Here is a 124,937-nt window from a genome sequence, read left to right as displayed (position 1 = left end):
CCCGACAATGCCGCCCCACGCGCCTGCTTGGCGCGCTGGGGTCTGGAGCCGGCCCTGTCCTTGTTCACCTACATTGCTATGCTAACATTTCAACACAGGCTAATTTCAGCCCCTGCCTACCACCTCACCATGGAGAATCCATTTAGGCCTCAGCGCCTCTGAGTGAGGCAAACACAAAACATTCAACAAGATGAGTCTTTGAAACAAAGTACTCAGGCATCCACCCAATTATCCTGCTTTGGTGTTTGAAGATTATTGTGTTAATTGGCCCATTCATAATATCGTTAGTATGTGAGCTGGGGAATGGATAACTCATCCATGTAGCAGCTGTTACTTTATAACTCATAACTTTATAACTTTATAACTCATCCATGTAGCAGCTGTTACTTTATACTGCACTGCAGCACCTCAACAGTTGCCCCTCCCTCAAAATAGACTTATGCTAATTCCTTCATATGCTAATTCAAGTGTACAGGTTGCATGGTCTAGAAAGGATGACAAGGAGCCAGGTTTCAGTAGAAGTTATTTCGGTCTTTTTCCAGATATAGTACTATGAAAGTCAGTCTCAGAAACATTTCCATGATTTCTAGTGACATTCCTCCATTTCTGATACAACCTTAATGGATCCTAAGGGAATTTTTCTGTGTTGGAACTGAAGTCATTCTGTTAGTCTCTATTGATTCTTGTACCACCCTCAGCCATAGTATCCAATTGCTTTCTAGTACCGCACTAAGCAACATGACGCATATCTGTCACATATGGTTCATTCTCTCCCCTACACAACTGTGTGTGTGCAGTGTAATGTTTTGTTTTGGTAGGGTTGTAAAAAAAACACAATAAGAAGTTATCAGTAGATAGTAATATTCCTCCAATAAAGGGACAATGTTAAGTCAAAAAAATCACATGCCCAATTCTGCCCTGATTTATATCCCATTCAACCCCACTTATGTCTGTGGATGGCACAGGATAGAAGACAGTACAGAATTTGTCCTTATACCGTTTTTTTAATGCAATTATTTCCTTATATGTTTACTGACAATACCTTGGATTACAGCAAGACTTTTTTTATTAACTGAGTTTAGTTTTCAGTATTGATGCTACGTGTTCACTTTTTGCTTTTCATTTACCGATTCAGGACTTGACACTGTCCATCGCTGACAGAATCATGGAGCCCACACAGCTCTGCACTATTGTCATGAGCAGTGCAAAGGCAGGACGCACAATCCTCTGGTATTTGCAGCACTGCAAGAAGAACCATAGCAGTAGGGAACACAACAATTTCATGGAGGCCAGATTACTGTGCAACATAGCGAAAACCAATTCAAGGTTGTTGAATTGGTTGTTCAAGCAGCTGTAGATGGTGAAGCTCCGCTTCTGGGCCTGAGAAACAAGCGCTGACTGGTGGGATCACATTGTAATGCAGGTTTGGTCAATGAGCAGTGGTCGCAGAACTTTCAGATGTGGAATGGATCTGTGTGCTGAGCCCGTTCCATCCATCCAGTGCAGGGACACCCGAATGAGAGCTGACAGTGGAGAAGTGACTGGTGACCATACTGTGGAAGCTTTCAATGCAAGATTACTACTTGTCAGTGGGAAATCATTTTGGAGTTGGCAAATCCACAGTGGGGGGCCATTACTGTTTCCTGCTATATAGGACAGTGACTCTTGGCAATGGGCAGGATACACTGGATTTGCAGCAATGAGGTTCCTGAACTGCAGTGGAGCAATAGATGCCATGCATATCCCTATTTTGGCACCAGCCCACCTGGCCACACATCAACAGAAAGGGCTACTTTCTATAGTTATGCAAGCATTGGGGGATCACCGAGGATACTTCACTGACATCAGTGTTGGCTGGTCAGGGAAGGTGCCTGACACTCACATCTTTAAGAACACAGGACTGTTCAGAAAGCTGCAAGCAGGGACTTTCTTTCCCAGCTGGTGGATTACGATGTTGGCGATGTTGAAATGCCAGCAGTGATCCTGGAGAACCCAGCCCTTGCTCCCTAGGCTCATGAAGCCGTACATCGGCAACCTCGACAGCACCCAGGAAAGATTCAACTATCCTCTCAGCAGATGCAGAATGACAGCTGAATGTAGATTGAAGGGACGCTGGCATTGTTTACTCACAAAATTGGATCTCAATGAAAAAAAAAAGAACCCAATAATTATAGCTGCCCATTGTGTCCTGAATAATATCTGTGAGGCAAAGGTTGCCAAGAAGGTAGAGGGGGAGTGGCTGGCTTCCAAGTTTGAACAGGCTGACACAAGGCTATTAGAAGAGCTCAGCATGGAGCTTTGCGACTGAGGGAAGCCTTGAAAGAGCACTTTTACCATCAGCCACAGGAACACAGTGTGGCCACCTGGCCCTTACATCTGGGGGACTTGTGACGGGGTCCCCTCACCGCTTGTGGCACCTCCTCCTGCTTGTCTTGGGGATTAGCTCTGCCAAGCATTGTGCCCTCCTCAGTGGTCTCTCTACCTGTCTTCTCTCAGTCTGCAGCCTCTTTGACTCCAGTTCATGGCTTGGCCCTCCAGACAGGTCACTAAGTTCCTTCCCTTCTGGGGAAATCACAGTCCTTCCAGACCAACTGTCCCCGATGATGTCTCTAATGCCCTGTTCCACTGCCCAGTGGCTGGTAGAGGCCCACCCTCTACACTGGGTTCCAGCCAAGGGACCCTACAACATACAGCCAAGGCCTGTACTGTCCTAGTCCTTGTTGCAGTTTCCCATGGCTTCTTCCTACATAACTGGCTCTGGCTCTCTCTTTGGGTTTGCCAGCGCACTCTCCCTCCTCTCAGATTAACTCTTTCCCTGCAGCCCACCTTTGCTACTCATAGCTCCTGCCCTTTATACAGGCTCCTCCTGTTCCTGCCCAGATGAGCCTGCTTCTAATTAGTAGCCTCCTTGTAGCCTGTGTCTCTCCCCTACTTGCTGCTCAATTGGTTAATTAGGCCTGCCTGGCCTAATTTACCGTCTCAGGGCCAGTGTGGGGAATACACCCCATCACCGGGACTGCGTGGTGCTTGGTGTACATTTATGATAACACTGTTTGTTAATTAACTTAATTAACTTATTCATTTTGCAGTGCTTGCTGTACCTTTATAATTAATACACTGTGTTTGCCACTCATCCCATGAGTTCTAGTGCCCTGTACAATAACAAGGACTGGGTGCTTTCCCTAGAAACCTTTGGGAGAGGATTGCAGAGTACCTCCATGTACGTTTCATCAAGATATCTCAGGAGTACTGAAGGGACATCCCTATGCACGTAAGCAAATTGCTCTGCACGTCCCCCTCCTGCCTAACTCTACAGGGGCATGAAAAGCAGATTATAACTCTCTCTGCCTCTCTTTCTTGTACTGCTACCTTGTCTAATACAGGTAAATTAATGAAAAGCTGATAGCGGTGTCCTGCTATGTTGCGGTTGGATGCCATTAGTACATTGAAATGTTGTAACTGGACATGCATCACACACTTACCCGAGGTTCTTTTCCCTGCATCGGGCTTGCCCAGACTCAACTGCCAGGACTGTGGTGGAGTCTCAAACATGTCCTGGCTTGCAGCATGGCTGTACCTCCCAGCAGGGGCACCGCAAGTGGGGGTGGAAGGGCGAAGCCCCACCCTGCTCCCAACACATTCAGTAAAATGTTGCCTCCCAGTTGGATGTTCTGCTCCTGCTGTGGCCACAAGACAGCACAGTGCTGAGCTGGCGGATCTCCCTCTGCCCATGGAGACATCAGTGTCGAAGGAGCTTGGGGTGCTGCTGATTCCGGTCATGCCCCTTTGCCTGCATCCTCTGTGCAATCTGTTCATAAATGTCAATGTTTCTATGACACCTGCGTAGCTGTGCCTGCACAGCTTCTTCTCCCCATAGACCCAGGAGATCCAATACTTCCTGTCTACTCCAGGCAGGAGCACGTTTGGAGCATGTAGCTGACATAGGGTGACCAGATAGCAAGTGTGAAAAATCAAGACACATTTTTTTCATGGGGTGGGAGAGGGGAATAGTTGCCTATATATGACAAAGCCCCTAATATCAGAACAGTCCCAATAACATCAGGATGTCTGGTCACCCTAAGCTGACATGGGCAGCAGCACACACCAAGGGAGAGTTGCTGGGGGTGCTCACCAAGCTGGGCAATCAGGAAAAGGCATTACAAAAATTAACTACAATTTTAAAGCAGGGGTGGGATGGCTTCCAGTCTCCATGGCGTCTGGGCAGTGAAGTTCACCACTGTGACCAGAGCGATCACCGTTGGGCATTGTAGGACAGCTGCTGGAGAACTGTTAGGGTCAACATAGGTCACACCATGACTACAGTCACACTACGTTGACCTCAGTACCTCACTCATGGTGCAATGCTCTTTGGGGAAGTGGTGTTGGTGTGTTGCCATAATGGGATGCTTTCATCTGCAGGAGACAAATCTAAGCGTGAATATGTGCACAGCTAAGTCGACACAAGGTGGCTTCACAGTATAGACCAGGCCTCAGAAAGAAGAAATATCATATTAAGAAGTGCCACATATATCTACTCAGGCCTGGTCTACACTAGGACTTTAATTCGAATTTATCAGCGTTAATTCGAACTAACCGCTCAACCGTCCACACCAGGAAGCCATTTAATTGGTGTGGATGCTAACCACAGTGCACCACTCTGTTGACGCTCTGGACAGCAGTCCGAGCTTGGATTCTCTGGCCAGCCACACAGAAATGAAAATTTGAATTCATTTTCCTGTCTGGGCGGTTTGAATCTGACGTCTGGTTGCACATCCACCTGCAACGATGCAGAGCTCTCCAGCAGAGGAGTCCGGGCAATCCCAGAATAGAAAGAGGTCCCCAGCATGGAGTGACGGGAAGTCCAGGATCTGATCGCTGTGTAGGTTTCTAAAGCCATGAAAGACAAAGGATACAGCCGGGATGCGATGCAGTGCCGTGAAAGTGAAGGACCTAAGACAAGGGTATCAAAAGTCAGCAGACATGCGGCACTGCATGCCATTCTAGGTGGCTCTGCCACCAGTGCCCCACCAGTGACGGTGGACTCCGAGGACGGAATAGTGTAGACAGTTCCTGTTCGCCGATGGGGAAGATGAGGAAGGGTCTTTAGACTGACAGCCAGGATCTCTTCATCACCCTCACAGAGATCAGGACTCGGACTCAGGGAAGGATCAGGCGGTAAGTGCAACACACGTATAAACATTTATTTTTATAACATTGTTATAGAAAAATAGAAACAGTATTTACAAAATTCTAAATATTAAACTAGAATATATATTAAATTATATGAAGAGAAGGTCCACACAAATGGACTTTAAAAAATTCTAAATATTTACAATTTAAAACATTCTAAATATTAAACTATAATATATATTAAACTATATAAAGAGAAGGTCCACACAAATGGGGATAGAAAAATAGTCCTCTAGCGACATTTCTACGAAGGTGTCATTCAGTTAGCCTCCGCATGAGGTTATGGAAGCAGACTCTTCCACGCCAGGACATCCGAATATAGAGTGGAACCATCGCCTCTACTAGCATTGCTGCATATGGTCCTGGTCTGTGCAGTCGGTCTTTCTGGGCACGAGTGACCCGCCTCAGGGTGATCTCGGTCTGCAAATACTGCATCTAAGTAGGGCAATTACTGTAGTGTTACTATTGTTAATGGTTTACAATTAGGTTGCATAACAATGACCTCGCCTAACAGCCAGAGGCCACAGAGAACAAGCATGCATTGATCGGGGCTGCAAAAGGCTTATCCTTTCTGCTTTGCACATTGCCTTTAGCAGGAGAGCACAGCTAACCAGTAACTGATAAGCAGTATGTACTGTAAGGCTTACCAGGACTTTGTGCAAGAGGGATGCAGCTATCTTTCAGTGCAATGGCGATGAGAGCGTATTCCGAAATCTCGGACTAGTTCTGAGATCTCCAGAGACTTGGTTCCCTCTTTGGTCTTGTTAACTGAAACTGACTAGCCTGTGTTTCCTGTTGGCAAACATGTATGTGTTCAAGGAAATCACCTACTTTTTCACATCACACAGCAAGAAAAGACAAGGGACGACATGTTCCAGGAACTGATGGCCAGCTCCAGAGCGGAGGCGGCAGAGCAGAGACAGTCGAGGAGAGCCTGTGTCAGCAGCATCGCACACACCTGGAACGGGAGGATAGGTGGCGGCAGGAAGACCAGCAGGCGACTCAAACGCTGCTTGGTCTAATGAGGGAGCAAACGGAGGCGCCTTGTAGATGTTCTGCAAGACCGCAGTCAGGAGGAGAGAGCCCCCCTGCAGTGCATCTGCAACCGCCCTCCAACGCCAAGAAGTCCTGTCCCCCCCTCACCCAAAGTGACAAGACGGAGGCGGTAGGGGCGTGAGAACTGTCCCTGCACCGCAGCACACCGATAATGTTAGAGACAACTGTCGCTGTAAATTTGTACAAGCTCTTTCTTTACAGCATCAACCAGTCCCAACTCCAAGTTCAAACCCCCCACTGTGTATTACATTATTAAAAGCGGTTTGGTGTTACTGACTGTTTCCGTCACGTTTCTGGTGTCAGAAGACTTTCTGTTGTTCTGTGGGAATTGTAATGTCACTGCATAGCCCACAGTGCCATGCTACAGACTTGGCTGCAGGGTCAACTGCAGGGCACACACAGACTGCAGTCACTAGGCACCAGGGACAGTCTGTGTGGTGTATGCTGCCCGGTCTTTCCTTGATGTGTATGCTTGTGCAGGGTCCTGGTGCCTGACATCCCGAATGTAAAGGCAGGCTTCCTTCACATGCATTTGGACCGTAGTCACGATCCTCCCGGTGCCCGAGCCCCAAAAATAGACCTCATCCAGGGGCAGATACTCACCCTTCCCCACACCCCTCACCTTCCAACGCCCAAACCCACAGCCGTCATGGTAACTTCCTGCAAACCCACCCATCAGTGCACACCTTAACCAGCACAGAATGCTTCCATGTTTCAACGAATAAACAGAAATGCAAAGTCAACGAAAGATTTATTATTAATTACTAAAACATGTCCTTAGTTTTAAAACGTCCTTGGGAAGTGGGGAAAACTTGGTTTATGATCAGGCTCTCTTAAAATCAAGTGGACAGTCACAGGTTACCCTGCTCTGCGAGAAAACTCTTTCAAAGCCTCCTAATGCATATCGCTGCCGCTGGGATATTCTCTCAGCACGGGTGTCTGGCTGATCGTAAACAGCAGCCAGGCGATTTGCCTCAACCTCCCAAGCGCCAAAAAGGGCCAAGCCTTGCTCTCACAGAGATTGTGGAGCACACAGCAAGCAGCAATAACTACGGGGATATTCTTTTCGCTGATGTCCGAGCGAGTCAGTAAGGTCCGCCATCTCTCCACCACCATTCTGCACTTGCTCAGCCGGTAGTTGAAGAGTTCCTTTTCAGTGTCCAAGGCGCCTGTATAGGGCTTCATGAGCCAGGGCATTAGCGGGTAGGCCGGGTCCCCGAGGATCACTGTAGGCATCTGCACATCCCCAACCGTTATTTTGTGGTCCGGGAAGAAAGTGCCTGCCTGGAGGCGTCTAAACAGACCAGAGTTCCTGAACACACGCGTCATGAACCTTGCCCGCCCACCCGACGTTGATGTTGGTAAAACGCCCCTATGGTCCACCACAGCTTGCAGCACCATTGAAAAGTAGCCTTAATGTACTCGCTGGCCTGGTGGGCTGGTGCCAGGATAGGGATGTGAGTCCCATCTATAGCCCCACCGCAGTTTGGGAATGCCATCTATGATGGCCTGGACATTTCCGACAGTCACTACCTTTGAGAGCAGTTGCTCAACGATTGCGTGGGCTACTTGAATGACAGCAATCCCCACGGTAGATTTGCCCACGCCAAAGTGGTTCGCTACTGACCGGTAGCTGTCTGGCGTGGCAAGTTTCCAGAGGGCTATGGCCACTCGCTTCTGCACAGTCAGGGCTGCTCGCATCCTTGTGTCCTGGCGCTTCAGGGCAGGGGACAGCAAGTCACACAGTTCAAGGAAAGTGCCCTTACGCATCCTGAAGTTTCGCAGCCACTCTGTGTCATCCCAGACCTGCAGCACTATGCGGTCCCACCAGTCTGTGCTTGTTTCCCGGGCCCAGAATCGCACACCATGAACTTGACCCATTGCCACCATGATCTCCACTGCCCCTGCTTTGTGAGAGGTCTGCGCCACTCTCCTCACCGTGCTGCCGGCCCTCCTCGCCGGTTTCTCAGCATCTGACTGTGGAAGAGGTGGGCGATAATGTGCGAGGAGTTGACAATGGCCATAAGTGCAGCGATGATCGCAGCGGGCTCCATGCTCGCAGTGCTGTGGCGTCCACGCTGTAACCGACCAGAGAAGGGCGCGAACAGATTTCAAGGAAGACAGGAGGGCGGGATTGACGGTTCAATGACGACACATTTTCCCCCAGCATGCATTTCAAATGGGCAGCGGGAGTGCGGGAACTGTGGGATAGGTTCCCACAGTGCACCGCGCTGGCCCTGTGAATGTGGAATTTGTGTATTTAGTATGGATACACAAATTCGACTTATTAAGGTCAAATCCACAAATTCGACTTAAGTAGATTCGAAATAGTCCTGTAGTGTAGACAAGCCCTCAGTGTGCCCACTCATTTTGACTTTAACACCAGACAATGAGTCTGCAGTTGGAGCACAATTGATTTAATTTTCCTGAAGAGGGAGGTTCAAATTTAAAGAGTTCAGAAGCCACTGATGTGAGAGGAATTTTTAAATCCAAAGAAAAGATAATTTTAATGTGATATGACTGACACATTCTATTTTTTCATTAATATGAGGGTCTATAACAGTTGTAAAACTTTTTAAAAACAAATAAATTAAAATTAGGTCCTCAACTTTTCCCTTCTACCCATCAGCAAGTTAAATCAAATGGAAAGGTCCCTATAAATATGTGCAAAGTGAAAATTATTATTAGGAATCTAATTTATTATTTGTGAGGGAGAAAATGCCAGAAGGAAAATAAGGGGGTGGGAAGGTTGCAACTTAAAAGATTTATTGTGTAATAAAAAATTCAGGATCTAGAAGAGATTAAGGCATTTTCAGCAGATCAGTACATGGTTATTTGCTGTGGGAAGACAGACAAGTTAGTGGAAGATTCAGCCAGCATGTGGTTAGTGATTTACTTGACCACATCTAATGCTTCCGCACTCATACTATGAAAGGGACGTTTCAAAACAAGACAAAAACTCTTAGATGAAGGGAAGTAAAGGAGAGAATGTTAAATGTAGTTAGAAATCAATCATTTCTTCAGAAAGACTTTTTGTTTTTTTGGAGAACCAAGGGATGGAACTTTAAATTCCCTTTGATATGGAATATTCATTCAGTAGGTGGCAGTAAGAAACCTTACTGGTTTAATCAACCGGCAACAGAAAAAGAAATAGCTGCACTACAGTAGGACTCTATACTAGCTGACACACTAGCTAAACTGGCTCTAAAACAGACTGACCAACCAAACACATTATTTTTTTGCTATGGGCAACAACTACAATTTTCAGCTTTTTGAATCTCCATGCTAAGTATTATTGCTGGATGTGAGATTTTACAGAAGTAGTACTGTCCTCACCAATGAGGAACAACAAACTTCTATGCTAGGATGCCTAGACCTGGCTGAAATCCAGACATTCCTTCACCAAAGGTATGTAAGTGGCTATATAGTTACAGATTTTGCTTTGAGAGGAAAAACCTGCCTTGCACCATTCATTATGTGGATGTGGATGTAAACCATCTGTTGTGAATTATATGCATTACATATTTCACCTCCTTTCCCCCATTTGTGAATCATTGCAAATGGATCCTGATTTTCTTTGAAAATTTGTGTAAGAATAATTTGCCAAATAATTTCCAATCTCTGTGTTATTTCCCAACTGTTCACTCTAGATGAGTGTGTGTGGATTTGTCTACCTATTGTTCCTGATTAAGTCCACATGGGGACATACGTTTTCTGGAATAAGAGTGTCCAGACGTTGTTAATTAGGAATAACTCCCTGTGTAGACAAACCCTGAGTCACTTGTTTCTGTCTTGTTTCTGTTTCTTAATTGGATGATGGAATCTTTTAAAATAGGAAAATAAGGCATTGTGCCATTCCAGCATGAATTTACAGGTGTGTAAACATTTCTGAAGCTTTCAGGATTTGCAAATCTTTTCAGCAATTCATAGAGGTTGTCTGAATGATCACCAATAATTAAGGCTACGTTTTAGTCATGGGTATTTTTAGTAAAAGTCAGGGACAGGTCACAGGCAGTAAACAAAAATTCCTGACCCGTGACCTGTCAGTCACTTTTACTATATACCCCCACTAAAACTTGGGAGGGAGAAGGTATCAGGGGAGGGCAGCCCTGGTACTGGGCGGGTGGGGGGGAGAGCACACTGCCTGGGACCCCCACTGGTGCTGGTGGGGGGATGTTTGGTGGGGCCAGCAGGCTCCCTACCTGGTTCCGCACCTCTTCCCACCCCCAGCAGCAGAGCTTGGGTGTGGGAGGGGGCGCAGGGGGTCGGGGGATGGGATGGGATGAGGCGGGCTCTGGGCGGCACTTACCTGGGGGGCTACTGGAAGCAGCAACATCCCACCTCTGCCTGCAGGCACTGCCCCCACAGGTCCCATTGGCCACGGTTCCTGGCCAATGGGAGCTGCGAAGCCAGTGCTCTGGGCAGAAGCAGCGTGCAGAACTGCCTGGCCACGCCTCAGCCTAGCAGCTGAGTGAGGGGGGTGTTGCCCCCAGGTAAGTGCCACCCAGAGCCCACCTCACCCAGTCCCGTGCCCCAACCCCCTGTCCCCTCCCACACCCCAACTGCTGCTGCTGGTGGGGAGGGGCACACTTAAATTTGCCCGACACTGCCCCAGCAGCAACCAGTGCGACTGGTGCAGGCGCCGCCTGAGCTGTGACTTCCATGACAAACCCGCAGCCTTACCAATAATGAATAATGTGACCCAAGAAATTGAACTCACCACTTTGAGTCATAAAAATATTTACAAATCAGGGTTTATTTGCTTTATAACTATTTGACCAGCTCTAATATGCATGATCAAGTGGTTTTTTTTAAGCAAAAGATCTATCTTTTTTCATTTTGTCCCTCTAAAAACCAGTTCCATTGCTTTTTAGAGGAACAGAGTTTATAGGTATGTTTGGCAACACATTCCTCTGTCCTTCCCCATATCAAATGCAGGATAGACTAGCCAGCTGTTTCTCACCAATGCTTATTTAATTTCAAGATTCTGGGAATAAGATACTATGGGCTCACTTCTACTCCTATTGAAGTAAATTGTAAAATGCCCATTGTCCATACCTAGACTAGCAAAATAGTAGCATTGAAAAACATGGTAGCGACGTCATTTTTAATTAAGAATTCTGTAAACACTAACAGACAATTTCTAGCAACTTTAAAAATGAATTAGATGGTCATGATTAACTGTAGCTGGACCACAACCGGCCAACACAATTTAAAGGTTTTACATCCTGTCTAGTCTAGTTAAGCATGATCTTTCCCTAGCCTAGACAAAACCACTGATGTAACTGTGGCAGGACTGGTGTTATAGGAATGCTCTATAGCTGTGTATCTGTAAGTAGTTAACAGATAAGGTGGCAGTAGGTGGTGCTCACAATTATGTAGCACAGCTCCTAGGTACTGTAGGAACTGGTTGTGCACTGCAAATGGCTTCCTCTGTGCAGCCCTGGGTTTTGTACAACCATAGGCTGTTTATTGTTTCTTTATACATGTCACAAAAGTGATGTGATTAAATCTTGATTTACTCCCCTTTCCTACATATGCATGGGTTGTTAGCCGCTGAAGACTGTTGACTTTAAATAATATAGAAAATGAGGGTATTTTGCAGCACCACAGTGCTACTTAATTGCTATATCAGACTGACACCCTTCCTGGGAACAATGAATGGGCACTGGAAAGTTATTATTATTATTCCAGATGCCTGGGAAAATAATCCTGAAGAGACCATGGTCTGGTTGCAGGCAAATTAAAGGGACACAGATGTGTAATGTCTTCATGAAAAAAGAAAATTATTTAGAAACTCCATTTTCTCATGTGGAGGATTTTACATACTTTGTATTGAGATCATCTTATTTCTCCTGGGATTTAAAAAGATTTTTTTTTGACTAATTAAAAATAAGCGGTGGGAGAAACGTTGGGGAAAGACATATTTTAATGGTGTAAAAATAAAAATATAAAAATAACAATCAGGTTTACCTCCTGATTTTCCTGAATTTCTCTTCAGACAAACCCCCTTTTTGTAGTCAGCAGGTGTTTGGGCTCTGTAAGGAGGACAGAATTTGATCCTTAAACGTGGATTTATAACTAGAAGTAAAGCCAATTAATTATCCGTTCTGATCTCTTTGCTAGTCTCCAACTTTTCTCCTCATTCAACTCCTCTATTTTAGTTTTTCTCGAAAGAGCTGCACTGATCACCCTGGAAACTGCAGTTGTGTATATGCAAACGCGTGTGCACAAAAGTATACAGCTAGGGCAGCTCACGCTGTCAGCTTCTGCTACACCGTGGCCAGGGCCGGCTTAACTCTCCTGTGGGCCAGGGGCTATTAGATTTTGTGGGGCCCCTAAATACAAGTCTTTTCCCTAATTTAAAACAAAATTATCACAGTTATGGCGTCAAGGCTATTAACGCTATGCTAAATTTGCCTTTTAATTAATATAAAGCTGTTCTGTGGTTACATTTCAGTCTTAAAATATATAATTAAGTTAATTCAAAATAGCCTACTTCTTACCTTAGAACAGCTGTTATATTAGTTTCTTTCTGGGAGGGAGTTTGGGTGCAGGAGGGGGCTCCAGGCTGGGGCAGGGGGTTGGGGTGCAGAAGAGGGTGAGGGGTGCGGGGTCTGGGAGGGCGTTTGGGTGCAGGAGGGGATTCTGACCTGGGGCAGGGGGTTGGGGTGCAGAAGAGGGTGAGGGGTGCGGGGTCTGGGAGGGTGTTTGGGTGCAGGAGGGGATTCTGACCTGGGGCAGGGGGTTGGGGTGCAGAAGAGGGTGAGGGGTGCGGGGTCTGGGAGGGCGTTTGGGTACAGGAGGGGATTCTGACCTGGGGCAGGGGGTTGGGGTGCAGAAGAGGGTGAGGGGTGCGGGGTCTGGAAGGGCGTTTGGGTGCAGGAGGGGATTCTGACCTGGGGCAGGGGGTTGGGGTGCAGGAGGGGGTGCGAGGTGCAGTCTCTGGCTGGGAGGTGCTTACCACAAGCGGCTCCCACCTGGCGCTGCAGCAGGGCTCAGGCAGGCTGCCATAGCCTCACGCTGCTCCCAGAAGTATCTGGCTGCTGGCACGTCTTTGCACGTCCCTGGGTGGGGAGCGGAACGTGTCTCTGTGCGCTGCCCGTGCCTGCAAGCACTGGCTCCTGGGTCAGTCCTGGGAGTGGGGGCAGTGCGTGGAGCTACTTCTCCCCCGGCAGGGGCCACAGAGACGTGCCAGCGGCTGGCTACTTCTGGAAGTGGCATGGGGCCACGGCACGCAGGCAGCCTGCCTGAGCCCTGCTGTGCCGCTGGGCTTTTAGCAGCCTGGAGATCGCGATTGACTGGCAGAGACTCCAGGATCACCCAGTTGATCGTGATCGATGGGTCGGTGACCATTGAATTGTATATAATTATTTATTTATTTTTGTAGGGCCCCCCCTTAGCCCAAGGCCCTGGGCTGCAGCCCCTAAAGCCCCTGCGTTAATCCGGCCCTGACCGTGGCTTTCCTAGAATAGCCTTGGAACCAAAGCACTTGAGTTTTAAACTTCATGTATAAAGGCCTAAAAATTTCAAAATTAGAGATATAATTCTGTGTGTTTATCTCCCTCCCCACTTGGCTAATAAATTCCATAAGCCATTAGGCAGAAAGTGTCATTCTTAAACTTAAACCCCAAAGATGCAATTTATATAGTAGGCAAACTAAAAATGCCCCCTGAAAAGCCCTCTGACTCCAAAATGCTGCACAGGGGAAGCTGTAGGACAGGGGTTCTCAAAGTGGGGGCTGGGACCCCTCAGGGGGTCATGAGGTTATTACCTGGGGGGTCGTGAGCTGTCAGCCTCCACCCCAAACCGCGCTTTGCCTCCAGCATTTATAATGATGTTAAATATATTTAAAAGTGTTTTTAATTTATTAGGGGGGTTGCACTCAGAGACTAGCTATGTGAAAGTGGTCACCAGTACAAAAGTTTGAGAACCACTGTTGTGTAGGAGATGGCCTGGCTTCTAGCAGCATGGTGATTAAACAACCCCTTTCCCCTGAAAAACAACCCAGTTAATTACCATACGCTAGAAACACGGTGACAGCTACTCTGGCTCCCTGCCACAGGATTGCTTATCCAGCAGCTGAGCATGCCTGCCAACTGCATCCAGCCATCCAGAAGTGACATGCTGGAGTAGCACATCCACAGCAGATGGCCAGATGAATGAAAGTAAAATGTAAGGGCACAACAGATCTAATGCAGATAATATCTAGTGGTGTCAAAAACATATTTCCAAGCTCTCTGTTGGGTGTGTATGGAAATCCTTGCACAGGAGCTTGTCTGAGAAATGTATAGCATATATTGTTTACCTTTATTCTTCTTCTACAGTTGGGACACAAAATAGGTTGTCTCAGTTGGGAAGTGACCAAATTTTCCAGATTCTCTGGTTGTTTTTGAAGCTCTAGCATCTCTTTGTGGTATTCTCTTTAGTTCATTCAAAATAAACATGTAGATATAGCAATGAATCGACTCTTCCCTCAGCAATATGGTCTGAGTATATTTGGGCTCCTGTACTTTTGGCTCCACTCTCAGTGCTCATGCTCAACTCACTCATTCTCTTCCCACCGTAATATGCTGTCTTAGAGCTGGACCTGAACCAAAACGCCCGACCTAAATACTCACACACTTTGAGGTGTTCCAATCCAGAGCCACATTTTGTGCCTGAAATCCAGCTCTACTTCTCCATCTAACGTGGGGCCCCATGAAGTCAGCTGAGAGATTTCCACTGATTTCAATAATCTTTGGATCAGGCCCTTGTCATTTTACTTGCCTTTAAAGTACTGTGCTTGAGCCTTGAAACCTGAATCACCAACAGTGTTGTTTATGACCAGGCACAAGTGACTCACCAAACACTATCAGACACCATCACTATGAAACAGGAAAAGCCTCTTGTAAAATCAGAAATGTCTCCAGAAGTTGGGAGGAGGCATTTAGCTTTGAGCCCCATACATCCACGATGTAGCCTTTGTTGCAGTCTGCAGGAATCACTTCTCTCCTGGTGTGTTATTGCTCCCAAAATAGATACATTTGGAAAAGGAACTTCTCTATTTGTGTGTCTGAGTGCACTGATTAGTAAGGGGCCTAGTTTTCCCCTCTCTCACCCTGGCGTAAATCAGGAGTAACTCAAGTTAATGGAGGTACAGTGGTGTAAAAGCAGCATGAAAGGAGACACACAAGGAGACCAGAATACAGACTGGCTCCTTGCAAGGAACAATCAGATGAGGAATTTCATTTATGCCCGCACATGCCATATTATAGGAAAATGCTGGGGAAAACAGCTGTTTGAGATGACTGACTTCTGCAGTCAGCACCTAAATAGGTGACAGTTTATCCCTACAGTCACCAGGACGAAACTATCAGCTGCTTGATTCGGAAATAATTATCCAAGATGACTCAGTTCTTTGACCTTGAGCTCTCACCACTCTACACTGTTTGCAGGGTCAAGACTGAACAGTTAAAGCATTGCTTCAAAAAGGGACTGATGATTACTCAAGTCACAAAAAAAATCAGTTTTTCTTAACTGTCATTCTTGTGTGCTCACCTTGGGATCTGTCCGTCAAGCTGGCGGGGTCTTTCCATCATTACCAATAACAATTCTGCAGTTGGAACATTGCAATTTTACTGATGACACAGGTGCCAGAAGAGGCCTCATGTCAATGGTTATCACACTCCAAGCTGGTAAGAAGAGTGCTAGGCACCCGCCGAAGGTGGTGGGTTAGGTGCACAGCGTGTGGCATGGTGGTTGGCAGCTCCCTGAGTGTGCTCAGAAATAATGTTTCTGAGAGGATTGAGTGTGAGAAGCAGAAGGTTGTGCCGATGATGGGACTGGAGTGACAGGGTCACTGGGTCTTCTGCCATTTGCAAAGAGGTTCATAGCACTATTGTTGGAAAAACTGGGGAGCTCTGAATTGGTGGGGTGGAGGTGGATAGAAGAATTTGCACGTGGTTACCTGGGTATAGATGCCTCACGACCAGAGTGGCTCTAGAATCCTTGAGGGAGTGAAGTGAGTCATCTGTCTCTGATTAAAGAGGTGAGACTCATCAAAAGGAAGGCCCTCTATGGTGGTCTGGACCTCCTTCGGGAACCTGGACTAATGCAACCAGAACTCTCTGTACACGATGATCCCCATAGCCATGGTATGCAAAGGTGTGTGATGTGTCCAATGCAGCCTGCAGTGTCATCCTGGCCACCAGTTTCTCTTCCTCTAGGATAGCCTGGAATCAGGCTTGATTGTGTTGGGGCAGCTTGCCACTGAAATTGATTAGCTTACTGTAGGTAAGGAAGTCATATTTTGTGAACAAAGCCAAATAGTTTGACATACGGAACTGTAGACTGGCAGAGGAAAAGACCTTGGGGCCCAGAAAGTCCAGGTGTTTGCCCTCTTTATCCGCCAGGGTGGAACATGGATGCTGTTGGCAGGCTTGTTCTGTTGCTGCCTGAATGACGAAAGAGTTGGGTGGAGGATGAGAGAAGAGGAATTCAGATCCCTTCAGAGGCATGTAATATCTCTTCTCCATCCTATTTCGGGTAGGTGGCTGGAGTGTGCCAGATAATTCAGGCCAGTTGAAGGATGGCCTTGTTGATTGGCAGAGCCACTCTAACTGGTACCAAGGTGTGCAAGATGGCGAGCAGTTGATGTTGTTTATCTTGCACTTTCTGCAGTGGGATGTTGAGGGCCCCACTTACTCTATGAAGCAATTCTTGGAATTGTCGGTAGTCATCCAGGAGCGAGGGAGGAGTCGAAGACACTGCAACATCCAGGGATGAAGAGAGGAAGCATTCTGGTTCCAGCTGTACCATCAGAGTCAGACTCAGTGGTGCATGATCTAATGGCGGTTCGGAATGCCTGCTGGATGATGGTTAAAGGGGGGAGATAGGAGAGTCCTCACAAGCAGAACAGGAAGGTTCCAATGGCAGATAGTGAGGCCATGATAGGAGGAGGGCCCCACAGAGGAGGGTACCAGTGACCCCGATGCTGGTTAAAGGGAATATACTTCCATTGAGCTGGCAGGGCCTTGAGGTACTCACACCGGTGGAATGGGAGGGGAGGACCCTGATCCCCCTGTCAGAATCTTCTGATTCCAAGAAATCAGAGACTGGTTGAAATGGTGGCACTGTTGGAGCTGACAGAAGTGCAGGAGCCTCTGGGGAGCGAGTGGGCACTCTCTGAGGAGGCGATGGCACACGCGGACGAGGCAACCTCTCTTCAGCTAGGGCAAACAGTTCATGAGGCTCGGGGGCTGGCCCAAGTCTCTCCAGTGTCAGTGGTACACGGTCATCAGCTGCAAATGGACCTGGAGTGAGAGCCAGAGTGGAGGACTGTCATGGAACTGAAGATTCCCTGGACTTTGGCAGTGTCAACCTGGAAGGACTGTGAGGTTCAGTCGGCAGTACTGATAGATCTGACGGTCTGTGCAGTTTCTTGTGCTTGTGCACCTTGGAATGTGCCGCTTCTCTGTGGTCAGAACTTGTGGATGGGGAGAGGATTCAAGAATGTCATTGGTTAATGGACAGAGCTCTCATACCTACCGAAACTGCATCACCCTTGAGGAACAAGAGCTCCATATGCCTGTGTGGGGTTCATTTTCACCTTACGGCAATAACAACTTCCACACAGAGCATTTCCTGGGGATTAATGACCAGCTGGGGCCCCTTGGACTGCACCTTGCACCCACAATCCCTTGCAGCTGGTTGTTAATCCCCAAGAAATGCCCTGTGCTGGGGCTGTATATACATACAAAATATGCTCACTTACTCATTTGGTACCAGGCTGCTGACAGCTGGGGGAAAAAAAAGCAATGAGGGAAAATGGTGGGGTCTTTGGCCATTTTTAAACAGTCAAGAAACTTCCTGGGTTATGAAGTCCTAGCCCAGTGAGGTTCCACTGAGGCAGACAAAACAACCCTGAGAATTATTCTTATTCATTTGCAGTAGCCTTGACCTACATTGTGGGTGCTTTCCAAGCGCTTCAGGACGATCCCTGCTCTGAGGAGCACTCAGTCTAAGGACTGTGTTTTAACACAGCAAATGCCTGTACCCAACTGTGGTATGGCAGTTGTTGCTGATGTGTGCTGGAATTTAGGCTGTAACTGTTCTGGAACATGGTTTGATCTCATCTACACAGCCACAGCCAAAGACAACAGGGGTAACTGGGGCCTAACGCAAGGTCCTTTGTGGCTTGGGAACTCTGAAGACTTATTTACAGCACTTGGAATAACTTAATTCAATGCCCCCGTTCCCCCTAAAAAAAAAAAATCTCCTGAAGCTTGAGGCCATTCAAAGAGAAACAATACTGGCTCCAGCAGTCAGCAGTATCTTACTGTCCACTGCACGTACCTGCCAACACCATTAGTGAAGCCAGGTTAGTTTACTCTTGGGGGTATAGAAATAGCAGTAAGGAGTGTGTGCCTGCTCCTTGGGGAAATGCGGCAACTCGGTTGCTACAGAGACTTGGACAAACAAAATCATTTCTCAATGGTGCAGTAGTAAATCACCAAAGGCCAAATCGGGCCGTAGTCTCTGGGGCCTTGTCCCAGGAGCCCACACTATTCTGCTGCATGAAGATTGTGGTGGGGAGAATCTGAACTCACGCAGGAGTCCACACACTGGATGCATCACAGGGCTTTGTTCTGCAGGGACTTTTAGCTCCAGCCTGCTGCAGGTGCTTTAAAGTCAGGGGAGGGGCAGTCAGTGGATCCGCAGCTGTATTTTACCAGCCATTTTCACCCTTGGAAGAGGAGTGCACTGGCTGGGAGGATGAGTGGTACTGCTGACCCAAAGCAGTAGCAATCACATGGCAGGAGGCCCGAGGGGAGGTTTCCCCCTCCCACCACCCCGAGATCCATACAGCTCCCCTTCATAGCATCTCTGACAACATTTCTGATGGGCTCTTAGCCTTCTGTGCAGCGCTCTGCCCTATGGTTACCCTTGTTTAGCAGCTTTTTCTGTAGTTCATTTCTCTTCCTGGTTTTGATTTTCTCTGGACAGCAGAACTATCTGCACAAATAAAATTATCCTGCTCTCCTGTCCGCTTCTCACTCTGGAATGTGCGTAATACTCTTCATATTTTATTTTTAGCATGTAAACAAGTAGAGCAGCATTAAGGGTGAGGAGAGGAAAATCTGGGCCGGTTTCCTGTAACACTGTAATAGTACTTTTTTCTCTCAAAAGAAGCTAGAACGTTTTAATGCTAATTTGCTCAGCAATAAGGGAATACTGTGTTTTAAAATGGAAATATATTTGCTGAGTCTCCAGAAGTTCTGATAAGGACAGAAGTTCATAAACAGCTGAGACTCACTTAGGCTATGGCTACACTAGAGAGCTTACAGTGTAGTCAGGGGAGCAGTGTAGGGTATCTGCACTAAGCTGACAAGAGCTCTCAGTTGACTTCATTAATCCAATAAGAGGTGGTAGCTAACATAGCACTGTCCACCCCAGCACTTAGGTCAGTATCACTTATGTCACTCGGGGTGGGGGTGTGTGTGGCTTATTCACACCCCTGAGTGACATAAGTGATACCGACATAAGTGGTAGTGTAGACATAGCTATACAGTAACTCCTCATTTAACATCATCCCAGTTAACGTTGTTACCTTGCTGATCAATTAGGGAACATGCTCGTTTAAAGCTGCGCAATGCTCCCTTATAATGTTGTTTGGCAGCCGCCTGCTTTGTCCAATGCTTGCGGAAAGAGCAGCCTGTTGGAGCTAGCTGGTGGGGGCTTGCAACCAGGGTGGGCCGGCAGCCCCCCTATCAGCTCCCCTAAGTTCCCTCTGTGGCAGCCACCCAGCAGGCTACCAATTGCCGGCAGTTCAGTTGTCCCTCCCTCCACAACCAGCCTCCTCCTTGCTGTGCAGAGCCGGGGGAAAGAGGGTTGTTAATATCAGGGTGTCCCCTCCCTCCGATCCTGTACCCCATCTCCACAGAGTGGGGAGGGGTAGGAGGGGGGAAAGGACAGGACAGGGCTCAGAACTGAGGGAGCTTGCTGTCAGCAGCTGCTGTCTCAACTTGCTGATCTACTTAAAAAGGCAATGTACTTAGAGTGGGGGCAGCATTTTTAAAGGGGCAATGCACGTCTCACACACACACAGTATGTGTGTGTCTCTCTCTCTCTCACACACACACACACACAAAATGTGTCTCTGTCTCTCTCTGTCATGCTGTGTCTCCTCTCTCCATTTGTGCTGCCTTGTAGAGTGTGAGGCTACATTAACAATGCGTTAACCCTTGAGGGCACAGCCGAGTGCTAGTTCATCATTTAGCAGCAAGGCATTCCCTGGGAAATATCCCACCCTCTGGCTCCACCACCTCAACCAAGCTTCACAATCATCATTGCTGTGTACAATATTAAATTGTTTAAAACTTATATTGTGTGTATATATCTATATATAAAATATAGGCTTTTGTCCGGTGAAAAAAATTTCCCTGGAACCTAACCCCCGCCCTCCCATTTACATTAATATTTATGGGGAAACTGGATTTGCTTAACATTGTTTTGCTTAAAGTAGCATTTTTCAGGAACATAACTACACGTTAAATGAGGAGTTACTGTAGTTAAGCTTGTATGTAGTGTAGTTGTAGCTTTGTCAATCCCAGGCTATTAGAGAGACAAGATGGATGAGGTAATATCTTTTACTGAATCAACTTCTGTTGGTGAGAGAGACAAGCTTTCAAGTCACACAGAGCTCTTCTTCAGGGCTAAATGCAAATTGGAATACTTTAGCATAAGTAGTTAGCACATATTGTAAGGGCCTGTTCAAGGTAGAGTGCCCCATTATGGTCATTCTCCCACAAATTTCTTTTCAGACACGCTACAGGACTGTATCAGAGCTCTCACTTGGCACAGTTAATTTTTATTAGGCCTTAGGGCCTGATCCAAAGAACCATTGAAGTTGAAAGAAAGACTAATTGACTTCAGTGAACTTTTCATCAGCCCATAGTGTGCACAACACTTTGCAAGTGAAAAATGGCTAAGACTTTGCTGCCAAAAGGAACTTGCAATTAAATTATTTCTAGTAGCATTTTAGTATGGAAACTGGAGAACACTGTTAAAGGTGATGATCCTCAAAGAGATCTGCAAATGCAGTTTCCAAGCAGGGCTCTGCATATGAATAAGGGCCCACACTTTGCAGGACTGGGGCCACAGTTATTTTTTTGTTCCCCTGATGCTTGTATCTCATATTTGCTATTCAATGCCGTATACAAATGAAACTGATTTTCATATGACTTTGCAAGCTGCTGTATGAAATTTGCATCTCATCTTATACTTGTCAATTGCAGATGTGATATTATTAAAGTGTGGACTAACAATGTTCAGGCAGGAGCTGCTGTTTAAAAAAAAACAGCAAAGTAGGAAGAAGAGGCCAATATATATTAATGCTACACTAAGGACTCCTGGCATTTGATGACCTGTGAGTGAAGAAGTGACAAAATGGGACCCAATAAGGGAGTCCTTATACAGGCAAATCTTCCACTTAAATCAATGGGAATCTGGCCTTTGTAGGACATGCAGAATTAGGTCCTTTGAACGCAATAGCTTCCTAGGTTACAAGGATATAGAATTTCAGTGGGTTACAGAAATCAGATTATGAGGCTGTGGGAAATGGTGCAGACAGGGTCAACATCTTTACTATTAACAGAAATACCATTTGAATTCTCTGCACAGAAAAGTTTTTTTGTGAATTCTTCATTGCTCTCCCCTATATAAATCAACTGATCCACATTCACATTGCTTACTAAGCTCCAGTCATTTTTAGGGGTACCCTATGTTTATGCAGTACTCAGGAATAGTTTAAAAATTGGCAGGGCTCTGGCTTAGAGACAATGAGATAGGTTTGCAGCTGCAGCCAAGAATCCTATTCACATTTATACTGATTTTCCATAGCGTAACTCTTGGAAAGAACACAAAACACACTGAAGAAGGAAAATTACACAGCTTTCCTTCATTAAAGAAAGTATTCCTGTGTGTGTTTTCCAAGAGGACATATTAGGATGGAAAATCTCCTTATTTTCTCTATAATATTTAACCTTTTGTTAACCTTTTTGTCTTAATTCCCAATCATTCTTTCATTGATGTTCCTATTTTATTAAATAACCCTCTCCCTCAAAATACAAATCTTAATCCAAAAGAAATGTCTGAGGAAAGATATTCCATTTCACAATGGACTGGCAGATATTTTTTCATCTCCTCCTCTTTTGATTCTTTATATTTTTTCACTTGCTAATTATTTTCAGCCAATTTCTGCTCTTACTTCTACCTGTAGGAATTGAGAGTAATTCCATTGAAGTTAGTGATCTTAACGCAGTTTTCCACTAGTGGAAATTAGAGCAGAAATTGGCTCGTTAAATTCCTCTTAGAGCTAATTCTCTAAAGGGTCATGTCCCATTGATGGCGACTGACAATATTTTACTGACAAAGGACAGATCACAGGTGACTGGGAAAAGTACCTAATAGACATTAAGTTTGCAAAGTGCTACAGCATGTTTAAAGTGCTAGACAAGTAATACATAATGGTATATTTCAATCTGCCAAACGTGTTCTGGCATTCAAGGAAGAAATGAATTGGACTGTCACACGAGAACGTACGCTGCAGGAAACTCAAAATGACGTGAGATTCAGTGATTTAACAAAAACAATTTTCTATTAACTCAATTTCGTGAGTTAGCATTTCTGCTGTAAGGAATGGGCAACAGCAGTAGGGAGAGAAACTCACGTTTGTTAGGAGTTAGATTTGGGTCTAAAAAAAGGAACAACTGATCCTGCATGCAAACAATCACTCTCTAACATCAATGTGTCTTGCCTGCTAAAGAACTATAGGAGTGGGCCCATAATGGCTAGTGGCTCAGGGGTATGAAATACATGATTAGCCTGATCCAAACAGATTTTACTGTGCCAATACAAGCGTACGTGTGTGTGCACTGCCTGTGGCTAGAGTCAGTAAATAAAAGCCACGTGGGGCTGGCTCATTCTCATTTACCTTCAGTTCTCCAAGGAGAAGGCAGGCATTTATTTGCTTATTGTGAAGGCTTATAACAACCACCACAGCACTTCACTTGAGGAAAGTTACTACAGGAGCCGAGAGAAAGAATGTGACTTTCAGCTGAATTCACATCTCTGTTTGCAGACATTTGCCATTTTAGTATTTAAGATTTTCTCATTAAGAGATATTGAAAATGCAACAACCACACAAGAAGGGGGGGAGCACTATTCATTGCTTCCTTGAAGGCGAGAAATTTTAATGTGCATACATAAAAGGTTTGTTCTTACTCAAGCGTATAGTCGTTTAGAACTAAACACACAAGGACAGTCTATAGGACCATAAAAACAGCCATTGGGAGAGGCAGTGTACTCTGCAGCATTTAACTCAGGGCTGAGAGCCAAGAATGCCTCCATTCACATCCCAACCCAGCCAATGACTCATTGCATGGCCTAGGGCCCAATCCTACAAACCACCACCACCTAGCCTCGGATTTACTACTGTGAGCAGCCCCATCGACTTCACAACAGTGAGCAAGCGCAGGATTGGACACTTACAGCCCCATTACCTGGTATTCCAGCCTTGCACTAAGGAAGGGGGATTATTATTAATCTATTTTTGCACCTCTGGTATTGTCAGGTCTTCTGAGGGACAGCCCCATCCAAGTTAGATCAGAACTAGAGCTCCTCAAACATATTCTGCTTGTTTCCTATAGCTACGCATGGGTCATGGGAAGCAGAGAATAGCTGAAGCAGGGAAATGCTCTGGCAATGTTCTAGCCTGCCCTTACATTCTTGGTGGGAGGCAGATATAATGCCATTACAGCAGCTCTGCACCACTGAGAGAGGCCTGTGACACTGGAAATATTCCCTGCCAGGTTATTTCCATCCCCTTTCTACAGTGATGAACAGAGGCCAGGGGCAATGGAGAAGCAGCTCCAGTATATCTCCCCTCCTCCACAATTAGTACCTGAAAACATTTCTATTAGTACCTGAAAACATTCCATGCTCCCTTATCCTTCCACTATTTCTTATAGAGCACAAGACATTGTGAAGTTTCAGAAGCCTGGTCTACACTAGGCGTTTAAATCGGTTTTAGGAGCGTAAAACCGATTTAACACCAAAACCGTCCACACTAGGAGGCACCTTATATCGATTTTAATGGCTCTTTAAACCGGTTTCTGTACTCCTCCCTAACGAGAGGAGTAACGCTAGTATCGGTATTAACATATCGGATTAGGGTTAGTGTGGACGCTGATCGACGGTATTGGCCTCCGGGAGCTATCCCACAGTGCACCAGTGACCGCTCTGGACCGCAATCTGAACTCGGATGCAGTGGTCAGGTAAACAGGAAAAGCCCCGCGAACTTTTGAATATTTCCTGTTTGCCCAGCGTGGAGCTCCGATCAGCACGGGTGGTGATGCAGTCCGAAATCAAAATAAAAAAAGAGCTCCCGCACGGACCATGCGGATGTGATCGCTGTAAGGGCAGGCAAATCCGTTCTATCAGCGCTCCGTTACAGAAGATGAAATTCAGAATCCTTTTTTAAAAATCTCCAGACAGACGCCATAGCAGGGACTCAGCGCACTGCAGCGTGACAAGCGTAACGGAAAGCCAGAGCATCCATTTGATTCTTATGGACTGGAGGACTGAAGCTATCCCACAGTTCCTGCAGCCTCCGAAAAGTATTTGCATTCTTGGCTGAGCTCCAAATGCTTCTAGGGTCAAACACAGTGTCCGCGGGTCAGGGCATAGCTTGGCAATCTACTCACCCACCCCCCACCCACCCCCAGAAGCGAAAGGTAAAACAATCCTCTGACTCTTTTACTTGTCACCCTGTCTTTACTGAATGCTGCAGATAGACGCGATAGTGCAGCACTCAACACCAACATCCTTGCTCCCCCCCCCCTCCATGGGCGGCTGATGGTACAAAATGATGGAAATCCATCCTCATCATCAGCCTCAGCTGATGGTACAAAAGGACTGGTAACCGTCCTCGTCATCAGCCTATTGGCCCTAATTTTTTCTGGTGGATGGATGGTGCAATATGGCTGGTAACCATCCTCATCATAGCAACAGGGGGCTGAGCTCCATCAGCCCCCACCCTTCATGTGTAAAGAAAAGATTCAGTTGCCCCTGGACTAGCAGTGGGATGCTGGGCTTCTCTCCTACACACTGCTTAATGTCCTGTCTGGACTATCATAGCAGCTGGAGGCTGCCTTCCACTCATTTCTCACTAACAAGTCAGTGTGTCTTATTCCTGCATTCTTTATTAATTCATCACACAAGTGGGGGGACAATGCTACGGTAGCCAAGAAAGGCTGGGGGAAGAACGGAATCAACAGGTGGGGTTGTTACAGGAGCACCCCCTGTGAATAGCATACAGATCATAATTTCTGCAGGCTCTGACACAGAGCAGCTGTGCTCTCTGGTTCTATGATACGGTGGTTCTCTAGTACACTTGCCTATATTAGGCAGCACTGATTCTATTTTTAGATACCAAAAAGGAGGGATTGACTCAGGGAGTCATTCCCAATTTTGCTTTTGCGCCCCTGGCTGATCGGCCAGGGGCACTTATGACAGCAGCAAATGGTACAAAAGCGATGGAAGGTGCAATATGGCTAGTAACCAATCTTGGCTTTTGCGCCCCTGGCTGATCGGCCAGGGGCACTAGCAGCAAATGGTACAAAAGGACTGGTAGCCATGATCATCCTCAGTTCCAATTTATGGAAGGGTTTGGATGGTGCAATATGGCTAGTAACCATCTCTGCTGTCATGCAAAAGCAAAAGCATGCTTCTGTGTAGCGCTGCTGAATCGCCTCTGTGAGCGGCATCTAGTACACATACGGTGAGAGTCACAAACGGCAAAACAAGCTCCATGATTGCCATGCTATGGCATCTGCCAGGGCAATCCAGGGGAAAAAGGCACGAAATGCTTGTCTGCCGTTGCTTTCCCAGACGAAGGAGTGACTGACGACATTTACCCAGAACCACCCGCGACAATGATTTTTGCCCCATCAGGCACTGGGATCTCAACCCGGAAGTTCCAAGGGGCGGGGGAGGCTGCGGGAACTATGGGATAGCTAGGGAATAGCTACCCACAGTGCAACGCTCCAGAAATCGACGCTAGCCACGGACCATGGACGCACACCACCGATTTAATGTGCTTAGTATGGCCGCGCTCCACCCGATTTTATAAATTCTGTTTTACAAAACCGGTTTATGCAAATTTGGAATAATCCCGTAGTGTAGACGTACCCTTAGTTTCCATCAATTGCCCAGGATCCAGTAGTACAAACCTTTGGATGATCTGAAAGCATCTCTTTAACCTGCTCCCATTCCACTACCCTGGCTGCTGGGAGAAAGGATTGGTAGCGTACCCCCTCTCCCAGAAACCAAGGTTTGTGCATAGAAAAAAAAAAGAGGATGAGACATAATAGTCACCAATCCAGACCCACCCCCATTTTTCAAGTTTTTGAGTGACAGAGCAAGCAATTAAAATGAGCAGGCAATCAAAATAAAGACACATATTTAAAATTCAGCTGCTGAAACTGTGGGGGGTGGGGAGAGGAGGAAAAGAATAGCTCATTCAGAGTGGGCTTGGCCACAGAACTTTCAAAGAGTTACTATACCAAGTACATGAATATCTAAGATACACAAATATGCTATGGTGGGATTTTAAGATGTGCTCACTGTTGGGAATTTTGTTACTGACTTCACTGAGAACAGAATTAGGCCAAGGCCTTTTGGAAATCCTACCCACCAGTATAGAGAGATGGGCCTGAGCTATAAAACTGGATCAGAGTGTGAGGATACACGTCTTTACTTCCCAGTTAACTACTTGACTGCGAAATAATGTTCAAGCTATACAGAATGGTATATTATCAGCTGGCAAGACATGCTAACTCGAGTTGTAGCCTATATCCCAAGGAACCAGACAACTCAAGTTAAAAGCACCACCATACTCGAAATAAGGGTTTGGACAGACTCAAGTTAGGGGCAATACTTGAATTATGATTTAACTCTGCAGTGAAGACAAGTCCTGAGTGTGTTTGGATTGGGAGGTTTGGTTCTGACCAATCTCTAAGAATATACACACACAACAATAATTAAAAATTAAGAGCACGTTATTATAGCACAAATAGTTTTTTAAAAAGTTTTTAACTATTGTGACCCTCTGGCAATAGGGCAAACAAAATGTAATAGGTTATTCATTTTGGCATTGTTTTCATTTTTCTTTTAGAGAAGATGGAAAGCCAGCTTGTCAATATATTTTATCCCGATGAGCCATAGCCATGCATATTCATGATTTACATAGACAAAAAGCTGAAAAGATTAAAAATATAAATCACAGGACAGCAAAATTTTAAAAAATGTCCTAAAATGTGCGTTTTATTTCATATCATTATACAATGTTTACATACAGGTATACTTTTAAAACTGCTCAATATGTGCGTAAAATAACGTGAGGCAAATACCAATTTATAAATTCCCCCCAATTCCACACAAATAAAATACATTTTAAAACAATCTCCCAAATTTATGTTTTCTCCGGAATTTACTTAATCTTTCATTTCAACATGAAAAATACAATGGAATGGATACTCAAGTTGAAATGCTGACCTACACATTTGTAATGAGCTGCAAGTATACAAGCGAAAAACCAAAAAGTCTTAAATATTGTTTGTGGCTTACAAATCCTTGGTTTTATTGAATTAGCACAGCTCAATAAAACTCAGATAAAATAAATTACCATGCTGGACTAACTTCTGAATTGTACAATATCAAACAAAAGACCACAGCTGTACCTTTTGTTCAAAGTAGCACCAGTCCACACCTGATTTGTCTCTCCAACATTAACTGTCCTGTTAAATATATAGCTGGCACTTGAGGTGGTATTCTTTCTGACACATCAAAGATGCCTGGACAGACTAAGCATACTGGTGTTGCTGAACTCTCTACAAAGTGTAGGCAACATTATATCGGGAAATGGCACATTGAAACCATAATAGAATAGTTCAACCTGCATATGGCTTGCCCATTTTGGTGTTTCCCTGACCCCTGCCTAGTATTTAGCAGATCTTCCTGTGACTGTGGTGAAACTAAAATAAAAACATGTTTAAGGGGTTTCATGGCAAGCAGGTGTAAAAACAAAGAAATATATATGTGGTTGCAGCTAAGGAGGTTTTCACATGTTGTTTAACTCCAGTAAAGTTTGATCCAGCATCTGATGCATACTAAGGTTTTCTTCTTTGGCATGGGCCACTTTCTCTGTTATGGGATTAGAAAATCAAAATGTGAATAGCAGCTCTTTGGACACACAAATTTTCTTTACATGAAGGCATGCAATCATCACTTATAATGGAGGGGTTTATTATGATAAGTAGTGTACATGCTCATAAATACCAATGTTCCCAGCCAAGACAACTAGGGAATGGTCCAAACTAACAACATGAACTGCAAGTGATGCAAGTTTTGAACTGTTCTGTTAAAAACAACACACTGCCAAAAATAGACTAGATTTTTGTAAGTTCCAGATGCCATGTGCTGTGGAAATGGGGAGTTTTAAACTTTTTTTAATGAACAGGGTAACAATAAATGACAGAATTCGTTAATCTGTATTCTAGGCAGTTCCACACTTTTGAAGTCACATTATAATTCAGAACTTGCAGAGAATGAGAACAAAAGAACCAAAAACTGAAATTAACAAGTTATATCAGCTGTTAAATAAACTAACAGCAGTTTTATTGGCAGTTAGTAGTTTTATGTTGCATGCACACTCCCCCCCCCGAGAACAGTCATTTAACACTCTTACATGATACAGTATGTGAGCACAATGTTCTGGAGCTACATGCTACCAGAAGCCAGTAAAACTGACTTTATTCTAATGCAAGCGTACCTCTAAACTGACCAGGTATTTCCAAAAGGGGTTCCTATTTCAGGAAGCTTTTATTCAAATACAAGCCAATTTTATTGTAATTCAAAACAGTGCATTACATTTCCAGATACAAAATAGCTGGGAATATGTTTTATTTTGGTTTTGAAACCTGAATCTTGGCTAATATTCTTCCCCTAGTTACCAGTAAAATTCCAATTTGTGACATCAGCTAAAAAGGATTATGATCTCTCTACAAAGAGGGGGGTTCGTTTTTAAAATATCATCAGCTACTTACTGTAACTGGTATTGAAGTGGAAAGAAACTATTGCACAGGCAAAGGAAGAATTTGTGGCTGCTCCAAGATACTATGGGAGCCTTATCAGAAGTGTTACTTCTTCCACTTGCACTTCTTTCCCAAAGAGTGAATTGAGAATTTCATCCATTAATTTACAGCAGTTACAATATCTTGGAAATCAATTTATAGGTTTCTTGCATATTTCTACCTTGACTCATTCATTCCTGAGGAACTTCAGAGTAAGTTTGTTTAGACACAACTAAGTTTATTCACACTAAAGCTTAATCCTCATTCAATGCCAACTTTAGTTCATTAGTTAGGCGACTGTTTTGCTCAAGTTGCTGGTAGAGTTGGTCTGTACAGTCAGCAAGCAGGTTAGAAGAAAAAGAGAGGCAGAATGAACAAAGATTAGACAGAGAAACAGGAGAGCAAGAGTTAATAAAGAAACTAGTCACACCACAGACAGTTCAGTAACTAGTTACACATTGAGAGAAATTCTTTACCTTAGGAATCTCTTTATATTCTAGTTCTCTGATGACTAAATACCTACTCCAAAGCTCAAGAAACAGTTTACAATCTATAAAGGATTTCTCTAAGACCCCTTTTGTGGAGTAGGCTTGTAAGTCAGGAAAACAGGAAGAAAAATGGGACCATTGCTACAGTATTCTCAGTGAAGCCACATGGAACAAACTTCCTAGCTTAAATTCACATACATGAGCAATGTACATAGGGTTTACTTGTTTTATGAATGCCATGACTCCTTACAAATGGAGAAGAGATGGCAGAATCGTATTCAATACTAGCTGACTAAAAGCAATAGTATAATCAGCCCTTACTGCAGCAGAAATGCATTCGTCAACAGCATACTATTTCTTGGCTCAATTCAAGTCACACTGAAATCAATGGAGCTTTTCTACTGAGTCTCCCATTGCAGTTTTACCATTAAGTTCAACAGGAATTTGCTCAAGCCCCACATACTTCACTGCATGTTCCCTTTATTGCGCAATTTGGTAGCTGAAATGGTACTTTAGGAAAAGAAAGTGTATTTCTCGGCTATTGAAATAGGGAGATTTTGAGGCCTTTAAACTGGAATAAAAAAAACCTCACAAATGCCCCTTTGACAGCTTTCACAAAAGACACCTTTCGTGTTATAGGTGAAATGATAGCATGCAAATTCACGGGTGAATGTGTTGCTTGAGTACGGCAAACTAGTAAAGGACCATTAACAGAGTTGATTTTCAAGTCTGGAGAAAACATCCACAGCTACAGGTTTCTGAACATCCTTACTCCGCAACTTATTCAACTGTGGGGAAACCATCCATTTTGCTTCTTTTACCTTTCTTGATAGCTGCAACAGCAGTGCTTTCCCCCTAGAAGATAGGTGTCTAGCACCTCACAAAGATGGCAAGACCTTGCAATGAATTAGTTTGTAGGACGCACTTGTGTAATCAGAGGCAATCACCAATTGCTCCTCCTGAGAACCCAGGCTCCACTCACCAGGAGAGTAAGATCAGAGGATATACCAGAACACCACTACCAGACTGCCTCAATTTCCTTCTTTTACTTTTTCTATTCCCATTCAACGGTTTATATTAACATACACTTGGAAACTGTATCCAAACCTAGATGTAGCTAAGCTTCCATTTTGAATGCCAAAATGTATTTAGTGGTTATACAAACAATACTGTGTTACAATTTGAATGAAAATCTGAATGTTTACCTGCATCAGTCAAAACTACAGTTATATAAATCATTGAAGTAAGGATTCCCAATCTTTCTGTGTGCCCAAACTGAGACTAGTCCTAAAATAACTAGCCACACTTGGAAATGTTGATCTTGTGCTTAATTCACTAACTTTTAAATTTATACAAAAAAAAGGGAAAAAGCCAAATAGGGCCTTTTAACCTTGATAACTAGTAGATTTAAATTAGAAAAAGAAAAGAAAGAAAAACCACTGGCAAGGCCATAGTCAAGTTTAAAAATAAGTATGTTTATAATCTGGACAATCTTCACAATCATAGCAACTATCTGGTTAGACTCTACTGAAGTTACAATAAATAAATAAACCCATTGTGTTCCCTCCAGCTGGTTCCAGAGCTTTTTCTAATAAGCAGTAACGTGGGTGAACAAACAGATATACTGAGCTGACAAGATCGCATGAGATGAAGGTATTAAAGAAAAGGGGAAGAGGTAATTTCCAATTCTATTCAAAAAATGAGGGGAGTGAGGAGTAATTACAAAATGTGAAGAAACAGCAGGGAGGGATGAAGGAAGTATTTTCAAGCCTCATGGAGAATTGCAACTAATGGCAGGTTTTAAAAATATAAATGAAAAAGCTCTACACAAGGTTACTTGATGGGTATCTTTTAAATTGGACTGAGACATAGCCAAATTAAAAAGCTTTCAAAGTGGTAGCCATGTTATAGTCTGTATCAGCAAAACCAACGAGGAGTCCTTGTGGCCCCTTAGAGACTAACAAATTTATTTGTGCATAAGCTTTTGTGGGCTAGAACCTACTTCATCAAATGCATGAAGTGATGAAGTGGGTTCTAGCCCACGAAAGCTCATGCCCAAATAAATTTGTTAGTCTCCAAGGTGCCACAAGGACTCCTCATTGTTTTTCCAAATTAAAAAGTTACTGTTCTACAACTTTAAAATGGAGCACCCTCAAATTCAAGCTCAAGTACATTGGCCAGAGCTTATTAACATTTTGAGCATTAGAACTTTAGCAACAAAATAAAATGAAAGGAATAATTAGTAGTCAGTTCAGTTTAAATTGATATTCACTTTAATGTAAAGCTGTTTAAAAAAGGACTTTTTCCATTGTGAAGTAAATTAAGGTAAAATAGTTACAATGAACATAAGTCCTCCTGAAGCAGCATTAAGGCTTAGTTGTACATTACAGTAGGAGAGCAAGAAACGTCAATATTTAGTGTTTTGTATTTAAAAGGAACACTGTCAGGTCAATCTGAACCCATCATTTAGGTTTTGTCAGACAAAATTTTACAAAACCTGAGATCAATGGAAAGAATTTAATTATACATGACAATGACATTTTTTTTTGTTCAGATTTAAAAACATTCCCCTGAAGTCTCTGCAACTGGAACTTGCAGCTTTGTGCTAGCACAGTCTGTGAAATTGACTAAGAATGAAAGTGAAACTATTGTATTTTCATGTCCCCAGTGAAATGTAAAAAGTAAACTTACAGTACCTATGGTGATAGATAAATCAATTTTTAAAATTCCATAACCCACATTGTTAATGAACACAGATAAGGACATTTAGTTATCTTATTTTGGAAAGAAAAAAAAACACAAACATAGGATTTTTCACCTGATGCTAAAGTTCTTTTACTAGAAGTTAAACAACAAACTTATATAATGCAGGAAGTCTTCCACATCAAGACTTCAATGTAGTAGGAAATTTTGGACTCTCTAGAAAAACACAACTGTCAAGCACTTAAGGACCAAACTGTACTCTCAGCTATGTTCCCACGACCGAATGACCCTAGTGGGAGCTGTGTCCTTGCAGATTTTGGCTTAACAATCATACTAAAAAACCACTAAACTAAGTCATATCATCTGAATTTTAATTTGAGAGAAAATGAGGATTGCGTTACAAAAGCGACCAATTTAAGATAGCCAAGAGTAGCATTATTATGCCACAGACTGGTATTTTTCATTTTTAAATTCTGCATTGTTTGATATTCTGGCAAGATGTTTGCTGGGGTCAGTGAGGAGGGGGAGGAAGGAGCAGCAGAAAAAGAAAAGAAAAGAAAAAATAAATCCTTAATGGCAAAAAAAGCAGATTTTTAATTTGATTAATAGTTGAAATGATAATTTAAATAAATAAAAGGCAAAGGAATAGCAAAAGGGATACATCTTACACAGTGGGATGTTTATTTTACATTGAAAGAAGTAGAGTTTCTGTACAATAGAAGGCACGAAGAGAGCAATGTCCTGAGTCAGGATGCTAAATGCAAAGAATAAGCTGGAGGACAGGACAATGAACCCGTGAAACATCCAAGAGCTTGGAAAGGTGGTTTATCCAGCTTGATGAAGATATCTTTGGAGAGGTGAAGCAAAGAAATTTATCTGCATGAAGATAAAAGGTGGGAAATAAAAGTGGCATAATGGAAAGAATTCAGAAAGCAGCAGCAATAGCACATGGAAGCAAACATGCCAAGATGAATACTAGTGAAATATCACACCACACCTCCTTTTGGAACGCTATAGCAATGCCTCCGTTTAAATATCTATAGAGAAATGTATTTATAGCTGAGAGTCAATTCCTGATTATTGTTCCATTTGTTAAACTCCACTTACAAAAAAAAGTTACCTATAATTCAAAGCTAATTACAGAAATGCAGTTATAGTTATGAAATCTTCAAAGTCTATGGTGTTGTCTCAGATTTTAAGCCTACTTTCAAATTGGAAATCTCCCAAATTTAAATTATGCTACAATTGTTAGCGAGAAGATTTTGCATACAAGGCACTGCATGTTGTTCTCTGTAAATGGAGATAAAGCTGTTACAGTCCTACAAACTGTTTATAAGGATATTAGTGTGATAAATCACTGTGTGGAATTGTATTTCTGGGCTTAGAATCAAAACATACAAAACAGATAATATTAGACCACAACCAAGGAGTTCCAACACTGGGAAGTTAGGGGAAAAAATATCATAATTTGTATATTTAGGGATGCTTAAAAAAATTAAACAGGGGGAAAAAATGTAAAACCTTCACAACATGCAAAAAAAACACTTGTGGCTCTAACCAAAGGCTAAAACGTGTTGAACTCTGAAACTGAAGTGTAGAAATTGAAAGTAACATCTGCAGATAGGTGTGCTTTAGACAGAGCCACAAGTGTTCAGGGTTTTCTGATCTCAATTTCAAAAAAAATTAGTGCACATGAGAGTTATCAGTATGGGGAGGGGAGAGAGAATGTAAAGGTTTCTGCATAGCTGACTTCTGTTCAATGTCTTCAAAGCACGCAAGAAAATTCAGTCTGCTTGAACAACACTATACCAACCAAACAAGATATTGGTCGGCCAGACCCTATGTATCTTGCAATTTTACCACTTTTTCATTTTTTCTGCTCAAAGTAAAAACTTCTGCCTTTTTACTCAAGCCAATACTCTATATTTCCACCGCTTTTTCTCTCAAACTACTTTCTTTCAAATATGGGAAGGTTTATTTTTCAAATGCTCTTCACAGAAATAACCCACATCCCAACAGCTGTCACTTCTATTTTTAAAAATGGCCTTAAAGAGGTAATCACTATGATAAAATGAAAAACATTCTCTGTAGAAAGTACTCTCTGTATGGCATATAAGGAGACTCTTATCTTTTGGCAACTTCAAAATGATGAGCACTGTAGAAATTCTTGAACAGAAGTGAACTCAGAAGTGGAAAGTAAAAGAACAACCAAAGGGAAACGAGCCAGATAACTGCAAGTGAAAGCAAGGTCATGGATACAAAACAAATGGGTAAAAGTGAGTTGATTAAGCCAGCCTTGCAAAATTGTCAGAAAATTTACCAGGCCAGGCACAATACTTGTCCACCCTTTAGCATGATGAAGAAAATACTAACGATGCTTTAACACCCAATCACACCCATTCAACATATTCCTCCCCCTAAAGAGTGAGCAAGTATAATTTTGCAAGGCTGCAACTAAACAATCATGAGGGTAGAGAAGCAGGTGCAGGCACAGGTTGAGAGGACATTTACATGGAAGTCATATCATTGAGAGCGTGGTCCAGCTCCTCGCTGATTGCTTTGTACTTCAGTTTCTGAGAATATAACTCATCTAATATTCACCAGGGAAGGCAGAGGTGAAAGGAAATGGAGAATGATCAGGTGATGGAAGGTGAAGGTGGTGGCATGGGACACCATCCGGAAACAGCATCAAAAAAGGGGAACAGTGCACAGAAGTAAGTGGTGTGGCAGGCAGAGAACAAAACAAACAATATATAAATAAGGAAGTAATACAAATGGTGAACAGCTTTATGTGAAAAGTCAATTAAAATTACTGCATCTTCAGTAAGCCAAGCTGAGATATAGATAAAGCTGAAGAAAATAAAGTGTGCAACGAAAAAATAATTCCCATTTCCCTAAACTGTATTTAACTTGCATTATACAAGTTATCAAGGTACATGCAATGAGCTACAAGCCAGCAGCAGAGAGAACAGGCTTGAAAATGGTGCTTAGGGAGAACCAGGTATCTCACTTCTGCCTTCAAAAGATGTTTTGGGTTTTGTATGATGTCATACCCTCAGGCTTTTCCAGAGGGTTAGTTCTTCCCAAGAATCTTATTTTTCTCTTTCTTTCTTTCTCTTTTTTTTTTAATAACTGAGAAAGTGACCATAAATTCTCTGCAGCTGGCTGGCTCTTTTATAACCTTTAAAGACCTCTTGCACAAGTCAGCTTCCTATATCAAGCAATTAAGCTTCTTAACAATACTGAAAAAGTTAAAACAATTTTACGAGTAAATCTCATATAGCTTAACCTTTAATTACAAAGCACTATTGAATTCTATTCTCAAGATAAAAGAGAATTCTATTCTCTTTACTGCGATTCTGATAGATTTATTGGACCCTAAAAGCAAACTTTGTGAGGTTAAATAGGCTGTGCTCCTGAATGTGTATACAATCCATTAACTTCACTGAAAATAGCAGCTGTTTTATGTCGTGAAATAGTTGCCCTGACCTGCACTTATCTCAGTCATAAATGAAATTAACTCAATATTCCTAATTATAACAACATACTACTCGTTGCTGATATTGTAAAGTAATTAAACTAGCATATTAACAACATTTGCCATCTGATCATTTTCCTTATCTGAATATCCAAGTAGAAGAGTTTAAAGCAAAAAGTCTTAGAATATCAAAGAACAAGAAACAGGCAAGAGCAAAACACTGTCCAGCGAAAAAGTTTAATTGAGTAATAAATTTGGACTGGAAAACACTTCATTAATGTAGGGTCTTATCCTGCCCATTTTAGTTATGTGAGTAGTCCCACTTATTTGCATGGGACTAGTCAATGGAATAAAGATTTGTAGGATTGGGCACTAGATGAAGCCCATGGGTGAATATCAGCTTTCTATTCCGCAGGAAGTGTGAAAAATAAAGCACAATCGTACCTTCTAAGTCGTCGATGCTCTTCTCCAGCTTGGTTACTGACCTCTCAGCAAATTCAGCACGGGTCTCAGCCTGGAGTTAAAAAAACACACAAGGTCAAAAACTATACAAATGACTGTAGGAAACTTTCATGATATTTACAAATACAAAGGCAACAACGAGTATGAGAAAAAAAATTCTGTTCAATGACAGAATAATAGGAAATAGGTGTAAAATCACAATCATCCTCCAATATTGTCTAATGTGCTATAGCTTTGATGCTGGCACCTAACATTATGCTATTTTCCACACTGACACGTTAATTTCACATCAGTCAGAGCAGTATCATAAAATCCATTAATACAGGATTATTCTAATTTTACCTCCTTCAATTTGTCAGTCAGGATCTTAATCTCCTCTTCATATTTGTCTTCCTTCTGTGAGTACTGTAATTAGAAAGAGCATCAGATGTCAGACAAAATATTTTCTAATGAAAATACAACATATATGACAATCTTACACTGTAATGATAACCATATACTGTACTAGTTCTAGGTATGGAAGTACTTTAATTTATCTTTCAAGACATAACGGTCTTGCTCTCATTTATTAAAAGGGCCACATTTTGCCCAAGTTGCAGAGTGGTAACTCAGGGCAGCATTTGGTACTATAATTTTAAGGTAGGAGGACAAGTTGGAAAAAGTAAGTATCTTAGCGCACAAATTGCATTTTATAGCTATAAATATAAAGTTTTAAGTAACACTGATGGATAATTAATGTTATGCATATTTTGATTACGTACTTGAATTAATGTCAGATTTCTGGCAATGGCCTGATAGTATCTAAGTAACAAATCTAAATATTTCCATTTACCAAAAGCCTTATTGAAATACAGTGTAAACATTTAAGGACAATGCATAAAAATCCAGGCCACTGGGGTTTAAGGCTCTAGCCTACCTTCTCAGCCTGAGCCTCCAGCGACTTCAGGTTGTTGGTCACAGTTTTCAACTCCTCTTCAAGCTCAGCACATTTGCTATTATTTTGGAACAGAGGCAGGAAAGGGGGCAGGTGGGAGATCAGTCAAGCAAAAGAAATAGGAAAAAAAGGGGGGAGAAAGATTGAGAAAAATGAAAACTGAATTACAGAGCAAAAGAACGGCCTAAAAAGCAGCTGAATCCATCACAACTTGAAAGCAATTCATTACAATGCCAGAATTCTCTTTAAAAAACAAAAACAAACCCTATTACAAACAAGTTACCTATAGCACCAGGCTTACTTGGAAGTACTGACAGACCCTTTAAATATGAGATAGTTCAGCTTCTTTTTGGCTGCCAAAAGATCAGTTGTAAAGGTTAAATAAATAAAATAAAATTAAAAAGACCAAAGAAAGCCACCAAAGCAAGATGCAAAGAGAGTAGAGAGTGCAGTGAAGGTTCATTCATCATTACTGAGTGAACTAACAGCTATGAAAGCTCATCAAAGACTTGGGTTGCAGTTAAACCTGAAAACTGTATATTAGTATCAGTACCTTATCCTCTGCAGCCATTAATGCTTTCAAGGTTTGATCCATTATTCTTAATTGTTCTTCCAGCTGTCGGACTTGGCTGTTAGTGAACACATGAAATGCACAAAAGCCATTCACAAAATCAGTGTGCAGGTAGGGCATGCAGTGACAAAAAACACACGCACACACATACATCTACACACACGTTTACTTTGGTGTTTAACATTTATCTCAATCGTTACAGTAAATGAGCAAAACATAGCTTTGAGCTGAACACAAAGAAGTGTACTGCCAATATCTCATGCAAATATAGTCACTGTCTCGCAGCATCTCACACACCTCTCTGGGAAGTCACAGCACTTACCCTTCTGACAGTTCAGCACGTTCCTCAGCACGCTCCAGATCGCTCTCAATGATCACCAGCTTACGAGCCACCTAGAGTAAGGCAAATAAAAAAAAACACCCCACACATGACTGCACACTATATGCTAGTGCAGCCAAAGCCTTGGATAATATCTCTCACTGTAATGGTCTACGTACAGGGACAACACACTTCTCCCAGAATTATTGATTCAAGGAAATCTCCTGCCTGCACTAGACCCTGGTTACTCATATGGGCCTGACTGCATCACCTGACCAGGATTTTCATGTCCCCTAACTCCCATTCACCAACATGACAGATTAAAAATAAGTTTTTCTTTTTATAGCCTCTCTGAAGACAGCAGTGATCCTTCTCTCAGTCATTTTGTAGCAATCATAGCGACGCACCAGCATCTTGGTATGTGAGGTGATGATATCACATACTAGAATGATGGACAGGCCAACATGCATTTCATCTTGTCTGTGCTATTATTGTCCATTTTTGTCTGCCATTTTATCAAATATGGTTCTGTGCAGTGGGCTACTCTCTGCTAAGAAATGAGCACAGATCTCCACTCATACTGTGCAGTGGAATCTGAGTGTGGATCAGGTCTCCAGCAGACAAGTCACAGTTTTGTCTCTTGAGGCACTCAGGAGCCTATTTCTCATATCAATTCTTTGTGGGAACAATGCTGCTCTCTTATCGACAGGAATGCTTGTGACCTCTTGTACTTCTAAGGCAAACAAAAGAGAAAAACTGTAGTCAAAGCCTCTAAGGCCTCAGCTCTGTGATTTGCACTCCGGAACTGACCTCTTCATACTTGCGGTCAGCCTCCTCAGCAATGTGCTTGGCCTCTTTAAGCTGGATCTCCTGGATTTCCATTTTCTCCTCATCCTTCTGGGCTCTGTTCTCAATGACCTTCATTCCTCTGAAAGTCAGGAAAAACAGGAAATACTAAGCTTAGTGCTTCCTAGTTTATCTCCAATCCCTACACCATTTGGAGTGCATCTTTCTATGACAGCAGACTTAGATGGATGCAGCATGTCAGAGAGGTCGTTTTATTTTACAGACTGTGAGGCAAAACTTCTCTGGTCTAGTCCTGACTCCCTGCGTGCTTCCATGTAGGAAGCCGAAAAGAAACTGGTGGTATCTGAATTAAACAAGAGTGGTTCGTTATGCTGCTTGCACAACTCAGCATTGCATGAAAGTTTGCAATCAGCAGCCTGACCACATTTTTCTTCAATTCAGTGAAAGTGCTCCCTCACCCAAAGGTGCATGATAAAAGGGACTTGCTTCTGATGTCCTAAGAAAGTGACTAAAGACAATATGTAGCTTAAACCTCAACTCTCTGGCACTTCATGTTCAAATCCCTGCTGGGTATTTTTCTGAGGTAGATAAATAGAGTTTGTTGTGATCTGCTGTATCTGGACCTTAGGACCTAATATCCTTTCTGATCCGCACAAACAAAACATTTAGCATTTTTTCAAGAGCCAGGATTTGCCCGTTTGCTAGACCAAAATTCCCTTCCCCAACTGTTGTGCAATGTGCTGTGTGTCTGTCAAATGCTTCCCACCTCAAAAGGTGGCTGCATAATGAATAATGGTGTAAAGTGAGTCTCGAAAATGTTTAGCGACCTTTCCAGACAAAAGGCACTATTATGGGTATTAAATATAATTTTACAAGTCTACAGGTGGGATTTTCAAAAGCACTTAGTCCTTGGGCTCCTAACTCACTTAAGTGTTTTTGAAAACCCTAACTCAAATCCCTATCTGGACCGACTGTTTCTCTCCCCTTCCTTGGCCATGAAAGCACACAAAACTGCATTAATGCACAAACCATATGAACAGGCAGAGTAGCAGTCTCTTCAAAGGCTTGCTTGTCTCTGGGTGGGCTTTTCAGTTGGATGCTCAGGAGAGATGCAGTCTACAGTTTCCCATCAGGAGACTGAGTGTGCACTACCACCACAGAACTCCTGGCCTTGGGGTTGGATTAACCTGGTTCTCCCAAGAGGTAGCACAACACATCAAACGCCAAAGCACCAAGCCTAATGGTCACAGGATATCTGTAAAGAGTTATCTCAAAACGTGACATAAACAAGGACTAAAGCCTGCACGTTCAACACGTCCCTCCAGACACATTTTAACTGACTGAAGTCAACTCATGTAAAGGCACAGAAGATTACATCCAATCACAAGATATAGAAAGGTGGTTAATTTATTTTTATCCACTCCTCATCTGGACAATACTTGGCTTGTCATAAAGATAGCTTGCTGCTCAAATGAGAACATGAATTAGGCCATACCCACCTTTCACTCTCATCTGCTGCCTTCTCAGCCTCCTCCAGCTTCTGCAGAGCAGTTGCCAAACGCTCCTGAGCACGATCCAACTCTTCCTCAACCAGCTGGATACGTCTGTTCAGAGAAGCTACATCGCTCTCAGCCTAATTAGAAGCAGTAAAGAAAATAAATCCATAGTACAACCTAAGAGTCTTCTTTTATAAAGAACCATTTAGATGGTTTTAGAACAACAGTTGGGAGAATGTAGTAAAAGAGAACACTAGTCTAACTGGTTAAGTGGCCAGATATTTTTTATATCTCTACAGATGTGCATGCACACATTCACTTGTGTTCTCTCTCTCTCTCTCTCCTACTCCTTCATTAAATTGTGTAGTTATCTCATAATGGAGGACAACTGATCGATCTTTCACCTTATATGAAATACCTAAATACTGTACCATGTGCCCTAAGAAACACAAGTGTTCTGTGAGTAATGTTTATTTTTTGGTTACTAGATATTTAGCTTGCATGTATCCTCAGATTACAGAGATGAGAATCTTTACTTAAACATTAAACAATGTCAAAATTACGTTTTGCCCATTTTACCCGGAACAACATATCATAGGAATATAAAGGGTTTTAAATCCTCTATCTTGAATCTGTATGTGGGAACTTGCCCTTATTTTAAGAACAGAAGTTCTATGAATATTTCCTTGATCTTAAGAAAGGTAGGAAGCAGCAACTCTATGACAAGGCATAGAGGAAACACCCAAAATTACAATACATGGGTGATGGTATTTGCAAATATCCAGCTCACAAAGAGTGAACAGAACATTAAAAAAAAACCCAAAAAAGAAAACACGGAGTGCTGGATACTAACGAGTTTTGTTCACGGGAAGGGATACAAGGCTGAAAAACAAGAGTCTAGCCTATGTCAGTTTAACACAGGAATCCTGGCCTCACCAACTCTCACGACACATTTGGTTACATATTTTCATAATGTTATCTGCATATCACCCTCTGCTTTGCTTTACTTGCATTAGATATTTGCTTAATCTTCTGTGTAACATTTACACCAAGACTATGTGGCTCTTATCTTTACAAGCTTTCACTTCTGACATTTTCCAAGCTACACTTGTTCTAGTCACAGAGTAAGTACTGTGACAGCATTTTGTAAACAACTCCCTTATTAAGCCTCTCTGTTTCTTTCCAAAGGATATGAAGGGCAGTAGTGTTTAGAATAAAGGGTCACTATTTTAAAAGGAACATTACTTCCAGGAATACAAATGACTTTTAATGTACTGAAAACTATTTCAACATTTATTAACTTTGCTCTAACAAAGAAGTGTGATTATGGTGCCTGCCATTGCATCTAATTGAAACTATACATTTATTTCATGGCAAAGGTACAAGTCAGTGCCTTTTTGCAATTAACGTTTTTTAGGATCCATCATTTGCAGCCATAACAACAACAATAATAATATTTGTATTCCAGTAGTGTCTAGGAACGCTTGTCAAGAACCAGGACCACATTGTACAAGGTGTAAATGAGGATAGCTTACATACTGGACAGCATCTATCCTTTGATGAACAACCACCACTAGAATGAATGAAATTATGCACACGCAACAAGGGCACAAATCGGTAATCTATTTGAAGTCAATGGGAGCATTGACAGTAGGACTGCAGGACTAGGGCCAATAAATAAATAAATAAATCCCTGTCAGTTTTACCTCCAATTTTATTCTTTCCCTAGCGACAAACTACAGAACTCAGAACTCTTATTTAAGAGCAAGAGTTTTATGAAAAGCACTTGGATATTTTAACTTGAAAAGTACATTTTTTTATGGGGGAAGGGGTTTGCAAATGTTAGTCTAAAAACACCTTGGGAAAGTGGTAATATCACAAGTTAACAATTATGTTAAAACTATTCTTAATGTGATAAGCGCATACAACATACTTAGGAAACACAGGATGATTAAAGTTCAAGTTCTTACTTCCTGTTCTACAAGCAGTAACTCACCAAGGGTTTACCAACTAGCCTTATAAGGCCTAAGTTATTCTGCTGCAGAGCAGGACTTCTGTCCTTATATGGTAAGGAAAGGAAAAAATTACTGATGACATGGAGGGGCACTCCCATGGCTAACAGATAAACACAACCTTTTGCATTGGTGCTAGAGCATTCACAATATACTGCACACTTACAGTGAGAGATGAGATGAATAATATACTGCTTTGTGTTAATTATTGTTCAGTGTAAAGAAGATTTTGTTTTCCAGCTAATCATATAACAGATTGGGGTGGAGTGCAAAATGTATTATCAAATGTGGTCACTAGCAATGTGTAAAACTGGGGGGAGGGGTAGACTGAAGAATCATTCACTTGTTCTATTTTAAGAAAACGGCAGCCAATGGTGCAAGAAAATAATCTGGTTTAGTGTTCAAAAGTGGTAAACTATGGTATCGGTTGGCTAGAGCTTTAGCTTTTTTATTGTTTGCATATCTGTACCTTGCACAAAAGAAAAAAATATCTAGCTGGTCACATGCCATACAAGTCAAGCAATCACTATGGAAAGGATCATGTAGACTGCTTGCTGCAGCAGTTCCCACTTTGGGAAGAAAAATGGAGTCAGAGTGCAGCTTCGGCATGGATGCTTATTTCATATAGCAGAGCCACATATTTAGAGGTGCCCATCACTTCTGTTTTCTCCATTTATTCACATCAGTGCTGTTATCATTTCAAAGACACTTAAAATATCATGCACATAAATTCTGGAGAATTTCCACAATCTAAATAAAATATTCCAGGAAAGGAAGAAAACCTCTAACTTCCTCTAATGACAACACTTGATAAAATAGTTAAGACCGCTCATATGGATTTGATCCAGCTTCCAGTGAAGTCTGTGGCAAAACTGCCACTGTTTTCAGTAGTGTAAGATCAGGCCCTAATAATTTAGTAGCAAAACTAGTCATATACTTAAAAGATTCCACAGTAATCAAGCTATTACCTCAACTGGGGAAATCAGGATCCTTTTACTCCAGGAATCTTATTATTGTTCTCAAGTTCTTAGAAGAGGAATCCATGTTTAAGGATATTTAATATGGGAACTATTAAATCAGCAAAACTATGACATGAACTGCCTCTAACATGAACTGCCTCTAACTGTGAAAATGGTATGTGAAGTGACCTGTGAGAATGTAAAGTACTGTTACAGATTTGAATGAGCCATCACTGTTGTCTCTGAGAAGGCCATCTGCAACCAATCAGGAAGCATTCCACTTGCTGATGGATATCAGATAACACACTTGTGCATTTACTGCCTAGACTAGAACACACACAAAATTCCAGATTATAGGGAAAGGACGCTATAACCAGTTTTTCTATTATAATGAAATAAATGAATGCTGATAAGTGATATCAAAGAACAAAGTTTTCTATACACACTGAAGACACAAACCACCTCTGTGAGGTAAATTTTTAGTATACACTTTACGTACAGAGATACTAAAAGCATTACCACAGGTCAGTGGCAAAACAAAGAATAGAACTTCCAGTAATCACTAGACAAAACTACATCCCTAGACACATACTGAGTGATGCTCTCTCCTTTTTTTGTAATTTATTTTGTATAAAAACCTGAGCAAAACAAATATTTCTGTAAAGAGTATCTTGGTTCCTACTTTTTATACCTAAGCCATTCACTGACCTTTAAACCATTTGCTGGCCTGAAAAAAGTTTGTTCACTTTAGAGAGAGGAAGGATGGTTAAGGCATTACCCTGGGCCTCAGTAGATCCAGGTTCACTTCCCTACTGTTCTTATAGACTTCCTGTGTGACCTTGGGGAAGTCATTTAGTTTCTCTGTGCCTCGGTTACCCATCTGTAGAATGGGGATAATAGCACTTCTCTATGTCATGGGGTGCTGTGAGGATAAATATGTTAAAGACTGTGAGACACTTAGATACTAGGGTAATGTGGGCCATATAGACACCTTAGACACAGAGGTTTGTATAGCATTTAGAGACATTGTTGCCAAATGCTCATAACTGTCTGCCTAAAGTTATGCCCTCAGTTCATAGTCACCTAAGTAAAAGTAACCTGATTTTCAGAAGAGCTGAGCACTTACCTCAATGGGAGCTGTAGGTACCCAGCACTTCAGAAAATCAGGCCACTTATTTAGATGCCTGTTATAAACTTAGAACCCCACTGTAAGCACCCAACTTTGAACATTTTGTTCAGCGTTCCTTAGCATGAACATTTATATTAAACAACTTAGTCTACCTAAAATATCTTCAGCATCTTTCATTTTTAAACTCAACATTTTAGACTGATAGCCACAATTATCTAGAACTTATCTGAAATCCAAATTATACTTGCTAAAAATTATATTTGTCTTGAGGTGTCTGTCTAAAGCCTGATGTTACATTCTTCAGATAAAAATGGAAATAGCATTTAAAGTAACCATTTTGTTAGAAAAACCTGTCAATGAAATCTCTAAGTCTAGGTTGTCCAGGCAAAGGAATGCAAAAAGAAATACTTCTGAAATTTCCAACCATTCCAGTCAGGTACAGACTGCTATACACCAGTGATCACAATTCTGAAGAACAGGCTATCCTCCCTGGAATTAGGAGGACCACAAACACTGGCACTGAGTTTCACAATGGGATTGAGATGATGAAGCCTCATTAGGCCACTGAGCAGAACACAGCCCACAGCAAAGGGCCAGCTACACCTTTGCCAGTGTAAAAACTATGTTAAGGGGTGTATGTGCCCTTGCCTAGCCCTAAAAGCTGCACACAACTGAATGAGAAGGTGGGGGAAGGGGGACCAGGGGACAGCCTCCGGGTATACGTTACTGTGGTCTCTCCCACCATCTCTGAGATTGGTCTCCAGGATACCGTTGTTCTGCTGCGGATCTAAGCCCAGCCCAGCCCTTCCCTTCCCCGACAGACACGCTCCCACCCCAGCCCCTGCAGAGACCACATGCACGGAGAGAGAAGAAACCTGCCCTGCAACCAGCTCTTCCCTGCCCCCAGCCCGAGGAGGGGCAGGCGGGGATCTCCCTGGGGGTGCAGGGCAGAGGGGATGGGGCGCGCAGACAGCCCTGGAGAGGAGCGGAAAGGGCCGGGCCGCCGGCCCCACCGAGAAGGCAGGAGCTGCCCTGGGAGGCGCTAGCCCGGGTCCGGTACCTGCTCTCGCAGAGCCCGCTCCTGGTCCAGGGCCCGCTGCAGGCTGCCCGCCTGCTCCTCGGCGCTGTCCGCCTGCTGCTGCAGGCTCCGGATCTTCCTCCGCACCGCCTCCAGCGAGCTCAGCCCCGCCATGGCCCCGGCTCCGCACCGCCCGCCGCCGCCGCCGCTCCCTGCGCTGCGGCTCGGCTACACCTCGCCCCGCCTCGGCCCCGGAAGTTCCCCCGCCTCCCCCTGCGCTGCCCGGCGGCCTCCGCACAGCGCTCGGGGCTGCGGCGCGGGCTGGGCTGGGCGCCCCAGAGAGTGTGCGGGGGCAGGAGCGGGAGCCCCAGGCCGGGCTCTGCAGTGGGGGTTAGGGGGGGAGGACGGACTCAGGGACCCAGGCTGGGCTCTGCAATGAGCGGGGGTAGGACCCAGGCTGGACCCTGTACTGGGGGATGGGGTGGAGGGAGGATACAGGGACCCTTGGACTCTGCAAGGGGGGGAGGGGCATGGATCCAGGCTGGGCTCTGCAATGGGGCGTGGTGGGGAGGACCCAGGCTAGGCTCTGCAATGGGCGCGGCGGGGAGGCGGATGGAGGAAACACGGACCCAGTCTGGGCTCGGCACCGGTGGATCCAGAATGGCCTGTGCAATGGGGTGGGGGGTGGAGATGGAGAAGATCCCAGACTGACGCGGGCGGTGCGGAGGAGGGGAACCGGGCAGGTGCAATATGGCCTGTGTAGTGAGGGGAGGGCGGGGAGACGCTAGACCGGCTGCTGAGGCAGGGCCAGGGTGCAGAGCAGAGGGATTTCTGCAGGGCCGCTGTGCACGGTCCTGCTGCCTCCATTCGCGCACGGGCGCTGCAGAGCGAAGTGAGCAACTAGCCCGGCAGCGAGGGGCGGCAGCGCCACCTGCCGCCCACATTGAGACCCATCGTACCCTCTGTCCGCGGGCTGTTCCCCAAGGCGTGAGTAGCGAGAAGAGAGGACGGACGATGGCGGTGGGTGAAAAATCACCAACCAAAGTGGGTAGAAGGCCAGGAGTTCCCCACCCTCCCCCTACATCGCAGAGCAATACTGAGTAGGGACAAAGGGCCCGATTAGCTGACTGAGTCGCTCGGGAAGCTGGGCGGCATGTGCCACGTGGTGGGGTTTAAGGCACAGAGGCTGGAGCCTGCCAGGGAGGCAGTGGAAAGGGTTGTAAATCTCAGAGCACGGCACAGGGGGGTGTTACCGCCAAGGGAGGGTGGGTTGGTGGCTCTCAGGAAGTGGTTTAAAGTGGCGAGTCATTTGATTTTCCTAACCCCCTCATGTGAGCCCACCCCAAGGAGCTCTCCCCCTCCCCTTCCTGTGACAGATCTCTCAAAGCTTGGACCGATGTGCAGGAGGAGGAAGAATACTCTGAATAAACGATTTGTGCCCCAAAGATACTCTACATATCTGCTTCCCCGCAACACCTTATCACAACAGGAGATATTGCATACACCGGGAAACACAGTATTGCAGAGCAGCTTTTAAATCTCTGCCTTTGTCTAGAAGAGAAAACAAGCGAGGTCACCCTAGCTACCCTCTGCTTGGGCGGTTATTGCAAATAAAACTGCTTTCTCCACACCAATTCCAAAATGGTGTTTTCCTTCCAAGTAAAGGGAAATGGCATCATGACTGCACTGTAGACGTCTCTCTTTTCATGAAAGCAATCTAGTAACATTTCTCTCCCCTCTCCTGCCTTCTTCTTTAGGCAAGCTATTCCCAAATAGTTTGCATATTTTTCCTTATAAGGAATATCTCCCTGGATCTCTATGCGGCTCCTTTGAACAAGTTAAATAAACGTCCTGCCGGAGAGCTGCCTCTCATCCATTTAGCCTTATACAGAGAAAGAAGGAAAGACATCTGATCCATATTATACAAAGTCTCTCTCTCTCACACACACACTTAAAGACCCTGAGCTCTATCGGAAAATTAGAAACCATTTGCACAGTCTATACTGTGGCTGAAACATTTTTTTTAAAGTAAACAAATATATTGTCTTCTTTCACACACAATTAGATCTTTCTTGTTTACATTTCACCCTCTAAAGTATTTTCCCTGCACCTAAAATACTTTGCTTCATCATCATCTCTAAAACTCCTTCCTAATTTTATTATTTTTACAGATTCATTTTAAAAGCTGAGTTAAGGGGGAAAATACATTATCAATTTTGAAGAGTTGGCATCACCTAATCCTAGAATTCAGAGGTGAAAGTCACTAATAGGGAATTGAATCCTACAGTGATGGCCAGAGGGATCTGGATGTAAAGCTGTAGAAATGCTAAATTCTGATATACTACATGCATGAAACTATTTAATGCTTGTCAAGGGGCAAACAGGTGGGTGGGATGAGGGTTTGGGTGGGGTGCAAGCTCTCACACTATACCATATAAAGCACTGAGCTATATATAACCACCAGCTTGCTCTCCAGATCTGTATCCCACTGACTGCAGACCTAGCAAGTATCATCTTCCGGAATGATTTTCACACAGAGGTCTGTCTTATCCTTTAACAGGTGAATTATTAACCTCAAGTATCTCCAGACATTAAAATCTAGGAGATGGCCTTCAACTTAAGAACCACTGAGTTATGGTAACCTAAGCTGTAGTGCTTCAGTGAAGGCCTAGCTGATGTTAGGCCTCTTTTGTACCCCAGTAGGTAGCTGTGTATATGTTAAAAGACCCTGTACTAAGAGTAAAACAGCAATCCTTACAGTTCTTGGCCTATGGAACAATAGACACAACTAACTCACTAATAATAACATCTTTAAAATGACTGCAAACACTTTTCTCAGATAGGAGAAATGGTAATTTTTTCCTCTCTCCCCTGCCCCTTTTTAATCATCTAAATAAACACCCCACCCTTTACTTACAAGCTCTGTCTAGAGAGGTGGGTACACATGAAATGCACATGTGATGAGTGAGCAGAAATCCATGTCAGTGCCTTTCATGGTGTGTGCACCTCATGCAAGAAGGCAGCGTGGACCAGGAAACACCTGGCCCCTATAGCAAGCATGTCCCTGGGATGCAGCTGGACTGAAGCACAGGCATGTCTCCTGTGCAGAAGGCAGTAGGGTTTGGAAGGGTAGAGAGGGTGTTGTGTGTGTCTATTGGCGCGGGATGGGGGGAGGGGGCGCTAACTTACGTCCGCAGCCTTTTTCTCAGCCACTTCCAGCTTTTCCTGAGCATCTTTCAGGGACTCGGAGTATTTGTCCAGCTCATCCTCAGTGCCTTTCAGCTTCTTTTGCAGAGCCACCAACTCGTCCTCCAGCTGCGAGACGGGTGGAAAGTGGTGGGGTAGGAAAGGAAAGGGAGGCGGGGGAAGAAAGGGTGCAGCAGGCAATGTGATCGCGCAAAGGAGAAGTGTGGGTGCAGAGGGACAGAAAAAGACAGACGGACAGAGAGAGAGAGAGAAAAGGAGAGAAAGAGTTAGATTCCCTTTTGCTCTTGGCAGAAGCACGCTACCTTGGTGGCTTTCTCTTCTGCTGAGAAGAGGCTTTCCTCAGCCTTGTGTAGCTCCTCCAACACTTGGTCCCTCGTATCCTCCGTCACATGCAATTGCTTTTCCAATTGCACAATGTCCTCCTCAAACTAGGCGCACACAGAGGAAATACAATGCACAGATACATTTTTTCTGGGTATTTCCCCCTCTTCCCTTCCCCAACCTCCCAGTAAATGCAATTTAAAAAAATGCAACTCCATCCCATGAAAGGAGTGGCACACATCTGGAATGCGGCACCGCATTTGCAAGGGAACACTTCTGCTTTCAGATACTTAGCATAAAATGGGGGAGAGGAGGCTGGGGAACACATGGGCTTACTTGCATTTAGGTAAATCAAAGCAAAGATGCTAATTTCTACACTTTATTCCGGCTTTAAAGAGCATTTTAAGTCTGTCTGACCCTTTTTCCCCTTTCCCCCTCCCCAAATCCCTCGGAGGGCTCGGGTAGTTATTCAGATCTACTCCACTGGTGTGAAAATTCCGCTCTTTCGAGTTACTCGGTCTCTTTGGGCGGGGAGGGGAATCCCACTAGCAACGTCCAGCCAGCCGGTAGGAGCACGTTAAGAGCCCACACGGCCAAACTGCTGCTCCAGCCTGCGAGCTGCACGAGGACCCCGAGGGGCGCTGCCGATGCCTATGGACTCGCGCGCGGACACGCGGCGAAATGCAGACCTGCTTGCTCCTGTCCTCCGCCGCCTTCTTGTCCGCTTCGGCTTGCTCGGCTCGGTCCAGGGCGTTCTCCTTGTCGAGCTTCAGCATCTGCATCTTCTTCTTGATGGCATCCATGGTGGCGGCGGGCTAGGACTCCACACGCACGGACGGGACCCAGGCGGAGGAAGGGACGGGGCGGGCTGCGGGAGGCGGGTCTGTGCTGGGCCAAGCGCCGGGCTGCAGTGCGAGCGCCGGGCGGGCAGCACCGCGCAGATATGTACGTTCCACGGGGGCTGCCTGCATTCCTCAAGCCAGCCATCCAATACTTTTTTGGAGAGGGCTTTTCTCCCCCCCGCCCCCTGGCCTCGTCCCTACCCCCTGGCTCTCGCTCACTCCCTGCTTTTTTCCACCTCCAGCCTCTGCTCTCCCATTCGCTGCCGCCTGCCATTTGACCGTGGATATGACTATATATGGGATCCGACGGGCTAGGGAGGGAAGGCAGGCAGGGGCAGAGAGATTTGTGCCTGTGTCTGCTCTGAATATGCGGGACGGGAGGTTTGCTGCTGCCGCTGCCGGGAGCAGGCCAGAGCGGGTTGCACGGGTGATGCTGTGAGCCGGAGCTGATTGTCTGCAGGGAGCGAAGTTATGCCTGAAATGCCCATTCTGCAAAGTACTGGCGTGAGCCGAGCGCTTGGGTGATTGTTCTGCTCCGTAGCGGGGCTGCTGCGTCCCATCCCAGAGCCTCCCATAAATCCCAGCCTAAACAGCACTGGGAGCCCACCGAGCTTTCCTCCCTTCCTGGAACAACGGGTTTCTAACAGCCCACAGTGTATAGGCATTGACTGTGGCCGGTCATTCCCTGGGCTGTGGTGAAGTCTGGAGGGATGTGTGTGTGTGAGAGAGGTTGCCTCACAAATCCATTCACAATTTTCACACACAGCTTTAAGGAAACCCCAAGAGCCTTGAGGCTCAAGGATGTACAGGGCTGGTGAAACTTTCTTCGCTTTTGCCCTTTGCGCAGACAGGAAGTCATATTTTTGTAACCACAACTGGAGCCGATCATTTTCTGACTTGTTACCACATTTCTACTAGGACGGCCAGAATTGGGAATACAGCATGGGGAAAGAAGGCCTGCTAGGGGTTAACTTTCTGCATTTAAAAAATGGATTCATTTCTCCTGGCACACACTGAGATAGATTTGTAAAAATCATCAGTTTACCTGATTGGACAGAGAAATTATGTTCCTAATGGAATGTGGGCAGATTGTGAGCTCTTAGAGATAAGGGCTGTCTCTTGTTCTGTGATTGTACAGTGCCTAGCACAATCCTAACTGGGACCTCTACACACTACTGTAAGATCAATCAAGTAAAACACGCAGTATTGTCAATAGGGATTGGTTTATAAACAGGCATATCTACTTCCCACATCCCCTTCTAATAGACCGATTTTTTTTATTACAATTTTCCTATTTGTTTTCTGAGCAAGCATCACTGCAACCAAACCCCACACAAAAGGATGTCACACTCAGAAGCATTTCTCTGAGTGTCTGTAAAGTAGCTGTGACAAGGAGGAGGAGTTTGTTCACAGTGCCCCCAGAGTAGTTCACAACCTGTCGTAAAGGAGATGGACTTGCCTCACTGAAAGTAGCTGAGTTGATAAGGCTGACCAAACAACTTGTAAGCACTTCATAGAATCATAGAATATCAGGGTTGGAAGGGACCTCAGGAGATCATCTATCCAACCCCCTGCTCAAAGCAGGACAAATCCCCAGTTTGTTTGTTTTTACTCCAGTTCCCTAAATGGCCCCCCTCAAGGATTTGAACTGATCTATCATATTCCGCTACAGTATTTCATCACATTCTTAACTGGGAGGGAGGGGGCGGGTGGGAAACTGCTGTTACACATAAAAGCAGTGCAAGTGTTAACTTCCTAGCAATTTATTTTGGGCTTATTGGGCAGTTAAACTACAGAAAATGTTGAGGCAACTGGTCGGGTATGGTGAGTTCGGCAGCTCTTGTTTAACACAACTATGTAAAGCTTTGCATAGTTTGTGCTGTAAAGAACGAAGGCAAGTAGATGCCAGTGAAATGATAGATGGTTGCTACTCTAGGGCTCTGCTCATATGAAATTAAAAGATTTACACAAAACCTGAAATGTAGGAAGGAAATGTTTAGATAGTTTAAGTTAAAAGTGAAAGACTCAAGCAACCCTGAAAACAATTAAGAAAATGATGTATAATTAAACAGACTGATTTTCCCTATTGTGGTTTTTCCATAGTGAAATAAGATGGTATGTCTCATTAGCACAAGGAGCAAGATACAACAGGATCTCTCAGACCCTGACAAGCACAACACAGGTGTGCCTTCTCACAATTTAAGAAAGTAAACTGGGCTGTATGGGGAAGTGCATGATCTGCAGGATTTGATTGCACAAAGGTGGCAATGAACCAACCTCATGTGGCTTTTGTCTGGATTAAGGAATTTTAGCAGAAAATTCCTCAATGAGGCTATGACTGGTTCAATTGAATCAATGTTAGCCATAGCATAGGCCAAGCTCCAATAGCTTCTAGCATGCCTACCTACTGCTAGGGTGATCAGACATCCCGATATTATTGGGACTGTACTGATATTAGGAGCTTTGCCTTATATAGACAACTATACCTGCCTCCCCAGAAAAAAAAAGTGTCCCAAATGTTCACACTTGTATTCTGGTCACCCTAGCTGCTGGGGGCAATTAGAGCTGTGAATCAAAGGAGCCAAGGCAGGTAAGTACCCATCTCCCTTTGAATGTCAATGTTCAGAGAATCAATGGGGGAGGGACAGGGAGGAGGAGGAACAAACCAAAAAACAAACAACCCTCAATTTCAACCCACCAGAGGTTGGGTCTGTGGGTTGGTTTCAGCAAATTATAAAGGCAGTGGCCATTTGCAGGATCTGAGTTCACATATCAAATGGTGTAAAGTCAAAGGTGTTTGGACCAATCTCTACTACAGAATGTACAATTTCACCAGCTAAGGATATGCTTTCTATATTGTTATCCCTACAGTAAAGGATAATTGTAGTGCTCATTGCGATGGTATCTGATTGTCCTACAAGAGTAAACGATAGTCATAGGGATATCGCTAGAAGATGAAATTCTTCCCTCTGTCTTCCTTTAAAATGGATTTCAACTGAGACTAGGTGTCAATGGTTAATTCCATCTGGCTGAGGTGTCATAAGACAAAATTGTGGGGAATGTATTTTAAGTATAGCTAGATAGGAACAAAGAGTCTGGTTTTAAAAATCCTTTGTAAATTAATTTGTGTGCTTAGTCATTTATTTGTGACCGTCTCTTTAACTTCCATTAGCTCCAGTGGGAGCAGGATTGGGCTCTTACCTGGGATAGTATGGATTTAAAAAAAACAAAACTAAATACATTTTGCATGGCAAACCAATTTTATTTTGAAATGGAGCATCATGCAGATGCTAGGGTTCCAAAACTAAAAATGACTTTAAAAGTGTAAAATGCTGTTGGGCTGGGAATACTCTGAGGTAGCTCTGTTGCCCTCTAGGTAGAATGAATGTCTTGCAAAATTAAAAAAACATCCTGAAGAGCCAATTAATGAGTGGGGCTCGTAGGCTCTGACAAGACTTGCATTCAGTTCCCTTTAGCTGAAAGGATGTTGGCCCTGACCTGGGAGCCTCAAGGTGGGATGGGGAAGTTGGAAAGTAACCTGTATATTGGTGCGGGGGGGAGGGTGACAGAGGGGGCAATCCCTGGATCTCAGGAAGATACCCAGAGAAAGTTGCCACCTCCCCAGGAAAAAGGAAATCTTGAGGTTCTTCTCACACTATAATCTCTGGTTAGTGAAGTTTGTTTATATCAAGACTCCACGGTCTCCCATGGATCTGAATTTTAGAGGTGATTTAAATGGTTTTTCTGATAGAGGAGAAGAGAAGCACAAACATGTTCATCTTACCTTTTACTGAACATTTCAAGTTGCTTGGGTATTTTTCTCCATCTGGCTAGAAAAGGTAGGCCTTGCATTTAAGAGAGATATACAACTTTTCTCTCTCTCTGCTTTAAAAAGTGATACTTGAGGAAAGTATGTTCTGAAGTTAATTATGAATATTGAAAAATGATGCAGCACAAACACTAATTTTCCAAGATAACAATAATATTCATACATTACTGTTAGTTCCAGTTACTCTTTCACCACTTTTAGCCAGAAATTTCTGCCACAGCACTTTGGCTGAGTTGAGGTCGTAATCCCTCTTACTTCACAACAAGCACACTGGCTTCTTTACAACTGTTTTACCTGTCTCTGGCAAGATCACAAAGATAATTGATGTTGCTAGAGGGAAATACGTATTGCAGTTATGTTGTGTTTTGTTAAATAAATTAGGCTTTTTAAAAGTTGGACAACACAGAGAAGAAAGATACAGAAAGAGTATGTTTAAACAATACTTTTAGTTTTCCCTGCAACAAAGGAGTCTGTTATCTAGTAAGCTTAATTGCTAGATGGTTCTACCTCTCAGAACATGACTGGAAGCTGCCTTTTCTTAGACCACATGCAGCCATGGAATGTAACTTGGGAGGGATGTCTCTCTTTGTTCAGAGCTCAGGTTAGGTTTCACTGAAGATTCTGAAAACACACAAAGGAGCGAGTGTCAGAGGGGCAGCCGTGTTAGTCTGTATCCACAAAAACAACGAGGAGTCTGGTGGCACCTTAAAGGCTAACAGATTTATTTGGGCTTAAGCTTTCATGGGTAAAAAACCCACTTCTTCAGATGCATGGCATCAGATGCATGGCATCAGGGAGTAAATAGATGTAGTATTCATATGCATATTGCCTTGAAACACATCCCTTACTGATAAAGCTGTTTTCACAGATGCATTTCAAACAGGGTTTCTGAATTTGTCGGGTTTCTCTCACGCATACGCATACGCGCACACACACACTTTTTTTTTTAAATTGTTCTTCTTTCCCTGGATGGCTGTGTCTGAGCTGTTAAGACATGACACCTAGCTACTGATGAGGACTGGTTCTGCCAGTTCTTGGCAAACAGATAAAGGTGATTAAGCCACTCAAATAGGTCATTGTATGAGCTCATAGGTCTGTTTCATGCAGGGAGAGAGTTAGCAACACTAATTCATTTCAGTACAGGCAAAACCTGATTTGAACAAAGGTCTCCCAGAGATCTGAAACATTTTTAGAATTAGGGTCCATAAAAATGAATTTGGGATGGAGAGAACAACATGAATTTTGGGGGGTCAGAAAAAAAATCACTATTTAGCTGTATAACAAATACAACACTAAAAACCATAATTACTGATCAATTAGGCAGTCTATGACAACACTTTGTATTGATCTTTTCAGCTAAGGATCTCAAAGAGCTTTACAATAAATTAGCTAAACCACATAATATTATGGTGAGATATTATACAGAGCATAAAGTGAGAAAATTAAACTGAAGCAACTGAGAGGATAAATTACCTACCCACAGTTCCACAATTCAGTCTTGATCTTGGGCTCATTGAAATCAGTGGAAAAACCTCGCATTGACTTCAGCGGAGCAAGACTTAAGTTAGTGGTAGAACTTGAAATGTAAGATGGGAATCTTGACTCCCAGTTCCCTGCTCAATCCAGTGGATGACACGCACATGCAAAAATGTCTGTGAATATTACAGCTGCATGTACTAAAAGCTCTCAGTGTCACCACTGTGAACGTTTTCAGTCATGCTTCTAAGATGTGCAGTGCAGGTGTTAATTTAAGATTGGGAAATAGTAAAGTGGGTAATAAACCACTGGCATTTTCTAAAATGATTTTACAATTTTTGCTTTAGAAAATGATCTGTTCCCGTCTGAACTTCTGTCATCCAAGAAGGCAGTTCCCTGCAGTCTGCTAATTTCCTTAAAGGTGGAAGTATTTATAGTACAGTCTTCTGCACCTGCCCTGATATATAATGCAAGGGTCTGCTCAGATGCCACTCCAAATGCTGTTGGTTAGAAACCATGAGCTAATGTCTTAAAATATCTCCAAGGAGGTCTTTTCTTGTAAGACTCACTTAATCCTAGTCACTCTACTATTATTAATACTACTAAACTATGCAATCTTACATGTCCCCATTTTTTCCTTTTTTAAATCAAGAGGCCCTTGGGTTCAGGGAGCAGGTAATTATGAAATGCTATTTTCATTCTCTGAAAAAACAACAAGAGCTGAGCAGCGAAGAAGCAGAAAAAGACCAACACTGGAACATTTTCCCACATCCTGCCTTTCATAGATTCAGAGAGTTTAATGCCAGAAGGGACTATTAGATCATCGTGTCTGACCTCCTGCATATCACAGACCATTAAACTTCACCCAGTTACCTCCTGTATTGAGCTCAGTTACTTGTATTTGGCTAAAGCATCCACTAGTCTTGATTGATGACACTTGGGGCAGGTACAGCACAAGGGGATCCTTGCCCATTACTTGGACTCCAAGGCTCCACAGTAATACAAATAATAAATAATAATAATCAAGAGATGGAAAATCCACCACTCGCCTTAGCAGTTTGTTTCAATGGTTAATCATCTTTGCTGTTAAAAATGTGCACCTTATTTCTCATAAGAATTTGTCTGGCTTCAGTTTCCAGCCATTGGTTCTTGTTATGATTAAGTCCTTTAGTACCCGGTATTTTCTCCCTGTGAAGGTAGTTATACATTGTAACCAAATCACCCTGTAATTTTCTATTTGATAAGCTAAAACAGATCGAGCTCTTTATGTCTCTTGCCATAAGGTGTTTATTCCAGTACCCTCTCAATTTTTTCAATATCCTTTTTAAAATGTAGACATCCAAACTGGATGTAGCAATAGAATTAGTCTCACCAATGCTGTATACAAAGGTAAAACCACCTCGTTACTCCCATTTACAACAGCATTGCACTGGGAACTCTCGGTGAGCTGTTGGTCCATTATGACCCCTAAATCCTTCTCAGAGTTACTGCTTTCCAGGGGACTTAGTAGCTACTTCTGTCTTATTTTCTTGAAAGGGATAAGTATGGAAAAGCCTGATGCTGTGTGTTCTGGTCATCCCCTCTTACTCTTCAACATCACAGCCTGTAATATTACACAAGGCGGGGGAAGGAGTCTTTTACGGGGGTTCATGGATTCAGTTGCAACCAAAGAAATCATGAAAGCAAGGGTGCAAAAACAGGCAGACATACACTTCTTCCAGTCCCTTGCAAAGGGGAGGCCCCCTGGGTAGTGGGAGTTGAAGAGCCAGCCCATCCTGCAGTGGTGGCTCTTGTTCCAAAGGGCTGGGCTGGCTGTCTGCTCCAGGCATTGCGGCCTGGTGCACAGGGTCACAGCGCTGTCCAGGCTAGGTCTGGCTACCCCTCCGTCATGATGGAAGGGTGGCTGAGCCAATCCAGAGTGGCACTGTGATCCCATGTGCCAGGTTGCAACATAAGGAGCAGATAGCTGGGCATGTCCCCGCAGGACAGGAGGCACTGCTGTTGGGGGAGTGCAGGGCTGGCCCCCTCTCCCAGAGCCTCCCCTTTGCAGGCTGGGATTAGAGTTGTGGTGATGGGGTGAAGGGTGTTGCTGTGAGTGGTCAGAGCCCCCTCAGCAGTTTAGTATAGTGCAACCACTGAACTGGGAGGCTACGTCTATCCCTGACACAAGTTCATTCCCCTTCTCTGCTTCTTGCACCTAAACCCAATAAATATGGAAATGTCAGGTAGGAAAAAAAACACTTGTTACTTGCTAGCAGAGTCTATTTAATATGGAAGTCAGTGAGGCCAGTGAATATGGGACCCCCAAATGCCATCTTTACAATGTCACTTTTAGGGTGGAACCACAGCGTTAGGTTTGTGTGGGGATACCCCACACAATAAATAGTATGTAACCATGAAGCGTGTGTTTGCCTGCTTTCATTTAAAAAATACACTTGGAATTGTTTTTGCAGGAAGTCTACTGAAAGGCCTGGAGGAACAGGCAGTGAAAATGTTCCGTTGCTTCCATTCATTTTGATTACAGCCTGTTTGCTCTTGAAAGTACTGAGCATGGTACTGTGACATAGAAGGGAAGAATGCCAAAGATGATAAGTGAAATTCAAGGTAAAGTTTTCATAATGGGTTATGGAGGTATGATGTAAAGCCTGTCCACACAAAAACCAAGCTGAAATGGGTTGTGCATTAACTACAGCAGAGATAAAAAAAGAAGAACTTTTGGACTGGGGGCTGATTGTTATCTCACATTGGTGTGAAACTGGCATTTATTAACTTCACTGAAGTTGCTCCTGATCTACATCAGTGCAATTGCTAATCAGACTCAGCCCTTTTGTGTGTGAGGACAGGAAAAGAGAGGTAAAAATGCTCACCAGCTAGGCCTAGTCAGCAGATTGGAGTGGGACAAACTGGACAATAACAAAGACCCTACATTCAGAAGACAATAGTCCATTTCTATTAAGCAGTTCTTTTGCCAATGCACTGAGATATATATATATATATATATACATACACACACTATGATTATAATGTCCACCGGCACATCTAGATAATTACAAGCTCTGCTAAAGTATAGGTTTGCAATTTTTTGGCAGAACAACAAACACCCATTTATGAAACCACTGAACTGTTTTATATTGCTGTCCTTATTGATACGATGACATATAATAATAAATAATTGAGATACAATGATGATAAAAACAGCAGCCAAGAAATCTGATGGCATTTCTGACACTCACCCTTTAGCACTCCAGTTCAGTGGAGGAGGATGTAGAAATGGATTGTGGCAGAAAGCTGTTTACCTCTTCTTGGTGGTGGCTGAGGGGGAAACCTGATTAGGAATGTCCTGAGGTCCTGTGGCAGAACCTGTGACTATATAATAATATCAATTTCTAGAGCTGCAGAGGCAGTGCAGAAAGTGGAATAAAAGAACAGCATCAATAACTGCATGGGAATGGTAATTTCCTTGCAGGAATTACTTTTTGTATTGAGGTAGTGCTCAGATGTCGCAGTCCGGATTGGGTCTCATTGTGACAGGCACCGTACAAAGACTTAGGAAGAAATTTTGAATACAAGAAGTAGATGTTCTGCTTTGCCATTCATATCTGAGGCAGGCTACCAGAACTTTTGATCTTCAGATATATTTAAGCTTCAAAAACCACTGATGGTAGACATCTCAAAATGGGCCAGTAATTACACTGCTATTTTAAAATTATATTGTCATATTGCGTTACATGGGGTTAAGCAAATGCTTCTGGAAGACAGCCAACTTTGCTCTGGAGCCCACCCTTTGAATATGAATTGATTTTTTTTCTCTTGGAAGAGTCAGGGAGTTAAGCTTAAGCTTTCGTGGGTAAAAAAACACTTCTTCAGATGGAGGGCATCTGAGGTCTCTCTGGCTGTGTGGAGGGTTCCTCCTTGTGAGGTGGGGCTTTGGGCTGACCCTACATGGTGGGGTGTTGTCTCAGGTTGCCCCTTCTGGTATCCCTGCTCCAACTGCTACTAGCTTTCTTCTTCTCCACCATCTCCCCCGCCTCGGTTACAGTTTTGGTCTTCCCATCTAGGATGTTGTCATAAATATAAAAGGAAGGGTAACAACCTTTATGTATGCAGTAACATAAATCCCTCCTGGCCAGAGGTACAGAATCACTCACCTGTAAGGGGTTAATCAGTTCAATTAACCTAGATGGCACCTGACCAGAAGGACCAATGGGGAAAGAAGATACTTTCAAATCTGGGGCAGGAGAAGGTTTTGTTTGTGCTTTCTTTGTTGATTCCCTCTTGGGACAAAGAGAGAGACCAAGCAGGTAACCCAGCTCCTAAAAAGACCCTGAACTGATACATCGAAAAATTACAGAAACTAAGTAATAGCAATGAAATGTGTTAGATTATCTTTTGTTTTAGCTTGTGAATTTTCCCTATGCTAAGAGGGAGGTTTATTCCTGATTTTGTAACTTTGAAGTTGAGCCTAGAGGGGAATCCTCTGTGTTTTCAATCTTTTTATTTACCCTATAAAGTTATCTTCCATCCTGATTTTGCAGATGTGATTCTTTTACTTTTTTTTTTTAAATAAAATTCTTTTTTTAAGAACTTGATTGATTTTCAGTGTCCTAAAAACCAGGGATTTGGTCTGTGCTCACTTTGTTAACCTATCGATTGGTATATTATTCTCAAGCCCCCCCCAGGAAAGGGGGTGAAAAGGCTTGGGGGGATATTTTTTTTGGGAGGATAGGGTTCCAAATGGCCCCTCCCTGAATGTTTGTTTAAATCACTTGATGGTGGCAGCAATACCGTCCAAGGACAAGGAGAGGAATTTGTGCCTTGGGGAAGTTTTTAACCTAAGCTGGTGGAATATAAACTTAGGGGGTCTTTCATGTGGGTCCCCACATCTGTACCCCAGAGTTCAGAGTGGGAAGGGAACCCTGAGAGATGTACCTTTCTATTTCCTCAGGAACGCCCTCTAAGAACTGCTCCATTTGCATTAGGAGAGACAGATCTTCCAGAGATTTAACATTTGCTCCTGATATCCAAGCATCCCATTTTTTTTACAATGTGGTAGGCGTGTCGTGAAAATGCCATGTCTGGTTTCCACCGTAGGGCTCTGAACTGCTGATGGGCATGCTCGGGTGTTAGCCCCATTCTAATTTTGGCCTTTTATTTAAAAAGTTTGTACTTGTTCATGTATTCTTTAGGCATTTCAGCTGCCACCTCTGCTAAGGGTCCACTGAGCTGTGGCCTCAGTTCCACAATATACTGGTCTATAGGGGTGTTGTACCCAAGGCAGGCCCTTTCAAAATTTTCTAAGAAGGCCTCTGGATCATCGCCTACCTTGTATGTGGGGAATTTCTTGGAATGAGGAGCAGTACCTGGAGAAGGATTGTTAGGGTTACTTGGTTGATCCAGCTTAGCCTTTTCCAGCTCTAAGTGCTTCAGCTCCATTTCCACCTACAAGCACTTTATTTCTAAGCACTTCTCCCCTCTCATCTCCTCCACTTCCAAGCGCTTTGCCTCCATTTCCACCTCCAAACGCTTGTCCTCCGCTTCCAAGTGCTTATCTCTAGGAAGAAATTCCTTTCTGCCTCAGTTAGAACTTGGCCTGAGTTAAAGGCATCCCTCCATCCTGGCACCTGGATCTCGGGTTGGGGAGGGCTGACCCTTCCCTCATGGGAAGTTCCTTGTCCCCCATTCTTTCCCTGCATTTGTGTCGTGGACCTGGATGTCTAGGCTTGATCTGGGTCTGTCTTCTCCGTGGTGTGCTGCTTGGGGAAGACTAGATTTTCTAGGGTTTCGGTTCCTGACCTCAACTTCATGCACAGGCTGCCCTACTCTAGCGTAACTATTTAATTGCCATGAAGCTGGTTCAAACCTTACACAGCATTTCTGCTTATAGCATTGCTGCTCCATGTCCCTCCAGCCCAGGGCCAGCTTTAGCAAGTGCGGGGCCCGATTCCTGGGGTGGGGGGGAGGGGCTTGTACTCACCGGGCAGCACTCCCAGTCTTTGGCAGCACTTCAGATTGCCGGCCGGGGTCGCGGGGCTGCCGCGCTCCGGCCGAAGCTCCGTCCAGGGTCGCGGGGCTGCCGCGCTCCGGCCGAAGCTCCGTCCAGGGTCGCGGGGCTGCCGCGCTCCGGCCGAAGCTCCGTCCAGGGTCGCGGGGCTGCCGCGCTCCGGCCGAAGCTCCGTCCAGGGTCGCGGGGCTGCCGCGCTCCGGCCGAAGCTCCGTCCGGGTTTGCGGGGCTGCCGCGCTCTGGCCAGTAGAGCGGCATCGCGGGCCTGCTGCGCTCTGGCCGGAGCTCCAGCTGGGAGAGCGGGGCCGCGGTGCTTGCCACGCTCCGGCTGGTGCTCTGGCCAGGGGAACGAGGCTGCTGAAGACGCCGGCGGTATGGACTGCCGCCGGGGTGAGTCAAAAAATTAAAAAGGTGCCTAAGGCGCAGGGCCTGATTCCGGGGAATCAGGCGAATCGGCCTAAAGCCAGCCCTGCTCCAGCCCAGAGAATAACATACAAAGGGAAAGTTTCTTTTCCCATTTTAAAAAGTTCTAGCCTTTCCATTCGCTCTTTTGGTCAGGTGCCCACTTTTTTTTTTTTTTTTAACCTGGGGGGACTTTTTAACCCTTTATAGGTAAAGCAAGTAAACAGCAGCTACCAAGAGGAATTTTACAGCTAACCGGCTGGCTGGGTGTCCAGCAAAGGGAGCCTCCCCACACACTTTATTTATCACATGCCCTGCAAATCACAGACGGTGCTGGCCAGCCTGGGTCAGGTCGGGTCCACACCGGCTGGAATTTCTTCCTGGAGGTTTAGGAAACAGTTAACAAGATACATGCACCTCTAATTTTACTAATAATTACATGAAGAGCTAAACAGTATTTTTTACATTTCAGGGATTACAATGACTTAGAATGCACGGACTGATTCTGGGAAATCTTCCCGGGAGAGGGCATCAGCCACTTTGTTAGAGGCTCCTGAAATGTGTTGTATTTCAAAATCAAAGTCTTGCAGAGCTGAACTCCATCGAGTAAGTTTTTTGTTAGTTTCTTTGACTGTGTGAAGCCACTTCAGTGCAGCATGGTCAGTCTGCAGGTGGAATCGCCATCCCCAAATGTATGGGCGTAGCTTCTCCAGAGCATACACAATGGCATAACATTCTTTTTCTGAGACTGACCAGTGGCTTTCCATCTCAGAATGTTTATTACTGAGAAACACAACAGGATGGAATTGTTGATCTGATTCTGAATGTAGGTAGAAATTGTGTCTTATTTTAAGGGTGTGACTCATTACTTTATTTCTTGAAACAGAGTTACGTATTTAGGCTCTGATTCAGTAAAGCACTTAAGCACATGCTTAATATAAAGATCCCAAAGATGCATATGGAAATTAAGAGTTCCAATCAGCAATATAAAAGCAAACAGTACCCGGCACCACCAAACTCACTCACATGCTTATTCCCACCCAAACATTGGTGAGACATTTTTAATGGGTAGCTGGATGACCTATGGTATTGGTTACAGGTACACAGACAGACAGTTCTAAGCAATTGAATCTAGTTAACACTATTAGTGACTTAGGCCTTGATCCTGAAACTTCTTACATTCAGACATTCTGCTACCCAGGCATGGAGCCCCATCGACTTCAGTAGGCTCTATGCAGGGGCAGCAGTCTGCCAGAATCATAAAGTTGCCTTAATGTGGATGCCATCTAACAGCTGTTCTGTTGTCTATGTAACATGAATTTCACATGAATGACCAAACACAGGCATTGCAAAAACCATTACATTTGACCCCTCTCTTGGCAGCCTGGGCAGAGGGGTCATCAATCAAATGGGCTTTGAATACATGAGCTACCGTCTCAACTATGGAGGAGGTTCCTTGAGGTCATTGCTGTCTATTGAGGTACATTGGCAGGGCCGTGAGGGGAAGCTGCCACTCGTCTAGGTTTTTGTACCTAGTCTATTAATAAGCCGAGGACTTTGATTTGCAGGGCTGTCAGTCCAGCACCTTTACTGAGCATTCAACTTACTCTAAACAGACATTTTAAATAATACAATATTTTTGTGGTTGGGGATAGAGGTGACCAAAATGTGCTGGGTTGTCAAGCCTTCAGACCCAACTCTTATTTATGCACTAACCAAGATGTGCGTGAGCACAGCCTACTGCTATTCATGCCCCCTTGCCTCGCCCCCATTCTGTTGTTTGTTGCTCTTACTCATTTCATCATGTCTAAATTGGATTGTAAAGATACGCTGGGCACGGATCACATCTCTTTGTTCTGTACATTTCCTAATGTGCTTTGGGAACTGTATAAATAGCACTGGCAGCTTCTCCAGCTCACCGCAGTTCTGAGCCAAAGGGATAGACTTCAAGGTGGAGTGTGTTCAGTTTCAGTGCTTATTCAGTTTGGTCTTTCTATTGAGACTACACCGTGCCGATGAGTGCCAAAGGTGTGATGCAGACACCTGTCCATTTAGAACTTGGCTGCAACTGTCACCTTATTTCAAGAACAAATTTCTGTCAATACAAGCTTGGGACAAAATTTGATGCAGCAAACTAGTGGGGGAAAAAGCTCCATATCCAGTTTCCCTGTATATTTGTGTTCTTACTCTATAGGCCATGTCTTACAGGAGCCTCTGTACATAGTTTTTTTCCAATGAAAACAATGGAAAGGTCTGTGTTATAACCAACACTGAATTTTTGGCCAGTAAGGAAATAAAGTAAAGAAAGACATTCAGCTTTAATATAAACAATCCTCTTTTACAAATGTCAGTTCGTCCTCTGTCCATGCAGCTGAATTGATACTATTTTATCCACTGCGATAGAAGCCTTATATTTGCACAGCATGAAAACTGCTACTGAAGCAAAGAAACTGTGAAAGTGTTTAGTCTCGGGTCAGGAAATAGCACGTAGACTAGGTACAGCGCAATAATCGTAACTCTACCATTCCAGCATCGCTCTCTCTCCATATTCAATAAGCTTAACTTGCTTTTTCCTTCTCTCCTTGATTTCAGACATACAACCTACATTATCGAGATCTTTGAGTTGGTTACTTGACTTATTATTTAAGAATGACAAATGAGATTCAGCATTAGCCAATGTTATAACTTCAGTCCACTGGGAAAACAACCATTTTAAATTGTCCATGCATTTCTTCTTTGATACTTTTTACTTTCTTTTACTAATTTCTTAGCTGTTAATTGTTTTCTAGTTACAGAGCTTACTTCTTGTTCTCATTGGACTAAAGTCACTGTTTGCCATAGAAGAGCCATAAGGATACACAGGCTCTGAATAGCTCTGTGAAAGTTTAAATCTACAACACCTAATTTTGTCCCTGCACTTGAGTGGGACCTGCTTAGAATGAATTAATAGAAAGACCTAAGTTGTCTCCCTGGCCTGATTCTCCTCTAACTTAAACTTGTTTTACACAAGGCCTAGTTTCATAGACTTCAATGAAGTTACTTCTGATTTACACCAGCATAAGACAGATCTAAATCATCACATCCAACATGTGGATTTTAACACCAATTATTGGAAAATTCTCTTTAGTGTGAAATTTGTTCTTTGGATTAAAAAAAATACTTCTCTGTGGGTTAAATTCATCCCAGCCATCTGTGCCTGATGCCAGAATGAAAGGCTTTGTTTGGAGAAACTATATAGGCGGGTTAGAGAGATGGAATCTACCCCAACCTGTGGGTATGGGGCAGGACAGCCATTCTGCACCTGCTACTCCAGCTCCTGGGTTAGACCAGAGGCTGCGATCCTTGCAGGCTTTTCATGAAGACATTCTTATATTAAGTTTGATGCATTTTAATGTGCATTTTGTAGTTTCAAACAGTCCTTTCTAAAACAGCTCCATGGTATTTATAGTTTACAGCAAAACAGAGTTCTTAAGATATTTCTGTTTTTCATTCTAAACGGGAAGTGGTCTGTATACTTCAAGTTTCCATATCAATATTTCTGAGGGTATGGCTACACTGAAATCCCAGGCTAGGGGTGCAGCTGGTGTAGACACACCTGAGCTATCTTTAATCTAACTAACTAGAGAGTCCTAGAGCTGTGAAGCTGCAGCAGCACAAGCTTTGGCACTGCCTAGACCCGTAATTTCCCAGGGTTCTAGGTGAGCTTGTCCAAGCTGTGCTGAAGCATGGGCTGCCACAGCTTCACTGTTCCTGGGATCTGAGCTAGCCAGATTAAAGCCAGCTTGGCTATGTTTATGAGCTTCAGTCTCACACTGCCACTGCAGCAGAGACATACTCTGAGTAGTGGATCGTTGTTTTAAACGCTTCTAGTGTCACATGTCAGGCGTCTCTCATCTGATCACTGATGTAGTAACAATGGGTATCAAAATAGCAGCTTTCAGGTGCCAACAATGAAAGCAGTTGAAGAGCTAATCCTCCGTATGTGTCAGCATGTTGAATATCCATCCCAACCATCCCATGGTCTGCGTGAATTGTTAATCAAGTAGAATTGAAAACTGGCTCTGAAGTGGCATAGCTGTTACAGCTGGATAACAGGCCAGGAGCCAGCCAGAAGCTAAGGTTTCGTTAGAGGCTATTTTAACATTCATTGGTCCATAGGGACAGTAAGCTTAGTAAACAATTGGACTTTTACTATAGCCCTCTCACAGAGTGACTCTTGAAAGTTCATCACTGAAATTAACATTTTAGATGAAATTAACATTTTACAAGGAAACAACTGTACATTTCTCTGGTGGAACCAGCAGTGAGGTTAACAAGGGACTAAGTGCCCCAATGGTCTCTGGGGAAGTTTTTTTCTGTTGAACACAATTGCTCTTAAACCATTTCTGAGAAAGAAGGATTATTTCTAATCTAGGTCCCATGGCTTCTAATTCCACTTATGATGACACAACAATGTATGGTTCAACTGTAAAATGACCATATTCCCCAGAAGGAAAACATGACCCCAGGCGGGGCTCACCTGAGTCCCCTACGTGGGGCTGGCCTGAGCCACTCGCCCAAGCCCTCCTCCTTGCACGGGGGCAGGCAGGGCTCGGGTGAGCAGTGATGTGCATACTACAAAGGGTGACCATATTTCCCAAAGGCTGGGACTGGCATTGCTGCTCACCGGAGCCCTGCCTCCTCCCTTCACTCCCCTCACACATGGGGCTGGCATCACCATTCACACCCCCCCCCGTTCTTCTGCACCCCACTTTTTTGACAAATGCCCACTTTTGCAAAAAAAAAAGTCAGGACAGCTGGGACAGGGCTTGAAAAAGGGACTGTGTCAGCCAAAATGGGATGTGTGGTCACCCTATTCAACTGCCCAGTGAATCCCCAAGTTCTACAGTGTTCTCCACATCTGGCTTCATCTTGAAGCTGGAGCTCTGTGCCAAATTTTTCAAAAATCCCTAACTGATCAGAATTATTCCATTGAAAGTCAATGGGATTTAAGTTTCTAAGTGCCTCAGTTGCTTTTGTAAATTTTAGCTCTGTTCAGTTCACTCATTACTGAATTCACTCAATGGACTCTTTATTTTTCCATTTAAAGTATAGAGGAAAAGTGCAGGCATATCAAACCTTTTTCATCAATACCCCACAACACTGATGCCTTCGGGTCCTATACTACTATTCAGTAAAATTTTGCCTCGGCATTCATGTATTGGCAAAAAATCTAACTCACACTGTTAAGCAGAAATCAGTCTGGCATTCCCAAATCCAACCTGTAATAGGTAAACCATTTCTGTTTAATCATTGTATGTTTCTGACAGCACTCAGTGTGCTAGACACTAAGTAGACTTTCAAGATGACAATTCCTGCCTCAAAACATATTTTAACAAATCGTAAGAGGAAAATCTGGTCTCAGACATGATGTTGGGCACATTTTTGTTGTAATTAAAAGGACTATATTTAGAATTCGAAGCCACAGTGTCTGTTCACCCTTTGTCTGAGCCTGCATAATTCATAGTACATGTTAATGTAGGTCTCCCAAGGTGAGAATCAGCTGTTTATAGCAGTTTCACTTCCCTTCTGAACTCTGTGTGACTTATTTTAAATTTGATTTCCTTGTACAATTTCTTTGCCTAACAACTGTGATGTTGGAAAAAGTGAATGCAAGAACTAAAACCATTTTAGATTCTCAGGGAGTCTGAGAAAATGCTTGGAAAAAAACAGCAATTTAAAAAATGTAAAGTAATTTATTCCTATATAATGAAGTCTCAATCCATCAAAGCACTTAATCCTGTGGTTAACGTTAAATGTTGGCTTTAAATTAAGGACAAGTTTAAGTGTTTTGTTGATTTGGGATTAAATAATTAATACCACTTCCTGTATTAAAAATAAAATGTCATCAAACATGTTGCGGAGACAAGTAGAAATGAATTTTAAATACTTGATGGATAATAAGTATCAGAGGGGTAGCCGTGTTAGTCTGGATCTGTAAAAGCAGCAAAGAGTCCTGTGGCACCTTATAGACTAACAGACGTATTGGAGCATGAGCTTTCGTGGGTGAATACATGCATCCGACGAAGTGGGTATTCACCCACGAAAGCTCATGCTCCAATACGTCTGTTAGTCTACAAGGTGCCACAAGACTCTTTGCTGCTTTGATGGATAATGTTATAACCATTAGAGAGGCAGCACAGTCTATGGCTCTGACCTAGGACTAGGAACAAGGAACACCTATGTTCTAACTCAGGCTTGGCCACTGACTGTGGTATGTTTGACAAGTCACTTCACCTCTCTGTGTCAGTTTCTATATCTATATATTGGGGCAATTACAGAGGTATAGTAAAATTTGACATTCGCAGATGCAATGAACTATACATGTAACAAATATTATTAAAGTAATCTATTACAAGTGTCAACTTGAATACATGAAAATAATTTCTAGCAGTCTGTGCAATGTCTTAAGATTAATTACTGGGGGAAATTTAATTTACAAATGTCAACATAAAACATTACTAAAAAAGCATTGGAAATAGGAGTCAACATGAAATAACTTGATCAGTTACTTTATTGGGGTTATATTTACTCAAGATATTAGAGTATGATGGTACCTAAAATTCTAGGCCTGTGATTCAGCACAGCACCTCAGCTAACTGTAAGCACATGATTTAACTTAAGGCTTTATAGTGGTGCTTCCCAAACTTTAACAGCCTGTCAACCCCTTTCACTAGCACATCAAGTCTTGTGAACCCCCTCTTAAAAATGAATAATTCCAGGGATTTTCTCCTGTAACTGAGTATAAATTATAAAAGCAGTGATCTTGGAAATATAAAATTTGTTTTTATGACATGCTTATTACACACTATTTATTATTATTTAGCATTACAGTATTTTTATTACATTATGAAAACAGCAACACTCTTCCAAGATCTCACTTTTCCAAGATCTCACTCAAAAGAGTTCCCCCTACACAAGCATTCAGGTCTTGAGCAGTCCAGGCAAACAGTGCATGTTACAAAAAAGCTGAAACTTGCTTCTTCATAATAATTTTAAAAACAATACTAGCTGCCTATTTAATTTTAAAAACAGCAAAAATATTCACCTCCCTTTCCATTTTTTATAAGGAGTCTTGAAGTTTAAATCTCCTCAGTGTGATAGACATGCTTGCTTTGATCTGCTTAGCTCTTGGAAGTCTAGGGGCTCCGGGCTGCTGGCCCCATGCTGCCGGGGACAGCTCTGTCCGCCATGAGGGAATTTTTTCCTGAGAACCCCCTGTAACATTTCGCGAACCCCAGTTTGGGAATCACTGCTTTATAGGAATTCTAAATATTGTCCTTTTAATTGCAACAAAATGTCCCCAGAATCATATGTTAAAACTAATTCTAGGCATACGGGCTAGAGGAAGACACAAGAGAAAGCAGAGTTTAAGTGCAAATCTGCTTCAGATGGACTCACCAGGACAATGCCTAACACATCTTTTTTTACCCTATGGCCATGTTAAGTTAGTATAATGTTTTGCCAAGTGAAATCTATTAGTCTGGGAAGTTGTGAGAAGGAGGAAAAGTACTGAAAATCATTAGAGAGCTAAGCAGGGGAATAGAACTTGATCTGGAAAATGTGACTTTTCATAAGAGATTAAATCAATAATCAAACCAACAAGAGTTGGTTTATAGGAACGCACATTATTTTGAGGCTAGTCTAATTGCCGGGGATGGGAGGATGGAGGCAATTGTATGGGGAATTAATTCAAGTTTATCTTAAGTGAAGTCCATTCTATTATCTGTCACTAACATCTAGGCACAGTTCTTCATGTGTTATGCTCTCCTTTGCTTACATTGTCAAAGTTTGTTGTTAGATAGTCCAGCTGTTGGCAAGATATGGAACGTTGTTTTTCAGCTGTTTCAGTCCATGTTTCCAGGAAGACAGCAGTTTTTCCCCCTCTTGACATTAAGAGCATCCCTTTGGGTGAAGTGTCAAGAACAGCAACAGAAAATGCTGATGCAAACTGATGCTACAAGTCTTTTTGGGTAAAAAAAAAAAAATCTGAACAAAGTGAAAAGAAATCTTAAGAACATTCTAAGCTCATCCCCCAGTTATAGCTACAGTGAGGCCAGTGCATTAAAAACCTATAACTTGTTTCAAGAAATGTCCTATACTGAATCTACTAAAAATGAGATTTTTCATAAATATTATTGTTGATCATTATGTGGAGAGTGATATCATTGATTTAAAGGACACTGTCAATTTAGTTTAGACTCACAATTTAGTAGCCTCTTTGTTTTTAAGACAACGAGTTTGTGTGTAAATGAAAATAATCTAGTGAGAAAACATTCTGAAGGAAATTAAGCAGCCCTCTTCAGAATCTTGAACCTGTGTAACATTAAGTCCCTCTAAAGACCGCCATGCTGCTTTCAGTGAACCATTTGGATGCGCATATAACTTGCCTGTTGTTTTCCTTCCCTGATCTCAGTTTACTGCTCTGACCCTCAGTTGCAAACAACTCAGAGCAGGCACTATCCTTCCTGAGTGTGTGGAAAGTTCCTAGCATGTAGTGTGCACTATTAAAAACAAACAAGAACAATAATGTGCTGGTCCATGAAAATCAGAAGGAGAAATCCATATGCACCCACAGAGCAAAGCTGGCCAAACTCCAGTAGCATTATTATCCCAGAGGAGAAAAATATTAAAGGTCAGCAAACTATTGACATGATGAAAGGAAGTCAGGTTTTTAAAAAGTCTTTAGAAACTGAAGGGTTATTAAGTAACCTAAGTAATTGTCTCTATAATCCCCTGGAGAACTGTATAGCCAATGCCTTCTGACCATGAGCAGTGGAATGAGTTAAATATGCCCACTTCCCTAAAGCTGTTTTTAAACAGAGGAAAAAGAATGTTTTAAGGATGCAAAAGAATCCCTAATGACGGCTCATTTCTTATGAAGCTAATAATTCAGTTAGTAAAAATATACTTAAGTCAGTCGGTGGTTATTCTCGTAGATCCAGCTTGGACGGCACATATTCTGCACAAGGAGCACTGAAAAGAGTTTAAATCATTGGGTTCCACACGTGCTTTGTACTGTGCACGTACCTGCCCACAAGAGGAAATGAAAAAGCCTTACATTTCCCCTTCAGTTCTCTATACCTTTTGGCAAAAAAATTGACAGCAAATATATCCTCTTAAATAATATCCCTTCCCCTCCTTGAAAGGAATTTAGACAAGAGCAGTGCTCAAGTTCTATCACTCTTAGAGCAACATTAAACTCTAGTATCTCAATCAAGAATTGTCTTCTTTGAAACCTGCCTGGATAGGACCCATTTCTCATTTCTCCTTTGACCTATCCAGTATGTCAATTTTACTGCTGTGACATCAGTGCCCTAAGTAGCTCTGGCACTCACCATGCTTCTAGAAATCCTGAGCAAAACAGAATCACTGGTCTGAGGTTACACAACCATGACTACACATTAGGATTTACCCGTTTTAAAAAGTTAGCCCTATTTGTCTACTCACAGGCAAGGCTGAACAAATGCCATTTTAACCTAGGTTTTTTCTATTAGTGTTTCTTCCTGTATTTGTAACACATGGGACTTTGTAACCCATCTGTAAATATAATTTGTCAACACTGCATGTGTCCTGGGGCACAAGGGCATTGTGCTATCAATCAATCAATCAATCAAAGAAACAGTTCTGTTTCCTGATCAAGCTCTTTGGGGCTTTAAAGCAACCTTTTAAAAATAGAAATAAAATATAGTTTTATTGGGTTCTGATATTCTATAGAACAAGGATCCAGCATATTGATTTGAAGATTGCATCACGTTGTTACTATTGGCATTTCCCCAATCATGTCGTGAAGAGTTTCAGGAGGAGAAAATGCCCAGCGATGTGACCTGCAGAGACAGAGGGTGTGTCTATACTGCAATCAGAGGCTGTGATTGCAGCTCTTGTAGAAATACCTGTGCAAACTTTAATGTAGCCAGCTTGGGTACCAGTAAAGCCACGGCAGCATGGGCTAGCCACCCACATAATTACCCAGGGTCCCAGATTCGCTTGTATAACCATAGGCACGGGAGCAAGGGGCATAGGGGTGCTGCAGCATCCACAGATTTTACCCAGGGCTCTGCTCCTGGCCCCACGCCTGGGCTCCCAGCTGCCAGCCACGTGCCCAAGCTCCGCTCCTGGCTGCTGGCCTGTCCATGGAGCTTCGTGCCCTCTCCCAGCTGTGGCCCCAGCCTCAGCCCGCTTACCCCTGTCTGCATGCCCCCTCCTGGAGCCACATCCCTGCTCCTGAGCCCAGCTCTTGGGGGCAGGGGGGATGCAGACAGGTGTAAGGAGGGGTGTAGCACCCACAATAGAAAAAGTGTTCCCGTTAGGGTGACCAGATAGCAAATGTGAAAAATCAGGAAAGGGGGTGGGGGATAATTGGTGACTATATAAGAAAAAGCCCCAAATATCAGGACTGTTCCTATAAAATTGGGACATCTGGTCACCCTAGATCCCGTGCTGAAGTGGCTTCACTGTTAATGGTACCTGAGCTAGCCAAATTAAAGCTACAGGAGCTGCAATCACACCCTGGGATTGTAATGTAGACATACCTGAATCTGAGATGGCAAAGCCAACCCAACAGGGTAAAAATTATGAAATGGTTTCAGAGTGACTGGTTGTTAGCATCATACTTATCCTTCTGATATTCAGAAAGGGTGAAATCCAGCAGCTGGCAGAGGACAAAGCAACTCGGCTTGGTCATGGACTGATAAGCAGCAGAACCTTGCTTTAGAAAATTAATATAAACCAGCTTGAGGCGGGCCTCAGTAGCAGTGCTCTGTGCCACCAACAAGGGAATCCAGGTCTGCGAATAACCTCAAGGCTCTTGATCAGTCCCACCTGTGGATTCCAGCCATAGGGAGTGCTGCATGGACAAAGTTAATGAAGGTACTAGACTGGCAAGATCATCCTATGGTTAAGACACAAGACTCGGATGGTCTAGTTTCAATTCTCAGCTCTGCCATGGACTTCCTGTGGATTTTAGACAAAGTAACCTCTCTTTTGGCCTCAGTTCCCCATATGTGAAATAGGGATTATACTTCTGCTGTCCCACCCTTTGTCTCTCTTGTCCAATAGAGTGTAAGGCCCTTTAAGGCAAAGTTCATAGGCAATTTTTAAAACAAAGCACAAGATTCAGAATGCTGCTTTCTTTGTTACCTTGAGGCACATTTTTCATTTGACCTAACACAAATCTCTGTGTTTACGGAGTTATTCAATCCTAAAATGCCATGTGGAACCTTCACTGCCTATTTCTGAACATAAGCTAAACACTGGAGACAAAGATGGAAAAAGAACTCAGCAGGTCATCAAATCCACCCTCTTCCCACTACAGGACTGGCCCAGCCGGTAAACTCCCCAGTGCACTGTATAACGCGGTTCAGTGGCTGCAAGTGTAACCCACACACCTCCTGGGTGTGGTGTTCTGTCCCATCTAGTGGCACTGAGACCACTTAGGGAGAGAGATATAAAATGAGTCTGCTCTACAGCCTTTGCTAACAGCTCCTTGGCTTTTAGCTCAGGCAATAAGATCCAGAGGTCTCAGGTTTGATCCTACCCGCCGGAAACCAGCATCTGTCTGTGTTACACAAGCTGAAGCTAGACTAATTCAGACTGGAAATAATGCATACATTTTTGACAGTGAGGGTACTTAACCATTGGAACAATTTACCAATGCTCACGATGGATTTTCCATCGTTGACAATTTTTAGATCAAGGTTGGATACTTTTCTAAAAGATCATCTCTAGGAATTACTTTGGGGAAGGTCTAAGGTCTGTTAGACTAGAAGATCACAATGATCCCTTCTGGCCTTGGAATCCATGAATCTTCAATTCAGACTCAGGGTGATGCATTTCCTGAGAATCCTTTTCCTGCAATTCAGTATTTTCTTTACTGAGAAACAGGAGCAAAACTCATTCTCTCTATTAAAGTTCTCTGACTGTCTTGAATCAGATGCTTGGGAGCTAAGTTTTTCCTCCCCAGGCTAGGAGGATGTTGGCACATTGACATAGCTAGGGTTAGGGTCCAGACAGCAAGAGGAGGGTGACAAGAATCATCTCCTCCTGGTTGATGGCACTGGCTTTATAGAGGCCACTCAGCCACTCAGAAAGTGAGGGAAAGAGCACAACAATATGCCAGCTACAGGACATCAAGGATGACTAAGAGAGGTAGGGAACTTTCAGGCCCCTATCAGGATGATTTCATTTGGATTGGACCTAGGCAGAGAGAAGACTCATTGCTGAAATGGAATATTCAGTAAAGGAGGGATTTTCAAAAGCAGCCCAAGTGACTTAAGAGTGCAAATGCAACTGAAAGTCAAAGGGACATGTGCTTTTCAGTCAGTCGGGTGCTTTTGATAATCCTATCCTGAATAGCTCCCCACACATCAGACCCTTTGGAGACACACTGTTTTCTCCCACTTAAAATGGCCAAATAGATTAAATTCAAATTTGTAAACAAAATTCATTCCTGAGCTGTGTCTTTTTTATGCCCCGTTTCAGCCCGAAGCAAAATTTTTTGTGGCTGAGTTATTAACTGCCCCCCTAAAACCAGAATAGAAACGTGGACAGCTGTAATCCTTACACCCACATATACTGACACACAAGTTTTCTGAAGTCCATGACTTAATCACATTAACCTAACTAGCATGCTGAAATTAAAAAACAAACAACCCAACACATTCATTTAGTCTTGCATGAGGCTTCAAATGTAACTTCTGGGCTGTAGCACCAAAGGCAGTCACTGTAATATAGGACAACACAGGCCAAAACTTTCTCTGGTGGGTGCCTAGGCGCTAAATCCATACTTAAGAATCTAAATAAGTGAGCTACTTTGAGGTACTGAGCGTCCACAGCTCTTACTAACTTGCAGATGCTCAGAACCTCTAAAATTAGGCCACTTTAGTGCCTAAGTATGTATCTAGGGCAGTGATACCCACCAGGGCTGCCCAGAGGATTCAGGGGGCCTGGGGTCTTTGGCGGCAGGGTGCCCCCGCTTGGGCGGTAATTCGGCGGCGGGGGGTCCTTCTGCTCCAGGACCCGCCACCAAAGTGCCCCGAAGACCCGCGGCGGGGCCCCCCCACCGCCGAATTACCACCAAAGCGGGACCCGCTGCCGAAGTGCCGGGTCTTCGGCAGCAATTCGGTGGTGGTGGGGTTCCTTGGAACCGAATTGCTGCCGAAGACCCGGAGTGGAAGAAGCTGCAAATGCCAGGGCAAATTAATCATTAAACATGCTTGCTTTTAAACCATGTCTAATATTTACAAAGGTACACTCACCAGAGGTCCCTTCTCTGCCTACAGGGTCTGGGAACCCACCTTGGGTGGGTTCGGGAGTTACTGGCTCCAGGTCCAGGGTGAGAAACAGATCCTGGCTGTTGGGGAAACCGGTTTCTCCACTTCCTTGCTGTGAGCTATCATCTTCCTCGTCCCCAAAACCCGCTTCTGTGTTGCGTCCTACTCTATTGATGGAGTCAAAGCACAGGGTTGGGGTACTGGTGGCTGCACCCCCTAGAATGGCATGCAGCTCATCATAGAAGCGGCATGTTTGGGGCTGTGACCCGGAGTGGCCGTTTGCCTCTCTGGTTTTTTGGTAGACTTGCCTGAGCTCTTTAATTTTCACGTGGCACTGCCGCGAGTCCCTGTTATAGCCTCTGTCCTTCATGCCCTTGGAGACTTTTTCAAATGTTTTGGCATTTTGTTTACTGGAACGGAGTTCAGCTAGCATGGATTCATCTCCCCACACAGTGATCAGATCTAATACCTCCTGTTCGGACCATGCTGGAGCTCTTTTGCGATTCTGGGACTCCATGGTCCCCTCTGCTGATGAGCTCTGCATGGTCACCTGTGCTGATCAGCGCACAACGCTGGTCAAACAGGAAATGAAATTCAAAAGTTTGTGAGACTTTTCCTGTCTACCTGGCCAGTGCATCTGAGTTGAGAGCGCTGTCCAGAGGGGTCACAATGGAGCACTCTGGGATAGCTCCTGGAGGCCAATACCGTCGAATTGCGTCCACACTACCCCAAATTCGACCCAGCAAGGCTGATTACAGCACTAATCCCCTCGTCGAAGGTGGAGTAAATAAATCAATTTAAAGAGCCCTTTAAGTTGAAAAAAAGGGCTTCGTCGTGTGGACGGGTACAGGGTTAAATCGAGGTAATGCTGCTAAATTCGACCTTAAATCGTAGTGTAGACCAGGACTTAGACTGGTTAATAATTAAATCACACAGTGCTTTAATACCATGTACTGTGCAGAGCTGCAGGAGGTACATTGAAGAGTCACTTGCAGCTTGCAAACCTCAGTCTGTGTATCATTGATCTAGGGGGAGATTTCAAGGGCACAAAAGTCAGCTAAGAACCTCACTTCCATTGACAATATATCTAGCATTTCAACAGGATCATACTCGGGGCAGCATAGCCACTTGTGTTGTCCGCTGCGGCTACACTTCTATTTTTAGCACACTAGCTCAATTAGAGCTAGTGCGGGTATAGCTACCTGAGCTGGAAATGACATCCCTGGCTCCAATGTTGACACAACCTGTGGGAGGTAGTAGGTACCTCACTGCTATTTATGCCTCTGAAAAGCTCCCATTTAGGACTTAACTTTAGGCTTTCATATTTGGAAATGTTGGCTACAATTCTCATCAAGACAAACATTGCACATGAGTGAAATATATTGCTAGCAACAACAATTACACATTAAAAGATTTGGGGATGTTGAAATTTTACAGTTTAAAACCAAATGTTAGTTGTTAGGAACAGATGACATTAGGGCAGCTGTGGAAAGTTTTACAGACTTTCTTAAAAAAAAGTGTTGCCATTTCCAAGTGGTTTTGCATTAGGATTTGGTACACATTGCTAGGGGCTATTTTGGAAATCCATAATCTGCAGCACTGATAAGTAATTTAACCACTGTGTTCCAGTGTAAATCTACTGTATGGTAAAACAAGATATTCCTTTATTTGTTTTACACTACCATTGAGTGCATGGTGTAGATGAGATCAAAGATGCAAGTTAGTCTAATAAAAACAGTAATAATGGATGACTTATTCTATCTGCATATTCTAGTCAAATGTCACAATGAAGCAAGGTTTAGAGCAGCAGTCCTCAAACTGTGGGTCAGGACCCCAAAGTGGGTCATGACTCCATTTGATGGGGTCACCAGGGCTGGCGTTAGACTTGCTGGGGCCCAGGGCCGAAGCTGAAGCCTGAGCCCCACTGCCCAGGGCCTAAGTTTGAGCCTTGGGTGGCAGGGCTCAGGTTACAGGCCCCCCCACCTGGGGCTGAAGCCCTTGGGCTTTGGCCTCTCTCCCCCCAACCTGGGTGGGCTCAGGTTTCGGTCCCCCCTTGTGGGGTCGTGAAGTAATTTTTGTTGTCAGAAGGGGGTCGCAGTGCAATGAAGTTTGAGAACCCCTGGTTTAGAGAGACAATTTCTTGACACCATAAATATCTTATTGCAGTTAATTTTAAAGCACACAATAATATAGCCTACTTCTGACTTGTCTAAGTAACATAATACAGGTAATGTTTAGAGCTGGTACAAAAAATTTTGACAGTAGAATTTTCTGTAGGAAAATGCACTTTATTCAAAATCTAAATGTTTTGTGAGAACGTGTCAATTTTTATGAAAATTTTGATGGAAACAAGTTGAAACGTTTTGTTTTGATAAAAGAAAATGTTGTGTGTCATTTCATTTTGGCTGTTATATTGAAATATTAATTTTAATACACTTATGTATGTTTAATATAATATAGCCATTGAAATGAAATGTTTTGACATTATTGAAACAAAACAAAATGGTGCAACATTATTTTAATGAAACGTTAAAAAAGTTATAAAAAATTAACTGTAACCATTCAGCAAAATGATCTGGGTTTATTGGGGGCAGCTCAATTAAAACGTCTGCTCAATGTGAAAAAGTAGGCAAAAGAGAAAATCTTTGGATAGGAGAGAAAATACTGAAAATATTATAGTGCCATTATAAAACCAAAAGGTACGTCCTCACCTGGACCAGTGTGTTCAGTTCTAGTCAGCCCATATCGAAGTGCAGAATTAGAGGAGGTTCAAAGATGGGGGATGGAAACTATCAGAGGAATGGAAAGACGGCCATATGAGTGGAGAGCGAGAGAGAAGATTGGAACTGTTCATATTAGAAAGGAGACTAGTAAGAGGGGATATAGTTAAGGTATATAATGAACAGCATAGAGAAGGCAAATCAGGCATTTCTAATTACCCTCTCTCATATGACAAGGAAAATGAGACATCATAGTGAAAGCGCAAAATAGCAAATTTAAAACTGATCAAAAGAAATGCTTTTACACAACACAATTAACCTGCAGACCTGATTGCCACCAGGTATCATTCAGGCCAAGGCATTAGTAGGATTCTAATTTGGATTGAATCTTTATGCAAATAATGAGAATATCCATTGCAACATTAGATAGGATACTTTTTAAAAAAAAGCAGGATAGAAACTCTCATGCCTCAAGGTATAAGTCAGGCACCAGGAAGAAACCTAACCTATGGGCAAGTTATTCCAGAATTGCACTCTACAGATTTTCATATACCTTCCAATAAAACTTCTGGAACTCACCATCAGAGCCGGAATCCTGGACTAGACAAATCAGTACTCTCAGCTGGTATGGCATTTCCTGTGTTTAGCATTTGCCTTCACATGTGGGTATTTTGCTTTGCAAGTTCCCTATCTGTTACAGACGCAGTCAAAGCTTCCTGTGTTTATGGAATGTCTGCAGAAACCACTGGCTTTCTGGGCAGGGGAAACTGACCACAAGTGCTGAATGTTCATATATTGTCTCAAAATTCATCTGATACTTAAAAGCAGGCGTTAGGAACTGGAGTTCCCCTCTTCCTTCTCCACTCCACCCCAAAGCTTATTGACTTAAGTGTTTGGGGGTTTTATAGCAATTCTTTTTTCTAAGAGAAAGAGAAAGGAAAGAAACTGCTTCCAGTAGCAAAATACTTGGTTGTGTCAGCCTTGAACTTTGTGAACTGTTCCCTTCCTGTTTGAATCTCAGGCTGGCATCGCTCCCCTGCTGCACGAACACATGAAAATGCTCAACTTTTTTTGTGGGGGAAGCACATTAAAAAACCACCACCAAAATAATTCAACTGACTCCTCCTGCAGTCCTATGAAAGGGAATAACCCCCTCCCCCGGATCAATAGGGACTAGGGATGAATCACGCTTGCCTTATTATCCCAAGTAACCCTACTGTCCCAGATTCTTTCCTCCTGTTCTTGCCCTAACTGGCCAACTGAGAATTCACCACCTAGGAGTTCTTAGAGAAGGAGTAAAGTGCCATAGCCTGGTCCTACACCAAATGTCTCTGTACACACAGTCATATGGGGATAGGAATCAGGGGAAGGCACCTGTAGTACACCAATTCTCAACTAGAAAGTGGTCCCATGCAGACCATAGCCTGTTGGTGTAACTTAGAGTAGCTTCTAAGCTGCTTTAACTGATGTCAATTGGCTGGGCCAGTGCAAATGTCCCATGAGAATCAGAGAGTCGTAACTCGCTCCCGGAACACCTCAACCCCACTCTCCTGTTCTGAGAATCTGGGCCAGGGAGCTGGGACCACGTGCATGGGTGAGGTAAGCAGGACTTGACCCAGAGTCAGGAGTGTCCCTTACGCTGGCCATTATTTAGTGCAGTATGGTACAGGGCCGCCCAGAGGATTCAGGGGGCCTGGGGCAAAGCGGGGGAGCTGCGGCACTTGTACTCACTCAGGGACGGTCCAGCATTTCGGCGGCGGGGGACCCTTCAGTCGCTCCGCATCTTCAGCAGCACTGAAGGGCCCCCCGCCGCCGAAATGCCACCGAAGACCCAGACCTCCACCAGGCCAGGGCTTGCAGGTCCCCTGCGGGGCCCAGGGCCTGGGGAAAATTGCCCCACTTGACCCCCCTCTGGTCGGCCCTGGTATGGTAATGAAGGACCCTAGGATCTTTTCGGAAGTGTGGTCACAAACCAATGGAATTGGCTTAAAAAAATACCCCTTAAACAGCTTTTAAAATCTCAGTCTTAACAGAGGGTAGGAAACAAGCCTGTGTTGTGCACTGAAATGATGCACTTTATAGAACTGTTTGGGAATAATTTTTTCATCAAAAATCATCAATTCATCAAAACCAAAACTGTTCCTGAAATGGGATTGGATTCAAGGAATTTCACCAATTCAAAAAAATGGTAAGAAAAAAGTTTCAAAGTTGTTGACATGTTTCATTTTAATGTTGTCAAAACAAGAGAGTCCAGTGTTCTTGTTCAAAATGACCTCTGTTTTAAAATTTAATCAGACTAAAAAAAGTTAAACAAAAGAAAAAAAAAAGGTTGAAATTGAAACAAAATGTTTCAATTGGTCCGAAGGACAAACATTTTCATTTTCTAAGTTGTGAATGTTTTCAAGATTTCAACTTTTTCATCCCAATTTGAGATGGGAAAAAATGTGTAATTCTCAAAACTATTTGTGGGACAGAGAAAGCATTTCCCACCCAGCTCTCATGCTTGATAGACGCTCATGTTCCAGTGGATGTGGCACTGGACTGGGAACAGGAGACCAGGATTCTCCTGGCTGTGCCAGGGGCGTGCTGGTGACCTTAGGTAAGTCATTTCACCTCCCTGACGTCTGTTTCTCCTCTCACCTTTTGTCTGCCTTGCGTAGGTGCTGGAACTAGGGATGCTGGGGGTGCTGCTGCACCCCTGGCTTGAAGCAATAACAACAACCCAAATACATGGTTTCTGCATTCAGCACCCTCACTATAAACTGTTCCAGCACCACTGCTGTCTTGTCCATCTAGGTAATAGGCTCTTAGAGGCAGGAACTGTCCCTATGTTTTTATATAGCGCCTAGTACAATGCAGCCCTGATCTCTGTAATTCAGCTATAACCATGGAAGGTTGGAACTTGCAAAGAGAGATTTAAAAGCAACATTGTGTGTCAAAAAGCATGATCCCTGGCAGAAGTGTTAGCAGGAAGAGCTCTGTTGGGCAAGGGAGGAAAAGCTCATACAAGATGGAAAGCTTTCTTAAGAGAAACCCCTGATGAGCACTGCTGGGGAAGCAGAGGTGGCCAAAGACTCTCAGTGCCTTTGGGATGGTTGGAACTTAAGTATTAGAGCCCCTTTGGCAGTGCCAGCCATCGGGAACAGCCTCCCTGTAGCTCTCTCCTCTATTAACCATCCCTCATGTATCAAATCTCAACTGATAACAGCTTCTCTCCCTTTTCTACATCAAGATAATAGAATAATAGAAATGTAGGAACCTCGAGAGGTCATCTAGTCAACCCCCAGCCTCCCTGCTGCTGAGGCACAATTAAGTTTACCTATATCATCCCTGAGTGAAGTTTGTCTAACCTCTTCTTACTTGACTAACCTGTTCTTAAGATGTTTGTGATGGGCTTTGGGATGCAGTTTGTATGGAAAATGCCACACAAATTCTCTAATAAAAATTCTCTCTTGAGATTGTCACCAACATTCTCCTTATGAACTCAAGCCAGTCCTTAAGAATTCCCTTCACTTGCATTGGTGTACAACACACAGCAACTATTTAATAGGGCGCAACAACACTATACAGTTGAATTCAGCAGGTAAAGAACACATTGTCCAATCAAAACTGCAGGGGAAATTTAGGTAGGCAGAATACACATGCTCAGACTGGAACTTAGCCAGAAAACTGGGGTTAATGTACCTGCTCTTGCCCATAGTGTCATGGAACCTTTAAAGACAAGTGGCTGGGACTTCAGTTTTATGCCATATCCCAGAGCCCCAGTAACATCCCAGTGCCCCCATACAACAAGATAAGGCATTTTGTTCTCTATTAACAGAGGGAAGAATGTCACTCATTGAATCACCATCACCACTTCCTGCAGCATCTCGATTCCAGGCAGTTTATGGCCTTGTCTACACAGGTAGTAGCTAGATTGATGGAAGAATTCTTCCATTGATCCAGTGCTGTCTACACAGGGAGTTAGGTTGGCTTAACTACATCACTTAGGGGTGTGGATTTTTCGCACCCCTGACTGACATAGCTGACCAACCTTTTTAGTGTAGGCCTGGCCTAAAAATCACATCAAGTTAGATAAGTACAGTTCCCTTTGTAGCCAAAGTCCCAAGTACTTGGAACCTGAACCATCCCAACTAGGTGTTGATCAATAAGTAAGCTACGTCATTGTCACATTAGTGTATTTTGTTTTGTTTTATTTTTAGCCAAGAATTTCTACTTCCCTCCCCCAATATCAACTCCACCATTTCAGCTCCTCCTCATCTCCCTTCCATTTCCCACCCACTGCTATTACTGATCTACCATAGCTACTAGTGGTAAAGGACGGAGTGCTAGAGTGTACAAAGCCCCTGTAGTTTAGACAACACAATGGTAAAAATGCTGGCAGCCAAGTCAGTCCGAGCTATGCTAGCACTCCCACCATTGGCACCACTGAGAGTAGAATTGTGAGAATTATTTTTAGCTGTAAAGCTTAGTGTGTGCAAGGCCTAAGAAACAAACTAAATCACACTGGAGCTGTAAGTGAACTAGAAATGCAATTGCTGGTATGCGGAAGAAGGTTATATTGCACTGATCTACAAAAGGGGATGCGGCCTGTTTGGTCAGGACACTCCTGCTAAAACCTTTTAATAATGTTGTAAAGGCAGGTGTAGGAGGCCAAAGACTCTCGCTCTCTTCTCTTAGGTAGGTGTGAAAGCAACTTTATTAATAAAGGGGAAAAATCAACCCCCTTGGTTTCCAAGTTTTTACTTTTTTAAAGGGTATTTTTACTGGTGTCTTTACATTTTTTCCTTTGGAGTCCCATTGTGGTGCCGTCTGCTCCTACAGCATATTTGTGAGCTGGTGGTTTCCTTTAAAAACCCACACATGTATGTACGTACATATGTTAATGTAGTTCCCTGTCTCCCCCAGCAAGATCAGATTGTGAGATATTTCCAGAAGTCCCCTGCCCTCAGGGGCGGCTCTACCTATTTGGCCGCCCCAAGCAGTCATGCGCGGGAGGTGCCCCAGAGCCCCGGGAGCAGCGGACCTCCCGCGGGCATGACTGCGGAGGGTCCGCTGGTCGCGCGGCTCAGCTGGACCTCCCGCAGCTGCGGACGGTTCGCAGGTCCGGCGGCTCTGCTTGAGCTGCCGCAGGCATGCCTGCGGGAGGTCCAGCCGAGCGACCAGCGAACCGTCCGCAGTCATGCCTGCGTGAGGTCCATTGGAGCCGCAGGACGAGCGCCCCCTCCGCAGTCATGCCCGCGGCAGGTCTGGTCGTCCCGGGGCTCCGGTGGACCTCCCGGGAAAGGGCCGCCCCACGCGCGTGCTTGCCGCGCTGGGGTCTGGAGCCAGCCCTGCCTGCCCTATCTAATTAACCCAGTCATGCCTGGCTCATTTCTCTGCCACCAGCATTTCATAGAATCATAGATTATTAGGGTTAGAAGGGACTTCAGATCATCTAGTCCAACTCGCTGCTCAAAGCAGGACCAATCCCCAACTCAAATCCCCCAAATGGCCCCCCCTAAGGATTGAACTCACAACCCTGGGTTTAGCAGGCCAATGCTCAAACCACTGAGCTATCCCTCCCCCTTGCTAGGTCCAGTCAATCAATAGCTACTTAGCACTAGATTACACTGTTGCTACTGTTACAATAATAAAAGAAGGGGGAGGGGGGAGAGAAGGTCACTCTGTGGAATGTTGCCCTCAGTCCCCATGAGATGCAAGGAGCTCCATTGCTCCGCATTGTTCTAGGACCTGATCGTAGCAAAATACCACATGCAAGTAGCCCTTACCTCCTGTAGAGTGAGAGTCCATGGGACAACTCACAGTAGTAAGGATTGCAGTACTCTGCCACTTGTGCATTAGAAATTACAAAGCAGCAGCTTAGTGGAAGACACATTCTTGTATTATAGAGGTGTATTCCTGCTTGATGTCCAGCTTTCTGAGATGCTGTACACTGGCTTTTAAACAAGGGTTCCATACATTAATTGTTCACCTACAGAAGCTAAGCTGAGCCTATCATTACATCATGTATTGACTGGATCACACTTCCCATTTCAAGCTAGGTGGGGAGAAAGAGTGAAGAGAGAGCAGAAAATGATCAATCTGTATCCAGAACATTTTCCATGAAAAGGTAAAACAAACAAACCCACAAAAAAATCAATACAGACTCACCACCTCTGGATAATAGTCCCTTCAAGTGCCAGTGATTTACTTTCTTCATTGAACAATGACTTTCAGTAGTAAATATTTGTCTGTTTCTGATTACCTAAATAGAACAATTCAGAACTGTATTGTGAAAAGGGGGAGGAGTCAGAGAGACTCCATGAAGTCTGCTGGAAGCTTTGCTGTGGCTAATTTATGTTACCTGCAGATTGTTCAGATACTATGATGACAGGCAGCAGCATAAAACTCTAACATAGATCCATAGGTTTATTTTAAAATAGCAACTTCTATTCCTTTTATATAACTTCTTAGAGCCACTGTTCCTGTCACACACATATTCAGGGTATTCTAGAAAGAATCAGAATAAATAATATAATTAAGTCTTTAAATAAATAGATCTTCACACAGTTTTCTCTCCTAGGAAGGTTGCATAGATGGATGATAACTTGAGATGTCCAAACAACAAACTGATACAATCAGCAATTGTAGGCAAGATAGTAACAGAACTAGAATCCAGTTACAGAAGAGATTCAAGGTGATAAATCCTCTAGACTTTAATAAGATTATCCCCAGAGAAAGACTGTCTTGCAAATGAGATTATCCACAATTAGATTATCTCATGATGAGTTCCTACTGGGACAAACCAGTTCTGTAAAATTACTACAATGGAAGGAAGAGAGTGATTACCAGCACCTGAGAGCTGGGATGGTGCAGTTGAATTTGTCTTTCAAGAACATCCAGTTAGGAGCAGGAAAGGATGACAAGACAATTTATAAACTCTTAGTTCCAATGTACCACATAATCCTGAGTTGGCAGTTATGCAATTTGTGACTTTTGACCATGTCCACTTTTCCTATTCTCATCCAAGTGTTTGCTAGCCTGTTTTTACAGCCAGTGAAAATTAAAACTTTTACACTATTTAAAGAGTAGAAAAAAATAATTTACAAATGTTTCCTTTGACCTACAGTAGGGATGGTACCAAGTGATACAATTAGATTCTTCAAGCATCAGTGGGATTTGTTGCCAGACAAATAACCTCTAGTAATCAACTCCATGGGCAATATGAGAAGTGGAATTGTGATGCCACAATGTGCCAAAGGGCTAACAAGAACATTCATTTTATCATCATTTTGAAGGCTTTTGTAGGGCAAGATTCTTCTCTTGGCTGCCCATTTCTCTCTTAGGTATTTCTAGGGTGATCACTGTTGTATCCAAGAGCTACCATAACCAGGGCCGGTGCAACCACTAGGCGAACTAGATGGCCGGCTAGGGCGCCTAGTGGTTGAGGGCGCCTAAAAGTCCGCTCAGGCGAGGAGGTGGAGTGGAGGTGAGCTGGGGCGGAGGGGCATGGGGAGGGCCGCCTGCAGTAACGGGGGGCGCACAGGGGAACCACTCCCCGCCCCAGATCACCTCCACATTGCTTCCTCCGCTGAGCACACAGCCCCCCTCTAATTATCCTCCAATCGGCACCGCAAGCCTGGGAGGGGAGGAGAATTAGAGCAGCGTTGGCGTGCTCAGCGGAGGAGGTAGAGCGGAGGTGAACTGGGGCGGGCTCCCCAGGCGGTGTTAGCTGCCACACAGGGGATGGGGTTAGCTGCTGTGGACGGGGGGCTCCCCAGGTGGGGTTAGCTGCAGGGGGTAGCTGCTGCTGGAGGGGGCTCCCCAGGTGTGTGGGGTGGCAGGCTGGATTCACTGCCACGGCGGGCGGGGTTAGCTGCCACGGAGGGTGGGGTTAGCTTCCTCAGGGGCTCACCGGGCAGGGTTAGCTGCCACAGAATGGGGGCTCCCAGGCAGGGTTAGCTGCAGGGGGGGTAGCTGCTGCGGGGGGGGCTCCCCAGGTGTGGGGGGTGGCGGGCTGGGTTAGCTGCTGTGGCGGGTGGGGTTAGCTGCCGTGGTGGGGGGCTCCTCTGGTGGGAGGGGTGGGTGGGTGTGGTTAGCTGCCACGGGCGGGGTTAGCTGGGGGGGGCGCGCAAGGTCGAAGTTTCACCTAGGGCACGAAACTTCCTTGCACCAGCCCTGACCATAACCACTGAATGTAGAAAAGTTTCAGCATGAAAAATGAGTTTGGAATATTCAATATTGTTATACAGAGACCCATAGATATACCACATGGTAAGTAAAGACAGTCCCCACTCTCAAAGTCTACACTGTCCATGACGTGACAGGCTGCTGGGGCAGGTTATAGTCAAGATAGATAGAAGGAAAACACAGTGGAGATCTGCAACAGAGAGAGTGCACTATGGATCAGAAAGATTTTGCCTGGCGTCTGAAAGCACTTTGAGATCCTCAGGGATAAAAGTCCCTGCATAAAATATAAGATACTGTTGTTTAAAATAGCCATGGGAACTGCATTAAAAGTTAGAACCCAGCTATCAAAATACATATGGTTTGAGCCATAGGGACTTAGAGCGACACTTAGGCTATGCATACCTTACAGCGGCACAGCTATGCAGCTACAGCCGTAGCCACACTTTGCCAGCCCCCAAAAACACTCCCAAGGAGGGGCAGTAGCTTTGTCGGCAGGAGACGCTACACTGTCCACACCAGCGCTTTTTGTCATTAAAACGTTTATTGGTCGGGGGGGGGGGGTTTCCACACTTGACCGACAAAAGTTTTAATGACAAAAGTGCAGTGTAGACATAGCCTTGGAGTCAAACAGTTGATAATCTAAGAGAAAGAGAAGTGAGTTGCTAGAAGTGTACCCACAAGGCAATATCAAAGGAACCACAACAAGAGCCTGTACTCAGAGGCAGTCACACTGAGAATTCCCTTCTTCCACACTGCTGAGAAAATAAACAAAAGGTTGATCTTATTTTTTAAAAGCTGGTTATGAGCAGATTAAGTAAAATGGCTCCTGTTCAGGTAGTTATGGTTAACGTTTACATAATATTCTCACTGGGAAAGGTTTAAACAGTCCTTCTTGAAGGACTTGGCAACAGATGGGTCTTTTATTTTATTAAAATAATACTAATCAAAACTCAATACAAGAAGTTATTAGACCTGCCAGGCACTGTAATCAAGTCTGAGTATCAATATAGCCCCCTCCCCCCCCAAATGGAGGGGAGCTCAGAATATGCAGGAAACAGGCAATGAACATTTGTATCTGTTGTCATAATTGGGCCTACAAATTTACCCTGTGAACTCAACTGTAAAAAGTAAATGAAAGTTTTTAAAATGTCACAATAACCTGTAACAACAAATGTTAATAAGAAAAGGTATGAAATGGAGATAGAAAGACTACATTAGTCCAAACAAAAAGGCCTATTAATGTAATCCAAGGCCTGTTTTAAGATCATGCCTGATAAACAAGAAAAGTGGAACCAAAAATCAGTAAACCAAAAACTAGGAAAAAACTAATCAGAAACTAGGCCTAACTGGTGAACAAAATTATGAGGGGATGGGCTATTTTGCCCACCACTCCCTTTGTGGGTCCTTAAAGAAAGAAGCTTTGGGGAGAAAATTTGACTATTGGATAGAGCAGGGGTCGGCAACCTTTCAGAAGTGGTGTGCCGAGTCTTCATTTAGTCACTCTAAATTAAGGTTTCGTGTGCCAGTAATACGGGTTTAGAAGGGCTCTTTCTATAAGTCTATAATATATAACTAAACTATTATTGTATGTAAAGTAAATAAGGTTTTTAAAATGTTTAAGAAGCTTAATTTAAAATTAAATTAAAAAGCAGAGCCCCCCCGGACCGGTGGCCAGGAACCAGGCAGTGTGAGTGTCACTGAAAATTAGCCTGCGTGCCGCCTTCGGCATGCATGCCACAGGTTGCCTACCCCTGGGATAGAGCTTCACCACCATGGCTGCCACCCCCACCATCTCCTGGGACTCCAGGCCTTCATTATCCTGATCCTGAGAGCTGTCCTAACCAGACTGGGCCAGAGACTGGGATCCAGATGATACTGCCACCTCTACCGGCTCCAGCTGGATCCCAAACACCACCTGGGATGAAACAGGATTGGACTTTAACAGCAGCAGCAACAACAGTTCCAGCCCATCTCAACTAACTTCTTTCTCTTTTCCTTAGAAGGACAGTTATTACCATCTTCTATGCCACCAAAGAGACTGTCAACCAAGGGTGGGGAGAGGGGGGTTCCTTCTAAAAACTCTCTCCTGCTAAAGGGATGTTGTTAAAATGAAAGCCACACTTAATATTGTACATTTCAAATGCTTTAACTGTTTTGCCACCTTTTTCTTTATTTTCAGCAAAAGGTTAAAAGTATTTTAATAGTGTGTTTTCCATGGTACTAAGCAAGTTATGGTCTTCATATACCAAACCCTGGACCTTGGCTAACACTGCTTAATGTTAGACAGTGACTGAGTTATGGTAACAATTATGGGCCATTTATTCCACCTAAATTAATACAAGAGGACTGCCAGGCACTGTGATCAAGTCTGAATAGCGATATAGCCCCCCAAATCGAAGGGTCTCTCAGAACTTGCTGGAAACAGGTACTGAACATTTGTATCTGAAGATATAGCATACAGGGAAGGCTGTATTTCCTAACCTCTCTCAAAAAAGACTACACAAAGGGAAATCTATCTATTTTAGGTACTTATATGCCCCCTATTACCATAGTATCTGAGCAATCTTTAATGTATTTTTCCTCACAACACTCCTGCAAGGTAGGGACTTGCTATTATACCCATTTTACAGATGAGGAACTAAGAGAAACTGTCATCCACTAAGAGATGCTAAAGGTTACCCAGGAAGTGTGTAGCAGGGCAGGGATTTGAATCTAGGTCTGCTATGTCTTAGACCAGGCCCTAACCTACTTCGCCAAAGGAGTGGCTTTCTAGACTTGAGCAATTTCTTCCCTGAGGTAAAATACAACACGTGCTGTAGGCCCTGTGCCAGGTTAGTATTCGCTCCGAATGATTATTCCAGTTTTTGCAGCTTTGTGGGCAACCTTCCCCTTTTTCCAAATATTGCTGTCTAGAAGGCCTTGTGTGAGTTTTCACATATGCAGGAAGAATGCAGAGAAAGGACCTCTGGGGCAAAACATTTAACAAATAAAATTCATATTATCTAAAAAGTAAGTGGTAGGAAAAAAAATAAGTAAATAAATATTAAACTTGCATGCACATCTCTGTGAATTACATATCTGCAATTAATGCTGTAAAACAGTGGCTCTCAGAGAGATGTTGCAGCCAGATGGGAAAGATACATTTCATCTGAGGCTCCTTCTGACTATCTGGAAATCGAAGCAGTTGATGCAGAGAGCCTATGAATTTTCCGCACCAGGCAACAGTAATGACAGAGATTCTTTTCATGGCTATACCCGGCAATGAACCCCTCACACACAGTGCTAAAGACAATCCCTTAATCCCCTTCACTCAGCGCCAACCTAAGGGAAGACAGGATCAAAACACACACTCTAGAGTGACCTCAGCTTGTTCCAGTAATGCCCAGTCAAGAGTCAGAAGTGTCAATCAGCTTCCTATGTGCCCTTACTCTCCTAAGGGATACATCTTAGATAGACCTGATAAACAACAAAGCCACTTCAGATATGTTTACCACAGGTACACAGAAGCCATTGATATTTTTTCTCATGAGATCTGCTATTTGATGTTAGACAGGCATGCAAAAAAGAAGAGGGCTTAATTTACACAATCAATGGATAAAAGCCAATTTTTTCAAACCAAGGAATCTAAAACATTAGGCTTCTAAATCCATATTTAGGCACCTATATTCTGCCCTTGTACAGCCCCTAGCACCATAGGGTCTTGGTCCATACCTGGGGCTCCTGCACCCTACAACAAAAACACAAATTAATAATAACAATAAATCAAAGTGGCCTGATTTCTAGAAGGGCTGAGAAATCCCATTTAAGACAAAGGGAATGGGGAATGCTCAGAACCTTTGAAAACCAGGCCATTTTTGAACTCTAATTTGAGGGAATTCAGCCCAAGCAATTTAGATAAAAAATAGTGGCTCTGAACACAATGGGGCCTGAGAAAAGGAACACACAGATCCAATTCCCCCAGGTGTTCATACTCTGAATCAAGATCTGACGCTTGTCATGGTCTCCTGTCTTAACAGCAGCCTGAATCACCACCAGAATTTGTGGTATTCAGAATATGGACATGGACCAAAATTGTGTGGCTTGAGCCAATCCCTAGTTCCTAGGGCAAATCTCAAATAACTGTAACTTTTGAAAAGAGAGAGAGGGGAGCTGCTGAACTTCTTGCAGCTTGGCCAATTCCTGGAACGTTTCCAGATTGCATTTTTATTTTCAGTGAGATACAATATTATCCATATGCAGATATTTCCATAAGCATACAGGACATGAAGTCAGGCAGGAAGATTAATGCGTCACATCCATGATGTAAATCTTCTCCCATTCTCCTTTGCTTGGCTGGCTTCCTCCCCGCACCTTTCTGGAGTCTCCACAGTGCAGTACAGGCAGGCTGACCCCCCATATCAACCCCACACAGAGGAGTGGGCTCATGTGATATTATCTGGGTGATATTATCCCTGGAGCTTGAGGCCTCAAAGGAATCTCCCCTTTATCTAGGCTCTGGCAGAGGCAGCAACCTCCTGTTTAACAGAGCACCCCAGCCATTATTTTCCTATGGCTCCACCCCCAGCAAACAGAGCACATTGAAAAGATGTGATCAAAAAAGCACTAAACAAGGGAAGTGCTATGTACCCCACAGCATCTCCCCAGCATTGTGTTTTTCATACACTTCGTGCTGTTATGGTCCATGTCCTGTGTACCTTAAACTTTTCTGGTCACACCTCAAGATAAGGCCTATGGGAAAGAGAGAGGACTTCCAACCACCAGAGCAGGGCTGTCCCTAGCTATTCTGGGGCCCTATGCAGCCCCCCCCATTGGAGGTGAGGGGGGCTGGCCCCAGGCCTCCACGGGGGGTGGTGTGGCTTGGGAGGCAGGGGTAACCTGGGAGTGCAGGCCCGGTCCTGCTGCAGTCCTCAGGGATGGGAAGAGGTGGGGCTGGGACGGAGCAGGGCGGGGCTTTGGGGAAGGGGTGGAGTGGGGGTGGGGCTAGAGCAGAGCAGTGGCGGGAAAAGGCAGGGCTGGGGCAGGGCAGGGGTGGGGGGCCTGGGGAAGAGGTGGGGCGTAGGCTGGAGCAGCATGCAGCTGCACAGGGCACCAGGAAATTTGGTACCCCAAGTTTCCTGGTGCCCTGCGCAGCTGCGTACTTTGCGTATGGGTAAGGATGGCCCTGCACCAGAGGTGCATCTGCAAATTAAGATCCTGAGTTGGGCACCTGGCCCTCCCATGTTTCAGAACTGCTTGGACTGGCTGATGAAACGTGGACACAGTGGTTCTGTAGCAGAGTAATGAAGAGAACCCAAGGGGTTTGCAATCCCAGTAAGTGGCTCTTATCAGCAGACAACACTTCCTTCGCCATTTGACAAATAATTTCCATCGACCAAAAAAACCCCCCAAAACTCCCAACTCTTTTTAACATTGTAAAATTCCCAAACTGTAACAGAGGGTGTGGAAGCAGAAATAACATTAATTCAGTTAATAAAAAAATAAAACATGTCTAACAAGTTATAAGCGCTAGCACTTACATGTCCATCCCTTTCCAGGTAGCCCAATAAGAGATATTGCCAGCTACCTCTTTGGGCTAGTTTTTATTTTTAAATCTTTGAAATGTGACAGATTTCCACTAGAACACAAAGTGCAGAAGATTGTTTCACACTCAGTACGTCCATGCTTTCCTCTTCCTGCCTAAGTTAAACATAATATTCCAAGTGGGAAGAAGGAATTTGGACAGTTCTATGCATCTAATTAAAATTGCTCTAGTTTAAGTCCTAGCTGAATTCTGATTGCTTGAAGCTAAAAAGTTCAACCCTTCTCTTAGGAGGACTGCAAAGTAAACTGCTTGATTAATTACCCATTGATTACATTTCTCTCAATCTCAACCACAAAAAGATAGTAGTAACAAGCGTAGCAGCAAAAAACACCTTATTTGGTCTCTGAGATATTTATGTTAATGTACAAGTTTACCACTGTCAGGATCTTTTAAAAGGATCCTTTAGTTTTTGGCAATGATCACCCCATTCCCTTGGGACACCGGTGGGATTCTTTAGCTAACCAAGTATGTTTTCACCTCTTGATTTGAGGATAATAGGCCTTTTTATTTTGTGCATACAATTAGAAAATCATCTCTATTATCCCTGCACGGATTTTTCCTTGAAGAGCTGAACAAAAATCCTGGATCTAAGTAGTCCCAAAACTTTGGGGATATCACAATTCAGATCTGCTCCGCCTCTGAAGTTGTTGGTTTGGGATTTTTTTAAAATACCACATCTTGCTCCCATCTCATACAAAGTTCAGGTAAATGAACAAACATCCCTTTAAAGATACCCCCCACCTACATAATGAGTTTCAGCAAAGACACCACTGTTCAAACTGCGAGCCAAAATAGAGGGGTTGTCTTTGGAGGTTGCTCAATTATGGAATGATTGAGAAGGCAAAACATGGACTTGGTTGGATGCAGCAGAGGTTTGTTATGAAAAACAACAGAAACAACGTATCATTATTTAGCTTCCCAAGATACTCACATCACTGGTCAATGCGCCAGTGACAGAGTCTATCATGCTTTTAAAGCACTGGCACCTGTTGCGGGCGGTAGAGTCTCCTGGAAGACCCCAACATGGGGAAGCACAGCTCCTGTTACATCCCATTAAATGGTGCAGCATGCACGCCCTTGGCTGGTGCACAGAGTGTGTGGGTCCTCCTGCTCTGTTCACCTTCCTTGCCTCCTCCTCATCATCCCCTTTGGGCTAACTGGTGACGCCAGTCCTTGTACATCCTAAGGAAAGGAAAGTTCCTGGGCTCCCTCTCCCAACAGTAGATGGTTTCAGCCTGGCCAGAAAAGCATAAATGGGTTCAATACAATGTAAAATAACACATTGCACACAGACAACCATAGAAGGAGGGATCCTGTTCTTGGTGGGTCCCTAGGCACCACCATAATAAACATCGTTCTTAATAATGATGGGCAAGTTTGGGCGATAATTAGAGGCCAGACCTCACTCTGTTGTAATGCTGCTGTACAATGCTGCATCACCAATGGGTGATGATGCAGTGGAACATCAGGACATGAGTCTGTGTATCGACTCCATGTCATGATATCAGGAGAGTTCTATGAACAGTTAGGACTTCATGCACAGCATTATTGTGTAAAGTGGATACTCAGATTTTCATGTTAACTACAGGAACTGAGCTCTTATGATTCTGCTCCAAAAGTACAAGCCCTGCCAGGTGAACTGAATGAGAATCGTCTTCAGCTGAAGCCATATTAGGCGATGAGATGAGCAATGCCAATTGCACTCAGTGAGGGGCAGTAGTTTACATATACATTTGTCAGCACAATACACCTCTCTCTCTCTCTCATGAGAAGTAATTTTTCCACTCTACTCCGTGCTGATTAAGACTCAACTGAAGTATTTTGTCCAGTTCTGGGTGCCACACTTCAGGAAAGATGTGGAAAAATTGGAGAAAGTCCAGAGAAAAGCAACAAAAATTATTAAAGGGTTAGAAAACATAACCTATGAAGAAAGATTGAAAATATTGGGTTTGTTTAGTCTGGAGAAGAGAGGACTGAGGGGGACATGATAACAATTTTCAAAAGTACATCAAAGGTTGTTACAAGGAGGAGGGTGAAAAATTGTTCTCCTTAACCTCGGAGGATAGGACAAGAAGCAATGGAATTAAATTGTAACAAGGAAAGTTTAGGTTGAACATTAGGAAAAACTTCCTGTCAGGATAGTTAAGCACTGGCACAAATTGCCTAGGGAGGTTGTAGAATCTCTGTCATTGGAGGTTTTTAAGAACAGGTTAGACAAATGCCTGTCAAAAATGGTCTTCTAGTTATTACTTAGTCCTGCCTTGAGCACAGGAGACTGGACTAGATGACTAATTGAGGTCCCTTCCAGTTTTATACTTCTATGATTCTATATTTGTCAGTATGTCATGTGGTTATTTACGCTATAGTGTACATGCACAAATTAAAAAATGGAAACTTTCTTCTCATGCTTACTGTAGCTCTATTCTGTTGTTAGCAGTTAAGCAGAACTTTCTGGGTACAAGTTGCATGACTGCATTTTTTTTAAAGGTCACTGGGCATCCATTCAAGGGACAGGAGATTCAAGAATGAGAGAGAAGGAACACACTGTATTAGAATCTTAGAACTGTGAGCTTAAACCCCAAACAGATGCAGGAGGTGCAATTTATGTTTTTGGGGTCAGCAAGCCCCAAGGAGGACAGGTGGAAGACCCTTACTGTTCTTCCCTTGTGAGTTCTGTAAGGGAGGACAGCTGCAAGGTTCCATATGAGTCCTGCCAGCTGAGGCTATCTTGAAGATGTGACATCCCTGAATCTCTCAGATGCTGCTCTTTCCCGAACCATCCCTCACCCACTTTCTGGGATGCACCAGGCAGTGGTGAGCCCCACTGAAGCAGGGACTGCAGGAGGTTTGTATCACTGCACTGCATGGATCAACGGGGCAAATAATTCCCTCCCTGTACATTCTGCTCTCTCTCCAAAGACAGATCTAACTGAAACAATCCCATAATCTGGGCGAATAACCATGACACCAAACATCACAGTAGGGTATCCCTACCCCTGACCCAACTGGATGTTTACAAACAGGTCTCTTTCCATTCACCTTTTGGTGGGTCTAGGGGACTTTGAGCTTTCATAGAATAGAATATCAGGGTTGGAAGGGACCTTAGAAGGTCATCTAGTCCAACCCCCTGCTCAAAGCAGGATCAATCCCCAGACAGATTTTTGCCCCAGATCCCTAAATGGCCCCTTCAAGGATTGAACTCACAACCCTGGGTTTAGCAGGCCAATGCTCAAACCACTGAACTATCCCACACCACTGTTTTTCTGCAGTAAATGAAGAAAAAGCAGGACTAGAGCATTTTCCACCCCCTCCTTGGCAAAAATCGAGTTCTGAAACAACTCATAGATGAACTACAAAGGGAGCTGCAGCTAGGGATGTGACTCAGCGTGTTAGGTCACTTCCTGTGATTTTACAAGATAGCCAACACTCCAGGCCCGTCTACCAGAGATCACAATCGAGCCTTCGGAAAGCTGAGAACAGACAGAAAAAACAGCGCAGCAGAACAGACAGAAAGAACGGTGGGATGAATCCCTCTTTACTATAGTTCTGTGAGACTGAATAGTATTGTCTGTTTATTCATACACAAACATGCCAGGCATGAAACTGATCTGGTGCATTTCAGAGCCGCAGTTGGAGTGACACTTCTGCCCCACAGCAGTTATCTGGAGTCAAGTTACCTTGTCTTCTGAAGTAGCAGTGACCACTGGAGTCAGCAGCTGCTGACTCCTAACCTTAGTTACCCTGACTCAGACTGAGGACTGAAAATAAAGTCGAGCTCCTTTACAGCAACTCCTGTGTGTCTGACTCCTATTAGCCCTGTCTTCTGACTGAGGCCACCTTACATGTTCACTCTCACCCAGTTCCTTCTTACATGCTGGGATGCCCCATAAATCACTTAGCCAACTCCTGTGATGTCATGTTTGAAGCACTGCAGGACCTGACACCTGCCTGGCAGCACACTCCAAGCCAATACGAAAAATTGTGTGGTGCCTCGTAGCTGTTGGAGGCTAAGTTTGGGGGTCATGGCATGAGGAAGGCTCAGACTTCTTGGTGGGAGGTTTCAGCTCTTGTTAGAGATGCTAGCTGAGGGAAGCTCTCACATCCGGGCCTTAATTTAGCCTTATGAGATTTTCTGCTTTATTCTAGTCTCCTGTGAGATACATTTCACAGTAGGGCATTTTTTAAGGGCTTTCTTTTAAAAAATAAACATCAGGGATGGAATCATTCTTAGACTACCGTAGGAGTATATGCTGGAAATCACAGGGGGATTGGGAAACATGTGGGTTTGGGCTGAAAAGAACCAAGCCACGAGCAGGCTGACTACCCACTTTCAGCTTTCACACCATACAGACTTACCCTCATTGGTGGCTTTCACATGCAGAATGTAAGAGAGCGTGTTAGAATGCAGCAGACAAGATACAGGCTTAGTCAAGGGCACATTGTATCAGGAATCCTTTTGTACTCTTAATGGCAGCATGAAGGAACAATTGGAGTGAGGCCCAGCAGCCCTGTAAATCAATACAGATATTTATTTAAACCAAATGGCTAGCGAGAATATCAGGCTGCATTTGTAGCCTTTTCCAAAAAGAAATTAACAACATTTCAGGAGATGAGAGCAAACCCACGTGAGAACAAAGCAATTCCTTCTACCAATCATTACAGGACAGGCTTCCAGGATTCACCTGACCTGATACTGAAGTCCAGTAATAGATAGCACCCATTGTTATCAGACTTGATTATCACAAAAGCCAGCAGATTGCATGATATCCCCAAAATGTTCCCGACAGCAAAACATTCCTAAATATATTTGTAGTCATGGTTGGCATTTGTTTAACGTGTGGAGGTCAAATCCTGAGGATTAATAGCCAAGTGTGTTGCAGATTGGCATGGACATGTGTTGCTTCAGCAGGCACATATCCCATTTGGGTGAGAAGCAAAGCTTGGCTTGACTACTTCCCAAGGTTTTGCCTGCTTGCTGGAGTAATTGTATCCAGAACACTAATTTTCTGCAATGCGATAGCTCACTCTAATCTGCTTTTCCCTTTGCAGCTATAGCAGCAGATAGATACATAAATCTCTCTACTATGATAAAAGGAAAAGGAAAGACTGAAAAGTGAAGTTTGTTTCCTTCAAACAAATCCATTTTGCACAAATGCACAAATGCCGGTGTCAGTTTATTATATAACACACAACCCTTTATCGCACAATTGCTCCCTTCCCATCAGTTATCTGCAGAGTTATATTTAATGCCTCTGAAGACAAAAAAGTACATTTCAAATGTTATGACTTTTTGGTAATTTTCAACCACAATCTTGCACCTTATTGGAAAGTACTTCAGATAATGGGGCAGGGTAAATTTAACTCAAAGAAAGCCCTGGCAATGTGTGTGTGTGTGGGGGGGGGGGCGCATCAGGCACAAAGTGACACCCTTCTCTTTTTATTCTGGGCAGCAATTCAAACATCTGTCCCCAAATACTGGGGAAACAATGGATCAAATTAACCCCTGGTGCAACTCTATTGAAGGTAAGGGAGCTACACCAGAGACAAATTTTATTGTCACTAGTGCCACATGAATTCCTACTTATACATTCTTAACTAAAGGACTTTTTAAAGCACCAAGAAAGAGCCACATACAGCAAATACAAAGTATTCTGGCTGCATTTTGTTCTGGCTGTTGCAGGAGTCATGGATTCTGGGATTTTCATGCATTTTGTTTAAATAAAATCCATAGCCATACAGAAAGTTTCGAATGTGAGTAGGTGTCTGTGAGGGTAATACAGCTGAGCTAATTTCAGTGGGAGCTGCCAAACTGAACTGGGGCTGCCTGGGAGGTTAAAGAACAAACCGTAACTCCTGATAAGTAGGACCAGTGGTTTGCTATGGGGAGTCATGGGTTCTGTGATTTCTTTCATTGAAAGCATACCCAGCTGGTTAAAGAGACATCTGCACAGTGCTGCTGCTCTCTTGCTGCATTTTCAGGGGCTGTGTCACATTTACAGAGACGAAATCCCATCCCTGCTCAGGAAAATGGATAATTGGATGCATTTGTGGGTTTTTTAAAAAAAATTGTTTGTATTTTTTGCTTTCCTCTATAACATGCAGTAATGGCTACTGTTGGAGACAAAAAAAAAGGCTGACTAGCTGGACCTTAGGTCTATACTGGTGTGGAAATTCTTCTGTTCCTAAGAATTGGACTGCAGCTTTCAAAAGTCTACTCCCTTTTGAAAAATGTGCTGGGTTTTGGCCTTTGGTGGGGCTGTCTGCAGTATTCTGAATCCTGTAATCAGTGATGAAGTACATGCTTAACCTCACTGCTTGATTGCATGCCTTAAGATATCATACGGACACCACAACGGCCTGACACCACAACTTGGAATCATATGTACAGGAAATCTGTTTTTTTAATATTTTCCCCCCCACACACATACCCCTTTTCTCTGCTAGAGAGGAAGGGCTTGTCCATAGTAGGAAAAAGAATAGAACTGATTTCTATATTGTAAAGAGTGGTGGGTTATGGTCACCAGAACACAGGCCTGTCCAGAACATACTTGGTTTCCTTGCATTTTTCTCCCTCAAATCTTCTGCCTCAGGGAACCCAGTTCTTGCCTCTGTTACACGGGTGCAACCCCCACTGATGGCACTTATGCAAATGAGGAGAGACTTGGGCCTTTGGTTCCCAGGGCTATATCTGGCCCAGAATAGATCCCAAGATCTTGGCTTAACCTGCCTTGCTCTAAGATTTGTCATTAAAGATTAAACTTTTCACAAAACCTGCTTGAAATACAGCCGATTAAACCCACCTGCACTTTCCATACTGGCTGGTTTGGGTGTTTTGTGCTTTGAATTCCAAGAAGTGAAACTCCCTTGTGGTGGGAAGGGAGAGAGCTCATTAAACTGCCTTCTCAATGGTCCTGTTTCCTAGTTTTTAACACTTGGCAGTGCTGACAATGTTAGGCTATGTCTACAGAAAAAACACTTCATTGTTCTATGAATAGTGGGACACTAGACTAGGAAAACACTACTAGTGTGGACACAGCTTATACCAGTGCTATTACCAGTATAGTTTATTTCACTCCCACTCAGGGGTGCTGGAATGAGAGGGCCAGTGGTCGGCATAACTATATTGCTACGGGGTGGGAAAAATCTATACCTGAGTGCTGTAGTTAAGCCGACCAAAGTGCCTGCACAGACAGCGCAAGGTCAGCAGAAGAATTCTTCCATTGACCTAACTGCTGCCTCTTGGGGAGGTGGATTAATTACACTGGTGGGAGAATCCCTCCTGTCGATATAAATCGTGTCTACACTGAAGCGTCACGGTGGTGTAGCTGCAGCAGCCCAGTTGAGCTGCAATAGGGTTCTAAGCATAGAAAGCCCTTAGTCTTTCATTAAAAACTTAGCTGATGGTGCAGTGGAAGAAATGGTTGGCAGATTTCAGTGGTCTCTTGTCATAGGGACATGCAATGGATTGCTTCACACAGTATTTAACACAGGGGTAGGCAACCTATGGCATGCGTGCCCGGGCATTATTTTTGGCTCAAAAAACCTTAGACTCCTAGAAATGTAGGGCTCGCTGAGGCACTGCACTTCTCAGTACAGCAAATAATTGGTTTTCTGATTTCTGAAGCCCCACTTTGGCATATGATAATTGAACTGCAGGGTGTGTGTATGGAGGTGTTCTGATCCCTTCTGTGACCTGCTGTAAAAAGACCCAGGATGACAAACTTGTTTACTTTCAAACCTGCATCACTTATGTGATATCAGCTGAGGCTTAACTCAGGGTGGTGGTGGTGAGGGATTTGGCTGGGGATGCGGGTTCCGGGGTGGGTCTGGGGATGAAGGGCTTGGGGTACAGGAGGGTGCTCCAGGCTGGGACTGAGGGGTTTGAAGGGCGGGAGGGGGATCAGGGCTGGGGCAAGGGGTTGGGCACAGGAGTGAGGGGCAGAGGTGCAGACTCTGGGCGTCGCTTACATCAATCAGCTCCTGGGAGCAGCGGCATATCCCCACTCTGGCTCCGGCGCAACCAGTCGGCTCTGCGTGCTTCCCCAGCCAATGGGAGCTGCAGGGGCGGTGCCTGCAGATGTGTCAGCGCGTGGTGCCCCCTGGCTGCCCCTAAATGTAGGAGCCAGAGGGGGGACATGCTGCTGCTTCCGGGAGCAGCGGTATGTGGAGTGGCCCCCGACCCCACTCCCCAGCGGGATGGAGCAGAGGAGGGCCGGATTAAATCAGCTGGCAGGCCGGATGTGGCCCGCAGGCCATAGTTTGCCCACTCCTGGACTATAGGGGCAGCATCTTCTTTGCTTTGTACAGTTGTTGCTTAAGAAGAAAGGAAGGAAGAAAGAAAAAGAACAGGCTTGAAACATTCCACAAACACATCATTTAACTAAAGATTAGGTAGAATATTTAGCCTGACTTCTTTTGAATCCAGTTCTATAAGTGTCTCTGGCCTGGAAAAAGCATGCAAGCATATCATCATCATCATCACTGAAAGACCTAAAAAACTAGGATCCTGTCCATATTAGGATAACCACCATGCTAGCTAGAATTGTATTTTAAGATAGCCTATTGTCAAAGCAGAAACTCTGCAAGAACAAGGCTGACATTATTCTGTAATATGGCTCTGCTTGATAATCATTTTAGAACATGGGTGTGGCCAGTCAGTTTAAGATGGTTTTACTGTCCAGTGTGGATAGGGATCTTTTTAAAAATGGGCTAGCAGCATATGTGCTAAAAACCACGGCAGAGACAGGGTTCTAAAATGGTCTCCGAATAGTTTTAAAATGATCTTTAATTATCTATATTTTGTTAGCCCCCAATTATGGATCAGAGCCCCATTATGCTAGGCACTTGACATGCATGTGATGAAGACAATTTGAAGTGCCTGGGAGATACATGCATTATTTTTATGAATATTATGTGCACCTGTGTGATACATGGCTAGAAAGGGTTAAACATCCTGCAAAATACGTAACCCTCAAAAGACAGATGGGGAGATAATGTTTGTGTTTTTGTGTATTTACATATGTATGAGTAGAGTCAACAATGTAATCAGCAGTCCCTGTCTATGCTGTATTCTGATAATTCAGAGGTCAAAAGAAGATCCTAGCATTTAAATGAATTGTAAACACAGGATAGCTCGGTATTCATCTCTCTTTGAAATGTACTGTAAATGGTGGAGGAACAAGCAAATGGTCTTATATTAATTCATATAGCTAAGTACCGTGATGGACCTCCTTCAAAATCATCCTAATTACCTTTCATTCCCTGAGGAAATCCCAACCTGTCAAAGAGGACATGAAATTGTATAAAAGATCCTTGGGTCCTGATTCTGTCATCTCAGATCTGCTTACACTTCATCAGGGGAGGTTTGAGTTGCAAGACTGAAGTCCCAGTTCTGCTGATATGTCTTGAATATGAGATTTGGACATTGGACTATGACCTATGAACTGAATTCTAAAGGAACTTTTTGCAACTACAAAGCTCACCATCTCTGCTAGGAATCTGCACTTCAATTAATTGAACTCATGTCTGTATGTGTATTGATCTTTTAAAAGCAGCAAAGAATCCTGTGGCACCTTATAGACTAACAGACGTTTTGTAGCATGAGCTTTCAAGCTCATGCTACAAAACGTCTGTTAGTCTATAAGGTGCCACAGGATTCTTTGCTGCTTTTACGGAACCAGACTAACACAGCTACCCCTCTGATACTTGATCTTTTAAACATACTCTCTCTTTTGTTTTTTAATAAATTTTAATTTAGTTAATAAGAATCGGCCATAGCGTGTATTTGGGTAAGATCTGAAACATTCATTAACCTGGGAGGTAATGTGTCCAATCCTTTGAGATTGGTAGAACTTTTTCTTTTATATGATTAAATAGATTTACAGAAATTGTCCTCATATTTGACGTGGGTACCTGGATGGAGGCCTGAGGCTGGATCATTTTAAGGGAACTGTGTTGTTTGGACATCTGAGTAACCAGTAAGGTAATAAAGAAGCTGTTTTATGCTGATTTGGTAAGTCTAAGTATTGGAATATCCGCCAGCTTTATGGGGATTGTCTGCCCCATTCTTTGCAGTTCACCCTAATTTAGTAACCACAGCGGGCTCCCCGCTAGGACCCCGATCACAGTGGCGTAGTCGTGCTTGGATACACATTACCATAGGTTAATTGGGTTTTTGGATCAGAACCACGCACTTGTCAAAATTAGATTTTTATACTGAAGAGTTTAAGTGTTAAAAATCAGTTATAGTGAGTGACCTGTGATCAAGATCCTGACAGAAAATCCTGGAAGAATTGTGCTTACAGAGAGGGTTGTATTTTAAGCAAAAGGCTCCAGAGCAGGAACTGAAAAATCTGTTAATTGCCAGTAATAGGGAAGCAGACCCAGTGAAAATGCTTGCAGTGAGAAACCAGCAGCTAGAACATGAACAAAAGCAAAAAATAGCTGATATGGAAGGAGAAGCTGCTGAAAGAAAATGTCTGTGTTTTGAACATGAACAAAAAATGGCATATATTCGATTGCAGGAACTAGAAGCTAAGGCAAAAGTGGACAGACTTAAGTTTCACCTCAAGAGAATAAAGGAACAAGAGGAACTGTATCATCCTGAAAAACCAGCTCCTCTCAAAAGCAAAGATGGGAATAGAATCTATCCAGTTTGTAACAATGTTGGTACGTTGTTTGACTCTAAGCTGTTGTCTGTGTGTAACCAAATTTACCCCAACACTGCCACCTTTTATGTAAATACTTTTACTGTGAGCTCAGGTGAAGGGAACTCCATAACTTGTGCAGAAGATGTAAAAGTCAATGGTAAAAGCTGTTTAGGGCAAATTACAGCTTCTAACATCACTCTTATTAAAACAGATTTTGTCAGACAGGAAGATTATTTACCACATCAGAGTGTGAATATTGTAATCCTCTGAGTTTACTGCGAGTGAGTCTTTAGCCAGAATCCATCTTGAATGGAATGGTGTTAAACATGAAATTATAGCTGGTGTAAGGAAGTTATTATCTAAGGATCTTTTGATTGGGGATGATATTAAAACTTTGTTCAGTCAAACTGATGACATAAACCAGTCACCGGAAAGAAATAATCCTGAGCCTGTGTCTACTAGGGGCAATGATTTGCCTATGGAGGGTTTCTCCAAATGTTTGTCTGAGGAAGATAGCTGTTTATCTGTGCAAAGAAGCAGTGCATATGTGGAAAAAATTCCCAATTGTCTGTCTGGTATCAAAGCTTGGGAAAGTAAGCCTGACCCAGGTAAAAGTGATGTGCTTAAAGTAGCTCAGTGTAGTAAGACACTATTTGTGGAAAACAGCAGTTTATCAGTTAAGGGAGGAAAAGCAAAGGAAGTTTAGATGAGCATAGGCAGCCTGAGCTGATAGCTTTGTCTAATCAGCAGTTTGGGAAGGCAAGGTTAATGGAACATGAGTATCCCTATACCTTATCTGCAAAAAGAACAGGAATACTTGCGGCACCTTAGAGACTAACCTTATCTGTTACCAGTGTGGAGAATTGTAACAGTGAAGGAAATGTTCCTGTGTCTGTTAGGGGTAATGACTTGCCTATGAAGGGAGCTACCCCAGTCTCCAAGCAATTGTCTGTGAACAGCCATATGTGCTGGGACAAAGGAAAGGCTATTCCAAGCTGTTTGTCTGTTAAAGGGGAATGTTTCTCCAGCTTTTTTCTTTCTGTAAAGCAGACAGAAGAAGTCTGTCAGCTTATGACGGCTGAAGATTTATCAGTTAACCCAGAGCTGATTCTGGATACAACTAAAGCCCAGGAAGAAAGTGGTCCTGAATTTGTGTCTGCTAGGGATGATGATATTGTAGCTAGGTTGCATCCAGTTGATGTCATAAATAGCTCCCAGAGACCAAGCAATTCTGGTGCTTCTATTTCGCCTGTTGCTAGTGTGTTGCTGGGTAAAGATATGACAACACTGTGTGATTGGGGTGATATCATAGCCAGGGTACAAGGAAAGCATGAAGGTGATTTGACTATGTTACCCACTGTCAGTGTGGGAACTTGTAACATGGAAGAAAATGCTTCTAATCTTTTGACTATGAAATCTAGTGGTTTACCTGAAAGGGGGTTGTGTGAAAACCCTCCTGATGGGCCAGAGGTGATTTGTTTGTTGTGCCAAAGTCAATTCTGGACATAAATAAAGTTCAGAAAGAATCTGCAAGATATTGCAGAAGGAAAGGCATTTCTTGATGAAGTCTTGAAAGTCCATTAGAAGGAATTGTTTCCATTGACTCTTAATGGGCCATTGTTGATAGTAAACAGTCTCTGAGGAAAGTGTGTTGGTGCCTAGTGGCCAAAGTCTTTCAAATGAAAATGAACCCACTGAATTTGCTTTGAAAAAAATCCATTGTGAATAGCTTTGAGGAGATTTCAGATGGAATAAAAATTATTAGGGAGTTTAAACAGCCCTATAAGCTTAACCAGCTTGTCGGGGAGACAACGGTGTTGGGACAGGACTGTCTCCATGTTGATTCTTTGAGTAAACAGTCTGTATCTCAGGTTCAGAGGGATGACTGGACAGCTGACTCTGCAGAGCAGGAGGACAGTTGTGCAGTTAATCTCTCGAGCCTACAGAGGATGGCAGGTAAACTCTCATCTCTAGATATTTTGGATATGTCTTGTAGTCTCTTAGTGTACTTGACATCTGATTTCATGTGGAAGCAGAGGTTGGTGAGGGAAGAACAAAAAAAGTCTAACATGCTAGTGAAAATGGATGGTATCTTTAAGAAAGAGTCCAGCCTTGGAACTGGTAAAGGTTGAGGATTTGAAAACTAGTAAACAAGCTAGTATCTGTGTTGATGCAAATTACCCGACTGACTGGGAGGGGAGAAAGACTTGGAGCTGTTAGTAAAAAGCCAGCCAATGGATTCTGTTAAGCAAAAGAGCTCAGATTTTGACCCTCCAGAACAGGAAGAAAGGGAAAAAGTTTATCATGCTAATAAGCTAATAAGTCACATCCTAAAATGCCAGAATCACAGTGGTATTGAGCCAAAGGCATGGCATAACAAAAATTATTGTGACTGTACACTTGTAATAAATTTGATGTTCATGTTAATGCTAATGTTAACTTTTGTGACTGTGGTGCTAATACCAAGAACTGTAAAAATGTACAATATGCAGGGTTTTTTTTTGGAAAAACCCTTGAACATGTTGGAAGTGATACATAAGAACTCATTATGGTGTAAAAGCCTTCATGGTTATGCTGTTTCATTACATGACAACACACTTTATGTTAAAAGCCCTGGTGATACTGATATTTCACAGTTAGTGCATGTATCTCATCTTGAAACCCTAAACAACAGAAAAAATCACTGCATATCTGATATTATTATGGAAGAAGCAGGGTGGATGGGTAGGTGGTAGCTCGTGCTCCATAATTCAATCATGTTCACACCCCTTTTTGTTTGCTCAGTGGGTGCTCAGAGTCAAACAATGTATTCATGTGCTTTTCTGAGTCAGGTCCTATTTCTTTCACCCCTAGATGCTGCATGATGAACATGGTGTGAGAACCTAAACAGAACAAAGGGGATTGACTGCACCCAGAAGCTGGTTTAAAAACAAATCTGAACACTCATCCATGTTACCGCAATTTCAGAATGCTCTGAGCTACTTGAAGAGAATCAAGAGGAAATAGTTCTCTGCTAATGCACCTGAAGCAACCATTCAAGGCTGACCGGCTTCCCCCTGACCCCACCCTTCCCTTCAATAGAAGTTGCATTTTCATTATACTTGAAGTTTCCTGAGAAAGTCATTACAATTGATGACTCTTGAGAACTGGGATTTGAGAGTATCACCCGGTGAGTGCAATTCTACTGTATTCCGAGTTGGTGATAAATCTTAAACTAAATCAATATCCACAACTGTGCTTTCCCTGTGGAGGCAGGGTACATGGGACATGCCAGTAATAACAGAACCGTTTACTACGTCAGTCATATTCCCCAAAGAAGGTTTAAATGCACCAGTAACAAACAATAGCACCAATCTTATTGCTAGGAAATAGAACAAAATGAGACCCAGTTTTCTTGGTTTCCTGACCTTTATGGAGGTCTCCAGTGTCAGAATATTATTCTTTGCATAATGTCTTATCCTTAGGGAAAGTCTTATAGAATATAGCAGAACATCATAGCTTGTTATAGAATATAATGCTATGAAATTCTATAGAATAGTTAAAAAAAAGATAGAAAGTTTATCACACTACTATATTCTATGTATTTTAGAGTAATTTCTACAGCATGCTTACTGAGTCCTGATCCTGCAATCAGATCTACCCATGAGGGCCCACACAAATTTAGGAAAAGGTCTTTGATATCTTCCTTATTAAGATTAACAGATTCATAGATTCCAAGGCCAGAAGGAACCATTGTGATCATCTAATCTGACTTCCTGCATAACACAGGCCATAGAACTTTTCCAAAATAATTCCTAGAGGATATCTTTTAGAAAAAAAAGTCTAATCTGTATTTAAAAATGGTCAATGATGGAAAATCCACCACGTCCCTCAGTGCATTATTCCAATGGATAATTGCCATCACTATAAAAAATTTACACCTTACTTCCAGTCTGAATTTGTCTAGTTTCAATTTACAGCTATTGGAACATGTTACACCTTCCTCTACTAGCTTGAAGAGCCCATTGTTAAATATTTGTTTCCCATGTAGATACTTACAGACCTGTAATCTATTCACCCCAAACCTTCTCCTTGTTAAGCTAAAAAGGTTGAGCTCCTTCAGTCTATCACTATAAGGAATGTTTTCTAATCCTTCAGTCATTCTCATGGCTCTTTTCTGAACCCTCTCTAATCCATCAACATCTTTCTTGAATTGTAGGTCTCAGAACTGGACACGATTCCAGCAGTGGTCACACCAGTGCCAAACACAGAGATAAAATAACTTCTCTGCTCCTACTCAAGATTCCCCTGTCTGATTCCCAGGATTGTATTAGCTATTTTTGTCACAGCAGGCACTCATGTTCAGCTGATTAGCCACCACAACTCCCAAATCTTTTTCAGCTTCACTGCTTCCCAGGATAGCGTGCCCCACCCTGTAAGTACAGCCTACATTCTTTGTTCCTAGACGTACACATTTACCCTTAGCCATATTAAAAGGCATATTGTTTGCTTGCATTTACCAAGCAACCCAGATAGCTCTGAATCAGTCACCCAATCTCTTCATTATTTACCACTTCCCCAATTTTTGGGTTATCCGTAAATTTGATCAGTGATGATATTTGTGTCATCGACAAACTATCAGTGATAATTTCTATAGCATATTTCCCATAAAGGATAGAATGAACTGTTCCTCCTCTTTTGTTATAGCTGTGGCACCTTTTTACATCTGGTACCATTTCATTACCCCCCCCCCCCCACACACACACACGATGCTTAGAGGATTTGTGCTGGAACACTTGTATGAAACAATATGTACAGTATTCTATTCGGTGTTTGCTCTCCAGGTTTGCAATAAAAAGAATCTAATAAAGAATTATTACACAAAAGTCTTAGAGGGATTTTGAATATCCAAAAACAAAAAACAAGAAAAGAACGCCATCCAAGCCCCACCCCTATATATACTGAGATGGAATCAAGTCACTTGTTAAACTGATAATATAGTTAGATTAAATAGAATAGCGCTATACGGCCCAACCTGGTTACAATGGTGTATCCACAGCTGTTTGTTTGTGTACAGGCTTGAGGAAGAAAACAATGATTTCTTGCTTTGTTGTTTCTCTTCAGTGAGCACTTTCATGAGCACCACTTCTAACAGTAGAATGATACAGGGCCAGCAAGAGGATTCAGGGGGCCTGGGGTCTTCGGCGGTAATTCGGCAGCGGGGGGGGGGGGGTCCTCCTGCTCCGGAACCCATCGCCGAAGTGCCCCGAAGACCCAGCACTTCGGTGGCGGGTCCCGGGGTGGAAGGACCCCCTGCCGCGGGTCTTTGGGGCACTTCAGCGGCGGGTCCTGGAGCAGAAGGACCTCCTGCCGCCAAATTGCCGCCGAAGACCCAGAGCGGAAGAAGCTCTGGGGTCCCGGGCCCTGCAAGAGTTTTCCGGGGCCCCCGGAGCAAGTGAAGGACCCTGTTCCGGGGCCCCCAAAAAACTCTTGTGGGGGCCTGGGGCAAATTGCCCCACTTGCCCCCCCCGGGCTGCCCTGGAATGATATTTTCTTCTGAGACTACGTCTCCACAGGGCTGTAAAACTGGCTCACCACATGTTTTTGAGCAGTGTCTAACCACATTCCTTGTCTTCTTAAGAGCTCAATCCTGTTGCCACAAACATTGGTGATAATAAGTGTAACAGCAGTATTTGATAGTATTATCTAAATAGGAGATTTAATACTAATCTCTAGGCAGCCTGAACACCTTGCTATATGTGCTGATTACCAGTTTTACAGTTATACGTCACTGCCCCTTATATTCTGAATAAGGATTCTGCAGTGTAAGAGCAGGATGAGACCCTGGGAGCAGGTTTGGGCCTTATGTGCATGGGGCTGTTGTAACAGAAATACTGTAGCACGTAGCAAAATAAGATATTGTTTTTTTAACAGCGTGAGCTGCAGGTTGCCAGTGACTTTGGTAGGCTTTCACCTCCTGTCTCTATCACACCTTTATAAACTTCTCAGTCTTTCATCACTCAAACAGTGAGTGCCAGCAGGTACAATGTGAAACTCATAAGAAATCAACAAACATGGGAATTCAGAAAAACGTATTGCACACAGTATGTAAATTCTATTTTTATAAGAAACGTTAACTGGGGGCCCAGTCTCTGTTTTCCCATGGCAAAAGTGGAAGTGTTTTTTTTTTCCTAGGCAACAGGTGGAAATTTGGTATTTAACAGGGCCACCTAATCTAGAACATGTGGAAGGTTTGCTCGAGGGTACAATATTGCTCTGCCTCCAGGAAATTCCAACAGCATTCAGCGAAGAGGAACTGTAGTTTAGTAAATGAGAACAGGGGCTGGTTTAGCTAAATATTTCTGACTCCTGCATGGATGGTTGCATTAGAAATGCATTGCTTTTAAAGTAAGCATGCTAGAGATACACATGTATATGTAATTATCTATATCTAGAGGGAGAATTTAAGGAAACAGAATTGCATAATGAAGATTCACTGTGAAAAATAGAGAAACACCTAACAATGACCTAGCACAAAGAATAATGGTATTTGATATTACCATTTAACTAAAAGATTGAATTTGCTTTTACATCTGTTCCCCTGCTACAGGTACTCATTTTAACAAGCACCTTGAGATATATGTTTAGAACTAAATTTTGATCCGTTAGGAGTTTTAGGAATGATGATTCCGTTTCAGTGCTGGGGAATGTCTGACTGTGCCTTAAAGCTTTGAGTTGTTGAGGCAGTGCTAATTAAATGTTTGAGATTAGGGACCCTAAGTAAATATACTTATCAGTACAATGGGTGTTCAGTCTACAGAATGCAAATATAAGTATGTGCCTTTGCAAATATAAGTAACCCTCCCTTTACAGCACACTATGTCTTATTTTATTACAGACAAGGGATTCTGCAAATCCTGGCACTAGTAATGGGGATGGGTTTGTTGTGGTCAGAAGAAAGGAGGTGGAAGCTAAAGTTAAAGCATGTCTCTCTGCTTGGGGGTGTCATTGATTCACACAAGCACTTCCCTGTATCTACCCCAACATGTTGCAAACATGCTCACAGCTAGATGGTACATGGACTTAACAGGTTAGCTTTTCACCTCTGGAGAGCTGAGTTCCAATCCTCCCGTGGTCACAAATTACCAGTAATTGGCTGGCGCCATCTTAGTTCCCACTCGTGCTCCTCCCAAACCATCTGACAATTCCAGGACTAGTCAAAGGGCACCCGCCATTTGAAAGCTGCTCTGTAGTTTGCCAGACTTCACACTGAGTGAGCTTCTCAGCACAAGGCAAAGATTTTTAGTTTTTAATCATGTGTTGATTAACTGTTTACCATCAAGGTTTCTGTGTAAATAGAGGGGCAGTGATTTTAATGGGTCACCCATTGGGATAACTGTGATACATTTTGCTATTTGGTTTTATATTTACTGGCAGGTCTCCAGATGCCATGGCCATGGATGCAGGAGCAGCTTTTAGAGAAATACATTCCCCATGATAGTCAGTCTGTGATTAAAGGAGACCTGGGATTAGTCAGAAGTAATTTGTCTTGGCAGTTTGGGGAAGTTCACCTAGTTCCTGTTTACATTACACCTGGCTCATACCAATGCAGTGAGCTACTTGCTTTCATTATCACTACATACATTACCCAGCTGGAAAGAATGTGGGTCTTAAAATCAAGGAGGATCCCACAGTAATCCAATGCGGAGCGTACAGGCTGCAGAGAGTTAAAATAAAGGCTGAACTGACACACAAAAAAGCCACAATTAAAATACATGCATCTCTAGCTTACATGCAGTTGTGCTCACAGAAATTGTAAGGGATTCATTTCACTTGCCTAGTCAATTTTGTTTTAAACACACTTTTATTGGAAGCACAAAGATTCTTCAGCATCTGTCAATCATCTTTCTGCTAGGGCTGTCATTCTCTCCACCCACAGATAATCCATGCTTGAGATCTAGGTTGCAACGTACCAGGAATACCCTGCGTTCCTTAGAAAGGCCATGGATGATGATAACAACATACTACCTGGTTTAGCTAAGCATCTGAAATCACAGTTTTAAGGTGCAATAAGTTATTTCTACAGTGGAGTGGTCTAAGGTAAGGTAAAATTTTCAAAAGAGCCTAAGGGACATAGGCTTCTAAACCCCATTGAAAGACAGTCGGATTTAGGCTCCTAAGTCACTCAGTTTGCAGCAGAGATTTTATCCCTAGTGATTTTGTTACTTGCTGCACACAACAGAATTATTCATTGCAAAAAAATAAATGAAAATGTAGCTCCTTTTCTGTGCACATAATTTGATCTGATAATTTGATCCTGTTTTCTGCTAATACATTTGTTATTCCCTAATGGTTCTGTAGTAAAATGATCGTCAAGGGGTTAACTGGGTTACTCAGAGTATTATGGGTTGGAGCCATGCTCCAGTCCTCCCTTACTCCCTGTTTAGTTAACTACTTTGTTTATGTACTTGAATAAAGCAGCATGTTCCCAGTCTACTGTAAATAGAGTGTGGTTCTTGTGCACTGAGCGGTCCCTTTACAAAACGTTTGCCATTTATGCCCACGTGTTGTTCATATATTGTTTGCAGTGTGTAATTTTCACCTCAGTGACATGGTATTTGTTTGCTCCCAGATAGGTTTAAAAAGTGTGTCACACAGAAACCAACGAACGAAGAACATCAATGTACTTGGGACATATTTTTGCACAAATATGTATTTGTGATAAAGTTAGTTGGGATTTGCCAGTGTTTTCCAAACACCCACAAAGAATAAAGAACAATAATGTAGAATGCCTGGTCTGTTGTACAGGACATTGGACTGGGACACTGAAGACCTGGGCTCTATTCCCAGCTTGGCTCATGGCCAGCTTGTGACCTTGGGCAAGTTGCTTTCTGTGTGTGTGCCCATTTCCGCTCCCTGTTTTCCTGATTTATAGGGCAAGTGCTTTGGCTCAGGTACTGTCTATGTGTTTGTCCAGCCCCAAGCACAATGGGTCCCTAGTCTTTGGTAATAACAACTTCCCTAACCCAACCCCGGAGACGCCTGCGCAACTGCTGAGAAAGCTTCTGAGAGAAAACCCCAAGGGCTGATTGTTATCATGAGCTGATAATTGCAGAGAAAGCAGCAGACTGGCTCACTCTTAAAAAAGCATGTTGGCCTATTTCTCCCTCTCCTCCCATTTTGAACTATTTGAACTGATTGGAAGTGAAGCACATATGCTCTACATCTATGGTCTCCTACAGAAGTGAAGAGAGTGTATATAACCAGGGCTGGATTAATCTTTTGTGGGCCTGATGCCAAACATATTTGTGGGCCCCCATGGAGGCAGTGGTGCTTGGCATGGGGAGGTCAATCCTCAGAGCAAGGGGCCAACCAGAGGCAATGGGGCATGGCATGGCAGGGGTGGCCCCGCTCCGCCCAGCCCAATGCGAGGGCACTATTTACAAACCGGCAGTTACCCACCTGGCACTGTGCTGCCAGCAGGCCCCTTCCCCTCAGGGGTGGGCCAATGCCTTGCCACACAGCCCCCCTGCCCAACACCCCTCCCAAATCCCTATGGCCAGAGCCTCTCGGACCCACTATGCCCAGCACCCCCGCCACCCCACCCCACAAATGCACAGTGCCCTGCACAATACTACTCCTGCCCACAGCCCCACCACAACTGTCCAGAACCCCCACTCCCTAGTGCCCCAACATACATTTTCCCCACCCCCTGACAGCCCCCCACACCCCACAGACCCACTCTCCCATGCCCTGCCTCCCGGCTGCACTCACCTACTCTGCTGGAAGGCGACTGTGTCTGCCGGGCTGAGATGGCAGTGCAGCCAGGGCTGGTCCCAGGGTGGGGAATTGCTCTGGCCCCCCGGGAGTGATGTGATCAGCCAGGGCCTGCCTTGGCTGGGCTCCCTCAAGATGCACTTGCCTGGAGGGGCCCAGCCAAGCCCCCACCCCGACTGTTTCCCCCCCGACCTGGCTGAGACTGGCTGGGCTTCTGCACCTGTCTCAGGCGGCTCAACTCCGGGGGCCCAGAGGTGGTGGGAAGCAGAGACTGCCTGGAGCCAGAGGTGCATTGGGGTCTGGCTAGGGGGAAGAGAGGAGCAGGGGAGTGGGGCTAGGGGGCAGAAAGAAGCCCTCGGCCAGCCGGTGGGCAGGCTGAGAGGAGCATGGTGGGCGGGATGAGCAAGTGGTGTCTCAGGGAGCAGTGCAAGTGGAGCAGGCTGGGGCCCCTTATGACCATGGGCCTGGCTCCATGACGCCACTGGCGCCACTGTAAACCTGGCACTGTGTATAACTCACACACTTAAAACACATACGGTGGTTGGCAAAGGCAGTATTGACAACCCCAGGCATCCAAAAATCAAGAGTCAGGCCGTCCAAAATGAGAGTGGCCTAAAAATCCATGAGATTTTGTAAAACAATACATTTTGGGGGGTGAGGTTTTGTGTTCTAGTTTTTGGACCTTTGGGGTACACTCAGGTCACATGTTCAATCTTTGTTCCACAATCATGAGTTTTAGAAACTTGTTTTTTAACAAAATCTGAGAGTCTTACATGTGTATATGACTCCAGAAACTGGGGCTTTATGAAAACCACCAATTATCACAAGTATCCAAGATGAAACTGTGAGAGCTGCCAACACTGCAAAGGTACAATCTGGGAAAATAGTCTGTTTTTCAGCTGTGCTTTCTGTGTCTGATCAATTGCAGGAATACACTTACCAAGAGATTGATAGCAATGAAGCCCTTTCTGTACAAAAATAGGTGGGCCATGTTATTGTTTCCACCGATTAGGAAATGGAATCTAGAGGCATAAATCAGCGTCCCCAAAGGCAAATAGATCACATATTTCCACAAAGAGGTCCTCTGATACGTTTGCACCATGGGAGTTCTCTGCACAGGGCCTCACTCATTTCCTGCATTGTCTGGGAAGTTTTCATCACTGTAAATTCTCCTCTTTTTGGCTTTGTAGGCAAGATGGATATTAAACCAGGCCAGATTCTAAGGAGTAATGGAAAGATGCTTCAGCAATAGGACTATGAATTACTGTTCTTCTATCTCTCTTCAAACATGAGTTACTAAGAAAAGCCATTTGTTCATTAATATTCCAAGTGAAATACCAGGATAGACCTATCTCAGATAGACCTGTGTGTGTTCCATTATTAATTTCAGTTCTTATTCAAGTTTCTTTTAAATAATAAGAGCCATAATTCTTCCTGCAGCATATACTGACCCTGTGTAAATCCCTGTAAAAGAGATAAACAGCTGGGCTCTAAAAAAAGGGGGGAGGGCAGTATTTTGCAGTAGTTGGGACAGTGCATTTGTGCACTAATCTCTTATCTCAGATCACATGTGACAATAAATGTGGTGGTTTCAATTTTATCCATAGGCCAGCACACAGTTTGGCATGATTAACAATTTCTGTTTGGGAGAGGCCAGGCCTTGATGCAGCTGTGGAAAGAACTACATTAAGCTTGCACCTCCCCACCTCTGTTTTATGTTTGACTCTATCATTAGTCTCTCACTTTCATAAGCACCAACCCCCACCCACAGCAATATAAACACTCCCAAAGTTACATTAAGATCTAGTTTTACCCAACAGATCCATAGACCCTTACATTAACCTGATGTCATGTGCAATGTGGGTTTACCTGCATTTCCAAACAACGCCCCCGCCCCACCCAAGTCACTGTATGCATTGGAAGTACACTTTCCACATGCTTTGCACTATTAGCTGTGGAGCTGGTCAGGGTTAACTAATTGCTCGGGTCAGCCACTGTCTGCTATTTTCATAACTACAGCCTTTGAAGCAATAAACATTCAACCTTCATTCGAGTGGCTGAGTCACTTTTAATTTCTGCTACTTGAAATAATTATGGCCTCAGAGCACATCACAGAAATACACGTCCCATTTGGCCATTATTAATAAAAAGTTGGGACGCACTCATCATCACCGTCATTCAGCTGCAGAGGCTGCTACGGTAAATTCTTGTGGTTTTCCCCCTTTTGGGCTGTAAGCTCTGCAGGGTAGAGACTCACTGACTACAGGTCGGCATAAATAGCACTGTGGCGCTGCCCCCTCTGACAGGGCCTCCGCTCGGTGTGCTGCTGGAAGACAAATAAATACACGAGTCACCACCACCAACGCAACCTTCTCAATAGAATTTAGAGGAAGAGCTCCCTGAATGGGTGTCTCAGATCTGATACTAGAGGGACTCAGAATAGGCAAGCTGTAAGCGAATCAGGGTCCCCCCCACTACAATCCCATAGGCTAGATTCTGCCCTAAGGGGGGAGATTTTGCCACCCTTGCTCACACTAAATAGCACCTCAAGTATTCCAGGACTGATCTTATGAGGGGCTGAGTGATACCTACAAGGTACCAAGCCCCTTCAACTCCCACTCAACAAGGGATGGGGATGCTCAGCAGCTTCCAGGACAGGGCCCTAAGGTAATTATAATAAATCATAAAAAATAATAGCAGCAGGAGGAACTGACCCTGCTGTTTAAAGCAATTAACACACACCATCTAATTAATTAATTAATTGGGCTACGCATACCCCTGATCAAGGAAGAATTTTAATATCAGAATGGAATCATAATATAGAGCCAAACTGTCTGTCTAAAGCAGCCACACAAGGGAGTGCTCATCTATTCTATACAGGGTCTGATACGTGCACTTAAACTACCGAAGGGCTTCCAAGCAGGAGTGCATTGAGCGACAAGACTAACAACTGTCCTGTGTAGTTTATTCTCCCTTATCCTCTCCTCTGAAGGACAGTGGAAGGGTGACAGCAACCAACTGGGCACATACACCAAGGACTGACACAGGGAGCTCCAAAGCTAAAAGCAGGAGCTGCTACAGCTTGAGCTAAAAAAAGCCAGCCCTCCCTAGCTGGGGGCTGGAACAACTCCTATCCCACCGCTGCTGTGGATAGAGGATGAGGTGTTACATACACTCACCAGCAGATTACACAGGGACTGCCTTGTGCAGTTGTATTGAGACAATCCAGATCGCAGTGGAGGACACAACGGGAAGAGCAGGGACTGCACAACCTTTACATGCAATTCCCCTGAGAAAGCCAGGCTCCCCCCACTTCCCAGCCCCCTGGGTACCTGTCAGGATGGAGAACTGAGAAAGGCAGCAGAATAATTTCAGAACAGATTCAGTTGAAGATTCTCACAAGGCATCATTAGCTTTTATAACTCAGGTGTGTTCAAGTTATCACACAACTTTGCTGCTTCACAGAGCCTTTGCCAATACCAGTAGCTCTAACTTGATTCTAAATGAGCAGTTTCCATTCTAAATGCTAAGGGAGCATTTGGAGGTGGAGATTTATTGGGGTTCATTATTCTCAGCAGAGTTTCACCCACTGCATGACAGATACTGACAGTTTCCGTAAATTATTTCAGAAGTGAGAGCAGACAGATTTTCATTTCACACATAGTGTAAATGGGAGAGCATCTGTCCTAATGAATATTTTCACATTCTTAACTTCCTGTATAGAGCTGATGGTTTCAGGGGGTTGGGGGTGGGGTGGGGTGGGTTTGATTAGCTTTGTTGTTGTTGTTTAAACATAGAGTGCAATATGGAAATACCAAATATTGCATAAGAAGCATAGACATTTCCTCCTATCATACTGGGGTGAAATCAAAACCTAGACTTCAAAACCCTCCAGCACTTTTCCCCCACTGGGGGTGAGGTTCACATCCAAACAACCCCTGGATCCTCTGTGGTTTGGTTCCAGACTGGAAAGCACTTTTATTTGGTTTCACTTTCTCTGAAACCAACAATTTCACAAGAACTGCCTCTACAGGGAAATAAAAGAAATTTCACAATAGCAGCTGATTTCATATTTTGGGTGGAAGCCATTCAAACAACTCCTGAGATTTTGCCATCATCAAATCTGACCCTACTCCTACCCCATTCTTGACCTTGTCTTCTGTCTGGAATCTAACCCACATCTGAGCCCACATTCCTTTGCCTGCGCTCTCATGAGACTCTTCCATGCTATTAGTGTTTGCCTCTAATTACAGTTAGGCAGCTCAGAACGCTACTCACCAATATCTTTGGATGGTCAGCAGGCTGTTTGCACCCACCACAAAACCCAACCTGAATTATTTCATAGTTGTGTTAGTCTTTAATGGTTGCAACCTGCAACTATTCTAATCATTTTCATAAGCAACAGCTCCATCATCATCCTCCACCACACTGAGAAGTGACCCATTGTCCCAGGATCACTGGGGCTGTAGCAGCCCAGAATTACACCATTTCCCCAAGAGCCACAGAGTAACCAAGAGCCAACTGTTTCTTTGCCTTCCAACCCATGTCAATCCCTCTTTGTCCCAACCCATACATTAACATGTGTTCAAAAACCAAGCAAACAGAAATTCACAGGATGTTAGGTCAGTAAGGGTTGCAAAGGTGAATGCCTCTGTGGTCCTCTGCTCCTGCCACTCTGTCCCTTATCCCAGAGGAGCTAGGCAGAGTGTATGATGGCTCCATGAAAGCTGCTGTTGCTATCTCTGCTCCAACTCTGGTGTGAGCAGGGGCACTGCCCTCCATCTCTTTCCTGCCCCTTTAGCCCTGGGCTCAGTTTACATAGATTGGTCAAAACACAGACTGGCTGCATTCGTATGATTCAGCAAAAGCTTGGTCTGTGGAGATGCTGAGTGCTAGAGCTGGATGGAGCAGCTTTGGCAGAACCATATTCCATCAGAATGCTGTTCCGTTGAAATTGAAATGCTTTATAAAATTGGGTCAGTTTTCCCAGAAAACCAGGAACAAAATTTCCAATAATGCTGAAAAGTCACATGGCAACATTTTTGGACCAAAACGTTTCAATTTTGTTTTGAAATGACATTTTGTTTTTTGGGGAAAAAAAAATTTATCATCCCTTAATATGATACAAAATTAAGAAAGTCACAATAGAAATGAAATGTTTCGATTTTGTCAAAATGAAATGTTTTGATCAACACAAAAGGAATTTGGGGGGGGGGGGGAGTTTTCCTTTGTGGAGAATTTTGAAAGTTTTGGTTTTCATTCCCATTTAGAACAAGGTCAAATTTCAAAATCCTTCACAAAACAGAACTTCCATCCTTTGTAGATCTCTATAAAGCTCCCCAAACCTATACAGAAGCACATGGGAACCGTGAGTGCTCAACACCTCTGACCTGGGTTTATGTTACATTTCTCTGCCTTTGTATTGGCATTGGAAAGACTGTATACTGAGTTTGGGGGTTTCTATACACTTGAGCAGGATACAATGATTTGCCAAGCTCTAAAATCTCTGAAATACAACTTAGATAAGTAACATATAAAGCAGCCATCACCAAAAATAGTACCTGTGTGCTGTACGTAAAATATCACCCCCGGTACGGAGACGTCTAGCACAAATGTGGGGTGGTCAACTGAAACACTTAAAATAAAGAACTTAGGCCACAAATACAGCATGTGCAGACTAAGTTACAAGATAAATACATTTTAAAAACAACACATTACTAGATCCTAAAGCACTGTGGGGAACACCATAGCTGGATAGACTGCCCCATTGACAGCTGCATATGTGTTGGGAAGAGCCTCTAAAAAAAGATATGGCTACATACATACAAAAACTGAAATCACCAGCTGAACTTCATGCTGGCAGGAGCAGGAACATGGTGCTACTTCTCTCTTCAATACTGTTAGTTTTGTTACCTTCCTTATCCCCCAACAGCATGTTTGTCTGTTAACTGCTCCACCGTCTGTTTTTTCCATGTGTTGTGCCCTGCCTGCCACCCAGATTGTGAGCTCTCTTGGAGCATGGCTTGCCTTTTTAGTTGATCCTTGATCAGGGTTCCTAGATGCTATTGCAACAATTACTCAGGAACATTTACCCCAGTATCACTTTTGGATAGAGGAAGTTATTAGGCCAGAATGAAATACTTTACTGAATGAATATTCAAATGTGAAGCTATTAGTTGCTGAATGCTGACAGTGTGTTAAATGGAGGGTGGCTTGATAAATTCCTCTTACAATTAAGTTTACATACATAAAGATGCAAAATATCAAGAGCACATTCTGGCAGAAATCTGGGTGCCATTATAGCGCACAGAAATCCACCAACATTTTCAGTTTCGGCATCATTTTCCCCAGACGAAAGTGTTGAAGTGGAGAATATTTCAGAATGCAGCAAGCAACGACTATACAGACTTTGCAATTCACCCTTCTTTGACTTAACTGCTGCAGGAACCATGAAAAATTGGAAAGTTCTCCTCTGTGGGTAATCTGCCTGTTTTACAAACACACTAAGCAGATATAAATAGATGTAGTTGTTGCAACAGCTATTTCCAGAATGGATAGACCCATGCATGGTGATATTAATTTATGACAGCCAATGGGAAGAGAGGGCGGCAGCATAATTAGCCCAAGTGAAATGTGAATCCCTCCTCTGACTGAGTTGCACAGGAATCCTTCATGTAAGAAAGGCAGGACAATGTCTTGTAAGGAGAAGCTGCTTTTTACAGTGAGGTAAGATCAACTGTTCTGTCTGCATTCCCAGAGCTCTTACATCACTGGCTCTTTAAATCTCAGTGAGCTGACAGAAAGGAAAATCCTGGTCATGCTTTGATAACTATGGAGGTTTATGACTACTCCAAACAGTCTCCTCCTTTGAATGCCATTTCAACAGTGATATCAAACACAAAACAAATACTCCCTTTGCTTTGATTTTCCCAATGCACTTATCCCAGAAGAAAAAGAAAAGTCCATACTCCACATGTTTAATGTTTGCTTTTTTCTTTAAGTGCTGGTTGTACAACCACTCAGATGCAAACCCCAAAGGCTTGGTGTACAGGTTCAGGCACTGTAATACTGAGATGGCAGTCTTGGGAGAACAAGCTCATTCCTCAGATTTCCTCTATTTCCCATTTCCCTTCAGACCAGAAACCCCAAGAATCATGTGCTTCCACTCAGAACCTGGAAGTTCATGAAAGTGAAAAACACTGAAAGAGGAAGTTAACAATGTTTCCGGCTCTCACAAAGGGTTTGGGGTTTTGGACAAAGGTTCTTATTTCAGTGTGTTCCTCATTCTTAGTATTATAGCAGTGCTTAGATGTTCCTGCCGGGGATCCAGGCCCCATTGTGATAGGCACTGTACCAGAGTGTAGTAGAGACAGTTCCTGTCCCAAAGAGCTTACTGTCTTGGTTAGCCAAAAGGTGCAACAAGTGGAAGAAACAAAAACAGATGTGTGTGAAGGGATGGACGGATGAGGTAGTGGTAATAGGTGTGTGTGTTTTTAATAGACTAGCATGCACTAGACAATGGCTCTCCTTTTACCTAGCGGTCAACAAGTGCTGCAGCAGAAATTAGTCTGAAGGAAGGTAAATGAAGAAGAAAGACAGTGCTGCCTGAGGTAGTCATACTGCTCACACATGTTGTGAGGGACATTCAGTTTAACCATTTCAACTTCAGAAGTCCAAGAAATGGAAATCCAATTTAGTGTGGCTGTTGCTAATCTGTCAGGCCTGCATCTTCTGAGGTGCCCAGTCTCAGCCTGGTGTATCGAGGTGGAAGGGGATGGTGATGGCATCAGGGAGCCAATGACATTTCCCTGATCCTGTGGCCAGTTTGACACCAGACCCAGGAGAATTTAAACTGCCTCAGCTGGCAGTGGCTCCCAAAGAGCATCAGTCAAGTGGGAATAGCAGACTGCAGTGGGCTCTAGTCACATCCCCTTCCCTTCCTACTTCTTCATCCTACACTCCCCAGGGCACCAAAATGGGGTGGGGAAGACACAGGGGCAGCTATTCCAGCCCTATGACCACTGGCTATTCTTTGCAGAAGCAGCAAGTTTCCACCTCTGGAAGGAATCCAAACCAGTTCACCCATCCATGCTTATCAGGCTCCCAGATTCATTCAAGATGCCTTAATTTTTCCCTCCAGTCTTCAGACGTTACTGTGCTCCAGTCTTGAACACTGAAGAACTGTCTCCTTCCTATAGGTTTCTGTAGACTCCTGTCCACTCCACCAAAGTCAGCCCTGGCGAACAACAAATCGTGCAGTATAGATTTCCTCACCAACCCTGACAGGGAATGCTACTGCTGGTCTCCTGTACCACAGACTGTGCTTGTTCACATTTCCTTATTGGACACCTCTCCTGGGTTCACAATCTTCTCTAGAAAACAGCTGGAGTTCTCCTACAAGGCATTGTGAGAGAGCGCAAAACTGCAGGTGGTATTGCATAAAGTGGCTGCTTCAGTTTAACTTTTTTGAGACTCCCGTGGGTCCTACCCATGTCTGTCCACCAGTTGTTTGATAACATCTAGTTATGAGAGTAGCACAGGCTCTCACCTGAAGCTCCTGAATAGGCAAAAAATGTGAGTGATACGAACAGCGACTTCTTGCCAAAGCAATTTGAACATGGCTCCTAGTCACTCTCCTGGCAGAGAAGCTGTTTTGGGATGATACTGGTTTGCTTCCTGTCTTGGAACTCTGCTTCAGTTTCCCCTGTTTATTAGTTGATTTTACTCTTTTGCTAAATTAAGTTTCACCTCAGCTAACAAGTGCCAAAACAAAAAAGTCCAAATAAACAAACCCTGGCCCAGTCTTCAGTTATACCGAGACCAGCCTCTGTGGTGAAGTGGGTAATGAACTCCCATCCTGAGGATGAGAGGGAGAGCTGAAGGGGCACTTCCACTCACCACGTACAAGAAACTCCAACCTCAGGGCCCCTACAGGAAGTAGATTCCCACCTTAGGCTTCCAGCATGCGCTTCTTTGCCTAAGGTCACTTACTTCAGCCAAAAGTAATCTTTTCTTCTCTCACGCCCTGCATCCTCCAGACATCCTAATTCCTGGAAGAGTAGGTCTGCTGCATTATGGGGTTGCCTTTTTTGGGGAGGGAGAAGGAGAGTGGGGTGGGGGGGAACATAAGCCTACCTTAAAAATTAGTCTTCACCAAATGACCATATGAAGTTGGCATTGGCCTCATTCCACAGAATAAGTTCGCTAGTCTTAAGCGTCATCAGTGACCATTCTCACAATAACCTCAGTGGGCCAAAATCAGCCCTGTTCTAAAACCATTGTACTTAGACCAGGGATGAATTTGGCCCAACTTGCTAAACGGTTCTGAGAGACCCTAGTGTGTCTGTAGAAATTTTTATATCACCTTGTACAAACCGTACTTCCTGGTACTAAATGCAAATGAACATTTTATCCAAAACATTCAGCAATAATGCTAATGTGCTGTATGTAGCAACAAATTGCTTAGAATAAAAAGTGATGTTTTAATTTGATGTGCATAGTATCATCAAAATAAAATAACTAATTACCCATCTGCTGAATAAATGCATACTATATATTATTGTTTAACTTCCTGAACTTCCCATGATACAACTATTTCTCCAGGCAGGGTGCAGACAGACCTACCAGAGGATAAAGTTTCCAAGAACAGAAGTTAAATAGCTAATATTTATTATGTTTCCTATGTCCTTCCAGCAAACGTAAACCAAAGGTCTCAGTACATTCACATTTGTTCAGAAAAATCTCAGGATTGTTATACCATTCATGGTTTTGTTTTGTTTTTTGTATGTTTCTCTCTTCTAATTTTATAACTCTTAGCATCAGTAAAAATAAACTAATCATGCATGTTTCATAGTTGCAGCTCAGAAATCTGTCCCCCAAAAGATCACTGATTAAAAGAAAAGATTAAAATAGAGTTAATATGTCAGATTGCATTGCATGCACAGTACATTGGGAAGCACATAACTACCAGCTTTTAAGAAGTAAAATCTTGAGCAAAAACATAACAAAAATGTACTGATTCCTACCAGGATAAAACCAAATTATCTCCTACACTGTGCACTGTTCTGACGGAAGGACAATAAATCTTACAGAGAAATCAGCATGGCTACCTACATGTTCAAAAGATAGCCTTAGGGCCAGTCTTAACATGTCAAATTTCTATCCCAGAACTTGGATTGTAAGGAAATCAGGATCTCATGAAGTCACTATCAGCAAAACCCCACAGCTGGCTGGCAAGTAATTACATGACTTTGTAATTTAGATTTTACAACATCCTGGATATCTGTGGAAAGGTTGTCAAGGGAAATACATCCCCATTGATCTGATCCTGATTTGTGTTTGTCACAGCAAACATTGAAACAATGAGTTCCCTAAGAGCTTCTAAAGCTTTATGCTTTTCCTAGCCCTGGGCAGACCAATTAGAACTGAACTTGGGAGTGTGGAAAATGATGGTAGCATGGGCACCAAGTTACTGAAGGAAGAAGCCATGAGCATGGGCAGAGGCATTTTGAGAAATCTGTGGGCCACTTTAAATATTTCCAAACCCATTCGGAGTTTTAGAGGTACACCCAAATTGTAAAATGGACCTTTTCCATCATATTTCACTTGAGCCACTAGCAAGCTCCAGCAAACCTTATAGAACATAATCTCTTACTTAAATATCCCATGCTGCTTCCCTGCATTTCCTTTCCCATCATTGTTTTGTAGAGGGCAGTGTCTTGATGCGCTTTGCGCTGATAAGTAAGCTACACATTGTTCTTTCTGATGATCTATGCTGTAAAGGGCCAAGGGGTCAGGAGTGATGCTTTGTTGCAATGCAGAGAGCTGTCATTGCAAAGAGGGATGGACAAAACTGAAATTTATCCAGAGAGCCCTTTACAATATCTCTTTGCTTACCTGACATCCTAAACCTTTGAGCTATCCCACAAACTCTCTTTACAAGGGGGAGACAGAGCAGAACAATGTGACTCTTCAGTAACATAAAACAATAGCAGGTGAGGTTCATCTGGCTGCAGATTTAGTTCTAAAACCTGGAAGAGTATTTCTACTCTCTAAAGTGACTGTGAAAATGGGATTGTGAGAAGAGCTGGGCAAAAATTTTCAAACCAACCGCCCCTGAAAAATGCAGACTCAGGTTGACCGAAACATTTTGCAAATTCGTTGAATCTGATTAAATGTTTCAGTAAAAAAAGGACCCCCCCCCAAAAAAAAATTCTGAAACCCCCCCAGAACATTTCACTTGGATATTTTCAAAAGGTACTATTTTGATTTTTTCAATTGGAAACACCTTCTTGTTTCAAGTTTTACTTCTATTTTGTTTTTAAAAAAGATTAAAAACTTGAAAACCAAATGTTTCAAGTTGAACAGAATATTTAGTTTGACCCAAAGCTCTTTTTTTTTTTTTCAACTTTTCTGTTTGGGTCAACCTGAAATTAATTTTTGTTTCATGTTTTTGAGCCTGGCCACAAACCAAATAAGCTCTAATTGTGAGGCTCCAAGGTTACTGTCTCTCAAGGACTCACAGTTACCTGAGCTTAGTTTGCAAGAAGAATGGTTTTTTAGCTGCAAACTCAGGGAGGAAACCCCAAGGAAACATCCTTTTCTTCCACATCCAATATTGTTAACTAACAAAAGAAACAATCCAGAGGAGTTATAACTGTGTGTAAACCAGTGTGCAGACTCACCCTCCTGGGAAGGAAAAAGGAAAGTCCCAACTACAAGTCACTTCCTATTCCTTTCCTCAGGGCTTGCTTTATTTCCAAACACAAAATTCAAAACCAGACCAAATCAGCTCAAGCTACTGAGTGATGCCAGGTGGGAGGAGGCTGGACACACCCTTCCTTTGCTAGCTCTCTTTGTACCAGCTCTCCCTTTTCTCACCCTGCCTAGGTGTGATAGGCAGGCCTAGGTAACCCCTTACATACCAGAACACCTTTTTTAAACCTTGTCACAGTATGGTATAGAGATCATATATAAGGCATATAGAAGCTGTCATCTGTAAAGGCCTAGGCTCAAATCTAGATCAGGTGCAATGGAATGATCATGATGGTCTCAATTTAGCCCCTAATAGTCTTCATCACATCACAGCACCACTCCCACCCCAAAACGCAAGTAGCAAGCCCTGCCTGCTGGAGATCAAGAATAGGAAAAGTAAAGGTGTTTACCAGGCAGGAATACTGTGGGGAGATCTTAAACAGCATGCAGTCAACACCTTACCTGGTTCTCTAAAATAGCAAGAGCAAGTAGCTTAGTAACAGACAGAGCACATGGAAGGAAAAGCTGGAAGATCCCTTTGTGAGACGTAGCCAGTTGAGATGGGCTGAAGGAATTGAATATATGGTTATACAACATTCTAAATCAGCCTAGTTTCAGATCTAGGTTCTGTTTTACCTGGAGCACCAAAGTTGTGGGGGGAGGGACTCAGATAAAACCTCTAGTTCTGGCCCAATTCCAGCAACTGGTGATTGACAAACATGGCTGAATTTCTGATTGGCTGTAGACTACATACATGATTTTTGCAGAAAATTTTAACCTGTTTAAAAAAAAAAAATCTAGAAGAGAAAATGCTAAGGGGCTGGCTCAACTTTTTATAAATCAATGTGCAAGTATTAAATTAGGGACTCTAAAACCAAGCCTTAAATGTAGCAGAGAATGAAATAACTACTCCCCTAAAGGTATTTAAACAAGACAGGAGAAAGCAGTTTTGTGGGCCTTTTCCTGATCCGAGAAAGCCAATGGCAAAAATTGCACTGACTGGAGAAGGAGGGAGGCCTGTAAGAATGGGTCTGAAGTTGTATAAATCTGAATCTCTTAAACACAGCCAAGATTTAAAAAAAAATCAAGGAAACAAAATTGACATGATCAACAGCAACTCA

At 43.6% G+C, this 124,937-nt stretch overlaps 1 protein-coding gene and 2 long non-coding RNA genes across 24 annotated transcripts; 1 reads left to right on the top strand and 2 right to left on the bottom strand.

The window, feature by feature from the left end:
- Nucleotides 1–27,903: 27,903 nt before the first annotated feature.
- TPM1 (tropomyosin 1) lies at nucleotides 27,904–50,292 on the bottom strand. Of its 19 annotated transcripts, none has more exons than XM_039490358.1 (10): nucleotides 50,014–50,284; nucleotides 49,306–49,431; nucleotides 48,986–49,111; nucleotides 40,682–40,815; nucleotides 39,186–39,303; nucleotides 38,379–38,449; nucleotides 37,468–37,543; nucleotides 36,894–36,956; nucleotides 36,534–36,603; nucleotides 27,904–28,491 (listed from the first exon to the last, which is right to left on the bottom strand). In XM_039490358.1, the coding sequence occupies exons 1-10, from the start codon at nucleotides 50,125–50,127 to the stop codon at nucleotides 28,409–28,411; spliced, it is 981 nt and encodes a 326-aa protein (XP_039346292.1). In that variant the 5' UTR covers nucleotides 50,128–50,284; the 3' UTR covers nucleotides 27,904–28,408. The 19 variants fall into 19 exon arrangements, with proteins under 19 accessions (XP_039346292.1, XP_039346286.1, XP_039346284.1 ...); XM_039490349.1 differs by lacking the exons at nucleotides 27,904–28,491; nucleotides 48,986–49,111 and adding exons at nucleotides 32,044–33,487; nucleotides 35,123–35,201 and having other exon boundaries at nucleotides 50,014–50,288; XM_039490346.1 differs by lacking the exons at nucleotides 27,904–28,491; nucleotides 37,468–37,543; nucleotides 49,306–49,431 and adding exons at nucleotides 32,044–33,487; nucleotides 35,123–35,201; nucleotides 38,039–38,114 and having other exon boundaries at nucleotides 50,014–50,279.
- Nucleotides 50,293–53,979: 3,687 nt separating this feature from the next.
- Nucleotides 53,980–124,381, bottom strand: LOC120372880. Of its 4 annotated transcripts, XR_005585236.1 has the most exons (4): nucleotides 113,003–113,253; nucleotides 96,014–96,165; nucleotides 92,589–92,892; nucleotides 53,980–54,616 (listed from the first exon to the last, which is right to left on the bottom strand). It is a non-coding gene; the product is annotated as an uncharacterized LOC120372880 (long non-coding RNA). The 4 variants fall into 4 exon arrangements; XR_005585235.1 differs by lacking the exons at nucleotides 53,980–54,616; nucleotides 113,003–113,253 and adding an exon at nucleotides 124,279–124,381 and having other exon boundaries at nucleotides 91,658–92,892; XR_005585234.1 differs by lacking the exons at nucleotides 53,980–54,616; nucleotides 113,003–113,253 and adding an exon at nucleotides 123,747–123,815 and having other exon boundaries at nucleotides 91,658–92,892.
- On the top strand, nucleotides 103,567–111,056 carry LOC120372881. Its single transcript, XR_005585237.1, has 3 exons — nucleotides 103,567–103,642; nucleotides 105,160–105,475; nucleotides 110,918–111,056. It is a non-coding gene; the product is annotated as an uncharacterized LOC120372881 (long non-coding RNA).
- Nucleotides 124,382–124,937: the final 556 nt, after the last annotated feature.

Source organism: Mauremys reevesii, linkage group 10 (assembly GCF_016161935.1).
Source record: "Mauremys reevesii isolate NIE-2019 linkage group 10, ASM1616193v1, whole genome shotgun sequence".
Lineage (NCBI taxonomy): Eukaryota > Metazoa > Chordata > Testudines > Geoemydidae > Mauremys > Mauremys reevesii.
This window is presented reverse-complemented; position numbering and strand designations above follow the sequence as displayed.

What these genes read in the sequence shown, in the direction of transcription:
- TPM1 (XM_039490358.1), bottom strand. Translation starts at nt 50,127, where the DNA reads ATGGATGCCATCAAGAAGAAGATGCAGATGCTGAAGCTCGACAAGGAG. An exon ending in CGGAGGACAGGAGCAAGCAG is followed by an intron (nt 49,432 to 50,013) that starts GTCTGCATTTCG and finishes GTGTGCGCCTAG; the next exon opens with TTTGAGGAGGACATTGTGCA. An exon ending in GAGCATCGACGACTTAGAAG is followed by an intron (nt 28,492 to 36,533) that starts GTACGATTGTGC and finishes ATCCCATAACAG; the next exon opens with AGAAAGTGGCCCATGCCAAA.